Source organism: Octopus sinensis, linkage group LG4, assembly GCF_006345805.1.
Source record: "Octopus sinensis linkage group LG4, ASM634580v1, whole genome shotgun sequence".
Classification (NCBI taxonomy): domain Eukaryota; kingdom Metazoa; phylum Mollusca; class Cephalopoda; order Octopoda; family Octopodidae; genus Octopus; species Octopus sinensis.
The window spans coordinates 110057665-110183553 of NC_043000.1; the positions used below are offsets into that span (position 1 = coordinate 110057665).

A 125889-nucleotide genomic window follows, 5' to 3' on the forward strand; every position below is an offset into this window, starting at 1 on the left:
AACTCAAAGTTTTGATTTCTAAGAGGTGTAAAAAAAACATTCAGTTTAAAATGCTACTGAAGGAAGCATGTTGTAAGAGGTAACTAAGAGAGTTAGTGACAGGAAAAGTATCTTGCAGCAAAAGGACTGAGAGCCTTGCTTAAGAAATCAATGTTCATCATCTGATTTTACATATTCTCTGCAGTTCCTTATCCAAGGGTTCCATACACTTGATTACTTACCTAAACTTCTGTATCTGAACAGAAAAGAGGTTATCAACAGGATCGTTTTTATGTTTACACGGTCTTTTGTGTTTTTCCATGCTGGCATGGGTTGGACGAGTCATCAGTGCAAATTTTCCATCGAATCTCTTTCTACTGCCAGTCCTTTCTTGTTTTCCTGTAAATTATCTTTTATTTTACTGGTCCTTAAAGTACATTTGTTTTACAGGGGAATGCAACAGCATCATCATCTTTGTGTAAATGATATTAATAAGGGCATCCAGAAGCCACAATCACACATGTCCACACAACATAATAGGTGCAGATGTGGCTGTGAGGTGAAGAAGTTTGCTTCACAACATGCTTTGGTTGAAGCAGAACATAAATGAAGAATGAGGACATATTACTTTGCCTTGTCCCGTTCCATCTGTAGAAGGTAAATTAAAATGTACGAGAGAATTTCTGACGTCACCTAGGTTTACTTCTTGTGTAAAAGCAGGTCATGTACGTGTGGTGTGACTTAATAACTATAAGGTACCTGATTGCTTCTCTAAGGCATTTGGTACCTTGGGCCAGGTGTAGCAAACTCTATGTGCACTCAACACACAGATGTGTCTAGCACTAAGTCTGGTGATCAAAGAGAAGTCAAGGTTCTGTGGCTATTCAATATACAGTCCAGAGATTGTTGGCTCCCCCTGGAGTCTTGAATTCAGTCTCACTGCATTGGCACCTTGGGCGAGTGTGAACTACAGCTGTCAGGCTAGATTTGGTGGACCGCGTGTGTGTGTGTTTGTGTATTTAGGTCTCTTTGCCTTCACATCTTGTAACTGTTATAAATGAATGCTATTCATTTCCAATATTCTGCAAAAACATGTCTGGTCGCAGGGAAATATCCCGTTGCTTGGAAACGGGTGAGAGTCAGTGGCAGGAAAGACATCCAGTTGTAGAAAATGTGTCTTAACAAATTTCCTTCAACTTATGCAAGCATAGAAAAATGACATAACAACAAAGATGACGTGTGAATGATTCAAATATTACAAAGCCATTAGCAAGGATTCAGCTTACGGCATTAGTAGAGAACATCTTATTTCTTTACTACCCACAAGGGGCTAAACATAGAGGGGACAAACAAGGACAAAGTGATTAAGTCGATTATATCGACCCCAGTGCATAACTGGTACTTAATTTATTGACCCCGAAAGGATGACGGGCAAAGTCAACCTCGGTGGAATTTGAACTCAGAATGTACAGACAGACGAAATACCACTTAGCATTTCACCCGGCGTGCTAATGTTTCTGCCAGATCGCCGCCTTTGTATATAACATCTGGATAGAGTTTATTGAAGCAGATTTTCTACAGCTGGATGCCCTTCCTGTCACCAACAATTGCCGGTTTCCAATCACGGTATTATTTCTCCATGGCCAGACATGTTTTTTGCAGAATAATGGAAATGGATGACATTCATTTACAACATTCATGCAACGTCAAGACAAGGAGACACAAGCACACACATGCGATGGGCTTCTTTCAAATTCTGTTTACCACACAAACAATGCCACAAATCTTACCCAGGATATTAACTGTCTGGAAGCTGTTCAGCGACGTGCAACCAAGAGAATACCCTCCATCAGGCATTTGCCATATTCTGAACGCCTTACTTCCCTGGGCATGGATACATTGAAACTGATGTCTGGCAGCTGACTTGGCAGACACCCATAAAATTATTAACAATCTTACAAACAATAACTCTGAGTACCTTTTCAAACTCCACCTGTCTAACACCCGTGGACATGTTTACAAAGTCAGAAATCAGCACAGCTCCCATGACTTTAAGAAACATTTTTTCACGCCAAGAGTTGCTGGAGCATGTAACAATCTGCGGGCATCAGTTGTTAGTTGTCGGAGCACTGCATCCTTCAAAACCTCCATGCTTCCTGAGATTTGTCAACACTACACCTGATTTTCTCCCCTTCACACACACAAGCAAGCATGTATCTGACTCATACACTGTTCACTTCCCAGGCATTTGTATATTACTGCATATGCTTTATACACACTTTTGACAAGTTGTGGGGCACCTGAGCACTGTATATAATAATTTCATTATTATTACAGGAGCAGGGCTGACCAGCAAGTTACACAAAAGTAACAGTGCTCTCTATTGATCTGGCCCCCACCCTCAATATTGCCTTGAAGTGGAAGAAGGGTCTGTGTCAGATGAAGGGGAAAACTGGAACAGCATTAAAGAAAAAAAAAAACAAGAATAGAAAAAGTAGAAAAAGGAAAATGAATCAAGAATTTACAGAGGGTTGATGAAAGAATATTTATAAAAGTAAAACTTAATTTTCACAATGTTATTTAAAAGACTTCCAGTCAAACATAACAAGAAAATTTTGTGTGTTTGTGTGTGGGGGGAGGGGTAGGAGGAGAGAATGGTGTTGGGTTGGATTTGTCACTTTTTTTTAAAAACAAAAATAAATTCTCAGAATAAAACAGAATTCTTGGGGAGAAAACAAGTGTTTTTACCAATATTTTTTGTGATAATATTGTTTATATAAATTTTATATATATGCATACATAAATATGAATTAGTGTATAACCAATAAACGTTTATAAATAATTTTAGACTGAGAAAGAACAATAAAGTCATCAAGCCATCTTGTGTGGGGCAAATATGGTATCATTAAATCCCCACTGACTTGGCACTGTTTTCTTGTGCAAATTAAGTATAGCAAGCAAAAGTTGCTCATCTCACCAGTAATCAAGAGGTAAATGGTTCTTTGTTCTTTTTCAACCTCAAATTAGCATTTACAAGTGTTTAGTGTTTAATATTAAAATCTTATGTTCATTTATTACATATATATATATATACATACACATACATATATATAAATATACACACATGCATATATATATATACATTCATATATACACATACACACACACACATATATATATATATACATACATATATACACATACACATATATATATACATACATATATACACATAGATATATATATGTTTGGCAATGCAAACAAAAAAAGGTAGAACTGAATGGATGAGTATATACTTTTTATCAATATCTAGCGTAAATAACAGAGTGACTCAGAGTTTTGTGTTAGCCCTTATCAAACTAGTTACTACTCAAGGGGTTACAAAATTTATATACCAGTGACAATGGTATTTCCCTGGATAGTTCTGGAATAAATTATAAAAACATATCAAACGGCAACACAGGAAAATTATGAATTATCCACATGGCATTCCAGAACTATCCAGGGGGAAAACCATTATTACCGGTACATAAATTTATAGCTTCTCCATTTGTGACTAGTTTGACAAGTGTCAATGCATGAAATAGATCTGGAGTCACTCTGTTGCTTCTGCTAAATGTGAATATATATAAAAACAATTTCAGCGTGGAAGGTGTTTATAAGCCATTTAAAAACACAAAATCCGTTAGATTCAGTTCAACATTTAAATTTAATTTGCCAAAACTTTTGTCACTTTGAGACCACTACCGGTTCACTGACAAAATTCTGTGCTGCATCTCAATTTTGTCACTGAACAGGTCACGGTCTCAAAGCGATGAAAATATTTTGGCAAATTGAATTTAAATGTTGAAGTGAATCTAACGGATTTTATGTTTTAAATGGGTTATAAACACCTTTCATGCTGCAATTGTTTTCATTGCAGCACACGATCTCAGATCAGGTCATTTACTATGCAAGTACATCCCTGTAATTCTGAATATATATATATATATATGTATATACATGTGTACTATGTATTATATTTGTTTGGTTGTGATTAAATGACTGTGAAGTTTTATTATGTAATATGAATATATCAATGTCTGTATACATTATGTTTAATTTGTCACACAAATCATGGAATGCGTATAAATGAAACAGCAGCTACTCCATTCCTTCCTTATATATTTGATGGTATGTAAACAGAAAAATGCTCATTGCAGCATCATGTTAGAAATGTGTCAGTCTTGTCTGATGCAAATAGGTTTATTGTTTTGGTAAGCCAGACAGGATTACACATCCCAGACCTAAAGAATTTGCAGACTCAACATTATTATGGCCAACAGTCGTCTCAATCTTGTACTCACCTGTTAATGACAACAGTCAACCATACAGGTGATTGCAGAAAATCCTTTTGAATTCCATTAACATGTAATCCTGTCAAACATATTTGAGATATATATGACCAGCCATTGAGTTACTTTGTAACACAATGGCTGAGAGTTGCGTGCACTGGCATTTAAATCCAGTTTCTCAGTTCAGTTTTCCTGCTTACCAAACATACTTTCTATATCACCTTTCTATAAAGTGATTCAAACTGGTAGTATATCTTGAAAAAAAACACAAATTCTTTCTTTTATCCATGATAAAAAAATTCCAAAGCATTACTAAGTCCACTCTGCTGAGTGGTTGGTGTTAGGAAGGGCATCCAACTGTAAAAATCCTGCCAAAACAGACACAGAAGCATGGTGCAGTCTTCTGCCAGGCCAGATTCTGTCAAGCTGTCCCACCCATGCCAGCTTGGAAGGCAGACGTTAAACAATGATGGTAATGATCTATATACATACCTATATGCCCTTCATTAATAATATATCACCTTTATTTCTATAGTACTGATTGTATCACTATAAGTCCTTTGTACTATTTTACTTGCTATCCCCTTCATTATAGACCTTTGTATCATTATTATACAATAACTCATAATAATTATTTCAGATTCTGATATATATATATATAGACATATATATATATATAAAATATAAATTAGAGATAAAACCACTATTATGCAACTCATACCAAATTGAATTTTTCCCTGTAAGTTTGGAGTTCTACTCCCTAATATATATATATTACAACCTGGCTTCCGCTATTTTATTGTATAACCTCTTGTATGGTACCAGTGCCTCTGTTAATTATCATCCTCATATTAAACGTTTGTGTGGAATATTTCTGGATTTAAGTGACTGTTCGATTGTTAGCAAGTGCTTTTCTGTCAACTGGAGTGAGATTATTTTTGAAGGTGTAGTTTCTAACTTTGAATAAGTCTGTATGCTGTTTCAGATTGACACTTCTTGGGAGAGAGGAAGGAGAGAGAGAGAGAACATTCATTTCTTTCTTATCAACATCAAAATAAATATCAAATAGAAATTGTAGTTGTGATCCCTGTGCCGGTGGCACGTAAAAAGCACCATCCGAACGTGGCCGATGACAGCGCCGCCTTGACTGGCTTCCGTGCCAGTGGCACGTAAAAAGCACCAACTGATCGTGGCCACTGCCAGCCTCCCCTGGCACCTGTGCTGGTGGCACGTAAAAGCACCCACTACACTCACGGAGTGGTTGGCGTTAGGAAGGGCATCAAGCTGTAGAAACACTGCCAGATCAGACGGGAGCCTGGTGCAGCCTCCTGGTTTCCCAGACCCCGGTCAAACCGTCCAACCCATGCTAGCATGGAAAGCTGATGTTAAACGATGATGATGATGAGGAGGTTCAAGGTAGTGATGATTAATCTAACTGAAAAATGCTATGGTTTCTTTCTTTCAGGCAAAGAATGATGGTGTTGTTACACTCACAATTGCAAGAATGTGGTTTCAATTCCTGGACTGGGTGGTTTGTCGTGTTCTTGAGCAAATAATTACATTTCATGCTGTTCCACTCCATTCAGCTGTAAATACATTGAAATGGTATCTTATTCCAAGGGAATGATGTGAATTCAGACACTTATATGCCATGGAAATCGAGTAACCAGCCCCGAATTCTAGGACTCATGACATTAATATCCAAGGCTTCATGACAACAAAAGAATAAATTCCAAAAAGTCTGTTCTCTACTTTCCAAAGCATGAGTTTTTCCAAACTCACCAAATTCACAATATAATGTTTGCTGAGACAAACATCATCAGTTTCCTTAAACTCTGCTTATTATTATTATTATTATTATTTAAATGTAATAAACAATCGCAATATATATATATCATCATTTTAATGTCTAATTTTCCATGATTCAAATGGGACAGATTTTCTATCACCATCCAAAACCTGTTTGCAAGCAAAATTATTTTTTTCTCTAATTTGGAGTTTTTCATGGAAGATTGCAAAGAAATGACATCATTTGCATAATGGTGACGTTTGTTGACAAGTAGCATGTAATATCAAGTTAAGGAGACACATGCACACAACAGCACATGTATACCCTGCAGAAGATAATATGTGAAAATGTCACTAAATGTCACAGAACCCAAAACCATGTGCTTGTAAAGCAAACTTCTTAACTACACAGCCGTTGCCACAGCAGTAACTCGAGGGCCTAGAATTTCATACCCAAGTCACTTGAGTTTAACAAATGCCTTCGCACAAAACTCTAAGCTCTCAAGTCACTCTTGTAACAATGGCAGCCAGTGAATGATTTGATTTACTTTATGTGTTGAGCTCTCTCTTTCTTTTTCTGCCATTTGTAAGACTAAACGTATTTGTGTACGTGCACGCAGGCAGTTACGCATGTGTATACACACACACGTCTCTTATATAAAAAGATAACCATCCTGGGCCGGCGTTGCGTATCTTCTATTGTAGCCTTGGGTTGAGCAAGATCTTGTGAATAAAATTTGGTTGAAGGAAGCTGCGTAGAAGCTCATCAGAGGGGCTGAACCACCTCTTGGATGGAAGAATTGTTGCCAAATTTAGCATCATGACATTGGTTCCTTTATCAGAGTCCATTCTTTTGCAATCATTGGGATCAGGTCACCTGCGACCAGCTTCGAAGTATTGTATTGGGTTCTTTGATAAATTAACTTATTTTCCCTTCCATTTAATTTAATCCTTTCCAATATTATTTGAATCAAGACAAAACATATTTTTATTATAGTGTTTTATGGAGGCTTTTTTTTTAAAACTCTATTCTTCCTCTCAAACTTTTGTTCATCAATTTTTGAAATTTGAATAAACTTTAGTTTTTTCAGAGTGCCATATAGAAATAGAAAAAAAAAACCATATGACTTTATGTGACAGCCCAATAAATTTTAAGCAAAAAACTGAAATATTTGTTTCATAAATAAATTGAAAATTTCTTCTGCTGTGTTCACTTGTCCAAGCAAAACAAACAAACTGGTAGCAAAAAGCCTACACCTATTTCTTTACTACCCACAAGGGGCTACTGTTGTACATTAATTAATTAATAGAAACTTTTGTCTATTTCTCCTTCAACATATCTTTTACTCATTTCAGTCACTGGATGTCTATGGCCATGCTGGAGCACTGCCATGAAGGATTCTTCATCATCATCTTTTAATGTCCGCTTTCCATGCTGGCATGGGTCGGACGGTTTGACTGAGGGCCGGCGAGCCAGAAGGCTGCACCAGTCTCCAATCTGATCTGGCAAAGTTTCTACAGCTGGATGCCCTTTGAGTTGAACAAATTGTCTCTGCTACTTTTTTTCTTCTTTAAAGCCTGGTATTTATTCTACTGGACTCTACTGCCGAACTGCTAAGTCACAGGGATGTAAACAAACTAACACTAGCTGTCAAGTGGTGGAGGGGCAAACATACACAAAAGAGACTTCAACAGAATTTCTGACCATTGCATTGGTCAGCCCAGGGTTAAAGCTGACACCTGCTTAAGATGTGGGACTGACCCTGAAACCATGTGGCTGCAAAGCGAGCTTGATGACCACCCGACCCTGTCTGCACTGACCTCGTATATTTTAACGAGATTGTTAAAACAATTTAAACAGCCTTCATTGATTATGGGACTTAATTCTATCAGCTTGATCTTTGCTGGAGAGTTGCTTTGCTTTTATCGAAGCAAAAAAGGCGCCAGGAAAGGTTTTGGTTAAACGGAATTCAGGTCTTTCTGGATGTTGTCCAGCCAGAGTCTCTTGCTGGTGGTGTTGCTGTTGTTGAGCATGGAGCACAGTAAGGGGGAGGGGTGAAGAGAGATGGAGAAAAAAAAAGATGTGAAGCAGGGAAAGAGAGCAGAGGAGGAGAGAGAAAATAAGGAAATGGTAGACAACAATGAGAAAGAAGAATAAAAGAAATGAAAGGAGGGAGGAAATAAGGAAGACATGACAGCAAAGACATTTGATGAAAGTTAATAAAAAAGAAAAAGTCACATGAAAATTACAAAACATAAAATCTTATTTGACATTCTTTGGCAACGTTTGCCAGGGCTTTGCTGGGGCAATGCCCCCGTATGATGACTAAGTGTAAAAAACCAAAAACAAAATAAAAAAAAACAAATAATAATAATTGTTTCAAATTTTGGCACTAGGCCAGCAAATTTAGGGGTGGCTAAGTCGATTGTATCGACCCCAGTCTTCAACTGGTGCTTATTTTATCAATCAAGAACGGTAAAGTGAACCTTGGTAGAATTTGAACCCAGAATTGTAAAGGCAGACAAAATGCTTCCCAAACATTTTGCCCAGCATTGCTAATAATTCTGACAGCTCACTGCCTTCAATAATAATAATAATAATAATAAAGTTTCTTTAGCCAAATGAAAATTCTTCCCGGGTTGTTGTCCTTTATTCATTTTGTGATGTTTCAAACCTTCGTGGGGGTGAAACGCAGGAGTCAGAGTTTTTGCGGCGGTTGTGTTTTTCGTTTGCTTTGTTTTGTTTGTTCGCTATTTTCAGTTTTCTTACTTCTTTTCAATTTCCACATGAAATTCAGTTCAAAGAAAGAAACAAATTTGTTAAAATTCTAAAAGTTGATGCTTGTTTTATGAAAACAAAAGCGGGATCTTTTCTATTTTGAGGCCAGTTTTTTCAAATTTTTCCTACTGAACCAAACAATTTGAAACTTCGTATACTGGTAACGTTGTTTAATAATTAGAATTTTAACCAATGATATTCCGTCATTCGGCTTTATTTTATTTACTCCGTCTCGACCACCAATTTCGTGACGTATTTAACATCTTAAATGTAAACAAGCTATAGTCAGCCACCTTCTAATAACAAAAGTTTGTCTTTGAAGTTACCGTCTAGGGGAAGCATTGATGTACATGTGTGTGTGTGTGTGTGTTTGATGGGGTGTGGGAGACAGTATGTTGTGTAAGTGAAGTGCTTCTGTTAGTGTGTGTGAAGAGACAGAGAGAGTAATGTGTGAAAGAGAGAGATAACTGAAATTTTTTACTCGGTGTATGTGTATATGTATGTCTGCATGTATGTGTGTGTGTATGTATGTGTAAGTATGTGTGTGTATGTATGTGTGTGTGTGTATGTATGTATGGCCGATTCATCGTAATTACGATGAATCGGCCATACATACATAGATACATACACACACACACATACACTCATTCATACATACACCGAGTAAAAAATTTCAGTTATCTCTCTCTTTCACACATTACTCTCTCTGTCTCTTCACACACACTAACAGAAGCACTTCACTTACACAACATACTGTCTCCCACACCCCATCAAACACACACACACACACACACATGTACATCAATGCTTCCCCTAGACGGTAACTTCAAAGACAAACTTCCCTCGTCATAAAATCGCTTCCTCTTGGTCTCTTTCGCTCTCATTACTTATGTAAAAAAATAAAAGTTTTTTACGGAAATTGACGGAAAACTTGTGCTACGACAAGCGAAACTTCGCCGAAATTTAATATTAAAAAAGCAAAGAGCTGGCAGAAACGTTAGCACGCCGGGCGAAATGCGTAGCCGTATTTCGTCTGCCGTGTTTGTTTACAGTTTTCCGAACGTTAGTACGTCACAAAAGCGCTTTCTACGTCACACTAATAGAATGCAGTCAAGTTTTACACATGAAAACAAACAATCTGATTGGTTAAAATTCGCAGTTTTAATCTACGATTAAAGTCATAAAATAGATTTTTCTCAAATAAACTAGTTCCAACCTGTGTCTTGTTTTGCTAGACTCTATCAGCATACGAAGTTTCAGATTATTTAGTTAAGTAGAAAGATCTGTGGTCCTGGCTTCAGAATAGAAAAGATCCCAAAAGAGAAAAAAAAAAAAAAATCAACATAGGAAAAAAAAAAAATCAACAAACACAGGAAGAAAAAAGGAAAACAGTAATTTCTTCAGAAAAATTTTATGTATATATATATATACCCATACACACGTCAGTAGGCATATATGTGTGTGTGTATATGTATATAATCAGTGTATTTTAACTATTTCTGCAATCTTACCATTGCGGATGTATTAATGTTTTCTTATGAAAACAGGTTTTTGTGAAGATATAAAAAAAAAAAGAAAAATAAATAAACAAATCATACAAATTCACAAAAAAAAATGCCAGATCAGTTTCATTAAAATAAAATTTTGTTAAAAACTGGATGGGTGGGGGATTAAAGAAGTTTTTTAAAAAACTCATTCATTCAAAAATTAAAGATAAATCTCTCATCCCATCTCATTAACATTTTAAAATAAACTTTGAAAAGGAAACAATTTTTATCCTGGACAAGTCATCTGTTAATTGAAATTGGTAGCTATTTGTTGGTGGAAGCAGTCAATAGCTTTTGTTTGCTGTTTCAGAAGAGAAATCTTTATTTTGGCTACAAAGCTTAGCTGTAGATAAAGAAAGGCAAGTTTGGAGGAATTCAAAGGCATTATTTCAGGCTCAAACAGGTGCAAAGATGTGGTCTTTGGTGACAACATTTCTAACCAGATTCTCTCACACTGCCATACATTTGTAAGGGCGAAATGTATTTAATTGGATGTGACCCCTAAGTGACATACTGACCCTGTAAGAGTTAAAGGTAGACGTTGAGCCTGACATAATTATAAGTGGAATGTACAGGGACAAAACTCAGGGCCTCTGAAGTGGGGGATTCAGCCAGCACATTGGTCTGGGGCCCAAGACTATCTTCTGAGAGCCTCCCTAAAATAAACAAATGTCAATCACCAGCATCATTTACTGTCCCCTTTCCATGCTGACATGGCTTAGAGGCCATTTGATGAGGCAGTTTCTCTACCGCCGGGTACCTTTCCTGTTGCCAACGTTGACCTCTTTCCAAGCAAAGTAATTGTCAGACATTTATTCAAAGACTGGAAATGAGCAACTTCACTTGAATGATGATGATGATCAGTTACGAACATCACATGATGTCTAAACAAGACTACAAATACACAATGGGCTTCTTTCAGTTTCTGCCAACCAAATCCACTCACAAGGCTTTGATTGGCAAGAGGCTTTATTAGACGACACCAGCCCAAGGTGCCACACAGTGAGACTGAACCCAAAACCAATGTGGTCGGGAAGCGAGTTCCTTCACCACACAGCCACGCCTGCTCTCATCCCATGATCCAAAACTAGTTTGGCTCCACCTTGCCAAATGGAGGCCCTGGTCACACTAAAAACTGCTGCCACAACTAGTATGGTGCTTTATCAGTCCTGCCATTTCTCTGCAGAACAGAGCAAGCAATAACCATAACAACTATTGTTAATATAGGTACAAGCCCCAAGATTGGAGAGGTGGGGGAAGGGTTTGGATGACTGAATCAACCCCAGTAATTGACTGTTATTTTTATATCATTGACCCTAGGTGGGATGAAAGGCAAAGTTGATCTTGGCTGGATTTGAACTCACAACGTAAAGAACTGAAAGAAATCGTACAAAGTATTTGGTTCAACTCTAAACATTCTGCCTACAGACACATGAGTGCAGTTTTGTGGGGAGGGGCCAGTCAGTTACATTGGCCCCTAGAATTGACTAATGATTTATTTCTTCATTGCCCCAGTACTTGATCGGTAACTTATTTCATTGACCCAGAACAATGAAAGGCAAAGTTGATTGCAGTGGGGTTTGAACTGAGAATGTGAAGGGCCGTAGCTAAACACCACAAGGTATTTTATCCAACATTCTAACATTTCTGCCAATCCACCACACTAATAATAATAATGATAATTAATAATAGTAATAAAAATAATAATAATAATAATAATTAATAATAACAATAATGACTAAGTGTTGTTACATCTGTTTTGTCGCGTTCAGCTGAAGATGACCCTGAGAAGCTTTTGTGAGTATAAATGGTCCTGAAGGAATTATGATATTGTTGGAGGTGTTCACTTTGAGGTTTTTGGTGCCGCTAGGTGCAACTGTTGGTGCCGATATTGTGTTTATCTTTGTGGTTGGTGAGCTGACTGACTGAGACGTTGCCATGATGCTGGGAAATGTCTGTGACTGAAGTGTTGAAGGAATGGCCGTGCTCTGAAGTTGGACTGCTTGCATTCTTACCTGAAATATAAAGGAGAAAAAAATGTGTGTGCGTGTATACATATATATATTTCATGGCCATTGCTGCATTTTTAATAATAAAGTTTTAATCATATGTTAGATGTAATAATAAACCTGCAAAAAGTTATTTGGAGATAATTGTGTCTAAACACCTGGATACTTCTGTGAAACTCTGGTACAAAAATAACTACAGGTACTACACAAATATATACACACACACACACATATATAAAATGCTATACAACACAATTTAACAAGTTCATAATGAGTATTTTGGTGTTTTACAAGAAACATTTAACCAGGCTCCCTGCAGCTTACTCACATACACACACACACACACACAAAGTGCATTTAGTAACTGTTGTTATATCCATACAATAGTTTCATGCTTCTGTCTATGAATCTGAACACTGTGATCTTTAGTGGTCTTCTGCAGTAGATGAGCAAGGTGTGTGTGTGTGTGTGTGAGTGTCACAAACATAAGCATACATACATGTTAATTAGTAAACATTTGTAAATGACTTAGAAGTGAAAAAATACAGAACTAGTGACAGAAATCAAATCATCTGTTGTTTATCTACCAGGTAAATGTGAAGTTGTGGAGGTGCAATGGCCCAGTGGTTAGGGCAGCAGACTCATGGTCATAGGATCATGGTTTCGATTCCCAGACCGGGCGTTGTGAGTGTTTATTGAGTGGAAACGCCTAAAGCTCCATGAGGCTCCAGCAGGAGGGAGTAGCGAACCCTGCTGTACTCTTTCACCACAGCATTCACTCACTCTTTTTTTACTGTTTCTGTTGTACCTGTATTTCGAAGGGGCCAGCCTTGTCACACTCTGTGTCATGCTGAATCTCCCCGCTGAGAACTACGTTAAGGGTACACGTGTCTGTGGATTACTCAGCCACTCGCACGCTAATTTCACGAGCAGGCTGTTCCGTTGATTGGATCAGCTGGGACCCTCGTCGTTGTAACCAATGGAGCGTCACAAAATGTGAAGTTGTTAGCAAGTTGGGCTGATAATAGTAAAGTACAATTTACGTCTTATTTACTTGGTTTTTATCTGATCAACAAATTTTGTTAGTAAGGGATAATGCAAAGCATATCGATGGAATTCATTGTTATTTTACACTGTGAAATTCTTGTCTACAAATATTTACTGCTAACTATATATACCATTATCTTATACACACATAGACAAAGAGAGAGAGAGAGAGAGACAAAGCATTGAGAGAAAATGGTGCTAGACAAAGCATTGACAATACGGCTATGATGACGACGAAAATGATGACAATGACGATGAAAATGATGACAATGGTAATGTTACTGACTGGTGCTTGTCCGGAAGTGGCAGCGTAAGTTTGAATTTGTTGTGGTGATTGCATATATTGAAGCTGTAGCTGGTGGCTGGGTGATAAGATGGGATTTCTGGTGAGTAACTGAAAGTAGAATGGCAAGGATCAGCATTATAGATATTCAGACACAAATCAAAAGCAATTACAGCAACACTGGTATGCTTGTTTCTTTCTATGTGAAGGCTTGGTTGTCTCTAAGACCATTTTCATTTCAAATTGTCTCTATTTACATTTACTTTACCCTATCTGGTGGCAGGTGGGTTTTTTATTTACCTCTAAGAATGTCACAAAAATTGCCTCAGATCCTGTTCACCAAGTTGTCTCTGTTTTACATGCTTTAATACACTAAAAACATTTTTTTTTTCCTGAATATATGATGCTGAAATTGGTGACGCATCACATAAGGTATGTTTTGGTCAGAGATCAAACTGATTGTAAAGTTAGTCTAGGTGTAAACATTAAAAGCATTTATCTGTGCAAAATGAGGTCAAAAGTCTGAGAAATTAGAATCTTTCACTTGTTATAAATTTTGAGTCTTGTATGAGAACTTTCGTATATAACTACATAGACTTTGTCACGATATTTATTTTAATGGTATATATACTGATAAAAGATCAAAGACGTTCCAGCAATGACCATCTTGACTTTTTCAGGCATACATCATTCAATATGTCCTTTCTTTTGTAAGGCTATCAAAAGGGGTGGGGTTCGACTGCTATTTCAGCAGGAGGCCCTGACTCAGTGCGTGTATCAATACTGTGTTGTATTAGAGAGCAAAAGGTCAAGGGAGATCACTGTGATTGTTCTTCAGACCCAGATCAGTCCTGACCGAGCAGATCCAGGATCCAAAAGTACTCCAACCTTTTTCCAGGCATAGTGTATCTAGGATGACATTACCCTACGTGTCCTTCTTCCTTTTATAAGACAAAGAGTTTATAATTGGAATCTGTATTGAATAAATCCTTATTAAATGCTAAAGTGTGCTTGAAGAATGCTCATAACAAGATGTCATGGTTATGGAATGGGTCAATGTATAATAACAGGTTGCATTGTGTTCAATAAACTAGTGCCGCTTGTTCCAAGTATTCACGGATCAGTGTTATAGGGTTCAGTGGTGTACTACAAGAGGTTACTATAAGTGTTGATGATATACTATGCAGTACGTCACTCATACAATATTTATGTTTGCTTAACGTAGCTCATACTTCACACTTTGTCTTTGTCACGCTCAGGCTGAAAGAAAACTTGGATTATAACCAACAGATGAAATTGGGGGGGGGGGGGGCGAAGGGGGAGATTTAGCGAGATTTATTCATTAAAAAAAAAAGAAAAAAATTACAGAAATGGAGACAGTATCAGAAGGCATCAAGAGGAATATAAAGGTAATTGTAATAGGGTACCAAGAAGAACTGTTGTAAAAGGTTTGCCTCTTTGGCACAGCCAGAATAATCAGGAAAGTATTAAGATAATAGAAAAGAACAGATAGCATGGTATTGCAGGTAGTAAGCCTACTACATATGCAAGCCTCCAGCAGTTCCAACAAAACTTGAGTTATAATAAAGATGGTGGTGGTGGTGGTGGTTTCTGATATAGGTGCAAGGCTACAATTTAATTGATTTCTTTTGGTGGAACCATTGCTTCAGTTCCATCAACTCCTCCACCTAACTGGTCCTTTTAAGTATTTGGGTTGATTCAATGAACGAAAACTTTCCCCACCCAAATTTTCACCTTGCACCTTATGTTAGTAGTAGCAGTGGTAGTAGCAGCGGCAGCAGTAATACCAATAATAATCAGAGCATTTAGAAAGAAAATCAAAGACAACAAAGAAGCTTCTACAAGGTTTGCTCAACTGGATATCAGGCTGAAATTCCTGAAATTATATTCTTCTGTATTAGAAAATAAAGATAACGAAGATAACATGAGACAATGTATCAGATCATGATGAAGAAAAAAGACAAAAGAAAGCAACATGGTCTCAGAACACCCTTGAATCATAAGCTTAAGTAAATCAGGGTTAGCCTAGGATTAAAAATCAACTCCAAGAAAACCTTTCAATTCCACTGTTTACAATAGTAAGCCATTGTATTTTTTTAGCATAGTTTTGTCTGCTTTTTCCATGCTAGCAAGGGTTGGACAAGTCTTTCTTCACTCAGATGACTTTTTTCATACCAAACCTCACTTGTGTTTTTATTTCCAAGTAAGATACGTTATTCTTTGTACGTTGAGTTACTGAGCTGTGAGGCTTGTTGCTAATGGGAGACAAGAACAGATGTCACCATTGCATAAACAGTATTAATGTGAAGACTTGTGATCACACACATAAATGCCCTGTAATTATGTGAATTCCCAAAACTAATTAGACATATTTTGATACTTTACATTTAAAATAATTAGAAAAAAACCAAGCTGCTTTTCGTTTGTATATCCAAACATCTTCCACAGCATCAAGTCCAAAATATTGTAAAATGCCAGTGCTGCTGGACTGGCTCCTGTGCAGGTGGCACATAAAAAGCACCATTTGAGTGTGGCCGTTGCCAGTACCACCAAACTGGCCCTCGTGCTGGTGGCATGTAAAAGCACCCACTACACTCTCAGAGTGGTTGACGTTAGGAAGGGTATCCAGCTGTAGAAACTCTGCCAGATCACATTGGAGTCTGGTTCGCCAGACCTCAGTCAAATCGTTCAACCCATGCTAGCATGGAAAGCAAACGTTAAATGGTGATGATGATGATGATGATTATCAAGGGCCAGCCACTGACACAAACAAAACTGTTGGATATCAAATTTCTATATGGGATGTTAATACTATTCAACAACAGCTTAAGGCTGATGGCCAGAAACAGGTGACGTAGTTCCATATGCATACAACAACGACCAGAAACAGATGGTAAGACTATAATGCACAAATAAATGTACAAAGCCCATTATTTATGTCTTTGCTTGTGTGTGTGTGTGTGTGTGTGTGAGAGAGACAGAGCAAGCATGGGTGTGTGGTTAAGAAGTTCACTTTGGAAACACACGCTCTGGAGGTTTGACCCCACATCATAGCTAAAGTTGGCTGGCAGCTTCTACTACAGTAAGAGGCTGACCAATACCTTGTGAATGAAACTTGGCAAGTGGAAATGGCAAAAAATGACCACACACACACACACACAGAAATTGTGTGTGTATGTGCAGAAGTGTAACTTTGAATTCCCTTGTCTTGACATTTATGCAGTAATTGGAAGCGAAGATTCACCATTCATATCAACCATGTCATTTTGTTTCGAGTCCTCCAAGAAAGCATCTCCAAGCTGATTGCTGTTTAATAGACCAAGAGAAATATTAACCCGCTTACAAACAGGTGAGGGTTGGCATCAACAAATGTATTTGGCTGTGGAAATTCTGCTTCAATGAAAACCTGCCAGACGAACCAAGCCTGCAAAAGTGGACATTATGATGATGATGATGAACATACAACAGGCTTCTGTACAGTTTTCAAACTACCAAGTTACCCTCATAAGGTATTAATCACCCCAGCACTATAGCAGAAGACATCTGCTCAAGCTTGGAGGCAGTAACAGGTAACCAAAACCCTTGGCGATATACTGTACTTGTGTAGACCTGTGAGACTAGTTGTGGCCGATGCTGGTGTCAGGTCAGAGGCACATAAAAAGTACGCACTTCACTTGCAGAGTTGTTGGTGTTAGGAAGGGAATCAAGCCACAGAAACCTTGCCAAATCAGATTGGAACCTGGTGCAGCTCCGTGGCTTACAAGTTTTCAATCAAACCATCCAACCCATGCCAGACTGGAAAGTGGATGTTAAACAACGAACGAACCATGCAGTGGAATTGAGCCAAAAATAATGTAACCATGAACCAAAGTTCTAATCCACACATCTATGCCTCACCTATCATCATGCTTGTATCTTGTTTAGCTCCAGTGGGATAAGAGCCATTAGATAGAGTCTTAGAGCTAAGGAGGAGCTAATGGAATTTGAACTGCAAATGTCTTAAATCAGTACCTGAGGGCTTACTGATTCTGCCACACAGCTTTCACAATAAAGAAGAACTTAGCATTTTTACCTGTGTTGAAGGTGCCGGTAACACTTGTATAGAACCTGTAACTGGTTGTGGCAGAGATGTTGGAAGGAACTGTATCTGTGTGGTGCCTGGCACCGGATTGGAAGCAGGCTGTAAGTTGATCATTTTAGAGCGATTATCTTCTTTTTTAATGATTTGCTGCAACATACCAGACACTCTTCCAGTTGGTTTGCCCGACACTGTTGTCTACAAGATAACAAAACAAATAATTAGATAATTAATGAAGAAGTTTAATTATCCTTTTATATGTGTTTAGGTAAAGATTTCCACAAAACTTATATGCTTGTTAATAAAGAGATTGACCATGTTTTACAAAGGCCTTAATCATTCATGCACACGCGCACACCGCGACCGCCACCATCTGCTTTCCAAGCCAGCATGGTCACTGAAGTCTCCTGCATTCAGCTCCGGTCAAACCATCCAACCCATGCCAGCATAGAAAGTGGACATTAAATATGATGATGAGAATGATAAAGATAATAATTGATATATATATATATATATATATATATATATATATATATATATATTGTTTTATTTATATTTCCTGAGCGCCATACTAATACAATTGTTTGTTTGTTTCCCACCTGCCTTCGTCTTTTGTCTATTTTCATAAAGCTTCCCGTTATATATATATATATATATATATATATATATATATATATGGTGACATAAAAAGCACCCAGTACACTCTTCTAAGTGGTTGGCATTAGAAAAAGGATCCAGCTGTAGATATTTCTCTGGAGTTGTTCTTCCATGGTTTCACAAGGCCCATGGAAGGATTTAAACATAGCAGGGTTCCTCTTTGTTGCAAGAATTCAGACCAGGTCTTGTGTCCAACAATAACTCCCTCCCTTGTATCCACCAGTCTTGGAGGAAGTCCTGATAACATTACAAAAACTACATTCCATTCTTGATATTTAAAAAAATTAAAAATCCTCATTTAACCCTAATTCTCTCATCATGATTCTATCAAGCCTATTGATTATTGTAGAGGTGTACTTGCACAGCAAGTGTCCTGATCTGAGATCAAATGAGGAAAGTCAAGTGATTTGCAGAGTGGAAGACATAAGTAAACTGTTCAGAAACATACAAAAACTGATAACTTTTGATAGTCCTTGAGTGTTTCTAAATGGTTAGCTTATGTCTTTTAAGACACTGCAATTGTTAGAGATTATTTTTGCTAACAAAGAATTAGACAAGTGTTTACTCACATTCAGCGTCTCAACAGATCGAATCTCTGGCAGTTGTTGCGCTGCAGCTGTTACAGGTTGTTGTCGCATGGTGGAGATGACAATCGGCGCAGTTGTGCTCGTCGTGTTGGGTAAGGCATCATTGAGGACAATCATATTCTGTGGGTTTCCCGTCATCAATGTACCAGAAAGCGTGGTTGTTGGTGTTGTTGTTGTCGATAACGCTGCTGCTGCTGCCGATACTGTGGCCGTTGTGGCCGATGCAGATGGAGTGGAAGGCAATGTATGGGTCGCTGTGGGCTGCACCGTTGAACTGGTTGTCTGAGACAGTTGTTGCGTACAGCTGTTCATGTGCTGAGGCCAGTGGTTGGCCTGGCATTGGTAATCACAGTAACTGGTGTTCCAGCAGCAATACAGCAGGGCTTCTTTACTGCAGTTGGCACACTAAACACAAAGAACAAAGAACACTATAAATAATAATAATAATAATAATAATAATAATAATAAAAAATGCCTGATGCAGTACCAGGCAGTGGCTCTCATGGCTTCTGATCTTAACTGATTGGAAGTGTTATCATGTACATTGTTTTGTCTTGGTATAAAAAATGGGCTACAGCAAATATTCTGCTCAATACCACAGATTTGCTTGTCAGTTGTTTGACCATAACCAGTTCAGCATGTCCCTTAGCGGCTGATGATATGTGCATCTCTGATCACGAGCAGAAGTAGTGGGGGAGCATCATAGCTGTGTGTTGAGAGGGATTCTTTGGGGTTTGAATAATTCACCTCTGGAAACATGGGTGTTTCGTTCAACATCCTTAAACAACCCTTATTCAGGGACCTTTCGAGTGGGATGGGTTACTCGACCTGAAGAAAATTCTAATTGGGCCCCACCTGCAAGATCATGTGCTGTTTATCTTGATATGAGATCACCATGTTGTGCACATATGGTTGTGATGCATGTGCCTAGTGTACCCTTATCAGACGGGTAGTCATGATGGGTATATTGGGCTTCGTATATTTTACCCCAGTGTCACTTTGATGGCATGCACTGCTCTCTCACTCAATAATAATAATAATAATAATAATCCTTTCTACAACAGGTACAAGACTTGAAATTTGGTTAGGAGGAGGACAGACGATTACATCAACTGTAGTACTCAACTGGTGCTTATTTCATCGACCCCGAAAGGATGAAAAGCAAAGTCGGCCTCAGCTGAATTTGAACTCAGAATGCGAAGACAGATGAAATACCGCTAAGCTTTTTGCCCAGTACGCTAACAATTCTGTTAGCTCACCTTAATAATAATAGCAACAACAACAATATTGATGATGATCATCATCATTTCCACTAAAGGCACAAGGCTTGAAATTTGTGGGGAGGAGAGTAGTCGATTACATTGGCCCCAGTGTTTCACTGGTACTTATTTTATCAACCCCGAAAGGTTGAAAGGCAAAAGCTGACCTCAGCAGAATTAGAACTCAGAATTCTTTTTTCTGGTTCTTTGCATTCAATGCATTTTGTCCAATGTGCTAATGATTCTGCCAGCGCAGTCTTAATAATAATAATAATGATGATAAGGAGGAGGAGGAGGGTGCAGGCATGTGTTTGCATTTAAAAGAGTGCATTGGGATGTTAGCTGGGGATGCATTCAAAGAAACTCAAGCCTTTTTGAGCCTTTTCCATGATGTACTTGCAGCCAGCTTCATGCCTGAATGACTTCATTGTCTGTTGATACAAGAAACAGTTTTGTCCTGGCGTGTGACTGGCTGTGAGTACACATCAATGAAATTGCCCTAAAAGGACCGAAAGGCTCTGTCATTCTTACTGGCTGCTGCTGCTGGGCCAGTTTTTTGTATCTCTCCAATATTTATTGCTTTTAATGCAGCAAATCCATAAACGATGTTATCTCAGGACAAATAACACAGTAATTGGCCTATCAATGGTGTATACACGTCAAGAATGATACACAGACGGCTATTTTAATTAATGTTTTACTTGCCTAGATTAATCAGGATGCTGAGAATTAAATGTTATGACAGATACAGCACAATAACACCAATGACAGGAGGTAATTTAGCAATTCTTTGACTGGTTGTCTAGCACCATATGGACTCGACCATCTGTTGCTTTCATGCAGTGAAAACGTATAAAAGAAGTGAATGGGACAAAAGCAAGGCTAAGCATACCCATTGTTTCTTCTTTGTTTCCTCAATGGATTTCATCTTTTCAATATCACATTGTTCTCTGATCGAGGAAGCAAAACGTTCTTTCTCATTTTCCCAACTTGCTCGTATCTCTGCCACAGTCAGATCTGAGGAAACAAAAACAGATTCACTCAACAATTACATTTAGAAAACACACACACATAATAATAATAATAATAATAATAGTAATGATTTCTCATATACATAAATACATAATATCCATCTATCTATATATATATATGCACAATTAGTACATGGAATTAATGCTAGACATTAAAACTGGAATAAATTAATTTCTACTTACTTAGGTTATGTTTAATTTCTGCAATTTCCTGTTCATGGATCCATCGAAGTTTCTCAAGCTCCTGATGGTAGTGTTTCATAATGATCTAAAGAAATAAGAAGAATTAAATAACAAGGAATCTTTACTTCATGACAAGGTGTATGAAGGATGAAAAAAGGATTTTGTCAAAATGCTGGTAATGGTAATGGAGTAAAAAATACCTGTCAAACTAGGTAGCTGTGTTAATCTGAGCAGTGGTTGGATCGTTGTTGCCATCATTATTCTTTAATGTCCATTTTCCATACTGGCATCTGTTGGATGGTTTGACCAGAGTTGAGAAGATCAGGAGCTTTACCAGGTTCCATTGTCTGTTTTAGCATGGTTTCTACAGCTGGATGCCAACCACTTTACAGAAGGTACTAAGGGGTTTTTTATGTGGCACCATCACCAGTGCTTTTTACATGAATTAAATTTTTAATCATCTCAGGTTGAGATAAAATTTCGTTTTTGTATTTGCAAGGTTTTTGATGTGAACAGGATTCATTGCAACAGATTTTGCTGATTGTTAGGAGGGTCATTATGCTAACTAAAAGTGGGCATGTCATTGATGAGGTCACAAAAGGTGGTAAAAGGGCTTTGACAAACCTGATTCAGTGATTAATAGAACAATTAATAAAAGAATCAGTTAATTAGTTATTTGGTAAAAATTATTAACCAATTGACTAACAATAATAAAAGTGAAACAGAATCAGTGTGTGTGTGTGTGTGTGTTTATTATAGGCAAAATGACCCTCCCAAGATACAAGGAAATACAGATACAATGTACTTCCAAGTGAAGATAAATAGAAGAGCCCAACTTTAAAATGAGAATATCTGTTTTTGGACACAGCATGCTATGGGAAAGTCCATTTGAATGGTTTTCCTATTGCCTTCTTTAGTTAGACCAGAATCTCAGGACTAATGACACAAGTGAAAGGAATAACTAGATACAGGAACTGAAAGCAACTTGGAGACTTGTAAAACGTATCTTTTGTTTTATGGGACAAACTACATCAGCAGAATAAAACTGAAATATCAATTACAGCATGGGAGATACATATTCACGATTTAAACACACAAAGACTATTAAGTTCACTTACACATTTATTATTTGTTGTCCAAATTTCCATTGCATCAGCTGCAACCTGGTTACTGATGTGGTTTCACTACAACACTGTGACCAGGCCACAGAAAGAGTGACAAGAATTCTGACATCAAATGATGAGTGTCTGAATAAAGTTAACAGTCTTTGTGTTTTTTTGAATGGCTGATCTGTGCCTGCCAATGTTGTGATTGTTTTAGTTTGAACATGAGAGTCTCAAGATCAAATTCCTTACCAGGCTCCAAACTTAAGAGGAAACTAAGATTCAGGAAACAAGAATTAAATTATAGTAAGGAAAAAAAAAATGTCAGCCAAGCAACATTCACCACACAGGGCAAAGAAAGACAAACTGTCTGAGTTCAGTTTCTTTTTATTTACTCTATTTGATAGAATATAAAACACTTTTTTCCCCACAAAAAATGTCTTTGTCCTAATTGTAAATTTTGACCAATATTACTTTAATACAGTAAGAAACCTTTTTTTCTCTGGAATATGTGCTGCTGGAATTGGGGTGGATTTAATATGTCCAGGCATCAAACTAGGTAACTGATAAATGAAAGCAGATTTCCTTAGAGTGTGAAATAGGAACAATTTAGAGAGATTAACATTTAGCTTAAATTCTTGAAAATGAATGATTCACAGAACTGACCAATCAAATGTTTATTGAACTGTATTAAGACAATATTCAGATTTGATATGTATGAAATTGGAGCAAAATACTGTGAAAGTAAAAATATCTGTTAATGTGTTTGGTTTTTATTTTGTTTAGGTTAAAGTGCAATAATTAGCTCCATAAAACAAGTTATCCCACCTTAGTCAACAAATTCTCAAAATTGTTTTATTTAAATATCATCAAATACAAGTTCACAAAAATTATTGATTCCTTTTAACAAGATATAAAGTAAATTTTTACAGATAAGTGGATATGGTTAATTGAACTGTTGTCAATAGATTACCAGTATTTATCTTATTGGTCCTGGGGATTTCTATCCACAATGCAGAGGAATTCAACTAAATATTGTAAAGTATTTATTTAGTCAGGCAATCTTCTGCCTCTTCCAACCCACAGCCTACCACCTTTATTGAATGCATGATTCACGTAAATAAATGTTCAATGCAGCTGAACAATCTTACCTGATGACTATGTTTAGTCAACATGTCAGCATACATTTCTTCAAATGATTCTCGAATGCTCTTTGATAGCTAAAGGAATTAGAGAGAAACAAAATATTGAAAATTTCAGAGAAAAAAATGAATAAGTTTTAAAGAACTTTACAAACATTAATTTTATACAAGAATAATTTTTAAACATAAATAGTGGTTTTGTCTCTAATAATATTTTATATATATATATATATATATATATATATATATATATATATATATATATGTGCATATGTGGGCACAGGATGTCATGAAACAGGTGCAACAAAAAAAATACAAAGTACGAGTGCACAGAATATGAACTATTTTTTCGAACAATGAAAGACACAAATGGAAAACAAGACAAACAACATAAAGAACGACCGTTATCAGTTGTTGGCTGTTTTTCTACTCTTGTATTTCGAGCATTTAACAATATTCATATTTTTTATTGTACATGTTTCATGACGTCCTGTGCCCAAATATGCATATATATATATATATATATTATATATATATATATATATATATATATATATATATTATTATATGACTGAACACCATGCAACCTCTTCCAAGTAAGTTTTATATATATATATACATACAGAGAGAGAGGGAGAGAGAATTTTTGTAACCCATTTGTTGATAAATGAAATTCCCAACCTTAAAACCTTCTGGAAAAAAGATGCTGAAAATTAGATTCGTCCCTGTTTATATTTTCGCTCAAGATTGTGAGGACAAAATACAAACTATATACAACATTAGTCGCTTATGTTGAATATTGATGAAACCTCCATACTAAGAAGGTTTCTTATTCCAAAATTCCCAAAGTTATAACATTTAATACTATACATGACATATATATTGAGTAAAACTTGTGAAACTGTCTCATATACAGACTGATACATTTGATAAGTTATTTTTCCAACAGAATAACCTCAAACATCTCTGATCATTCTGTTTGTTTTCAATTATTGTGCAAGCTGGCACAAACGTTAGCACGCCGGGCGAAATGCTTAGCCGTATTTCGTCTGTCTTTACGTTTTGAGTTCAAATTCCACCAAGGTTGACTTTGCCTTTCATCCTTTCAGGGTCGATAAATTAAGTACCAGTTACGCACTGGGGTTGATCTAATCGACTGGCCCCCTCCCTCTTGTGCCTAGAGTAGAAAAGAATTATTGTGCATAATACTTTGGTCTTGCTACTCTACAGAATCCTTCCCCAAACAACACGTGAAATACATTTCATAAACCAAAAAGGTAGGGCAACCTTCTGCAATTCTCTTGAGTGCAATGGCCCCAATTTATTTAGTTGAGCAATCAGTACGTCTGGGGTTTGTTGCAAATCAAGAAATTCATGTTTTAACAGTCAACTGAAAAAGCTTAACCCTTTTAACACGAAATCACTTGTGATCCCCCCAGGGTCTGTGGTATGAAACTTCTTATTTTCCAAGGGGGTGTAGTTCACCAGAAATGAATTAAATACATACAAGAAAAAATAAATTCTCTCAAAAAACCTCACCTGTTTTGTGTATTTCTCAACCATTTGGTTGATTTCGATTGGTCGGCTAGCATCACTCCTCATGGCAGCTGAGTTTTCTCCAGGTTTATTCTTTAAGAGTCCAAGAAGAAGAGTTGCATCCGTCACAATGGAAGGAAGAGCCAGATTCGAACTTTCACTAGAAAAAAGAAAAAACAACAACAAAAGGAATAAAATAACAGATTTAAATATTTAAATGCAGAATTGCAAAATAAAATGGTTGGTACTGATTTGGCTTCAAGAGAAACTCAATCCTTTCATGAAGTCCAAAGCTTCCAAAAGGCAACGTAAAACCATTCTACCCTTTACTGTGGGGTGTCTGTTGTTCCAGTTATTGGACCCTGCTCATGATGGGGGACCAGCTTGAAGAGTTTTGGCAAAGAAATCAGCTCCAGAACTTATTTCTTAAGATTGCCACTTATGCAATCAGTGTCTTGTCCAATTGAACACTAAATTACAGGGATATAAATAGACCAACACTGGTTCTCAAGAGTAAAGAAGCCATGAATTTGTAGTGAGGAAATAAAAAGACCGTCATACCACTGGTATTTTATAAATTACTCAGGTATCAATAATAGTAGACTAGCATCTCCCAGTACGGGTATGTCAGTTGTGTAATACAGGTACACAAGCCTTTACAGGTGTATAATACAGCTTATCAACCATAACAAATACCAGTGATTTCAAATTTTGGCACAAGGCTTGCAATTTCGGGGGAGTTGGGTAAGTCAATTACATCAACCCCAGTGCTCAACAGGCCCTTATTTTATCGACCCCTGAAAGCATAAAAAGCAATGTCAACCTCAGTTGAGTTTGAACTCAGAATGTAAAGTGTTGGATGAAATGTCACTTAGCATTCTGTCTGACATACTAACAATGCTGCCTCACAGTACAGTATAATAATGAGTCCCAGACAGTTCAATACACAGGTCATAACAATTGGAGAGTAAAGTTCACTGGTTACAACAAGACTTCATTTCAATACACTGACCATAACAAGTATACAGGACAGTGCATCAATTAGGACAAGCGGATGGTTGAATATGGGGGCAGTAACAAGCATACAGTACAATGCACCAATCATATAATAAAGTGAAAGAGCACAACAGGGTTAAGGGAACACAAAACAACATACTCTGTGGTAGATTTGCTGTCACCGTTCTTATTTCCTGCAGAAGTCGATGTATTTGTCTTGGCAGCGGTTTTCCTGCCAGTGTTGCGTACACTGCTGCCTGCGTTAGAATTCAATCCAGGATCAGAGACCTGTAGGTCAACAGAACCCTTATCTGTTGTCTGTTGATTCATCGTTGGTACAGAAACCTGTTTCTGCATTTTGGCAAGGGGTCGGAATGCCGACATCTGAGAATCACTAAGGTTTCGGAGGCTGGTATTTTTCTTTGGTGGTGAAGACAATATTAACGATAATTGATTGTTTCCTGTCACCGATAAGGTGTTGTTAGGTGTGGAGCCTGGCTTATCTGAAACAAAGTTAGGGTTTATATAGAAATAGATTTAACGAATTTATATAACATGATCAGGTTACACAATTTATGAAAGCTTTTGCATAATGACATAATAGCTGATTAATTAGGGGCAACAGATAATTGAATGTTTAACTGTTCATATCCTGTCCAACCTCTCTATTGTTTTATGTATATGACCAAGAGACTTAACACTCAAACAGTCCAGTCCACTTAGCTCACGGGGGGAGTACAGCATGCCAGAGCAATACATCAACATAATCAATAACAACACTATAAAACTGATCAATACTGCCAAGTCACCAATCAAAATTTGCAACAGTTTATTACTAGTACTTATGAGACTGTCACCTTAAGAACAAGAGAAATGGGAAATGTGATGTGGCTATGGACATTTCGTAGGTTAGACAGTGACATAGCGAGAGAGAAAGAGAGAGACAGTGTGTGTGCTGTCTGGGGTAGCCCTAGAGCTCTCCCAACTTTGGGTCCCAAAGCCTGTACAGGCTTATACAGCAGACTCAAATTAGCAGTTTCACACACCATTATCTTCAGTTTATGGCGTTAATGTTTACAGACTTAAAATTTGACCTACCTTTCCTTTGGTTGCTCGAATTTTCATTGTTTTTCATCAAGATACTGTCAAACCCAGCATTGGGTTTCAAAATTCTTCCAGCTTTTAGGTAACCGTGATTGACATTTGTGGTGTCTTGGATAGGTTTTGGTGCCAAATTCACATAAGATTTCATGTGTGATATCAAATTCTTATCAATTGGTGATTCTACTTCTTGTTTTATTTGGTGTAGTTGAACCATTTTTCTTTTTGGCATTAAAGGCATATGAGAAGGTGCACGAGATTCAGAACTTTCTAATTCAAGACCAGGTTCCGTTTTGATATTCTTTAACCGGTTATCGATTCCATTTGCAAACACTTTGTCCTCAATTTCTCCAACACTTTCCATACACACTTTCACAGGACTCTTGTCAGAAGACAAGTCAGAATCGCTGCTGGGAAAGAAAACACCTGGACACGCCCGCTTTTTAGGTAATATTGATGAACTGTATGATCTTTTAAATGGTTTTGTTGGGGCTTTATTAGGGATCGGTTTTGTTGTGAGTGCTGTGGTTGTTTTTGTTGTTGTGATGCTGGCAGTTGGTGTGGCATTAAATGGACATGATGTTGTGATTGTGGTGGTGGTTCCAACGGCAGCAGAGATTGCTGCCGTCGTGGATGATGGGTGAGACGAGATTGATGTAAATGATTGGGAGGTGGAAAATGCTGATGATGATGATGAAGAAGAAGAAGAAGAAGGCATGGAAGATGACAATGAACTACTGACTGTCGTAGACTGCAAAGTTTGAGTGGGTTGGGTGGAAGCTGCGGTGGAGGTCAGCTGTAACATTTTCATCATTGCACCACGACGTGTTGTGATGATGCTGCTGTATTTGTTTTTCACAGCAGAAGCAGTCTTTGTAATCACAGATACCTTTTCAGACATCTTGCTATCTGAAGATGTGCTTTTACTACTACTACTACTACTTGAAGATTTACTTGAACTTAGTGAACTGTTGTTCTTTTTAGAATTTGCTTCGGAACTTTCCGGACTTTTAGTTCTTTTTGGAGAAGGATGCAGCTTTAAAGATTTAAGTTTTGAAGATTTCCCATTTTTGATATATGGACTGTTGCTGTCGTAGAGTGAACGGAATGGATAAAACTCAAAAGTTCCAAACTTTTGCCTAAAATAAACAAAAAGAATATAATTAAGTAAAATAATGAAATTTTTGTCAAATGTGGACAGTTTTTCGTTTTATAATTTAATTTTCATTCAATTTTCTTTGCATAAATCTATCAATACTTAATCCTTTTGAAAAGGCTAATTCTCAAAGACCCACCAGACTCTGACAGCTTTAACACACCCACAATACGGCATGAAATTGGAGGAAATCTCTTCATATTCTCGGCCAACATATATTCCTGTTATCTTTCTCCACTAATTATTATTCTGATAATTATTCCAATAATCACTCCAATATTCACATAATTACTTCAACAGTATCAAACACAGAATTATTTCGTTAATTTCCTTATCAGATCTCACACACTACACACACACACACACACACATTCTTTTCTTCTTTTACTTGTTTCGGTCATTTTGACTGCGGCCATGCTGGAGCACTGCCTTTTAGTTGAAGAAATCGACTCCTGAACTTATTCTATTGGTCTCTTTTGCCAAACTGCTAAGTTACAAGAACATAAACACACCAACATCAGTTGTCAAGTGATGGTGGCAGGGACAAAAAAACATAAATACTTACACACACGTGTGTGTGTGTGTATGTATAAGATGGGCTTCTTTCAGTTTCCATCTACCAAATCCTCTCACAAGGCCTTGGTCGGCCTGAGGCTATAGTAAAAGACACTTGCCCTTGGTGCCACGCAGTGGGACTGAACCTGGAACCATGTGGTTGGAAAGCAAGCTTCTTACCACACAGCCACACCTGCACGTATATGTATATATTCCATACAATTAAGCACATGTTTATCTAAATGCTTAAGTTTCACAAGCTTTATATTTTCAATGCTTGACTCCAACAAAAAACAAAATAGCAAAAGGCTTTAAAAGTAAAATTATCAAAACAAAAACAAGAATAAACAAAAAAAAAAGCAAAAACAATCACAAGAGTGGCAAGTGTCTTCTATTATAGCCCTGGGCCGATCCAAGCCTCGTGAGAGGATTTGATAGACAGAAACCGAAAGAAGTTTGTCATATAAATGTGTGTATGTTTTTGTGTGTCTGCGTTTGTTACCCCATCATCGCTTGACGACTGATGTTGGTGTGGTTATGTCCCTGTAACTTAGTGCTTCAGCAAAAGTGACCGATAGAATAAGTACTAGGCTGACAAAGAATAAGTCCTGGGGTCGATTTGTTTGACTTAAAGGCGGTGCTCCAGCATGGCCGCAGTCAAATGACTGAAACAAGTAAAAGAACAAAAGAATAAACCCATACCTGTATTTTTCAATGTATGTCTTCAGTTCAGTCATAGAATGGTCAAAACCACTTCTTTTGGACTTCATCACTGTTGGGCACTCTTTGGAATACAAATACACTTGAGAGACAGGAACCCAAGATCTAAAAGAACAAGAGAACAAGAGAATTTATAAAGAATGGCAGAAACTAAAGACTGAAGGACCAATAAGGTGAAACTGTAGCTTAAAACCCATTAAGTCCCAGAGTTCTCAAATTTCTGAATATTACTTTTAAATTTGTACAGATGATTGAGAATAGGTTAAAATGAAAAAAAAATAACTATTAAAACTCCTTTACTTCAAGTAGAAATGGAAATACTCGGTGTCCTATAAATAGGACACTGAGACAATGTGATTATAGCTTATTTAATGTTCTCATTTAGGGTCCTATTTATAGGACAGTGGGACTTAACGGGTTAAGCAATATTGTTAAGTACATCAGCTGCTTCTAAAGAGGGACCCAGTTCCATAGACAAGGGCAAGATATGCTACAGATTATCTGAGACTTCATGACCTCAAATGATTGAGTTCGTTATATGGAATGCTTGTAACAAGCTTCACAACATCTGGCAATCAGGTATGTCAAAGACCTTCAGGGTATGTGTAGAAGGGTAACAGATGTTTTGGGACCATTTACTTGGCATTGCTGAGTTGGTGCTGACTTATTGATGTCAAATTTTTAAGTCTATGAGTCCCAAGAAGAGTTTGAAGGACTTTAAAATGACCCTGAAAGCAAGAATTGTTTATTGGTTCTCTTGAAATATAGTTATGTCTTCTATGAAACATAGGAACTAAGAGACGGCCCTCTAACCCATCCAGGAAGGCAGTAATTAACAATGTTAAATGACTTGGATTGTGATGACTTGTCCAACTCATATCAGCTTGGAAAGTAGATGTAAAATAATAACGAGGAGGAGGAGACATATTTACATAACAGAGGTGCATGACCGAGTATTTAGGGGGTTGGACTTGTGATTGAAAGATTGTGGTTTCAATTCCTGAACCAGGCGATGTATTTTTTTTTTTGAGCAAAACACTTCATTTAATGTTGCTCCATTCTACTCAGTCAAAATGAGTCATCCTGCAAGAGACCAGCATCCCATCAAGGGAGGAACATAAACACCAGAGAAACTGAGAAATCACCCTATGCTCTTTACAGAGTAAAGTGGACAAACCCTATTTACATAATTTGTATATAATATTTTCTGACATAGTAATAACAAATTTGCCCTCAGAGGGAACAAAAAACACTGCGAAACAAACGAAATCTTATTAAAATTAAGTGAAATGAAATATAGCCTTACCGATCATGGGCACCAAAAAACCGTACATCCACCATGCCATTTTTTTCCCGCAATGCCTGTTTGGGAAAAAAAAAGGGGATCAAATACTGTAGAATATATGTACATTGTGACAAGCATGATCATAGATTATATATATATAAATATGTATATGTATATATATATATATATATATATATATCATGCTAGCATGGAAGGCGGACGTTAAATGATGATGATATATATATATAAGCACTATGATAATTCTGGCAGTGTGTGTGTGTGTATCAAGATAGGAAAGTTTCAAAAAGAACTGAATATATAGTCTGAGATGTTTGATTGATAGAAATGATCAGAAACTAGAAGTAGTTGATAGTTTCCGCTACCTGGGTGACCAAGTTAGTAGTGGAGGTGGATGCTCAGAGAGTGTCACCACTAGAATACGAATAGCCTGGGCAAAGTTTAGAAAGCTCCTACCCCTACTGGCGACAAAGGGTCTCTCACTCAGAGTGAAAGGTAGATTGTATGATGCATGTGTGCGAACTGCCATGCTTCACGGTAGTGAAACATGGGCCGTGACTGCAGAGGACATGCGTAGACTTGAAAGAAATGAAGCTAGCATGATCCGCTGGATGTATAATGTCAGTGTGCATGCACGACAGAGTGTAAGCACCCTGAGAGAAATGCTGGACATAAGAAGCATCAGATGTGGTGTGCAAGAGCGACGCTTGCGATGGTATGGTCATGTACTGCGGATGGATGAGGAGAGATGTGTGAAGAAGTGCCGCTCCCAAACAGTTGAAGGAATCAGGGGGAGAGGTAGACCCAGGAAGACATGGGATGAGGTAGTCAAGCATGACCTCAGAGCGTTGGGCCTCACTGAGGCAATGGCGAAGGACCGAGATCTCTGGAGATGTGCTGTGACTGCAAAGACCTGGGCTGCTTCCGGCACCAGTTCTGCATAGCTCCTGCCCATTCAAAGTACCTTGGATCCCAGAACATCTCGCTGTGCTTGAGGAGACCTGTTAAGTCAAGTGCATGTGCATGTACATGAACATCAAAACAAATATCAATGGAAATAGTAGTTGTGATACCTGTGCTGGTGGCACATAAAAAGCACCATCCGAACGTGGCCGTTGCCAGCGCGGCCTCGACTGGCTTCTGTGCCGATGGCACATAAAAAGCACCGTTCGAACGTGGCCGTTGCCAGCGCCGCTTCGACTGGCTTCTGTGCCGGTGGCACATAAAAAGCATCATCCGAATGTGGCCGATGCTAGCGCCGCCTTGGCTGACTTCCGTACTGGTGGCACGTTAAAAGCACCAACCGATCGTGGCCGATGCCAGACTCCCCTGGCACGTAAAAAGCACCCACTACACTCGCGGAGTGGTTGGCATTAGGAAGGGCATCCAGCTGTAGAAACACTGCCAGATCAGACTGGAGCCTGGTGCAGTCCCTGGCTTCCCAGACCCTGGTCGAACCGTCCAACCCATGCTAGCGTGGAAAACAGACGTTAAACGATGATGATGATGATAAAGTGTTATGGATACAATCTATCTGTGGGGACACATACATACACAAGTACACACAAACACATATATATATGAGAGGGAGCTTATTGTTAAGTGTGTCAATGCTATCATACCATATTCCCATAAAGGTTTGTAAACAGAAACAAGAAGAAATGAGGTTTAAAATACTCACCTTTGCAGGCCAAAATGGATACCCTTTTAACTTTGCCCAAACAATCTGGTGTGGATGGCTCTAATTAAAAGAGGAAACAAAAAACAGATACAATTAGAATGGAAAATTGTATAGAATTTGCCCCCTACCCCACTCCACATTCCTATTTCTCGCCCCCTTTCACTTCTACTCATCTCACACTTGAGGGAACACCTGGGCGCCTTGTTACCACTATCTCTTTGCAGCTCCAACTGAACTTGTTTGGTCTTCCCTCTTCTCCCATACCTTAATCCCTCATCTCCTAGCATAAAGCACGACCCCACCCACACACACACCCAGCTGGGCGTTTGTAGTCTTGTGAGCTGCATGGTAACTTCAACAGCATTGGTAGCATGGAAAAACCAGCACTTAGGGTACATTCTGTAAAATGGTTGGCATTAGGAAAGGCACTAAACTGTAGAAAGTGTGCCAAAGCTTACATTGGAGCTCAATGCAGCCTTATGACTCACTGGATCATGTCAAAAACCATCCAACCCATGTAACCATGGAAAACAGATGTCAAATGGTGATGGTGTGATAATGATGTTATCTTCTGGAGACCTACTTTACAACTCACTACCCACCCACATGAGGGAGATCATCTCAGAGATTTCTCAGAAATCAACAAAGCTTTTCACTGTGTCTGACATGAAAATCTCAATTAAATATCTTTTCCTCTATGAGCTCCATTCGTGTCTCGACTCTTGAATCACTGAGTCCATGTAGGATCACATAACTGCAACATGTAGTGAGAGGGGTCTCTATGACTCGCATTCCATTTGCTCTGCTGTGCATCCAAGCATCATCTACAGGTAAAGTGGACTCCTAACACCAAATTTACACCCCTCCACTCCACTCTAATACTGCTTACTGGATCCAGAACTGCATGACCTGATGTGCCCTTCGTTCATCAAAGTTGTAGGGTGTGGTGTGAAGAAGATTTGGTTCCTACAAAGCTACACAAAAGACTCTCTCTCAGAAGAAATGAATTACTTACACAGGGTTCACAAAACCATTCATCATTTGATTGTTCACAGGATCGAGCATAGCAGTCAGGGCAGATTTCAATCTCTGCCACCTGCAACAAAAGACAGGGAATAGAATTTAACACAGACAACGGAACTGTTCATGTCGTAGCAGCAACAACAGCAGGGTTTCTTCTGTAGGCTTCAGATCATTAAAACAGAGGGAAACAGGGTTGGAGTAAAGATTGTTTGCCAACATAACATGGTAGTCCTGGTTTAGGACGAATGTTGCTGTAATTTAGCCCCAGCAGACATCGTCTCCATCTGGCAATAAGACACGATCTGTGACCTTATATTTTCGAACAAGGGAACATAGCACCCCCACTCAGCTCAAAACAAAATATAAAGACACAGATCATGTCGTATAGGCAGCTGGAGACGATGTCTGCTGAGGCTAAATTACAGCAACATTCGTCCTAAACTAGGACTGGCATGTAATGTTGGCAAACAATCTTTACTCCAAAGTACTGTTGCTGAATATCTCTCATTGTGGGATTTATAAATAGTAATTTTCTAAGGAAACAGAGTTTTTGTGAAGTCTATATCTTACTCAATAAAAGACATAAAGGCAATGAAATGGATTGAGTGGAAATTGGAAGAAGGTTGTGGATATGCTTTATTAAAAGTGAATAATAATAATAATAATAATAATAATAATCCTTTCTACTATAAGCACAAGGCCAGAAATTTCGGGGAGGGGATAGCTGATTATATAGGCCTCGGTGTGTAACTGGTACTTAATTTATTGACCCTGAAATGACGAGCGGCAAACTTGACCTTGGTGGAATTTGAACTCAGACCGTCAAGGCAGACAAAATGCCATTAAGCATTTCACCCAGCATGCTAACGATTCTGCCAGCTTACCATCTTAATAATGATAATAATAATGATTTCAAATTTTGCCAGAAGGGCAGCAGTTTTGGGGGAGGGGATGAGTTTACATCAACCCCAGTGTTCAACAGGTCCTTATTTATTGACCCCAAAAGGATGAAAGGCAGAGTCAACCTCGGCAGAATTTGAACTCAGAACGTAGCAACGGGTGAAATAGTGCTAAGCATTTTGTCTAGCACACTAACGATTTTGCCCATTCGCTGCTTTAATAATAATAATAATAATAATACTTTCTGACACAAAACCAGCAATTTTAGGAGGATGGGCAAGTTGATGACATCAACCCCAGAACGTGACAGGTATTTATTTTATTGACCCTGAAAGGATGGAAGGCAAAGTTGACTTCAGCAAGATTTGAACTCAGAACATAAAAGAGCTGGAAAAACTGCTGCTGGATATTTTGTCGGATGCAGTAATTTCTATTTTGCACAAAATAACAGCATTTGAGCAAATGCATTTGATTAAATTGACTCGAGTATCTAACTCCAAGGTATGTATACCCAGCAAAAGAAAAATCCCAAACAAAGAAAATGAATGATTCCCTTTTTCTTTCTGACAACATTGCTCTTAAGTGAATGATGCAAAATTGAGAGCAGAACTCATTAAAAACTAAATTAAGAGAAAAGTGTAAAACAAACTAACAAAGAACCACAGGACTTACCTCATGTTTGCAAATCTTTATGATCATCTTAGCACTTGCAGTTAGTTTATGGTGAGCTGTTGACAGACAAATTACACAATAAAAATCATTTTCTCATTGATGTTCAAGGTTAACAGACACACACACACACCATCATTTTAACATCCACTTTTCCCTGCTGGCATGTGTCGGAAGGAATTTTGTTGAAGTGGATTTTCTGTAACCAAATGCCCTTTCTGTTGCCAATATGCATGTGTGTACATGCACACACACACACAATGAGCTTCTTTCAGTTTCCACCTATCAAATCCACTCACAAGGTTTCGGTTGGCCCAAGACTACACCAGAAGACACTTTCCCAAGGTGGCATGCAGTAGGATTGATCCTGAGACCAAATGGTTGGGAAGCAAGCTTTTTAGCGCACAGCCATGCTTGGTTTCAAAGGCATAGGCATGGCTGGGTGGACACGGAGTTAGATTTGCTATCACACAATCTTGAATTCTATCTCATTGCATGACACCTTAGACACAAATGTCATCTACTGCAGTTTCAGTCCAACCAATGTCTGGCGAGTGGAAACTGTATGGAATCTTGCTATTTTTATGTGTGCCTTACATTCTGCACTTTGCACGGAAAAAACATTCAGCTACAAATGGTGGTATTTTTGACATTTTCTCTCAACAAATCATCCACTGGTTCTCCACTTTCAAAGTCCAATGGAATAAAAAACTTCTGACTTGAGAAATAGTTAAGGGTTAGCTACTGGAAGGGCATCAAACAAAAACAATACCACAATTGTAGGAATTGAATCTGTGCCTTGGCCATTTAAGATATAAGCACAATTATAGGAAAAGCGTCAAAATACAAGAGAATACATTACATTTCAATAGAAGCTAGCTTGTTCTGCTGCTAATGTCTAAGTTTCATATCAACCAAGACACCAATTGAAGACAATTTTAAAGGATGTTGTTTCAAAGACTGATTCATGAAGATGTCTGTATTGAGATACACAAAAAAATTTTAACAGCCATCTGTGTATCTGGCATAATGTATACACACCATCAATAAGCCAGTTGCTGTTGTTTTATTAAATTAAAATAACCTCAATTGCATATACTGCAGCAAAAAAAAAAAAAAAAAGAAAAGTTTGTAACATTGTTACAGTGCAGCACTAAATTGTGACATTAATACCAGCAGCTTATACTATTACCCAAAAAAGAATCGGTCTACTTACTTCCATTGAATATGATACAGTTATGTAAGATCCACTTGACATCAGCTAAAAAAGCTTCAGTGGAGCCATATTTGTTATTTTTGATATTCTAGAAGAATTAAAGAAGAAAAAGAGAAATAAAATTGGAATTAGCATGGTTTTTTTTTTGGAGAATAATGATCCCTTCTAAATTTTAAACATCATGTAATTTATTTTAAAATTCTAAATTTATTTTAATTTATGAAAAGAGAATAATAAATATTAACAGAACTGAAGAGAATAGATGCTCTTGCTGCTGGCGTTTACCGTCAGGTGCCTTCCCTAATCAAAGGTATACCAGACACTATCCTTAATCAAAGGTATTATCAGCTGGTCAAAGAAAGATATCCCAAATGCCATGTGTAGTCAAAGCATTCCCGCTGATGAAAGATTCTGCAAGTGCCATTTCTAATCAAAGATATTCCAGCTGTAACCATTTCGGTTTACTTTCTCAAAAACAGGTAAGTTTTATTTTTTCATCGTTCAGTCAGCAGGAGCCATGGCTCTTTTCAGGGCCTTCAAGACCAATCTTATTTTCAAGTCTGATACTTATTCCATTGGTCATCATCATCATCATCATCATCATTTAGCGTCTGCTTTCCATGCTAGCATGGGTTGGACAGTTCAACTGGGGTCTGGCACTGTTTCTACGGCTGGATACCCTTCCTAATGCCAACCACTCCGTGAGTGTAGTGGGTGCTTTTTACGTGCCACCGGCACAGCTGCCGGACGGGGCTGGCAAACGGCCACGGTCGGATGGTGCTTTTTACGTGCCACCAGATCGGGGGCCAGGCGAGGCTGGCAACGGCCACGATCGGATGGTGCTTTATACGTGCCATCGATTTTTGCCAAACCACTAAGTGACAGGGAAGTAAACAAAAGACATACACACACACGTATATATAGGCACAAGATGGGTTTCCATACAGTTTCCGTCTACCAAATTCATTCACAAGTCACTGGTTGGTTTCAGCTAAAAAAAAAGGACACTTGAACAATGTAACATGCAGTGGGATTGAAACAGAAACCACTTGGTTGCAAAGTGGGTTTCTGAACCACACAACCATCCCTGTGCCTATACACACACACGCACATATATATATGTATATATTCTTTGCTTCAGTTATTTGACTGCAACCATGCTGGAGCACTGCATTTAGTGGAACAAGTTGACTCCAGGACTTATTCTCTGTAAGCCTAGTACTTATCCTATCAGTCTCTTTTGCCGAACCGCTAAGTTACGAGGAAGTAAACACACCAACATCGGTTGTCAAGCGATGGTGGGAGGACAAACACAGACATACAAACATATTCAACGAGCTTCTTTCAGTTTCCATCTACCAAATCCACTCACAAGGCTTTGGTTGGCCCAAGACTATAGTGGAAGACACTTGCCTAAAGTGCTACACAGTGGGCTGAGAAGCAAGCTTTTTACCACGCAGACACACACACACACACACACATATACATACAGGGATGGTAAATGATGATGATAATCATCATCACACACACATCTAATTACAGATTTTTCTGAAATGCTGTTCCCCAAAGAAGAAAAATGGCCTTGAGAGCTATGGTGTGGGTGGAGGTGGGGAACTCCTAATGGGTCACTCATCCTACTAAAAATAATACCTAAATTTCCCTCAAAGCATCCCCTGCAGAGTTAAAAAAACCCCAGATATGATGGTCATGGCTGGAACATTTTTGATTACTGGCTAAGTGAGAGGGAGCTGATCTGGGCCTAAACAACAACCACCAAAAATATCAATTCTTTAGCAGCAAAAAAGATGTCCCTAAAATATTAACTGAATGATTAACAAAACAAAAAAAAAAAAACCCCAAAAAACCCCAAAAAAACTTTTGCCATAAACCTGAAAGAAGAACCATGAAACTAACCTTTTCAACTGTGTTCAGATCCATTGGATGGTAAATAAAATCATGGTAATTGGGTACCGCACATAAATCTACTGGTTGACGGAATGGAGAACTCTGGAAAATGGAACAGAAAAAAGAAACAACATCAATAATAATAATAATTACTACGAAAGGCCTGAAACTTGGGAGAAGGAGGCCTAGTCAATTAGGTCAACCCCAGGGTTTCACTGGTATTAATTTATCAACTCTGAAAGGACGAAAGGCAAAGAGGACCTTGTCGGGATTTGAATTCAAAACGAAAGGATGGATGAAAGGTCACAAAGCATTTTCCCTGGCGTGCTAACAATTCTGTCAGCTCTCCACATTAATAAACAACAATAATAATAACAATAATAATAATAATAATAATAATAATGATGATGACGATAATAATAATAATAATAATAATAACGATGATAATAATAATAATAATAATAATAATAATAATAATAATAATCCTTTGTACTAAAGGCACAAGGCCTAAAGTGTTGAGGAAGGGAGCTAGTCGGTCACATCAACTCCAATTCTTCATTGGTACTTATTTCATTGACCTCAGTGGAATTTGAACTCAGAACATAAAACCAGATGAAATGCCAAGAAGCATTTTGTCTGGCAGGCTAACAATTCAGCCAGCTCTAATAATGATAATAATAATAATAATAATAATGAGGATGTCAAAGAAGAAAATAGCAATAATTCTTCTGTGATGAAAATCATGATTTTTAATATTCTTACATGGTCAAATATTTTTAGGAGGATGTCTAAACTCGACTCCAGCATTTAACCGGTATTGCTATTTATTTTATTAACTCTGGAAGAGTTAATGAATTAACAATTAAACTCATTAAAATTCGGATACACAAGAAAGTAATATAAACAAAAATGGTAAAACATTTTATCCAGAGCTCTACTTGAACTCCAAACTGGCACAATGCTACAGTCTGAGCAGGTGGGGAAATGGACCCCAGCACATGACTGGTACTTACCCAATTGATCCTCGAATAATTCTCTCTCAGACCAAATCTAAGAGAGAGATTGGTGCAGTAAAGTGAGACTATATGGTAGTTCCTTGATAGATGTATCTGCTGCGAGGACAACCATGTTATATCACACAGTCAGGAGTATTTATCAATGGTTTGTAATAGTCATGGGGTCTAAATCCACCCCTGGTTACAACTGACCAATTTTAATTAAGGAAACGTTTATTAATTAGGTGGTACCACTACTGATAGCAGCAGCAGAGAGTGGGAGGGAGAGAGAAAAGCAGAAACTCACTGATTGGTGTTTCATTCTGTTCAGAGCATACTTCAGAAGAACACAAAACTGTTCATGAGATATCATAGACATTGCCTTGGATCTTGTGTTAATGCATTCAGCTCTCATAATTTTCTGTAAAGAAGAGATATGGGAAAGTTTGGACATAAATTAGATAAAAATGCTGAGAGAGAGAGAGAGAGAGAGAGAGAGAGAGAGAGAGAGAGAGAGAGAGAGAGAGAGAGAGAGAGAGAGAGAGACATACACACACAACAGAGGGAAAATTAAGTTGGCCATAACACACTTTAATGCACCAACTGTGTAGTTCTTTGGCATATTTTTAGGCATCATCATTTTTACATCTGCTTTTCCTTGCTTGCATGAGTCTGGGGATTCCTTCTTTTCAAATCAGCATTTCACTATTTGCTGTGTTCCTTTACCATCTCCTTCATGAAGTTCCCCCTCCTGAGATCAGTTTCCTCCCACTTGTCCCTTTTGTCTTCTTCAGACTTTTCTCTTTCACCGTTTCATTCAACATGGAACTCTTGACATTTCTTTACCCAAGTACATTACAAGTCCATACCATCTTTTTCACATTCTACACCTAATTCCTCTTATAAACCCAGTTCTTCTCTTATCTCATCTGTGCCATGTCATTCATCCACATTAATATTTACACAATCAGACGAGCACGCACGTTTCGCATCATTCCAATCTTCACACATTCGCTGCATTCAGAGCTGCTATTATCATGCATCACTGCACTTCATATACAAGCATTGTACAATCTCCTTGTTGTCAGCTGAGGTAATAGCTCCCTAAACTTGATCCACCCTATTCTTGCCTATTATGCTTTCAGAACCCCTTTCTCTAATACAGACCACTCTGTCCACACATAAACATATATTTCTCATATAAGATAATGTACGTATTTATATACAAAAGAGGTGATCTTTAACAGGACACCTTACATGCTGCAAAGGGCAATTAAAGCACAAACCACAAATAAGAGTAATTTCAAAGGGAAATATTTTTATAGTTACCCTTAGACCCTTTTTAGAGAAAAACCACTATTATGCAATTCAAACAATGATAGACATAAACCAAATCATAAAGAAAAAAATAAAATATATTATAAAACATTTGCTTTATATCTATCATTGTTTGAATTGCATAATAGTGGTTTTTCTCTAATTTATATATATTTATATTGTGAAATTTGATTTAATACTAAATCGAATTTTTCCCTGTAAGTTTGGAGTTATACTCCCTAATATTACTTATTATATATATTGGTGTTAGGAAGGATATCCATCCATAGAAACTATGCCAAAACAGACAGCTGGAGTCTGGACAGCTCTCTGTCAAACCATCCAACCCATGCCAGCATGGAAAGTGGACCTTAAACGATAATGATGAAGATGATATACATTTACATCTTCAAGAAAAATTGTGTAACCAACAATGACCATTTGAGCTAATTAACCCTATGTCAGAAACATGTTGGCAGAACGACTGAAAGGTTGTTTCAAGTGGACGCTAAAACAATGACGACGACTCAGGGTTTTATTCAAAGCAATCAGCAGACAATGCTGAAGTGACTCACTGGGAGGTAGCCAGACACATTAAGTTTCAAGTAGATACAGACTGAATCACTGGCTTTATACAAACACTATATATTTATATATATATATATATATATCTGTAAATGTAATATGTGACAATTATTCGGTTATTACATTTACAGATAAATTCCTCTATTTACATAATATCGAGGTCTCTTTCATTCTTTTGTTGTCTTACCATATATATCAATATATATATATACATATATATCACCGTGACTGACCAGGCTATCAGATGTTGCTAACATTGCTGGTCACAATGCGCTTCGCATTGTTTTAGCCTTCAAATGACGTTACCCTGGTGGCTAAGCGAGCAGGCCAACAGAAGAAAGAGTGAGAAGAAAGTTGTGGCGAAAGAGTACAGCAGGGATCGCCACCCGCCGCTGCTGGAACTTCGTGGAGCTTTAGGAGTTTTTGCTCAATAAACACTTCCAATGCCCGGTCTGGGAATCGAAACCGTGATCCTATGACCGCGAGTCCGCTGCCCTAACCATATATATATATATATATATATATAGAGAGAGAGAGAGAGGTATGTGTCAAATATTTCCATTTACCTCACATTCAGGACAGACCCAGACTTCAGGGAATGGCTCATCAAGTCCAAGACATTTGATATGGTATACTCGAGGACATAATTCACAACAAACAACTTCCCCATCTCGATGACACAGCCAGCAAAAATAATCATTCTTGTTATTCTGCAAAAAAACAAAACAAAAAACAAATACATATCAATAAAAAATGTGCAAATAATAACAAAAATGAAATGAAGAAAAACAGCAGAGAACAAAAATGACTAAGGCATGCTTTTAGCATTTATTCACAAGTTTTTCTATGTTCTTTAGATTTCCAGGAATATAATGTCACATCACTCATGTTAATGAAGCTATCTTCATCAAATATCACTCGGTGCTGTCCAAATTCTGTAATATGCAAGACAAAAAATTTCTTCTGGGATTGCCAGTCTGCCATATTCACAATCACAATGATTTTATTCTTGTACTGATGCGTGGCACGACGAATCAACATTCTTCAATGTATTGATATTGTTCCACCATTGAAGGCAGTAAAAAGGAATAAACAGCAGACGACTGGATTAACTTAATACAATGGCTGTGTGCTAAGAAGCTTGCTTTCCAACCACAGGGTTTTGGTTTCAGTTTTCTAGAATAGATCCAGGCTGATCAAATCCTTGTGACTGGATTTGGTACACAGACACTGTGAAAGACCCCTTTCGGTCATGAATGAACCCTCCCAGGCACAAGTCAGGGCAAGGTTGTTTTATGGAAGGTCAGCAGTCGCTCATGTATACCAGCCTCCCCTCTCTATGCCACCAATGTTATCCAAGGGAAAGGCTAAGGGGCCGATACAGTTTGGCACCAGTGATTTGCAACTCATTTCTACAGCTGAGTGAACAGGAACAATGTGAAAAATAAAGTGTTTGCTCAAGAACACAACACAGCCTGGAATCGAACTTACAACCTCACGATTGTAAAACCATTGAGCTATGTGTGTGCCTGTGTGAGTAAACATGTGAGTGTATGTTTGTGTCTCCTTGTCATGACATCATGTGATAGTTGCAAACAAGTGCTATTGTCACACAACCCATGTCATTAATTTCCAATCTTCTGTGAAAACATGTCTGGTCATAGGGGGGAATATTACTTAACTTGGAAACAGCTGAAGTTTGGCAACAGGAAGGGTATCAAGCCATAGAAAATTTGTAGCAACAAATTCTGTCTGGCCCATGCAAGCATGGAAAACCAAGATACGCTTTCCATGCTGGGATGGGTTAGGGTTTGACAGGACCTGGCTGGGTAGAAGACTGCGGATGTTAAACCAAAAATAATAATTCAGAGTTCAAATTCAATTATTTTCTATTGTCCTGTTAAGAGCAGCTCTGTCACGTAGCCTCTGGTAAGCAAGTATTTCAAAGTCAATAAAGATGGCCTTCTTCAGGGTGCGTGTAGAAAGCATTCTTCTCCATGAATCACAAATCTGGACTATGAAGAAGAAGCTGTAAGGTCACTCTGATGGTGAGTGCCTCAGGCTTCTCACAAGGGCTCAAAATATCTCATAGTGTGAGCAGAAGACTGAAGAAAAGATTTATGGACATATCCCACCCATCATCAGCATCATCATTTAACGTCCGTTTTCCATGCTGGCATGGGTTGGATGGTTTGACTGAGGTCTGGAGAGCCAGCGGCTGCACCAGGCTCCAATCTGATCAGGCAATGTTTCTACAACTGGGATGCCATTCCGAACACCAACCACTCTGAGAATGTAGTGGGTGCTTATTACGTGCCACAGGCACAGGAGCCAGTCAGGTGGGCCTGACATCGATCACATTTGGATAGTGCTTTTTACGTGCCACCAGAACAGGAGCCAGTCAGGTGGTCCTGGCATCAGCCACGTTCGGATGGTGCTTTTTATGTGCCACCGGCATGGGGGCCAGTTAGGCGGTCCTGGTGTCAATCACGTTGCAGGGTAAGGACTTTGCTGGCCACTACTATCGTGCTGAACACCAGGAATTATATTTTAGAGAGTTCCACACCCTATTAAAGGATGAACACCACTACATAGTGTTGATTTTATTGGCAGAGACATACAACATAAAACGGAGGAGCTTGCAAAGTTAACTGCAGACAGTTGAAAAAGTAGGGCAGGAATTAATAAATCAAGTATTAATTATATATAGGGATTGAATGGAATGGTTAATGAGTGTGTCCTTGTGTGTCAATCCTCATCCTCTTCCTCAAAGGTTGGATGGGTTTCTACAGCCGGATGCCCTTCCTGATGCCAATCCCTTTACAGAGTGTACTGTGTGCCTTTTTTGTAGGGCATCAGCACTAGTGGGATCACAAGGTAAAAGAAAACAAAAATATTTGAACATTTAGAGGAATTATTGAATTTAATGAAAATGTTTTGCAACATTTATTAGGTTGTTGGAGGCATTACCAAAGACTTAGTCTTTACGTGGAATCATGAAGACCGAATGATTTAACATGCACACAACAAAGACAGAATATTCACAGCTCGAAGCACAGATCAAATTCTTCGATTCATCTGCCGAGATGGACAAGGCTACCACAACAACAACAACAACAACAAGGATAGCAGCAGCAACAAAATTTAACAGACATTTACCAATCCAGTTCCATCGTTTCTACCAATTTTCTGTTTCTTTGGTGGCACTTGTACAATATAGAGATCATCAATCTTGTGCCGAGTTCTTTTAAAAGACTGTGGAGTTCCTGGAAAAATATAATTGAGAGATTCATTTTAAAGGGAACCATTTCTTTACTGAGAAATGGGTTAACAGTCCAGTTAGTAGTTGGCCAAAAGGATTATTAATCTAAAAGATTACATCTGATGGCATAAAACATATTTGAGCTTGTTAGATACTCTCCAATTTCAGTAGCACATATTCAGGGAAAACAGTGTGAGGGAGAAAATTAGCTTATGGGAGGCTCAACTTCACATATAGGACCTGGAGTGATTTTTTAAAACAATTTTTTGAAAGGAAAAAAATGGGTTTTATATGTCATCAAATACATGTTTTACCGACTGATGTTGTCTTTGTGTAGCAAGAGACATTAAACGATAAGTTGGAAAAGTTTGTTTACACACACACACACACCTTTAATTGATAAATTACAAGGTAAAAAAAAACAAAAAACCCTGCCCTGCTCTGCCACAACATCTGAGACTACACAAACATCCCTCACTACTTCCTCAATTACTTTTTCACCAGAACTGCTTGCAACACCCTGGAATTTCCAAAATTTTAAATTCAGCATTAACTTAATAAAGTTTATGTAGCCATTACATCAATCAATCTACCAGTCTATCTCTCTCACCACACACACACAATATATATAACTGCCAGATTGAATGGTACTGTCGAAACCATAATGATATCCATTAGGCAGCTGATGATGGATATATATGGTTGATGTACTTGTTAACTGTGAATCTTCCTCATGGTTCTAAGTTGTTCTTCATTGAAATTCTAGTTCTCATAGAGTTGAACTTATTAAATGGTTCTTCACTTATGGTTGTTCTGTTGTATATATTATACCATACACTGATATTGTGATTGTTCTTCAAAGGGATTCTAATTCTGGTAAAGGTAATATTTGTTTAAGGGCTTCTAGTTTATGGAGCTTTTATTACATATTCTTTTATATGTTTCAGCCTTGAGGCTGTGGCCATGCTGGGGCAGTGAAGTCGAAATCAAACTCGGTGACTGGCATCCATTGCTAGTGGAGCGTTAAGAGTACCATACAAGTGAGATTGTTGCCAGAGCAACAAGCTAGCCTTCGTGCCGATGGCACGTTAAACACACCATTCGAGTGTGATCGTTACCGCGTCGCCTTACTAGCATTTGTGCTGGTGGCATGTGAAACATTCGAGCGAGGTTGTTGCCAGTGCCGCTGGACTGGCTCCTGTGCAGGTGGCACATAAAAAGCACCATTTGGGCTTGGTCGTTGCCAGGACCACCAAACTAACCCTCGTGCCGGTGGCACATAAAAGCACTCATTACAGTCTCAGAGTGGTTGGCATTATGAAGGGCATCCAGCTGTAGAAATTCACCCAGATCAAGATTGGAGTCTGATTCGCCAGACCTCAGTCAAATCGTCCAACCCATGCTCGCATGGAAAGCGGATGTTAAATGATGATGATATAACTTTATTTGCAGGTTAACTAAGCTACAAATGGTTCGCCTGAAACAATTGGTAGACTTCTTAAACCACAAATAAGGAATATTTATTCACCAATGAGGTGTTGCACAATCATTCTCACTGTTCAATATTACTGTGCATATATAACACACACACACTATCACCCTTTTATATTCTTTGTGCTTGTTTCCCTCCAATGCATTTTGTACATTAAAGAGAGTTCAAATGGCTGTTACTAATCCATTATTTCTTTGTATCTCTCTCTCACTCTATATATATCTTTATATCTCTTCCTAGCCAGCAACCCTACTTCTACCAGTCTCTATTTCCTAATACGACTCTGCCTTTTTATGGCTCCTCCTATCTCTCTATTGTCCTCTCTTTCATTATACTTCTCTATCTAACCTTCTGCCATGTTTGCTTTTGTATCTCTTTCTAGCTAGCAACCTCTACTTCCTGTAGGTACCTGTTACCGTCTATTTTTCTTAGCCTTTAATTGTCTGTCTGTCTGTCTCTATTTCCAACACAACCTTCCCTTCTGGTCAACCACCTTCAAAAAATTTATGCCACTTAACAAACAATACATGCATCCCACCACACACACACAGTGAAAGGGACACAGAGATAAGGGGAGATAAACACAAAGAAAGGGCTACACTTCTTAGAATAAGATGAAAGTTTGTAAGGAAACGAAATATAGAGAAAGGAAAAAAGCAGAAGGATAAAGAGACAGACACAAAGTCAGAGAAGCTAGTGACATTATATATCTGTAATGAAATGTGGCTGAACACACACATGGGAAAATAACAGGAGAAAAGAATAGAAATGAAGCTAAACTGAAAGAAGGATAAAAAACACAGACACACACACAAACATTGATATGCATATGCAAACACGGAGATCGATATGCATATGCAAATACACACACACACATACTAACTAGCATGCAGAAACATAGAGAGAGGGAGGGAAGGGGAGAGAGTCAAGATAAACAGAGAAACAAAAGACTGTTGTTTCTTTGATGTTGAACAACTTTTTGTTGTTGTTGTTAAGCGTAATGTCAAATCTGTGCAAATGGAGAGCTTTGATCTGATATACTTGACCTGCTAGAAATTGCAGTGGAATCTCCTTCAATCCACTGTATGTATGTATATATATATATATGGTGCAGGTGGTATGTTGTGAGTTAAGAAGATTACTTCCCAACCAAGTGGTCTCAAGTTCAGTCCCACTATGAGGCACCTTAGGCAAGTGTCTTCTGAAAGCTTTGTGAGTGGATTTGGTAAATGGAAACTAGAAAAAACATATATGTATGTATGTATGCATATATATATATATAAATATATATATTATATATAAATGCTATTTTCATGTAAGTTTAAAGCTCATGGCAATCACCATGCAATGACTAAGGAAAATAGTCTAATAAAGGGGCATATAAGCCCTTGACAGAGAAAAGAAGGTTGCCTTCTAATGGTCTAATAAAGGGGTATATATGCCTCTTTATTAGACTATTTTCCTTAGTCATTGCATGGTGAACACCATAAGCTTTAAGCTTACATAAAAATACCATTATCATTATTTACAGAATTGTAAAGCAAGGCACTGTAATAACAAACGATTCGCACTGAAAAAAAAAAATATATATATATATATATATACATACATTAAAGTATTAATTTGAAAGAGATAAGTTCCAAGGTCAGTAATAGTCCTTATCAAAGCCGACACATATCCAGCCATTATAAGCATGCAAACATATAACATATATATACATATAATAGCATAATTCCGTGCCCAAATCAGAGTTGGATAAGTAATTGCAATTACTTATCCGATTTGGATTTGGGTACAAAATTACACTATTATATGTATATATATGTTTTTGTATGTTGTGTGTTTGCACGCTTATAAAGTGTTTAGATATGTGTCGGTTTTGATGAGGAGTATCATTGACCTTGGGACTTGTCTCTTTCAAATTAATACTTTAATCTAATCGCTCAATGAATTGAGCATCTGCTGTTGTTTCTTGAAAAGAGTTCACCTCTATAAATTTTCATTACCTATATATATAGTTGAAATTTACAGAAAAAACAAAAGACAAAGACAAGTGTATAAACAACAAGCAGGTGTATTAGATGCTCTCCCTCTCTCTAACTCTACATATTTATTTTTATATATATATATATGCATACATGTGTGTGTGTGTGGTACTCTTGTCCAGACATAACATGACGTTGTAAATGAGCATCACTGTCACACAAGCAGTGTTGTTCGTTTGTAATCTTCCACAGAAAAAGATGTCTGATGATGGGGAAATATTACCTTGCATAGAAACAAGTGAGGGTCAGTGACAGGAAGGGTACCCAGGCATCAAAAATCCACCTCAACAAATTCCCTCTATAGAAGGATGGAAAAGTAGGTGTCAAATGATTCATCATTTAATGCCTGTTTTCCAAGCTGGCCAGGCTGGAGAGCCACACCAGGTTCCAGTCGTGGGTTTTGGCATGGTTGCTACAGCTGGATGCCCTTCCTAATGTCAACCACTTTACAGAATGTACTAGGTGCTTGATGATGATGATGATGATCTGGATGGGTGCTTTTTGCATGCCACCAGCATCTGCACTTATACACACATTATATATTAGAAGTGGCCAAACTGTCAAACAAAAAGAACCACATGTATCTTATTTCCAACATTCAAGAGCCCCAAAATATATTTTTCAAATTATATTCATAAATGGTAAGATATACAGCTGCATAATTTAACACACTAAAGTACATTGGTGATTCATCTCTGCTCTTTAAACACTTTATCTGATCCTTCATTTCCACAATTAACATTTTAAAACCCAGCTGCCAGGATGTTCAAGCAGATATGTACAATTATACTTAACCAATATTTGGCATCCCCTGCAGCTCTATGGATGTTGTGAACCTATTGACTTATTTTTCCTTTGTGGTGTATCCATGAGCGGAGACATGGTAAGTGTATTTGGGGGTAAGGAACTTGCTTCTAGAAGCAGCCTATCACAGCAGAAATGGTTGAGTAACTGTCTTTGCAATACTATCAACCTATGACAATAGATGTCAATGAAAAGGAACATAAACCAAGCAACACCGTCCACCCACCCCCATGCATGTAAATGACCTCCTACACTTATCACATGAACCCATATGTGTCAACATACAAAATTTCCCCCTGCCCCCTGCAAACACTTACCAGATCTGGAAGAGCAAGTGTCACTGGAAGGACTTGAACATCTTTCTGATTTGATTTCCGTCTTACCAAATGGCAATCCTGATATGCTGCCGGTTGAGGCCCGAGTACGGATGGTACTTGCACCAGTTGTGACTGGTGTCGTAGCCGTACTGCCAGACATCTTGGCACTGGTATCACTTCCTGAATCTGTAGCAAAGAAATAATGAATAAAGAAATTAAAATTATACAACGAGTGTGTGTGTGTGTGTGTGTATAGTATTAACAAAATATAGAAAAAAACATATATGGTGTTTTATGTACGTTAACCTGTCCCATACACTGATGTCCCATGCCCTACTCCACTGGATTTAGGAGTGGAGTGTATGACCTACTACTGAGCCCAAACTTTGGTCACATGTTGAGCTTCGCAACACATGCATTACTGTGTGTGTGTGTGTGTGTGTGTGTGTGTGTGTGTGTGTGCGCGCGCGCATTCATATAAGTGAGGCAATTATTTTTGTATGGTCATAGAAGTAAAGAATGAAGAATGGGTTACAATGGAAGTTTATTGCAATTGGATCAAGATGAATGGAAGGAAACTTTGTAACCCTTTAATGTCAAATTTCTAAGTAAATTACAAATGAGGGTTAGCAGCAGGAAAAACACCCTGCCGTGCAAAAATGATTTAATAATGTATTTGTCTAATCCATGCCAGCATGGAAAAATGGATGTAAAAACAAACGAACAAATTATTTTTGTCCATCATCTGCAATCACTCTACTGACCATATTGTCCTGAACATCATCATCATCATTTAACATCCATTTTCCGTGCTAGCACGGGTTGGACAGTTCGACCGGGGTCTGGTAAGCCATGGAGGCTGCACCAGGCTCCAGTCTGGTTTGGCAGTGTTTCTACAGCTGGATGCCCTTCATAACGTCAATCGCTCCGTGAGTGTAGTGGGTGTTACTACAAAAAGAGAAAATTGAGGAAAAGCACTCCTTAGTCCGACTGGGTAGAAAACAATTTGACCAGCATTGGTGCTGCAATAAAATGCATCCATTACCCTCTGTGAAGTGGCCTATGACAGGAAAGGATCATAAGTGTAGAAAATGACACTAAAAGTATGATGTACAAGTGACACAGAGTCCTGCAGCACAACAAGGAGGGCAAAAACTCTGATTAAGGACTGACCCAAACTCTGGTAACCTGTTCATTCCATACCATATGGAAGGCAGATGTAAAATGGTAAGATGACAATGATGAAGTTATCAGGGTAAGTTGAAAGATAAGGTTAGTTATTTCAAAATGCTTCTTTTTAATGGAAAAGCTCATTGCATGTCAAACTCGGACATCATGTGACATGGTACGTGAGAGGGGAAGGAAAAAAAAAATAGAAGGAAAAAGGAAACTATAGAAGTGAATGAGTGACGTCTACACACACACACACACATGAAATTCAGCCAATGACTTTGTTTTACAAACCTCATAAACAAAGAAATAACTAAATGACTAAGTACACACACATACACACAAAGAAAATTAAAGAGGCAGAGAGAGACACACACACACACACACACATAGAGTTAAAGAAATGATGTTAACCTCTGTTGACAATTCCCTATCAGGTGAGGGTTATTTTATAGCAAAGGTATTCCTGAGGAACCCCGTGTCCACAATGAACTGTTTAATAGACAATAATTAATCAATGAAGCAAAGAGCTTGGATAAAGAATCAAATCAGTCAATATTTACTTAATCAGGAGTAAATATTGGTTGTGGATTAGCAGAATGGTTAGAGAATGCAGGAATAAAACACTTTTCTCTATTTACAACAAATCTTATTGTTCCGAGTTCAAATTCTGTCTTCTACTACTATAGCCCTGGTCTGATCAATGCCTTTGGAGTGTATTTGGTAGATAGAAACTGTGTGGAAGCCTGCCATGCATGCGTGTATCCATCCCAACTACCACTGCTTAACAACCAGTGTTTGTTTCTTCACGTCCTCATGACTTAGTGGTTCGGCGAAAGGGGCTAACATAATAAGTATCAGGCTATAAAATAAAACAAGTACTGGGGTTGATTTTCTTGTTAAACCCTTCAAGGAAGTGCCCCAGCATGGTCGCAGCCAAGTGACTGAAGCAAGTAAAGAACATATCTAATTTCCCTGCACTCGCAGCTCTTGACATGTTTGAGAAAGGTATCATCACGGTGACGTCATCTCATTCTTCGCTTTTATAGGTTTGCGGCCTTGAATCACAATTTAAGCGAATGGCATTTGAGGTGAACAAAGCTGGTCTTTTTAAATAAATATTGACAGGAGTTGATGATGACAAACAATATGGCCGAGGAAGACATATTTCTGAGACTTCATACAGCTGACAAAAGAGTCAAGGCCCTGTTGACAGGGTTGACAGACTTAACCTGCCCAAGACCACCTTGGGTTCTATGATACAAACGTCTGGTTTTAAGGTGGTCTAAATTAAAACCTGACATCACCTCAATTTATGTTCAATCCTTTCTAATCTATGCACAAGGCCTGAAATGTTGTGAGATGGCATTCGTTGATTACATCAAACCTAGTATTCAACTGGTATTTATTTTATCGACCCTCAAAAGGATGAAAGACAAAGCCGACCTCAACAGAATTTGAACTCAGAATATAAAGTTGGTGGAAATGCTGCTAAGCATTTTGCCAGGTGTGCTAACGATTTTGCTAGCTTGCCACCTGGAACACCAGTTTACATCATTTTATGAAATTCTTTATTATTTTAAAATTCAATAGAAACAAAGTCAGTGTATTTTGACCGAAATATGGTAAGAGAAGGTTTAACCCTTTCATTACCAACCCGACTCTGGCTCTGAGTACAAATGTTTTGTTTTCATAAGTTCTGAATTAAAATCTTCCACCAAACCTTAGTCACAATTTATGTTGCTAACACTAGCTGAATTATAACTAAGTTATTTTACTAAATTCTTTGTTATAGTTAAAGTAATTGAAAGAAACACAGAACATCTCAAAATAAATACAGTAACGAAAGGTTTAAAGAATCACTACTTGATGTCTTTTCACCAGAGCTATATGACTCTCTTTACTCTTTTACTTGTTTCAGTCATTTGACTGCGGCCATGCTGGAGCACCACCTTTAATTGAGCAACTCGACCCCGGGACTTATTCTTTGTAAGCCCAGTACTTATTCTATCGGTCTCATTTTGCCGAACCGCTAAGTGACGGGGACATAAACACACCAGCATCGGTTGTCAAGCAATGCTAGGGGGACAAACACAAACACATACATATATATATATACATATATACGATGGACTTCTTTCAGTTTCTGTCTACCAAATCCATTCACAAGGCTTTGGTCGGCCCGAGGATATAGTAGAAGACACTTGCCCAAGGTGCCACGCAGTGGGACTGAACTCGGAACCATGTGGTTGGTAAACAAGCTACTTACCACACAGCCACTCCTGACTGTATGCAACAAATGTATCTGAAGAGATGTGATGTGAGGTAACTGCATAACAGAGAAATGTTTTGTCTGTCTGCATGCTGGGTTTAGATTCAGTGAGAGAGAACTGGTCTCTTATTCATACTTTGAGATATCTGTGTCTCTCTCTTTCTCTCTCTCTCCGTACACCATGACACTTGCTTACAACAATGCTTAAACAGAAAAACAAATGATGAGCCAGTGAACTTTTAAGTTAAACAACCAGCTTTGGGTCAACGAAGCCAGGTTTATTAAAACTTTCAAAGTTATTTAGGTCAGTTGTGTTAACAGATTCAGCTTCAATTAGAATGAACAAATGGAACAAAAATCAACTTTTCAAGGGTGTTGCCATGGGTTAGAATGATCAAAAGAGTTGCTTTCTGCCTGTGTAGAAATTGGGTTACTACTGCCATACATCGAAATAGAATGAGTTTCCAAATGAACCATTTTACAAATTAATCTCTCACACGATGACGATTCAGATAGAATCGGGTACTTGAATAGATATGCACCAGGTAGGATTGGATAAACCTGTGGTCACCACCTATGGTCAATAAATATCAAATAGGATACTCCAGTTGTGTACACAGAGAAAACCAACCCTATGAGTATTAAGCGCCTAGGGGCTGAGCCAAAGCACACATTACGTTGATTGCATGCTGATGGTATACTCCAGTGTGCCCAACATGTTGGAAATCCTCATGGTGTATTATAATCAATTCGATTATTATCGTTATATATATATATATATGTATGTGTGTGTGTATATATATATATATATATATATCCATAGATGCATATCTATGTCTACTTGGGGAAAAGAAATTACTGAGTTGAGGCCTAGGACTCATAGGAGCCATTAGTCAGTTTCCATGACATATAAGGGACCGAGATGACAATATTTGCCCAGAACAGGGTGCCAGTCCATTGCAGGTTGGCTCGTTTATGGCTGAGTAGACTGAAGCAATGTGATATGAAGTGTTTTGCTTGAGAACACAATGCTCCACTTGGCCTGGGAATTGAAAGCACGATCTCATGATTGTGAGAAGAACACTGTAACCACCAGGCCACGTGACTTCAGCTTGGAAGAAAATGAATGTAAAAATGACAATGACAACGGTGCTAGATTATTAGAGTCTGCAAGACTGGTGGAAAATCTCAAAATTATCCCCAGACCAGTGACTTTGCCCAAATGATTGAGGTAGAGCGCCAGGAAAACATAAGATGAGTTGGTGAAGAACAACCTTCAGATTTTGGTCTTCACAGAGGCAATGACAAGTGACTAAAACCTTTGGAGATAACGAAAGTGAGATCATAGCCATGGCTGATGTCAGTGTCGCATAACTCGCCCATTTAAAAGCACCCTTCAATTGTCGGGCAATATGTTGTGCTTGAGAAGACCTGTTGAGTCAAGAGAAATCGTAGTCGTGGCCAATGCCCCTGCCGGTGGCACATAAGAAGCAGCCACTACACTATCAGAGTGGTTGGTGTTAGGAAGGGCATCCAGCAGTAGAAACCATGCCAGATCAGACTGGAGCCTGATGCAGCCTCCTGGCTTGTCAGTCTTCAGTCAAACCATCCAACCCATGACAGCATAGAAAGCGGACATTAAACGATGATGATGATGATGACAAATCTTCACCATAATGAGAAAGGATTTTAGTTTGTTTTTTCCTTCCATTTTTTCCATTTCATTTCATCACCTGTTTTATATATGAAACTACAATCCATTTTGTAACCATGTAATTCTGGGCTCAGTCCCACTATGTGGGACCTTGAGCAAGTGTTTTCAGCTTCAGACCCAGATCAACCATTACCTTGTCAGTGGATTCGGTAGACAGAAACTATGAGCAACCACATGATGTGTGCATGTGTGTGTGTACCAAGCTGAAACATGTACCAAAACAAGAGAAAAAAAATTAAAAACAGCTTAAGGGTCAAAACAATACAGAAAATATGATAGTCACACTGGAACAGATTTTATCGAATTTAGAATGGTACACTTATCGTCAGGAATAGTATCCTACTGCTTTGCACTATCGGACATCCCCCGATTGCCCCACTCATTCCTACCCTGACACCTCACCACTCCAATTATTATCATCACTTTCTAACCTTAATGAATCACTCCTATCCTCTCTTCTAAAATTTGAGCAGCCTTGTTGCTCCTCTACAGCAAGAAACCTATTCTGCTCTGACCCTTTTCTCTCACTTAACCCCTCTCTACTCCTCATCTCCCAGCATAAAAGATTTCCCCCATTCAGGTTCATAGTCTATCAAGCTGCAGAAGGCATGTGACTAAGTGGTTAGGATATTCAGCTCGAGATTGTAAGATCAGGAGTTCAATACCTGGCAGTGTATGGTGTGTCCTTGGGCAAGACACTTTATTTCATGTTGCTCCAGTCCACTCAGCTGGCAAAAATAGTTGTACCTGTATTTCAAAGGGCCAGCTTTTCCACATTTGGTGTCACAGTGAGTATCGCTGACAACTACATTAAGGGCATGCATATCTGTGGTGTACTCAGCCACTTACATGTTAATTTCACAAGCAGGTTGTTCCGTTGATCGGATCAACTGGAAATCTTGTAATCGCAACCAACGGAGTTCCAGTTTTTCTAGCAACTGCATGGTGGCCTCACTAGTGTTGATGGCATGGTAAAAGCCCCCAGTACACCACTGTGAAGTGGCTGACATTAGGATTAGCTGTCACTTCTCACTTGCAAACCATTTCATATATTGGCAGAGTAAAAGAGGAGTTATATATTTTTGTTATGGAATTGCTAGCAATGTGTCTCAAGCAGATCCAAAGATGTGGTTTCCAGAGTAATATGGCAGCACCAATAACAACAACAACAATAATTCTTACTACTATAGGCAAAAGGCATGAAATTTAGTGGAGGGGGTCTAGTTGATTACATCAAACCCAGTGCGTAACTGGTACTTCATTTTATGGACTCCGAAAGGGTGAAAGATAAAATAGGTCTTGGTGGAATCTGAACTTAGAATACCTATTTCTTTACTACCCACAAGGAGCTAAACACAGAGAGGACAAACAAATTGATTAAGTCGATTATACTGACCCCAGTGAGTAACTGGTACTTATTTAATCAACTCCGAAAGGATGAAAGACAAAGCCGACCTCGGCGGAATTTGAACTCAGAACGTAACAACAGACGAAATACGGCTATGCATTTCACCCAGCGTGCTAACATTTCTGCCAGCTTGCTGCCTTTAAAACACCCCAACCACTGTACAGGCGCAGGCGTGGGTGTGTGGTAAAAAGCTTGCTTCTCAACCACATGGTGTGGAGAAAGCTTTTGACAGGGTCCCCTGCTCCCTTATCTGATGGTCAATGCAGAAGCTAGGAATAGACAAGTGGTTCGTGAGAGCTGTACAAACTATGTACAGTGATGCTGTTAGTAAGGTGAAAGTTGGCAACGACTATAGCAAGGAATTAAGTGTACAGGCAGGAGTTCACCAAGGATTGATCCTCAGACCCCTTTTGTTCATCATAGTCCTCCAAGGCTATAACAGAGGAATTTAAGACAGGCTGCCCTTGGGAGCTCCTTCATACTGATGACCTTGTTCTTTTAAGTGAATCACTACTGGAACTAGAGAAGAAATCTCAGGTGTGGAAGCAAGGTCTGGAATCAAAGGGCCTTAGAGTTAATCTACCTAAGACGAAAGTCTTAGTAAGTAGGAACACAGACAAATCACAAATCCTTTCAGAGAAATGATCCTGTTCGATATATAGGAAATGTGTAGGTAGAAACTCCATAAGGTGTACCCAGTGCAAGCTATGGATACATAAGAGGTGCAGTAATATCAGAGGAAAGTTAACAGAGAAAGTAGTAGCCATTGTGTGTGGCAGGTGTGTAGGAACAACAAACACTGGGAATGTATGGGAAACAGACTTCATCAAATGTCCAGCAGAGAGCTTCTGTTACCTAGGTGACCAAATCAGCAATGGAGGTGGATGCTCTGAGAGCATAGCTGCTAGAAGAAGTTGGGCAAAGTTTAGAGAACTACCTTTGTTGGTAATAAAGGGCCCTCTCTCTTAGAGTGAAATGCAGATTGTATGATGCCTGTGTATGAACAGCCATGCTATATGGCAGTGAAACATGGGCTGTGAGAGAAGAGGACATGCAAAGGTTTGAAAGAAATGAAGCCGGCATGCTCTGCTGGATGTGCAATGTGAGTGTGCATACAGAGTGTAAGCATCTTGTACAGTACATCCATCTGTAAGCAAGGCAGTGAGCTGGCAGAAACGTTAGCACGCAGGGCGAAATGCTTAGCAGTATTTCGTCTGCTGTTACGTTCTGAGTTCAAATTCCGCTGAGGTCGACTTTGCCTTTCATCCTTTCAAGGTCGATAAATTAAGTACCAGTTACATATTGGGGTTGATGTAATCAACTTAATCCCTTTGTTTGTCTTTGTTTGTCCCCTCTATGTTTAGCCCCCTGTGGGCAATAAAGAAATAAGAGTATAAGCATCTTGAGAGAAAAGATGGGCAAAAGAAGCATCAGATATGGCATGCAAGAGAGAAAGCTGCACTGGTATATGTGATGCATATGAACGAGGACAGCGGCGTAAAGAATTCCTGATCTTTGTGGAGGGAACCTGCAGAAGAGGTAGACCCAAGAAGACATGGGACAAGGTGGTGAAATATGATTTTCAGATGTTGAGTCTCATGAAGGAGATGACAAGCAAACAAGACTTCTGGTGATTTGCTGAGCTTGAGAAGACACATCAAACCATGTTAAGTCATGGTTGCGGCCAATGCCAGTGAATGTAAAAGGCATCCATGGCTGTGACACGTAAAAGGCACCTACTACACTCTATGGAGTGGTTGGCATAAGGAAGTGCATCCATCTGTAGAAACCAACCCCAAACCAACTGGAGCTTGGTGCAGCTCTCCAGCTTACCACTTCCAGTCAAACTGTTTTCCATGCCAGCATGGAAAATGGATGCTAAATGATGATGATGATGAACAATCTTTTCTACTATAGGCACAAGGCCCGAAATTTGTGGGGGAGGGCAATTGTTGATGACACTGATCCTAATGCTCAACTGGTTTTTATTTTACTGACCCCAAAAAGATGAAAGGTAAAGTTGACCTTGGCAGAATTTGAACTTAGACTGTAAAGATGGACAGAATCTGAGCAGCATTTTGTTCAGCTTGCTTATAATAATAATAAATGCCTTGATGCAGTACCAGGCAGTGGCTCTCGTGGCTTCTGATCTAAACTGATTAGAAGTATTATCTGTCTTGGTACAAAAGATGGGTTACAGCAAATATTCTGCTCAATACCACAGATTTGCTTGTCAGTTGTTTGACCTTAACCAGTTCATTATGTCCCTTAGTGGCTGATGATATGTGCATCTCTGATCATGAGCAGAAGTAGTGGGGTAGCATCATAGCCATGTGTTGAGAGGGATTCTTTGGGGTTTGGATAATTCACCTCTGGAAACATGAGTGTTTTGTTCAACATCCTTAAACAACCCTTATTCAGGGACCTTTTGAGTGGGATGGGTTACTCGACCAGAATAAAATTCTAACTGGGCCCCACCTGCAAGGTCTTGCGCTGTTTATCTTGATATGAGATCACCATGTTGTGCACATATGGTTGTGATGCATGTGCCTGGTGTACCCTTATCAGACGGGTAGTCATGATGGGTATACTGGGCTTCGTATATTTTACCCTGGTGTCACTTTGATGGCATGCACTACTCTCTCACTCAATAATAATAATAATCTTTTCTAATTGGGCACAGGGTGTGAAACTGGGATAGGAAAGGGGCAGAGATCATTACATCAATCTTAATACTCAGCTGGTATTTATTTTATCGATCTCCAAAAGATGAAAGGCAAAGTCAACCTTGGCAGAATTTGAATTCAGAAAGTAAAAAGCTGCAAGCAATGCCACTAAGCATTTTGTCCAACATGCTAATGAGTCTGCCAGCTCACTGCTTTTAATAATGATAATAATGATGATAATAATAATAATAATAATAATAATAAATAGTATTCTAAGATGTATGACTAGTTTCCTGAGTAAAGTAATTAACATTACGACATAATTAATGACAAGGCTTTAAACATATGATGAGTTGATGAATAATGGCTATTAATCATGTTTTTAGTAAGTGAGGCGGCAAGCTGAGACTCATGCAAGGGATTTTGCTTTGAAACTTTGAATTACATTTAGGCAAAAAAACAAGAAAACAAAAAAAGAGGAAGGAAAACCAACCAAATAAAATATAACAATACCAAGCAATGTCAAGAGTTAAGTATACAATGTTATAACGTGAGTGGGGGGGGGAGGAAGAGGAAACTAATCAATGGTAGTAGCAGCGTGATGAGTGCTGCCATGCTTTTGCGTGGAATTGCAACATAGTCAAGCAGTAATCTACGTACCTTTTGACCGAGTGATCATGGTACTGTTTCTGTGACCAGAAGCATTCAGCCTACAAAGCAGAACAGATTGTGGTTTGAGTAAAAGAGTTGCAGGAAGATTAATCAGAACTTTCTTTCAAAAAGGGACACACACACACACGCACACAATCAACAAAATAGCCTTTAAAATAACAACAATCACAATCATAATAATTAATTCTCGTTTATTGGCCACAAGGGCTAACAAAAATCAGATAAAACATGTAGGGACAAAATACAGGACGAAAGTTACAAAAAGGGTTTTGTCCATTTGAAAAGTCCATGTACAAATGCAAGATAACAACGAAAATATGACAAGTAAAAACTCCCAATAGGGGGGAGGCACTTCGAAAGGTTACTCGTGGAAAAACCCATAAAAGCCACGGGAGCCTGGAATAATAATAATCCTCAACAGTACAAGATGAGTTTTAAAATTTATATATATTCCTTGTTAATTGACCCTTATAAAAAAAAAATCCAATGAAAATTGAAGTGCTGACTGATATAAGTGTAACGATCAATTAAGCACATTATGAATTTAATAAAAACACACAGGTATTTGGTAAACCAAAGAGAAGATCCATAATTTTCTATTTCAAAGTTGAGGGATTGTTATCAAAAGGGGAATCCATATGGAAAATTTTTTAAATCTAACAATATTTTTTCATTTATAAATAATTGAATGGAGAGAACCATTCCATGCTGATAAAGAATTTTTTAATAACAGGTTGAAGTGCTTCAAAAAATTCCTTTTGGAACTTAAGTAGATGCACGATAATAATTTATATTTATGTGTAAAGGGCATGAGATGTTTTGGCAAAGGCATTTTGGTCTTGCATCACTAAATCTTATTTGACATCAGACACTTTGACCCCTGGGATATTTTGGCACTGTACAAGTTTTGTTTTTATTTGAACTGACAACTGACTCATAATTCCAACCACAAAACTACTTCCACTGCTAAACTTCATTCATCTTTCTGCTTCATTTTATGTGTATGAGGGTTGGTGGAATATTGATGAAATGTGGGAAGGAGAAGATTCTCTCACAAACGCGGATTCCTCTACATTTCTGACAAAATAGAACAGGAAATCAAAATTTTGGTGCAGCGAGCAGAAAAACGAGAGAGAGCATTAAGAAGTGTGTGCATGCATGTATGTGTACTCGCCAACAAGTATTGTCACCAAAACAGGTTCAATGTCCAGTCAGCCGTGGCAAATTGCCAGCATCCAAACGGCCATACCCAACCATCTTATTCCAAACTGATGATAATAGCTTACTCTGATGTTTTCCCCACTAAAGTTAAAAAGAGAGAAAAAAAAACAAAACAAAACAAAACAAGAAAAAAAATCATTATTCTTATTCAGTTTACAAATGTTCAAATTCTACAGTATCTAATGTGGCCGTGACAGCAATGGTTACTGAAATATCTAGCAACCTTAATAACTCACATTATGGGGCAAGTGTGTGTACTGCAAGGGTGGAAGGGGATTCTGTGTGCTGCACATGTGAGAAGAGATATGGTTTATGGAATATGGTAGAGCAGCAGGGAATAATGGAAAGAATGGCAACGAGAATGGTCTGGTGGAATGAGTGAGCATTGCCGAGAGAAGTACAAACAATGAATTTCAGAGAATGATGGGAATTGTGCCAGAGATGGATGCTGTGAAGAGAAATGGGATGAGATGGCTGAGTCATGTGCTGAGGGTGATGGAAATGAATGTGGAAGGATGTAGAAGAAACTGAAGGAGACCTGGTTAAAGAAGGTAGAGGAAGCAAGGAAGGCAGGAAAATTGGTGAAGAATATCACAGGAGCCACAAAGTTAGCACCTTGTCTAGCAGAGATAAATGAGCTTAAAATATCTGTTGGTGTTATTACTCTTTTCTCTTTTACTTGTTTCAGTCATTTGACTGTGGCCATGCTGGAGCACCACCTTTAGTCGAGCAAATCGATGCTGTGATCTTTTCTTTTAACTAAACATAAAAGTGTGAAAAGAAACAGAATTCTGACAACCGAGAGAACTGTAGAGTGAGCTGTGAAGAGGTTTGTTTCTTAATCATCACTAGCATTTACTGGAAAACATTTGAAAAGCAGAGGCACCTTCCAGCATGAGATTTTTCAAAACCATGCATCTGGCCTGCTAGAAAGTTATTCATGTATAAGGCAGTTACCATTCTCACTCTCCAGAATGAAGTAAGTCGACCATTGACATGTGAGCCAGCTGGATCAACTCCCACCAGCAATGCCTTCTTCGTAGCATCCTCAATATCACAGGAGAAGACTACAGAAACAACATTGCAATCCTCAAAGAGACAAAAACCATCATCATCCAAAGCAACCAACACCAAGAACCATGTTTGGGGAACGGGGCATGTGCTTTGAGATGGGCATTGTATAGATATGTGTGTGTGTTTTTGTCCCCTCACCATTGCTGGTGTGTTTACGTCCCCATCACTTAGTGGTTCGGCAAAAAGAGACCGATAAAATGAGTGCTAGGCTTACAAAGAATAAGTCCTGGGGTCGATTTGCTCGAGTAAAGGCGATGGTCCAGCATGGTAGCAGTCAAATGACTGAAATAAGTAAAAGAATATACAGAGAGAGGGGGGGTGGAGGTGGTGGTGGTGGTGGTGGGGGGGAGACAATGAACCCAACTGTCAAAATCAAACCTAACTGAAATCGAAATCAAACTCGGTGACTGGCATCCATTGCTAGTGGAGCGTTAAGAGTACCATACGAACGAGATCGTTTCCAGAGCAACAAGCTGGCCTTCATGCCGATGGCACGTTAAGCACACCATTCGAACATGATCGTTACCACGTTGCCTTACTAGCACTTGTGCTGGTGGCATGTGAAACATTTGAGTGAGGGCGTTGCCAGTCCGCTGGACTGGCTCCTGTGCAGGTGGCACATAAAAAGCACCATTTGGGCATGGCCGTTGCCAGTACCACCAAACTGGCCCTCGCGCCGGTGGCACGTAAAAGCACCCACTACACCCTCGGAGTGGTTGGCGTTAGGAAGGGCATCCAGCTGTAGAAACTCTGCCAAATCAGATTGGAATCTGGTTCACCAGACCTCAGTCAAATTGTCCAACCCATGCTAGCATGGAAAGCAGACATTAAATGATGATGATGATGATGATGACTGTTACAAGATTTGTATTGCATGGACCAGATTTATTAGTCGCCTGTACAGATATGCTAGTAACTCCCGATCCGGAAGATCCTGATACTCAATTCTGAGGGATTGCCAGATATATCTCTCATCTCTGACAATGTGAAAAAAAACGACCCCACAAGATCTCATTTATATCATTTTGGAAGAGTCTTTTGCACTTACTAAGGAGCCTCTCTTACCAGGTCTCCCTGGATCAGAAGAGAAGCAAAGCCAGGGCCTTTGAGGTGAGCTGTACCAACAGAGTCAACATTGCAAAACTGGAAAGTGGTAACGAGGGTTGGGCCTACTTCATCTGCAGGTTTGATAGCTGTGGTTGACTCATAGACTTCACCTAACCCTGAAGAGACTGGCTATTGTCTATTGTGTAATGTCCTGCACCTTCCACACATAAGATATATATATATATACATACATATACATACATACATATATATACACACACGCACATATACATATATATGCATAACATATATATACATATATACATTATATATATATATATATATATATTATATATATATATATATATGGAGAGAGAGAGAGAGAGAGAGAGAGAGTGGTGTGGTCAGTTTTGTCACCAGTAACCGACCCCTCCCATGAAACAGGTAGTACTGGTTTGTATGATTACCAGTGGAAGATCATCTCTGATGTAATTTGACAAATACACAACATAAGCACAATGTGTGTTTGTGTGTGTGTGTGTATGTGTACAAGTACATTTGTCGTTTCTTAATTGTCTTTTGTTTGTGCAAAAGCCTGGAGTAAAAGCATTTTAATAATAATAATAATAATAATTATTATTATTATAATTATCATTATTACCTGTCTTCTATAAGTATATACATACACATACACTTGAAAGAGACAGTGTGTGTGTATGTGAGAGAGAGAGAGAGAGAGAGAGAGAAAGGAAGTGAGAAAAATTCTCTGCTACTAGACAATGTGAAAATCAATATGCCAGAAATTTAGGGTAACCACCAACCAATAACATGCAGTAATAGCAAATATTGGAGCAGCCAACCAAGTTCTCTGCTGCGTCTTCTTCTCTCATCTCTATCTGTCCATCCGTTCTCTCTCCTTGATGTGTTCCAAACTCAAAGACTCAGCTGCTCTAAACTCAAACGGACAGTATATGATTTCTTTGGGGGAATGGTTGTTGTTTTTTTTTTTTTTGTTTTTTGCAGGAAAAATACTGACTCAGGATCAAAACAGATTTAATAAAAATAGTTACATAAAAACCAACAAGTAAACATAGCAATAAAGGAATGAACTGACGATGATGATGATGGGGGTGATGATGATGATGGTTGTAACAACAGTGTTAGTTGATAGGAATCCATTTTTAAAGTGAAAAATAGTTTGAAACTCAAAGCAACTGTGACACTAAAATGGAAACACTTGATCTACGATGTATCAACCTTGCCTCTGCCTTTGCAAAGGCGGAGGTATTGTTTTCAGTCGTGTTTGTTTGTTTGCTCACAGTTCTTTATTTTATAGTAATGTGTCAGTTCCCTTTTAGTTACTTGCTGGGTGATTGGAATCCTTCCACAACAAAGTATAATAGGAACAAGAGCACCCAGAGAGTGTAAACCTCCGCCAAGGCAACACCAACAGCCTCTCAATGATTAGCCGGTGATGATTTTTAAAATTAGAATATCTGAAATAAACTCAAGAACTGCTGGATGGATTCGGATGAAACTTTCAAGGATGTGACTGGCACGAACTCATTAAATTTTGGGATCGATCCGGTATCGGACAAGGATTCTGGATTATTTTTCCTGTTTTTTTTTTTTTACTTAATTTTTAAGAGTGATTGGGTTCGTTTTTAGTATTCTTGTTTGTGAGAGCAATCAAGTTTATTTCAGATATTCTAATTTTAAAAATCATCACCGGCTAATCATTGAGAGGATGTTGGTGTTGCCTTGGCGGAGGTTTACACTCTCTGGGTGCTCTTGTTCCTATTATACTTTGTTGTGGAAGGATTCCAATCACCCAGCAAGTAACTAAAAGGGAACCGACACATTACTATAAAATAAAGAACTGTAAGCAATTGAGGGCAAGCAGTTCAGTGTGAGCCGTAGGCAGAGAGTGGTTAACCCTGTGTAACAGTAATAGTAGTGTGCATTGTGTGAATACTTCTTTTGCTCTGCTTCATTAGATTATCTATCCAACACCAGGATATATTTTCTACTTCCCATCATCATCGTCATCATTGTTTAACATCTGTTTTCCATACGGACAGGAATTGGATGTTTCAACAGAAGCCAATGACCCAGAGAACTGTGTGCCAAGTTCCAATGTCTGGGTTCTATGGTTGAATACCTTCCCTAACACCAACCACTTTACAGAGTGGACCAGATGCTTTTCTACTTGGCACCAGCACCAGTGAGGTTGCCAAGTAACTTTCAAGACACGAACTCCCTTAACTGATTTGGGATGTAGTACTGAAGGGAAGTGGCGTTACGTCAGGTGACGAGAGGACAGAGAATGATACAGGGACAGGAACAGTTGTCTTGGAGAATGATTTGAGTTTTGTAAAGATTTAGCAACTGATCAGCAAAGTTGAAGAATTTAGTGGTTATGAAAAACACCTTAACTAAACGGATGAAGTTTTGGCAATTTATTTCTGATATTATCGCCCAAAGTTGGGAGATCTAGCAGTTATTTGTAACAACTTTTAGCTTTATGTCCTTTTTATCTCCTTTTTCACTTTCTCAAAGACTTCTGGGTAATCTTTGGTTTTAGGTACATGTACCCGTGGAACTAATAATGAAACGAAACAATCCAGAAAAAAAATGGAAAAACAGCCTTGGGTACCCTGAATAAGTGGAACAAATACGTAAATGCTTGCAAGTGAATTTTTAACATTTTAATAGCAACACTTTTGTTTTAAGTTTAATGACTTGGAAAAGCCTACAAATAAAATGATAACTATACTGGCGCACTTCTATGAAGGATTACCAGAAAAATAAACCAATCCCTAAAGAATACTACTACTAATAATAATAAAAATGGAAACATTCCTAAAAAATTAGAAAAGATTTAAAGAGAATATGAAATTAATACATTTCTCAATTTGTGTTGTAAGATACCTGATGTTGTGCGTTGAAACAGATATTGTTGAATTTCGGGATGGTCATACTTCTTTTTCTTTTTTGCCAAATAAACACACACACTATATATTCATTCTTTTCTTGTTTATTACGGTTCTTATTCTAATTCATGTCTATTGTCTGGAAATCTTTCATTACACATCTGTGACCTCTTCAGCAACACTGTCTTCGTGTGTGCTCTTGCACACATTCTGTTCTTCTATGTGTATCCTTATATGCACATGTGTTTGCATCTGTGTGTGTGTATGTGTCATTGTTCTTAGTAGCACCATGACCCTCCCCTCAGTCCTGTCCCCCCTCCCATTGCTACCGCTTTCCATTTAATGAGGTTAAATAAATGACTTTTAAATATCTACATATTTGTTCTGCTTACTTGGAACACCCAAGTCTATTTTTGCATTTTCTCAGATTGTTTTATTCCATTATCACTCCTGCAGGCACATGTACTTAGAACCAAAGATTACTAATTCCTGTTCTTGTAAACCAGTAACATGTTTTCTGTTGCCATCACATTTTATCTACTAGATCCATTTTCAGATTCTGCAGGAGACATTCTATCCATTCCTTCTTCAGGGCAATATTTATCTGCCCAAATTCCTTCACTCACTCAGTCATTAATCTCTTAATCTCTTGAAGCCGTTGACCTGAAGATTAGCAATGTTGAACTTTCCCCAGTTACCCTTTTGCTCAAGTGTGGGATAATGCAAATAGGTTGTTATGGACAGACACAGCTCACCCTCCAGGACCAAGTCATAAAACACACCACCTGTGTACATATGAAGTCACACCTGCGCTTTATATATAGGGTGTTGCTCTCGCAATTCTAAGATCATGGTTTCAATTCCAAGACCAGGTGGTGTATTTTGTTTGTAAAACACTTCATTTGGTGCCACTTAAGTCCAGCCAGTTATAAATGAGTAACCCTGCAATGGGCTGATGTCACTTCGTCCAGGGGGAATGTTGTGATCTTGGTCAGTTGTACGTCATGGAAACCAGGAAATTGATCCTATAAGTCCACGGACTCAAGACACTCATATCCAGGGGTTGATGACGAGATAATGATATGTGCATTTACATTACATATTTGTGAACATGTCATTAACAAGATGCCATAAATATGAATTATAAACAAGATTCCACAAAACAATGAAAGATAATGCTGACACTGATGATGATGATGATGCTGAAGTCACTCCTCCAGCCATAAACCAATTATTACCTGTGCAGTGGAAGGAGTGCTCAATTTATTCTTATTAACAAAGGCCTATGCAAATGGCATTTATTATTCCCTTCCACACTTTCCATTTGGACAAGTCTGTTTTACTTTCAAACCCACACAAATGTACTCACTAACACTGGAAGCTATATTACACTGCCTTGTGTATAGAATCTGTCTCCAATGTTTATTGTTTTGTTATTAAACAAAAATAGCCGCGACAAATTTGGGTGTCATTTACTGTTTGCTCTGCCCATACATCTAAGATGATACTTGCACACAAACACCCACACAAACACATGTACAAATTTACATAAGCACATATATACACACAGATACACAAACACGCATGCACATACAAACACACATTATTCAGACTTCAATCAAGAAAAAAGCCTTCCGTTCTCAACCAAGCCTAGACTTGCCCCACCCCTCAAACACCATCCCACTACAACAGAATGTACTCTGTCACAGTCATTCTACAGGATTTCTCATCCAACACACCTTAACGAAGGACTCCAGTGGAAGTAACCTCATTGGGCTTTTGGTTGTAACTACAAAGGCTCTTTGCAAACTTTATGTCAAGCGTACATTATCTAAGCCCTTGTATTCTGTAGTTATTTCCATAAAAATTTAATGAGTGGAGCGGGGAGGGGGGAACATTAGTCCAAACCTATCTGAAAGGTTGCACAAGCCAGATGGAGTTTGTGTAAGAACATACAGGTAATATAACATGGTGCAAAAATAACTTGTTGATTAAAAAATATATACCCTTTCTACTGGAAGCACAAGACCTCAATTTTGGGGGGAGGGATTAAGTCGATTACACCAACCCCAGTGTGTAACTGGTACTTATTAATCAACCCTGAAAGGATGAAAGGCAAAGTCGACCTTGGCGGAATATATATATATATATTTACACATACACACATACATGTGTGTGTGTGTATGTGCATGTGTATTAACCCTTTTGTTACTGTATTTCTGTGTTTCGTTCAATTACTTTAAATAAAACAAAGAATTTAGTAAAATAACTTAGGTTTCAGCCAGGTTGGTAACGAAAGGGTTAACCAAGCCTCCAAAAATTCACTACATACTTACAAACATGCATGCATATACACACATAGATGACATAAGAACATTCTCTTCCCCATTCAACTCCAGATTTTTTCCATCTAACATATATACATGTATATAAAAAGGCGTAAATTTCCTGTAAAATCAATTCTGATGATTCTCCAAAACGAGACGAAAGACTAAATAAATAATTCTCACTACTTCCTATTTCTTAATATATAAAATCTGTACACCACTTCAAACAATCTACACACACATACACTTAATTTGCAAAACACTTTCCAGAGAAACAAGTGAGGAAGGGGCCTGAGTTACAAAAGAACGAGAATTACTTTTGCTTTAATTACCCTTTCGCCTAAATATTTGCTTTCATGAGCAACAGGCTTGCAACTAATTCTTAGCTCTGATCCCAAATCTTAAGTGGATTTGAAACAAGATCTTTTGTTATGGTATTGGGCTTGCAAGATTCTTAATGTGAACTCGTGTGTTGGAACAGATTTTGTTGTCTCTTGGGAGGGTCATTATGCCAACAATAAACCCAAGCACTGGTTAGGTTTCACTATTATTATTATTAGTCAGTTCGTTAGCATTTAATCAAATAACTGACTGTTTGATTAGTCATCACTCAATCAGCAAGGTTTGCTTGAAGCAGACACGGAATACAGAGGGAATACCACTGATGTGATCCTAAATGGTGACAAAAGGACTTTCAAACCTGATTGACATAATGACCCTTCCAAAACAAACAAAATCCCTATTCAAGAAGAAACTTGTCTAACACACAAAAATCCATTTCCTTACGTTCCCAGAAAAACATGGCTGCTTCTCACCACTTCAACCATTTTGACTCCAATCTACCCATGAACGCCCCTGGTACAATGATACAAACTTCTTATTTTAAAGTGATTTAAATAAATGCTTCTATCGAAATTTCATTTTCTGTTCAAAACACCAGGAAAACACCCTAATAATCTTTTCTACTCTAGGCACAAGGCCTGAAATTTTGGGGGAGGGTTCAGTCGATTAGATTGACTCCAGTACGCAACTGGTACTTAATTTATCGCCCCCGAAAGGATGAAAGGCAAAGTTGACCTTGGTTGAATTTGAACTCAGAACATAAAGACAGATGAACACCAGCTTAACAATGAAGAAGTCATATTACCAGATTCTTCATTACCAAAATTAATTGAAACAAAGGCAGAGCATTTCAACAGACAAATGGTAACAAAAGGATGAAGATAAATCGTAGAATTTGTCGAACCCTATTCCTACAGTCAAAGATATTCCAACCATGACCCTCTTGTTTATTTTTTTTGTTAGGAGTGTCAAAGTTCCCATTATTTAATTTGTCCTTTCAGTTGCAAGACAAAGTTGGCGGCGGTGGCAGGGGGTGGGCGGGTGAGTGTATTTGGTTGCTATTTCTGGCAAGCCAAGCAACTACACACACACACATGGCTGCTCCTGCATTGCTTTTGGAGTATTTGGCAGAATGGAATGCCAAAAGTGAGATTCACACAAAACATCCAAGAGATTTTTAAATACCTTATCCATCCAATTCATCTCCAGCACCACAGAAAACAAAATGTCAGCAACAACAACAACAACAGCAGCAGCCGCCATAAAGCCAAGATGCTTTGACATGCTTTCACATTCTCTCACACATTTTAGATATCAACAAAGCCTACTTTCCTCTCTCTCTCCCTCCCTCTTTCCCCCTCTCTCACTAGTTCTTTCTCTCTGTCTCTACTTCATTCTCTTCTTCTCTCCTTTCTTCTTTCTCTCATGGCAGAGAACATAAAATATCTGTTTAATCAATCTTACATATCTTTTATCTGTTTCAGTCATTAGACTGTGGCCATGCTGGTGCACCGCCTTGAATATTTTGTCAAATGAATTGACCCCAGTCCTTTTTTTTAAAGCCCGATACTAATTCTATCGGTCTTTTTTGCCAAACTGCTAAGTTATTAGTTGTCAAGCGGTGGCAGTGGGAAAAACAGACACAAAGACACAGATATTCACATGTGTGTGTGTGTGTTGCGGGCTTCTTTCAGTTTCTGTCTACCAAATCCACTCACAAGGCTTTGGTTGGTCCAAGGTTATAGTAGAAGATACTTGCCCAAAGTGTCATGCAGTGGTACAGACCCCAGAACCATGTAGTTGGGAAGCAAACTACATACCACGCAGTCACACCTGCGCTTTATATATATATATATATATAAAATGGAAAAAACCCACAGATTAACCAACACATCGACTGGACCACATTTATAGCTTATTTTTTTAATACAAAGCATGACATAACAAAATAGGTGACGTAACCTATCTTATGACCATTTCCAATCAGTTGTCAAAATGCTGTCTGTAAATAAATGCAAGAACAAAGTTCTTCATCTTCATAGGGCATTCAAATTAAAACAACAGAGCTTCATCGGAGTAAGAAACAAGAGCATACAGTATAAACGAAAGGCCCCTTGATGGTAAATCATTTGCTCTTAACATATTCTAGACTATTTGTCTAAGCCATGTTTTCTTTCCTTTTCTTTCCTCCCTTCGTTTATATTGTATGCTCTTGTTTTTTACTCTGATGAAGATCCGTTGCCTTAATTCGAATGCCCTATGAAGAGGGAGAACTTTATTCTCGCATTTATTTATAGACAGCATTTTGGCAACTGATCGGAAATGGTCGTAAGATATATTATGGCACCTATTTTGTTATGCCATGCTTTGTATTAAAAAATAAGCTGGAAATGTGGTCCAGTTGATGTGTTTATTAATCTGAGGTTTTCTCCATTTTCTAATTATTTGCGTTGGTTCCTGATAAACTCTTGTTTATCGTGTTGTTAACTGTACTCCACATGCATAGTGTGCCTGCACATCAATGCCTGGTGATAATGAAGGTTACTGATACCAATAGTATATATCGATATTTTATCCCTTCGTTATTATAACTGTTAACTCTGTTTGCACTATATATATATATATATATATATATACATACACACACACACAAAAGGAAATAATTAAAATTTTTATCAACCCCAACAAAGGAGGTGAAACATAGTTGACCGCAGAAGAATTTGAACTCAGAATAGAGTGAATAGGAAGAAATACTGCAAAGCATTTTTCGACACTGCTCTAATAATTGTGCCAGCACACTGTCTTTGGTTTCAAATTTTGGCAGAAGGCAAGAAATAGAAGGGGTTTGGTCAATTACATCAACCCCCAGGGTTTAATAAGTGTTTATTCTATTGACTGACTGTGAAAGACCATAAAGAGCCGGAAGAAAAGCCACTAAACATTTTGTCCAGCATGCTAAGGGATTCAGCCAGCTGACTGCTTTAGGAAATAACCATAGCAGATGAATAGAAAGAATCTAATAAAGAGAGGAGTGGTCACAAGTTATTGTGGGTTAACAAAACAGAACAGCAGGAATGGTTTGCAGATTGGATGGAGTGGTTGCCATTGTTTGTCTTTTATTGCAGTCAGTTTCTACATGACAGCATTCCGCTGAAGCTGACATCTGTTTGGCGTTACCATAATGCCTGACAAGCTTGTCCTTACCTACCAGTTCCCAGCCATGTGCCAATGTCAGAAATCAATATTTACATAATAAGAATAATGTAGCATTGGCAGGCGCTGGAGAGCAGCATGTGCTACATGTTGCATAGGCAATGTTGTTGTTGTTGTTGCTGATGGCCACATGTATTCAAAGGGATTCCAGTTGCAACCAACATGTCTTTATTCTTTTCTCTCAACCACATTTAATGTGGCTTCTCACTTTCTTTTTAAGTCAAGTGTGTGCGAGTGCATGTGTGTGTGTGTGTGTGTGTAGTGGAAGCAAGAGGAGAATTGAAGGTGATTTGACTGCTTTTTCTAGCAGGTTGAATGATTTATTCATTTTATGTCTGTTTCTCCCTGCTAGCATGTATCAGATGAATACATACATGTTGAGGCACTGTTTTGCCCTTCCCTGCCACTGACCCTTAACTGTTCAAGTAAGTCAGGGGTGGTGATGGGGGTGTCATTCTACTCGTCTTTAAAAGCACAAAATTATTAGATAATTGGCTGGCTGGGTTAATTACAGGACAATATTATCAATGACTCAGCAATTTTTTGTGTAATCACAGAATGTAAACATATACAGACATGCACAACACACACACATGGGTGCAGGTGTGGCTGTGTGGTTAAGAAGCTTACTTCCTAACCATATGGTTCTGAGTTCAGTCCCACCGCATGACACCTCTACTATAGCCACACCCTAACATCATCTTGTGAGTGGAATTGGGGGATGAAAACTGGAAGAAATATGTTGTGTGTGCACACATCCTTATCTAGACATCTAGAGATGGCTGTAAACGAGGATCCCACCGGACAAGTAATATTGTTCATTGCCAATCTTCTGAGGAAGGGGGGGGGGGTTATTACTTTACTCAGAAACCATTGAGTGCTGGTAACAAGAAGGGCAAGGGAAAATCTGCCCCAACAAATTCCATCTAACCCATGCAGACATGAAAAAGTAGATGTAAAATGATGGACAAACACACACACACAGAGTCTGGCCTTTATGCAGTTTCAGTTGACCAAATTCAATCACAAGATTTTGATCAGCCGAGGACAATAGAACACACATCACATTTTCCCAAGGAGCTGTGCACTGGGATTGAAACCAAAACCATTTGGCTGTGAAATAATTTCTTAAATACACAGTATTGCCACTACCCCAACTGCATTGTGATTTTGCGTCCTGATAGAGGATGCAACGTAATTCTACTTATCATTTTCCACAGGGCCTTATGTCTAATCCAAGTAAATCAAAATAAGTATGAGAAGTGGTCAAACAACAGTGGCCGCATAGTTAGACTGACCAATGTAACATCATGTCTATGTTGAATTTAACTCTATTCATCAGTTATAGTCCACTTTCTCAGGTGAGTTAGGTGTGGTGCTAGTAATCTGTGCCATAATCTACAAAGCTCTTCCTTTAACAGTATCCACACCACTGAGTCGTATAAGCATCCCTTACCTATAGCTATGAAGTCCCAGTGGCCCTTGAATGCTTCTATGCATCTTTAAACCGTCCTCCATGAGAATTCATGGCTATAAATAATAACAGATGCCTCAATGCGTCTGGGGCATGAATAACGTTAATCACAAATGTGAGCTTCAATGAGTTTTGTGAATGAATGGATGAGGGAGATGATGATGACGACGATGTGGATTGAGATGATATGTAGGAATAATATAGGAGATTCGAGGCCAGGAGGTCAAATGTTGGCATGGCACTCATTCATTTGTATTTGGACATTCTTACACAAGAACTGGGTGATGAAAATATATTTAAAACTAAACAAAATTTACTCCAGCAAGTAAGCGGACAGTTAAAGGATGATGATGATGATGATGATATATATATATATATATATATACACACTGTGCTTGAGGAGACCTATTGAATCAAGTACATCAACATCAAAAATCAAATGGAAATTGTAGTTGTGATCCCTGTGCTAGTGGCAAGTAAAAAGCACCATCCGAACGTGGCCGTTACCAGCGCCACCTTGACTGGCTTCTGTGCTGGTGGCACGTAAAAAGCATCAACCGATTCTGGCCACTGCCAGTGGCACATAAAAAGCACCCACTACACTTACGGAGTGGTTGGCGTTAGGAAGGGCATCCAGCTGTAGAAACACTGCCATATCAGACTAGAGCCTGGTGCAGCCTCCTGGCTTCCCAGATCCCGGTCAAACCGTCCAACCCATGCTAGCATGGAAGGTGGACGTTAAACAATGATGATGATGAATATAGGAGATTCGAGGCCAGGAAGTCAAATGTTGGCATGCCACTCATTCATTTGTATTTGGACAGTCTTACACAAGAACCTGGTGATGAAAATATAAATATTTAAAACTAAACAAAATTTACTCCAGCAGTTCATGTAAATAACCAAATATGAAGACAAGCTGTAACAAGATGCATCTACCCTGCCTCCCCGATATCTATCCACATATATATAATGTACATATGGACACACAAACATAAAAATCCAGTGCAGGCAACTGAAAGAGCATATAATTACACTTGCCATTTGTGTAGACACACTGACACATTGCTGTGGAATTGTCTGAGATAAAATCTCTTCTTCATAGAAATTTTGTGTCAAAAACAAAATATAAATCAGAATGAGACAAACATAGTCTCACTGCAGGAACACACGAAAATGCCACATGTGGTTGAAGTAAAAGAAATAGCAGTTGAGTTCTGGCATCAAATATCATTTCAGGCTTTGTAGAAAGAGTAGGAGTAGAACAATTATTTATTATTATTATTATTTCTAATTTGGGTAGAAGACCAGTAATTCTGAGGAGCAGGGAAAGTCGATTATATCAACCCCAGTAACTGACTGGTAATTTATGTTATTGGCCCTGGAGAGATGAAAGGCAAAGCTAATCTCAGCAATATCTGAACTCAGAACATGCCACTAAGCCTGTTTGCTGCCATCATCATCATCATCATTATTATTATTATCATTATTATTAAGGCAGTGAGCAGGCAGAACAAAATGCTGGACAAAATGCTTAGTGGCATTTTGTCTGTTTTTACATTCTGAGTTCAAATTCTACCGAGGTCGATTTTGCTTTTCATCCTTTCGGGATCAATTAAATAAGTACCAGTGAAACACTGGGGTCTATCTAATCGATTTACCCCCTCCCAACAAATTTCAGGCCTTGTGCCTATAGTAGACAGGATCATCATCATCACCATTATTATTATTACTATTAAGGTGGTAAGCTGGCAGAATTGTGAGCATGCCAAGCAAAATGCTTAGTGGTATTTTGTCTGCTGCTACGTTCCGAGTTCAAATTGCCTTTCATCCTTTCAGGGGTGATAAATTAAGTACCAGTTATGCACTGGGGTCGATGTAATCAACTAGTCCCCTCCCCCCAAATTTCAGGCTTTGTGCTTTTAGTAGAAAGGATTATCATCATCATTACTACTACTACTACTACTACTACTACTCAAACAGGCAGAATTGTATGCACATCAGACAAAATGTTTTGCAACATTTTGTCTGTCTTTATGTCCAGGACTCAAATTCTACTGTGGTTGACTTAGCCTTTCATCTGGTCAAAATTGATAAAATAAGTCCCAGTTGAACACTGGGGGGGGGGGTATAATCAATTAGCCCCCTTCTCCCAACATTTCAAGTCCTGAACCTTCAGTAGGAAGAATCATTATTATTATTATTATTATTATCATTATTATTGTTGTTGTACATTATTATTAATGTAATTAATAAGTACATTTCGGTTAATATTTAATGTTTTATTTTTTATTTTTTGAAGACTGTCAAACAATGTTGTGGTTGTTGCTAATCAGTTCTGGTGTTGTTGAGGTTTTCCTTTCGTCCATCTGAAGATTAATGGGACGAAGACCAACTTAACAGTTGCAGCATCTCACTCCGTTGACAAGAACCTAAACCGAATTTATCGGAATACCCTTGTCACCACCTGGGTGCGGATTAAATAGGCTGGTGAGAGAATGGTGAAGAACAGGAGTGAAAGACAAAATGGCACGTTTGACTGATGAAAAACTAGTACTGACTTCTGGTGGTGAATTGATGCAGATAGTAGTGATACTGGAGAACTACTGCCAGCTGTGGTGGTGGTGGAATAGTGAAGAATGGTGCAGTCTGTGGTGGTGGCGGAGATTTACTGCAAATTGTTGTGATGATGATAGAAAAAGATCTGTGAAGATGGTGGCGGGGATGGTGGAGGCAGGGTTGGAATGGTGAAGAATTTGTGTGAACTGTAGTGGTGGTGGTGGTGGAGATTTAATGAAAATGGTGGTGAAGAATTACTGCATGCTGTGGTGGTGGTGGTGAGAAAGTAGTGCAGGCAGTAGTTATGGTGGTGGTGGTGGTGCTGCTGATGAAGAACTAGTGCAGCTGTGATGGCATTGATGCTGAAGAACTGATGCAGGCTGTGATGTTGGCGTTTGTGAAGAATTAGTGCAGCCGTGGTGATTTGTGTTGAAAACCTGATGATGATGATAATGATGATGGTGGTGGTGGTGGTAAAGAATTTGTGCAGGCTGTAGTTGTAGTGGTGGTGGTGGGGAGCAATTAATAGAAACAATGAGGTTGGCAGGAGTGGTGTGAGGTTAAAGAATTAGTGCAGACTGAAATAATGGCTGTGAGGAGAGAGAGGGGGAGAGAAAGAGAAAGAGAGAGAGAGAGCCTAGGCTAGGATAGGATGATAAGTGAGTGCAGTGAGGGAGTTTTAGCTGTGCTTAAGCTCACCTTTACATGCTTGCACTCATCATTGCAGTGTGTCAGTAAACGTTACAGGTCATGAATCATTCATCTTTCAAAGCAGAAACACACACACACGGCCTTACCACAGAAGGGAAGACCAACTTTAGACACGACGTTTCTCAAATGCCAAAACCTTCAAATAAAAGTTAAAAACTCAGGCTGACGATGGCATAATTATATCTTACTAGAGGTGAAATGACTGAGTAAATAAAATATTCAACTGCCAACTTATAGATCAAGAGTTCAAATCTGTTGCTGGCTTGCTGTCATTACATTGAGTTTTATGGCTGAATATTTTATTTCATTATAGCAAAGACCTGGATGTGTGTTAACAAGTTTACTTCCTGACCACATGATGCCCTTAACGATGCTCGGCTTATTTTATATGGGAATCAGACACACTGAATAGAGCCCAGTGGAGAAGCTCATTCTATAAAACCATCCCTGACTTTGAGGCAGACAGGATCACCCTCTGATCCCGCACAGAGCCAAGTTCACCACCCAACAACTCCCACTCCACCCCATGAAGGAGCCCACTATTGCAGTGTCTGTAACCAGATCTGCAAATCGTAGATAGGCCTAAATTCCTGCATAAGGTGACATGACAAAACATCAAAATAAGAAAACCGTGCAGTTATGTCTGGCTGAAGCTTCATTCATTCAAGTGATAAGAGAACCCCTCTCTCTCCTTAAATAGCAGGGCTTTATGTAGTCATAGCTGACCATGGATTGCTGCACCTGGTTAAGTTCCTCTCTGAGCCACAGGCCTTGGAAAGCTGGAAGATCAGTAGCTGCTGATACATGCAACCCTTTTCTCTGTACGCTACTGGTCATGTCCAAAGGAACAGCATGGCTAACACAGCAGCAGGGTCACTGCAGCTATTTATATCCAAATGCAAAGAGCTGCAACAGGAACCCTAAGGTTTCTGATCTGATTCCTTAACAGTTACAACTGCCTTTGATCAGCATTTTTCATCGACCCTGAAATGGTAAAATGCCAAGATGACCTCGGTGACATCTGAACATAGAACTGGAGAGAGAAAAAAACCCAAAAAAACTGCAAGGTATTCTGTCTCACCTTAATGACTCTGCTACCTCACCTAGATTTTCAGTGAATGCATGAAAACATATCTAGACAGACACACCTCTTTCTCTCTCTCTTTACATACACATACATATATTTCAGAGTTGTACTTGTCAGGCAGGTAAGTTACTGTGAGGCTGTATATTGAAATGGAAACAACTTCATTGCGAAAGAGTCATTTATTAGTACACAAAGCAGTTAAATTCATTAGAAACTTAAATTTATTTCATGAAGCATCAAAATTTTTGTCATTTAACAAAAGTTTTGTGTTATTAAATGGCTCTTCTACAAGATAGTAGCTATATATCATCATACACATGAGTCTAGGACATTCCCCAACCCGCCCATAGACAATAATATCCCCAAGGACAATTAGCCTTCAGAACAACAGATGATGATTTAAAACCTCTTAATATATTGGAGATGGGGGTAATTAACCAAGGGGGGGGGGGGTAATTGTTCTGATACGATATATATATATCTGGTTCGCCAGTCCTCAGTCAAATTGTCCAACCCATGTTAGCATGGAAAGGAGACGTTAAATGATGATGATGATGATATTGATAGAAATGGTAAGACAACAAAAGAATGAAAGAGACTTTGATATTATGTAAATTGAGGAATTTATCTGTAAATATAATATGTGATAATTATTCGGTAGCCATGATACAACTCCAAGTTTTGGATGTCGAGGTGGAAACCCACACCACCATCTCTTCAGTTATTGGGCCATAAAAAAAATGCATTTTTTTGATGGACCGATAACTGAAGAGATGCTGGCGTGGGTTTCCACCCCGACATCCGAAACTTGGAGTTGTATCATGGCTACCGAATAATTGTCACATATTATATGTATACATACATACATACATAAATATATATATATATATATATATATATATATATATATATATATATATATATATAAAGAGAGAGGGAGAGAGAGAAATAGATAAGATCTCCCTTTCAACATCACACCCCATAAGTAAAGTCTATCATTTCCCAGTCGTAATTTGTCCCAAGACGCACCACACCTACAGGTGAAGCTCAAAACAAGAAGAGAATCAGCCAAAACAAAACATTATTAATCTCTATTATGGCATTGAGTACTCTTTCTTCCAACACTAAGAGTGCGCATGTGTGCGTGTATGCATGCATGCATATGTGTGTGTGTGTGCATGGCTTTGTGGGTATTTGCTTGATTCCCAGAGGTGCATTGTATCCTTGAGCAAGGTACTTTTTATTCCAGTCCACTCAGATGGTAAAAATGAGTCGTACCTGTAATACAAATGAGCCAGCCTTGTCACAGTCTGTGTCACTGAATGTCTCGCTAAGGGTACATATGTCTGTGGAGTACTCAGCCATCTGCATGTTAATTTCATGAGCAGGCTGTTCTGCTGATTAGATCAACTGGAACACTCATCATTATAACCAATAAAGAGCCAGGCCATATAAGTTATATATATATATATATATATATATATATATATATATATATATATATAAAGCTGAAGTTGTCTGTGTATGGCAGGTTTGGTAGCCTTCAACTAACACTATTTCCTCCGAGACCCTGCGGCATAAGTTGACCAAAATTGAGAGTATGATAGAAGAAGGCTTGCTCTTCCTTCCGTAGAAGATAAAATTCAAATCGGACCATGTTAACACCAAAATTTATTTACATCAAAAAGGTGCTTTTTTCTATGAAAATCCCTATTTTTTACAATTTTTTCACTGCTGTGTCGCCATTTTTCTGTGTATTTCAAACAGAAAAATGTTCACTTAAAGAGAATAACAAGCTACATAATGCAAAATTTTTACTTTTCAAAAATTCAAATTCTAAAGGGTCAAAACAAACCCGAGCAACACCGGGTGATACTGCTAGTATATATATATATATATATATATATATATATAATAATAATAATAAAAACATTGTGTACAGTGCTCAGGTGCACTACAACTCATCTAAAGTGTATGTATATATATATATATACACACACACACACATTCCCTCAAATGTAAGTGCTCTGCACAAAACTCTTGACCCATGAATCACTGTTGTAACTTTTCAGTCAACAGTCAATCAAACATGTGCATGTGTGAGTATGGATAGAGAAGCAGAGAGCACTCACTAAAAATAATTGTTTGATAGCCACATCAAATTGAAAACTAAATAAATCAAATCTGACCCAGATGTGAAAATTTGTTGTTTTTTATCTTCTACATCCCACTGCAAGATTTCGATAACCAGCTTGCCCTGCCAACTGGAATTATCGAGATAACAACTATTTGTCTATATAAAACAGCAGCGATTCCATACCAGGGTTGAAGGATTGTGATCACCAACCAATGCATGAGAGGGCTTCCACTTGGTGAATAGATTTTTCTAGAAATGATAGCCAGAACTTCTTCAAATCACAGCCGTCAAATTCTCTTGTCATAAATAAAGGAAGACACCTAAGATGATGCAGTCTTATGGAAACATGACAAAACATAATATGGACGCAATGGTTGGATTGGCTTTGCTTAGAGATTTGCTTGAATCAAGACTGACCTTGGGCTACACAACACCACCATTACCACCATCATGTGGTTAACACTTTCAATAATGACAGATTGCTTATACTAAAGCATATATCATCATCATCATCATTGTTGTTTAACGTCCATTTTCCATGCTGGTATGGGTTGGATGGTTTGACTGAAGTTTGGAGGGCCAGTGGGCTGCATCAGGCTCCAGTCTGATCTGGCAGTGTTTCTACAACTGGATGCCCTTCCTAATGCCAACCACTCCGAGAGTGGGTACTTTTTATGTGCCACCAGCACAGGAGCCAGACAGGGTGAGGGGGCTGGCATTGACCACGTTCGGATGGGGCTTTTTACGTGCCACCAGTACAAGAACCAGTCAGGGGATACTGGCATCAACCATGGATGGTGCTGTTTATGTGCCACCGGCATGGGATATATATATAGTTGAAATTTACAGAAAGACAAAGACAGGCGTATAGACAAGAAGCAGATGTATTAGTCTAATGCTCAGGAAGGTGAGAAAGTCTTTTACATTTCGAGCTTACGCTCTTCAACTGAAAGGAACACGAGGAAATAAACAGAGAGAGAATAAAAATCTTGTGGAGTTAGAGGTCAATTACATATATATATATATATATGTATATATATCTGTTTACTACCCACAAGGGGCTAAATACAGAGGGGACAAACAAAGGGATTAGGCCGATTAAATCGATCCCAATGCGTAACTGGTACTTAATTTATCGACCCCGAAAGGATGAAAGGCAAAGTCGACCTCGGCAGAATTTGAACTCGGAACATATTTGCCCGGCGTGCTAACGTTTCTGCCAGCTCGCCGCCTTTACATATATATATATGTATATCATCATCATCATCATCGTTTAACATCTGTTTTCCATGCTGGCATAGGTTGGATGGTTCGACTGGGGTCTGGAAAGCTGGGAGGCTGCACCAGTCTGATCTGGCAATGTTTCTACACTCCGAGAGTGTCGTGGGTGCTTTTTACGTGCCACCGGCACAGGGACCACTACTACAATTTCCATTTGATTGTGAGATATATATTATATATATGTTGCGACAGAGACTATATAAACACAAGATTAACTTCAATGCATTGCAGTTCAACAATGGCTAAACTGGCTGAAACTTCGAAGTCACTGGCAATAATATTCTTGCTTCAGAATACTAAATTTGTACTCTACAAAAGTATAGAGCAACCCATCAGATTAATGTGAAACTGTTTTCTTTATTACAACTGAACATAAAAACAAACATCAACAATATGTATGTGTGTGTGCATGTGTATACTTTTGTCTACAGATCATATGATGGTTGTAAATGAACATCCTTGTCATACAAGTGAGGTTGTTCATTTCCAGTCTTCCTTGAAAAACATGTGTAGCTATGGGAAAATATTACCTTGCTTGGCAACAAGGGTTGGTGACAGGAAGAGCATCCAGCTGTAGAAAATCTGCTTCAACAGATTCTGTGACTCATGCAAACTTAGAAGAGAGGATGTTAAATGATAATGAATGTGTGTGTGTAAAGTGAGAGAGAAAAAGAGAGAGGGGGGTATAAAGGTGTTGCTCTACTTTATGTAGCACATGTTGTGGGGAAGTAGACAAACAGACAGAGAAACAGACATCAAAGAAGACAAAAGGACAGAGATAACAGAGAGAGGGTGTGTATTGTTGTTGGCCAGTGTGATGTGTACAGCAAACAGAGTGGAAGAGGTGATTGTGGGAGGCTTCCCCCAGTGGCATTTATCCACTTTCCCTGCTGCCAAGGGCAAGCAGCTGTGGAGGAGAAGCAGCAGTAACATCTCTAGGAAGGGACCCTCTTGAAGACTTCCTTTTGTCAACAATGACAAAAATTATAATGGCCTTCACAGTAGTAATTAGAAATTCCACTCTCCCTCTCTCTCCACACACACAGACAAGTGTGTATATATATATATATATATATATATATATATATACCAACAAGTATATATACCAAATATATAGGTTTTTATTATTATTTTGCAATTTACTTAATCATTGGTATATTATTGTTGTTTTAATTTTAATATTTCTATTATATGTAATTTTCTAGATGGTGTAATTTAACTGTTCATTTTGAATTGATAAAAGGTGATTTTTTCTAATTTATATATATATATAATATATATATATATATTATATATATATATATATATATATAATATTATATTTTGTGAAATTTGATTTAGTATTTCTAAATTGAATTTTTCCCTGTAAGTTAGGAATAATATTCCGTCAAATAATTATTATATATATATATATATATATATATATATAACAATGATAAATCTCAGAGCGAGTTATAAACAGTAGCGGCAACACATTGTGACGTATCTTTGCCATTTGAATATGGCTAACCCCTAAGGGTGGATGCTACTGTAGTTTGTAGCCCCAGGAAGACACCTTCTCCAGCTGGCTATAGACACACTTTCTGTGCCCTATCAGTATTTGTGAAGGGAAGACGGGAAGATGGGGAAGGATGATTTCCCTTCACAAATACTGATAGGGCACAGAAAGTGTGTCTATAGCCAGCTGGAGGAGGTGTCTTCCTGGGGCTACAAACTACAATAGCATCCACCCTTAGGGGTTAGCCATATTCAAATGGCAAATATAGGTCACGATATATATATATACATATGGGTGTATCTGCATTTCTCTGTCTAGCATTTGACTACTTGCATGGTTGTGTGGTAAGAAGCTTGCTACATAGGTCTGGGTTCAGTCCCACTGCGTGGAACCTTGGGCAAGTGTCTTCTACTCTAGCCTCAGGCCAATCAAAGCCTTGTGAATGGATTTGGTAGATGGAAACTGAAAGAAGCCTGTTGCATATATACATATATGTGTATATGTTTGTGTTTGTTCCCCCACCATCGCCTGACAACTGATGTTGGTGTGTTTATGTCCCCGTAACTTAGCAGTTTGACAAAAGAGACCGATAGGATAAGTGCTAGGTTTACAAAGAATAAGTTCTGGGGTCGATTAGTTTGACTAAAAAGCAGTGCTCCAACATGGCCACAATCATATGACTAAAACGAGTAAAAGAATGAAAGAATATATATCTTTTACTTGTTTCAGTCATTTGACCATGGCCAGGGTGGAGCACTGTCTTGAAAGGTTTTAGCTGAATAAATCAGCGGCAGGACTTATTTTTTAAAAGTCTGATACTTTATCAGTCTATCTTGCCAAACCACTAAGTTACATGGACATAAGCACACCAACATCGTTTGTCAAAATGTGGTGGGGAGACAAACACAGACACAAATACACACACACACATACATATCATCATCATCATCGTTTAGCGTCCGCTTTCCATGCTAGCATGGGTTGGACAGTTCAACTGGGGTCTGGGAAGCCAGAAGGCTGCACCAGGCCCAGTTTGATCTGGCAATGCTTCTACAGCTGGATGCCCTTCCTAACGCCAACCACTCCATGAGTGTAGTGGGTGCTTTTTACGTGCCAGACAAGTCTGGCAAATGGCCATGATCGGATGGATTTTTTTATGTGCCACCGGCACGGGGGCCAGGCGAGGCTGGCAACGGCCACGAACGGATGGTGCTTTTTACATGCCACCGGCACGGGGGCCAGGCGAGGCTGGCAACGGCCACGAACAGATGGTGCTTTTTACGTGCCACCAGCACGAGGCTAGTCGGGGCGGCGCTGGCAACGGCCACGTTCGGATGGTTCTCTTACGTGCCACCGGCACTGGTAACTCAGCTGCAATTTCCATTGATCGATATATATGCATATATACAACGGGCATCTTTCAGTTTCTGTCTACCAAATCCACTCACAAAGATCTGGTCATCTCAGGGCTATAGTAAAAAACACTTGCCCAAGGTACCATACAGTGAGACTCAATGTGGAAGAAGGTGGTTGGGAGGCCATGCCTATGTACATATCCAAAGAAAGGCTTTAACCCATCTGAACTGATCAGTAAGAACTGTTTCTGTACCAACTCTGTTTTCAATGCCAGTTTATAGAAAAGATCCAAGGTGTGCTCTTAAGACTGTGCCTCTGCCAGGCTTTTTGCTTTATATCAGAAGGAAACAAACAGTAAATGGAAAAGTAAAGAGACAGTGAGGTGGTGGACAAGGAAAGTAAAGTCTTAATTCCAAAGTAGATAAAAATATGGTTAGGGCATAAGATATATATATATATATATATATATATATATCATCTTCATCATCGTTTAACGTCCACCTTCCATGCTGGCATGGGTGGGATGGTTTCACAAGAGCTGGCCAGGCTGAAGCCTGCACCAGAATTCTGTGACTGTTTTGACAGGATCTTTGCAGCTGGATGTCCTTCCTAACACCAACCACTCAGCAGAGTGGACTTGGTGCTTTTTAAGTGGTACAAGTTTTGGCAAGGTTTTTTTCAGCTGGATGTCCTTCCTAACACCAATCACTTTACAGTGTGGACTGGTTGCTTTTTAAGTGGAACCTGCACTGACAGGGTCACCAAGTATCTTGCAAAACAATACAATAAAATTTTAAAATGCATATATATAGACACACACACTCAAAGGTTTTTAGTAGATTGTACCCAAATGATTATGTATTTATAATTAGCTTGAGTTTAATAAAGAAATAATAATAATAACAGCAGCGCTTTTTACTAAAGGCACAAGGCCTGAAATTAGGGGAGAAGGGTTAAGTCGATTACATCGACCCCAGTGCTCAACTGGTTCTTATTTCATTGACCCTGAAAGGATGACAAGGCAAGGTGGACCTCGGCAGAATTTGAACTACTAAGGTCAACTTTGCCTTTCATCCATAATAATAAATAGTAGTAGTAGTAGTGGTAGTATTATGGGCCCAACAGGAAAAGCACTTGTCGTCAGTCCTCACAATTCCAAGTCACTGTTTTTGTGTTTAGTAATGTACCCAGTGAGAACCCTTGTGGCAATTAAAGAAATCATCATCATCATCAGTAGCAGCAAATGTTGTCAAAACGACATTATTTTAGCTGTCAAGGATTAAGCATATGACACACACACACACACACAAACGTGTCAGCGAAGGGGGAGGGGAAGATGAGTGTGTGTGTGTGTGTGTGTGTGTGTGTGTACATAAATGTGTTCATACAAATATACACGCATCTGTCTCTCACGCTTTGTATGTATGCGTGTCTCTCTATATATACACACACATACATAAATACATACATAAGCACTCATGTCAATGGATGAGCAATGCAGACATCTACGTTTCTCCTTGTATACAACAGTCACGTCTATATACTTACATATTTACATGCATTTTATGAGTGTGTTTGTGTGTATATATATATATATATACATATATATATAAAGAGAGGGGGGGCAACGGAGATGGATGTATGCAGACCTATTCACAAGGATGAATGTTTGCAAAAAATGTGTTTAGGATATTTTGCTGGTGTGTTTATGACAACACACGCATTATATATCTATGTGTCTGAGCAGTCATACACATACAGTGTTTGCGTGTACACACACACACACACACTCTCGAATAACCACATATACACACATACAGATACACACACACACTCGAATAACCACATATACACACACACACACACACTCGAACAACCACATATACACACATACAGATACATACACACACACTCGAATAACCACATATACACACATACAGATACATACATATATATATATATATATATATATATATATATATATATATATATATATATATACATACACACATACAGGTACACACACACACAGACTGTAGTTAGTAAAGAGACAAGAGAAGGTGGAGGAATTTCAATGATGGTGAGGTTAGCTGGAGTCAGTGTTACATTGTTACCTTCTCTGTCTGTCTGTCTGTCTGTTTAGTAGCTTGGCTTTCATTTATACAAGAGAATGTGTATTTGGTAGGGGAGGAGGGCAGGCGGGATGGCAAGGTGCGAGAGAGAGAGAGAGAGAAAGAGAGAGAAGAAAAGGAAATAAAGAAATGAGGATGTAACGGTGAGGAGAGAGACTGCTAACTAAAAGTAGTCAACAGTTTTAGTTTGTATTGACAGAAAATAGTAGGTACAAGCAACTGTATACATGTGCCGCCAATGTCACTAACACATCAAACGGGGTTTGTTTGTTTGTTTTTTTATCAACGGTGATAACACATTCTGGCACAACTGTAACAAGAGATGTTTGTGTTCACAGCATTATTATTATTACTATTTTTTTTATTGCACGATAATTAGTCTTTGTGAGTGTGTTTAGTAAAATGCAGGTGTATGCATATGCATGCTGTAACAAGAGATGTTTGTGTTCACAGCATTATTATTATTACTATTTTTTTTATTGCACGATAATTAGTCTTTGTGAGTGTGTTTAGTAAAATGCAGGTGTATGCATATGCATGCTGTAACAAGAGATGTTTGTGTTCACAGCATTATTATTATTACTATTTTTTTTATTGCACGATAATTAGTCTTTGTGAGGGTGTTTAGTAAAATGCAGGTGTATGTATATGCATGGACTGTATTTCTCTGTGTGTTTATGTGAGCGTTTGAGTGTGTGTGGTTCTGTGGAAAATGTTTCGATATTTTCAAGTTTGCGCAGAATGTTTGTGTTATGCAGATGTCTAAACACTTGGTGTGACAGCATTTATGTGAGAATATACATATTCCTATATATGTAATATCTGGAGGGTACTAATTGAGAACAGTGTGCGCACTCGCGTACTCGCACATCCGTGCTAGCTAGTCATGACTAGTCGATCCTTACTTTGTTTTTGTGTGTTATTTACTTTGTTTAAAAAATTATTTACTTTGTGTGTTTGTGTTTTATTTACTTCGTGTAACAAAAATTATTTACTTTGTGTAAAGAAATTATTTATTTTGTGTTTTATTTACTTTGCTAGGTAGTCGTTGTAGGATCGACTAGTCACGACTAGCTAGCGCGGATGCGCGAGTGCGCGCAGCGGGACCATTGTTCTCAAGTAGTACCTATTTGTAGATGTAATGACAAATTGTAACAGATATATAAAAATGAGAGTGGAAGAGAGAGAGCGGATAAGTATGTATGAGAGAGAGAGTCTTAGCCAGTCCCACATTTTAAGTACCATAGCGTTAAAGGGCTATGTTAATGAACCTTCTTTCTCTGCCCTTTATCCCCTGTCAAGCTAAATATCCCGAGGATTAGAACAGTGAACAACAACAGTTCCCCATCTCTACAAAACCCTTATTTCCTTCAGATTTCTGCACAAAGCCAGCAATTTTAGGAGTAGGGTGGGCGGGTGTCCGGTACTGTATTGTATTGACCTTAAAAAGCTGAAAAGCAAAGTTTGCACCTGAGCACTGTATACAATAATTTCATTTCATTATTAACTGCTGCTGAGCAATCTTTCTCAGGTGCTAACGATCCTGCTCGCTCTCCCACCTTCACCTCTACAAAAATAGTAAATAATTAAAACTGGAAAATTTCTTGAACCAAGATTTGATTGCAGTATTAATTAGTTAACTAAAACTCGGAGTCTACTTTGGCAATTTTTTTTTTAAATCCTTGTTTAATCAGCTCTGATTGAGTGGATGCATCAGAATCAGACATCCCAAAGATGTTGGAGTAGATTTTTAATTATCTTTGAAATTAATTAAAATAAAGGCAGTGAATTTCAAAAGAAATATGGAAAGAGGAAGGTTAACTTCTGGAAATAGATAAAACAAGAGCACTCAGAGAGTCTGTTGTCCATGCTGGCATGGGTTGGACAGTTTGACCAGGGCTGGTAAGCTGGAAGGCTGCACCAGGCTCCAGTCTAATTTGGTATGGTCTTTTATGGCTGGATGCCCTTTCTAATGCCATCCACTCCAAGAGTGTAATGGGTGCTTTTACACACCACTGGCACAGGTGCCATTTGTGTGACACCATTATCTGCCCATGACTGTGAGTTTGCTTGGCTTGAAGGGTCTTCTTCTCAAGTACGATGTAATACCAAAGGTCTTGGTTGTTGCCTCTGCGAGGCCCAATGCTCCAAAGGAACTCGGACCACTTTGCCTAGAATTGAATAATCCCTTCCTTGTGAATTTGTGCAGGATTTAAAAATAAACGTCATGATTATGTGTCTGTAGATTGGGGAATGACAGCTGGGTAGTGGCTTGTGGCCCTGTGGGTCAGGGTAATCCTGGATCTGTGGTGCTCCCTCCTCTATCAAGAGAACTGCGTCATGTGTCTACGTATTCTGTACACTGTATATGCTTTTATCTTGTTTCCTTCTCTTCTCACCACTTCATCTTTTATGTAAACCGTCCTTGTAATATTTCTTTCATCCAATGCCCCTGTGACAAATAAAAGTGACCATTATCATCATCATCATCATTAACCCTTTTGATACCAAACTGGCCGAGACCACCCTTGGCTCTGCAACAGACTTCCTAATTCAAAGTGATCTAAGTTAAAGTTTCACGTTAATGTATTTCAAATATCAGCTCAATAATGACAAACCTATTTATTATATTCTTCATCATTTTTGAAACTGAAAGGAAAACAGTGTATTTCGGCCGAAAAATGGTAAGAAAAAGGTTAAGAGTGATGGACTGGAGCAGCATCAGAGAACTTGATAAAATGCGTTGTAGTGTTTGTTCTGGCTCTTAAAACAATCTGAGTTCAATTCCAGCCAAGGTCGTCATTCCAGAGTCAATAAAAGACCAATCAATAACGAAGGTCAATATAATTGACTGTCCTCACCAGCACCACACAGAAAGAAAATATCGAGGCCATGGTGTCAATGATAAAAACCATTATTTATAATTATTAGTGTGTAGTAAAATGGGAATGGAAACAGTTTGATGTTATTCTTCATTATACACATCATCCTTCTAATGTCCACTTTTCTAGGCCTGGATGCTCTTCCTGTTGCCAACACTTATGTGTTTCAAAGTAAGCTGGCAGAATTGTTAGTATGGCAGGCGAAATGCTTAGCAGTTATTTCATCTGTCTTTACATTCTGAGTTCAAATTCCACCAAGGTCGACTTTGTCTTTCATCCTTTCGGGGTTGATTAAATAAGTACCAGTTACACACTGGGGTCGATGTAATCGACTTAATCCCTATGTCTGTCCTTGTTCGTCCCCTCTATGTTTAGCCCCCTCTGGATAATAAAGAAAGAAATATTTCCCTTTGGCCAGACATGTTTTTGCAGAATAGTGGAAATGAGTGCCATTCATGTCAACAATCACACATTGTCATGACGAGATATAAAACATACACATGCACATACAAATACAAACACACACACATACACATATAACACTGACCAGACTATCAGATGTTGTTATACATCACTGGTCACAATACACTTTGCATCGCTTCAACTTCCAAATGAATCCACCCCAACTGGCCAAGGTTCCTGCTGGTCAGAAGGATAGCCCATTGCAAGGTTACCTATTCAAAGCTGAGTGGACTGGAGCAAAATGTTGTGAATTGAAGTGTTTTGCTCAAGAACACAATGCAAGGCCGAGTCTAAGAATCAAAACCAGGATCGTGAGAACAACACCTCCCACCATTAGCTAATCTCATATCCTGTGTCTCATTAAATACTGAGAGAGAGAGAGAGAGAGAGAGAGAGAGAGAGGCAGAGGCCAGACAGAGAAAAGTGGTTCAGGAAAGTTATTTGATACTTCTTTCTCTGTTGACTGGTTTTACAATGTAAAATATAGAGAAGAGCCACATTTGATATTACTGTAAACACCAAGTCACAGAACAAACAATTGCTCTTCCACTACAAACAACAACAAAAAAAAGGTATCCAGTAAATAAATGTTGATACTTATTTTTTTTTAAATAATCCAAATATGTATTGTTTCTAGAAAATAAATACAATATATTCACATTCAATATAAATGTGATAAATTAATTATATATATATATATATAATATATGTAGGTCCCGGGTTGATTCGGGGTTAACCACAGTAAATAAGGTACTCAATACATAATAGAGTAAAATTAATTATTATATAGAAGGAGCTTCTACAGGACTAGAACTGTTTCATTCAAGAGAAATCTTCAGCTCCTGAAGATTTCTCTTGAATGAAACAGTTCTAGTCCTGTAGAAGCTCCTTCTATATAATAAATTATATATAATATATATATATATATGGCAAGACAAAAGTCTGTGAGTTGAGAGAAAGAGTGGAACCAAGGGAAATGGCTGTGAGCGCAGAGAGAGAGGTTAGACTATAAAAGAGGAACAGTGCCACCTGACTGGCACCTCTGCCAGTGGCACATAAAAAGCACCATCTGAACATGGCTAATGCCAGTGCCGTCTGACAGGCTCCCGTGCCAGTGGCATGTAAAAAGTACCCACTACACTCTCGGTGTGGTTGGCATTAGGAAAGGCATCCAGCTGTAGAAACCTTGCCAGTCAGATTGGAGCATGGTGCAGCCTCCCGTCTTACCAGTGTGCCCCTGTCAAACTGTCCAACCTTTGCCAGTATGGAAAACAGACGTCAAACAATGATGATGATGAAATATATATATGTATGTGTGTGTGTGTCTATGTGTAAAGGAGCATCAACATCATCACAAGCAGCATTGTTTGTTTCTGATCCAGCCATGGGGAAACACCACCTTGCTTGGAAAGAGAGGAGAGTTGGCAACAAACAGGAAGAGCATCCAGCCCTGGAAAATCTACCATAATAAATTCCACCTGACTCATGTAAGCATGGCCAAGAGGATTATAAAACAATATAACAATAATGATGAATCTAAACAATAAACTTTTGTTTATAATTATTGCTTTTCCTGTCAGCATCGCATTCCACAACTAGCTGCATTGGTGTCTGTCCACCAGAAATAATGTCAACAGTATGGTTTAAGAATTCTCAGAAAGAGCATCTAGCTGCAGGAATCAGGCCAAAATTGAAACAAATAAGCAAGACGTAGCTTTCAGACCCATCAAAGAGGGCAGTTACTGTGAGTAAACACCACATGGGACAGTAATGATTCATCCACTGCCAGCCAGGATGGAAAACAAACGTTAAATGGGGAAGTCACAGATGGAATGCCTTTAACCATAGTTCTGCTCAATCAGGGTTGCCTTCATCAGGTGTCTTGGGGAAATTTTGAACCTGGGTTCTCATTCCAAAGGTATTTTTTGATATTATTATTATTATTATTCAGGTCACTGCCTGGAATCAAACTTGGAATCTTGAGGTTAGTAGCTCGCGCTCTTAACCACTACGCCATATGCACGTAGTAGTTAAGAGTGCAGGCTACTAACCCCAAGAGAGAACCCAGGTTCGAAATTTCCCCAAGACACCTGATGAAGGCTGGAGGGTATATCAGCTGAAACGTTGTGTTAACAACAAACAAGATGAGGACAAATATCCGTCAAATGTAAATAATGTAAATAATTCCTCATCTCTTAAATATAGAACTAACAATAATAATAGTCCTTTCTACTATAAGCATAAGGCCTGGATTTTGTGGAGAGGGGTACAGTCAAGCACATCAACCCCAGTAATCCACTGGTATTTAATTTATCAACTCTGAAAGGATGAAAGAGAAAGTCGACCTCAGAACATTGTGGCAGACGAAATATGGTATTTCACCCGGTGTGCTAATGATTCTGCCAGCTCACCACCTTAACAAATAATAACAAGGGTCTCAAATTTTGTCACAAGGGCAGCAGTTTTGGGAGAGGAGATGAGTCGAATACACTGACGCCAGTATTTCACTGGTACTTATTTTATAGAGCCCGAAAAGATGAAAGGTAAAGTTGACCTTTGTGGAATTTGAACTCAGAACAATGATAATAATAAATGACACAAACAATTATTATTTTCAAACAAAGGCTGAGTATTCCAACAGAAATATGATAACAAAAAGTTAAAATTATGGGGTTGTAATTTGTGCAAGATTTGGCTATTATTTCTAGCAGGCTGAGCAGCCACATAGAGGTAGTATTGAATTACAATCAAGAAAAAACAAAATTACAGATTTAGCTGTTTTCCTTGCAATATGATTACTTTACTCTAGACCAATAAACTTTGGGAGAAGGGAACACTCAGTTATTCTAACCCCACTGGACAGATGAGAAACAAAGTTCGACTTAGCAAGATTTGAACTCCTAACGCTAGATATGTAACTAAGCACTGCAAAATATGTTTGTTTAGTTTCTTTTTGTTTTGACTGTAGATTGAAGAATGTCACTTTTGATATAAGGCCCCCCCCCACACACACACACGTGTTTGATGTATCTGAGAGATCAGGATTCATCACTCAATGGCTTCACAACATCAAACAGAAACTATCACCACTTCCATAATGCACCACATCTCAGGTTTACAGGAAAAACCCGTCTGTTGTTGTTAATGTTTAGTTGAAGGTCAGCTCTGCTCAAGCAGACCCTGCTACTTTCTCCCTTTTTAGCCCCTTCTCATACTACCTTGGCTGAGATCATCCCCCAGTTCTAGGATACAAGCTTATTATTTTAAAGTGATTTAAGCTTAAAATTTCCATTAAAATTTCATGTTAATTTCAGTTCAAAACACCAGAAGAATAAGATACGCTTACTCTACTAAATTATTATTTTCAAACAAAGGCTGAGTATTCCAACAGAAATATGATAACAAAAAGTTAAAATTGTGGGGTTGTAATTTGTGCAAGATTTGGCTACTATTTCTAGCAGGCTGAGCAGCCACATAGAGGTAGTATTGAATTACAATCAAGAAAAAATAAAATTACAGATTTAGCTGTTTTCCTTGCAATATGATTTCTTTACTCTAGAATATTATTAATTACCATTTACTTATGCAGGAGTCTCTTTTACTTATAATCCTAGATTAACCAATGCAATGGGAATGGTAGGCGGAAGATGGAAATTTCTAATGGAGACTCTTCTTTAGTTCGTTGAGGCTGGTTTTAAATGTTTAAGATGCATTTGACTTTGCACAACATAAAAAAAGTGACTGATAAAGCTGACAATGTTGATACAGAGGTTGCTACGGATTGTTGTGAGCAGCTAAAGAAAATGATTCCTGATGGGGTGGGGGTAAGGGCCACACACCAGACCAAGAATGCAAATGTTTACGAAACTGCACTTTTCTGGAAACTAATGCCTCTTGGATATTTTATTTCAGGAAGAAAAAACAAGATCAAGATTTAAAGATTCCAAAAATTGTCTGACACTTCATATAGAATAGAAAATGTCACAGATTATACAAAAATTAAAGCCCCTATTCATGTTTTACTCTGAAAATCCAAGGACTTTCAAGAGCTGCTCAAACTCTGAGTTTAATTTACCTTTGATTTAGTCTTCAAGGAAGAAAGCACGGATGACTAAGAACTTTTACAAAGAGTGGTTTCCAAGTAGTTTTTGTTCTGCTGTAGAAAGAGGTACAGTGCCAAACATAATATTTCCCACAAAACATCACTCTTTGTTGGCTCCTTGGAGAAAATAGCAAGCCAAGCCATCCAATGGACTTAAATAAATTTTCTGATAATGCGAGAAAAGAATACAACAACTTCATTGCTCTCCAGTCAATGGATCAAAGTGTGATGGCTAAGATCAAGGCATCAGCAGAGGATTTTCAAACAACTCATTAAAGCAAATGACAGAAAGGCTAGATCTACAGCTGGAGACTTCTGAAAGTAATTCAACATAATGGATGCTGTGGATAATCTAGAGGAATCATGAGATGAAACCAAACCTTCAGCTCTTGAATGGCGCTTGGCAAAAAAAACACATGGCCAGACTGTACGTGTAACTTTGCAAGTTTTGCACAAACCAGAATGTCTATGAAATTGAGGGAGATATTGTGACCCTTGCAAATGATGTAGGTTTTGAAGGAGTCATAGAGGATGATATGGTTGAGTTGCTAGGGTCCCATAGGGAAAGTTTTATCTAAAGAACTTTGAGCCTAAACAAGATGAGAATACAGATAAAAATATGGAAATTCCATCAACTCCACTAAAATACAAAGAATATTGCAATAGGAATGGTATTTAGAAGAGAGGAAGATCTGCAAGTTTCTGCTAATGGCAATCCTAATTGTGGACATAGAATAATTCCAAGAAGAATTTACAATAAGCTCAGTTCCTACACTGAGCTGTTCAAAGAAGTGATGCACCAGAAACATCATAGAATTTTGGATAAGTTCTTCCCTCCTCGATATTGGTAATGATGAAATTATAAAATACAAGATGGTGTTCTTCATCCTCCACTACCACCCCTCACTCCATAGTCAACATCCTTTATGTTAAGAACGTACCCCATTCTGCTATTAGGATTCTTATTTATTCCCTAACGTGTTTCTCTTCAACATTTTCCTGCATACAAGACGGCAAGCTGGCAGAATCGTTAGCACGCAGGGTGAGATGCTTAGCGGTATTTCATGTCTTTATGATCTAAGTTCCGCCAAGGTTAACTTTGCCCTTCATCCTTCTAGGATTGATAAATTAAGTACCAGTTGCTTACTGGGGTCAACCTAATCACCTGGCCTCCTCCCCCAAAATTCCAGGCCTCATACCTAGAGCGGAAAAGAATATTTTTATGGATGCATCTTTTAGTGTGTATCTTTAGAGATTGTTATTTTCATACATGAAAGTTGCCTAATGGTTACAGTGTTGCACTCACAACCATAAGACCATGGTTTCAATTCCTGGACCATGTGGTGCCTTGTGTTCTTGAATAAAACACTTCATTTCACCTGGCCTCAGTCCACTCATCTGCAAAACAATTTCTGCAGCAGCTTGGAAGTTCATCCTGTAACAGACCAGCATCCCATTTAAGGGGAAGTATTGTAATCTTAGACACTTTACACACCATGGAAACCAAGTTAATTTCTGGTCTCATGAGTCTTGGGATTCCTGACAGACTTAAGAAGACTCTTTTATGAAGCATTTCAAGTGCTTCCCAAGCCTCATGAGATAGTGTTTGTATCAACAATGCCGTATAATAGATGCCTTGTATGAAATTCTAGATCACACTCGCCTAAAATTCTTCTGCAGTGTTGTTCCTTTTCCATTTTTAATTGTAAAATTTTAGTCAATGCTAGCATCATCAGAAAGTAAGCTTTCTTGACTAATTGAATCCATCTGCATCAGCAGTTACATTATTTGGAAGACAACCAAATCTAAAGAGGTACTTGGGTATTTTGAAGACTTATTAAACTAAATTACTACAAAGCCTCTACTAAAATAGATTAATGCTTATTAACTACAAACTCATGGTTGGAAAAGAAAGAGAAATATTTCTGTTATGTTTTTAACTGACCTTACAGCTTCGGGTTTTGTAAAGTGCAGAGATAAGTGTTCCAAAGGTCATGTGATATAATTGCTTCTTGCTAGATTCACCTTCAAATATTCTGGAAAATTATTTAGCCTACATTGGTGCAGGTTTCTGGGTGTGTCTGTGCATGTATGTCTCTCCCCACCCTGTATTTCTAACAATTTCAGGTCAGTCCGACTGAGTGGCATCTTGAATCAGTGTCATTTACCATAGCCCCCAACTAACCAAAGTCTTTTGATTACATTTGGTAGACAGAAGCTGAAAGCCCACAGTGTGTGTATGTGTGTGTATAGACATGAATATATGTGCATGTGTGAGTATGTATATGTATATGCTACTTTGTCTTGATATTGTGTGAAAACATGTCTGGCCAAGAAGATATGTTACCTTGTTTGAAAACAGGTGATGATTGGTAACAGAAAGTGCATCTACTGTTGCTGTTGAGCACAGCGGTCTTTGTCCAGTGGGAGAAGTCCGAAACGTGGTCCTTTGCTATTCGTAAGCAGGTCAACCCCCGACACCGAGAGCATCGACGGATGGATGAATGCACATCCAGGCTCAGTGGTTGCGTAGGAAGTCAGGGACAAGAAACAGGAAGAAAGAGTGAGAGAAAGTTGGGGGCGAAAGAGTACAACAGGGGTCACCACCACCCCCTGCCAAGCCCCGTGGAGCTTTAGGTGTTTTCGCTCAATAAACACACACAACGCCCGGTCTGGGAATCGAAACCGTGATCCTCCTACCACGAGTCTGCTGCCCTAACCACTGGGCCATTGCACCTCCACTGCATCTGCTGTAGAAAAGCTGCCTCAATAACTTCTGTTTGACTCATACACACATGGAGATATGAATGTTAAAACGATGATGATGATGATGATAACAGGCATCTTTTGAGGATTAATTACCAGAACACATCTACATCAATGCTTTGATGTTATGAAGAAGACAACACACTTTCTTGCTGAAGTGCTCATAGTTTTGATCCAAAGCTGTGGTCATTGGTTCTTCAAATCGTCTTTGACTTGATGGAGGAGGATTTGTCAGAAAACAATAGGAAATCCATCCTAAATTTTGAACACACAAAGAGTCTTCTGAATGACAAAGGAACATTTATAATGATGGATGGATGGATATTTGTAGTCTTCAGTTTCCTTTCTGGTTCCACTAAACTATCCTTTTCTCCAAGAAACATTTTTTTGTTCTCCTCATGAGACTTGAGGTGCAGGCTTAGCTCTGAGTTTAAGAAGATCACATTGTAATCATGTGGTTTCAGGTTCAGTCCCACTGTGCAACACTTTGGACAAGTGTTTTCCACTATGGTCCCAGGTGACCAATGCCTTGTGAGTGAATTTAATACACTGAAACTGTAAAAGGTGTGTGTGTATATATATAACCATTAGCCTAGTACTTATTGTATCGGTCTCTTTTGCTGAACTGCTAAGTTACAAAAAGTACCACATTTATAATAAGTACTAGGGTAATGGACTAAATTCTTTAAGGTGTAATGGCCACAGACCAATGCCTGAAGATAATTTGGAAAAAAACGTAAACTCATGTCACTTATGCACACACACACACACACTGTGCCCAGTTCCTATTAAGAAGCAGTTTGGTTAGTGGTGCCATTATTTCAATCAAACCAATCCTTGTTTGTATATTCTACCAACCCCAAAATATTCTTTGCAGTTTCAGCAATAATGCTTTTCAACTGGTTCCGTTTTACAATATCATTGCCGTCAAGGAATGGAGAATTTCTTCTGTATATCAAGATCTTTGTCCATAAAAACAGTCCTTGTTTTGGGTTGGATACAATTTACTGAGACAGATTTTCTACAGCCGGATGCCCTTCCTGTTGCCAAGTGAAGTAATACTTTCCTCATGGTCAGACACATTCTCACAGAATATTGAAATTGAATGACCCTGCCTGTAGGACAGTGACACTCATTTACAGCGATTGTACAACTGCAACACACAGAGATACACGCAAACACACACACGCACACAATTAGACCCTTCACTATTCTGTTTCCGTTCTCAGCTGGAACCATTTCATTTTATATTAGATCAACAGCAACATCAAAATCAAATCAAATGGAAATTGTAGTTGTGAGCCCCATGCCAGTAGCATGTAAAAAGCACCATCCGATCGTGGACGATGTGCCAGTGCTGCTTTGTCTGGCTTCTATGCCAGTGGAACATAAAAAGCACCATCCGATCGTGGATGATGCCAGCTCCTCTGGCCCCTGTGCTGGTGGCACGTAAAAGGCACCCACTACACTCTCGGAGTGGTTGGCGTTAGGAAGGGCATCTAGCTGTAGAAACACTGCTAGATCAGATTGGGGCCTGGTGCGGCCTCCTGGCTTTCCAGACCCCAGTCGAACTGTCCAACCCATGCCAGCATGGAAAACAGACATTAAACAATGATGATGTTTAACACTGTTGAAAATATGGAAGAGCCACCAATATCTTTTCTTCCTTTAAAAGATATATATTTACAATTACCATCATCAACTGTATCGTTATATTTTAACATGTTTCTCTTGTCCGTCAAAATCCTCGTTAGTGACAAAGATCTTTAATTTTGCTAGTTAGTCCTGGCAATTCTCAGCGATGCTTAGAGAAATAATGTTGTATGTCAAAATAAGAAAAAAACATCATTGCAACAAACTTGTGATTCCTTGTGGCATTTGATATCTTTCGTTGCAAGCTTTGATGTTTCTTGGCCTGACTTCTGTTAGAAAGTTTATTACATATCACTGTTTCAACCTCTAATGCAGCCACATAGTTTTCTGGTGTAAACCTGATAATATATGAAGTGGTGCTCATCTCAGAGCAAATAAACTAAGCAAAGCCAAGCAGATATAATTGCTTTGACTGCTAGTGTCATTCCAAAGCAGACATTGGAATTTGGTGCAACCCTCTGGCCTGCCAGTTCCTGTCAAACCATCCAACCCATGATGACATTGAAAAAAAGAATGTTAAATGATGATGATGATGATCCTTAGATATTTAGCAATAGAAGAAATGGGAAATCTTGATGCTTACACCAATTCCAAAAACAATTACAACAAAAAATAAATGACAAGTGTTCACGAAAATTAAAGTTGTACTAAAAGAATATTTTAAAAAACCAGATTGCCATAAAAAAGAAAAAAAAACATTTATCCAAGATGAAGATAAGAATACATAAAACTATTAACGAAACAAAGTGTCGGAATTATGTAATTATTGATACGATGTGCAATAAAGGATCAATAGAGATCAATGTTTATGAGAGGATAACACCAGGGCAACCTTTCTGTAGCCACAGAGCTGCAGGTCATTTTGCACCATGGTTATTACTCTTACTCCAAAATACAATTATTCCAGAGTGCAAACCCTTCATGTCAATGTATAAAACCATAATAATGACACAAATTATGACCAACAACTTACATCAGGCAATTTTAATTTGTAAAACCCTTCTTGTTAATATTTCCCATTTTCATATTTATGTAGCAGCAGGCAACACAACTGTGTTGGAGCAACTATCATATATATATATATATATATATATATATATATATATATAGTTGGAATTTACAAAAAAACAAAACAAAAGATGAAGACAGGTGTGTAAACAACAAACAGATATATTAGTTTAACACTCAGGAAGTGACAAAGTCTTTAACGTTTTGAGCCTACGCTCTTCTACAGAAAGGGACACAGAAATAAACAGGGGGAGAAAATAGAAAAAAGGTTTAGTGGCTAGCGATCTATCATGGCTACTATCATATATATATATTTCTTTACTACCCACAAGAGGCTAAACGCAGAGAGGACAAACAAACAGATTAAGTCGATTACATCGACCCCTGTGCGTAACTAGTACTTATTTAATCGACCTCGAAAGGATGAATGGCAAAGCCAACCTCGGCGGAATTTGAACTCAGAACGTAGTGGCAGATGAAATACCGCTAAGCATTTCACCTGGCGTGCTAACGTTTCTGCCAGCTCACCGCCCTATATATATATATGATAGTAGCTAAGCTATATGTGTGTGTGTGTGTGTATATGTATATATATATATATATATATATATATATATATATATATTAGAAGAAATGAGGTAATCAGAAGATCGGATGGTTTATATTTACAGATATTTCTTTATATATTACATTTTTTATATATATATCATATCACTTAGATCATTAGCGCTTTCTCCCATTCTAGTGGGGTTTTCAAATCAAAATATGTTCCTTTGTGGGGAATTTTAATAATTTTATATATATATATATATGTGTGTGAGTGTGTGTATATATATATATATATATATGTGTGTGTGTGTGTGTAATATGTTTGTATATATGTGTTCAACTGTCCTATGCCAGCATAGTAAAGGGACATCAAATGATGACTTTTTATATATATATATATATATATATAATATATATATATATATATATACAAACACACACACACATACACAAAACTATTGTAAAGCCTTCTTGCTAGTATGTTAAATCCAAACCTGGGCACTGTTAATTAATGAAGTTAACATTTTCGTTAAAGATTTAACTTTCAAGTTAACTTTGGAAATCATTATCGGACTAATTAACTTCCACTAACTTCAATTCAATTAAATTAACGGATTTTATAGTTTTGACACTTTTTAAAGGTGTTTTTAGAGCAAAAACTGATTTTTCGTTTTTTGCTATAATAGAAATTAATGTTAACATCTCATCAATAACTTCAGTTACATTTTTAATGAATTAACTGATTAATGGTTAACAAAGTTAACTTTTTGATTAATGGTTAAATCTTCTCTCTCTAAACTCTACAACCGTTGAATTACTGTGAACAACATTGTATTCTACTGAATACAATACTAAATGTAAGAAAATTTTTGTAAAGTGTAAACCCTGCTTGCCAAAATGTTAACTTCTTTGAGTCGGCAGCTGATAGTAGCAGAGTTTCATAACAACTGTTTAATGTAACAGTTCTAACGAAGATTTTGGTTCCATATTGGTTAACGCATGTAAGGGTACAGTTGTTGAAGACACAATATGATAGAGGGTCTACAGAAATGCTTTAGGTATTATGGTACCATATAGCCTGGAGTGAGGAGGTTTAACTTTCACAATCCACAAATAATGGAAAGATATGAATGGAATCGGTAGGTTAGTGGTTTATAAAGAGCTCACCAAACCAATTATATTAACGTGTTTTAGGTAGAACCACTGTGATGTTATTCACACACATAGCATCTATCTATCGATACATATATAAATCTATGTACGTATGTATCTATATATACCTGCACACACATACATACACACAAGCATTCATATATATATATATATACATACAAACACATACATTCATAGATTTATATATATATAAATAAAAATAAACACACATACATACATGCCTACCTACATGCATATATATACATACATAACCTAAAGGCAGAAATATCAGTCGTAAAATTGCGAATTACCCATGTGTATGTATATATATATAATACACAGACATACATACATTCAAATATATTCATTTATATATATATATAGGAATATATATATATATATATATATATATATATATATATATATATATATATATATATATATATATATATATATTATATATATATATATATATATATGTGCAACCCATGCTAGCATGGAAAGCGGACGCTAAATGATGATATATATATATATATATATACACACATACACATATATATATATATATTTATATACACACATATATACACACACATGCCTATGAAAGAGAGAGGGAAATCAGAGGTTCTCTCTAGGTATTTTTGTTCAAAATGAAATTGTAGGCAATCTGTTGTAAGCTGCTTTGAACTTAAAAGAATGTTAAAGACAAAATGTGTACACACACACATACCCACATACTGAACACCATATCTGGATGGAAATGATCCTATAGATGTGACTGTGTGTTATGAAAGCAAAGAGATATGATCAAATGATGATGATGATGAAATAAACTATAGGAAGGGGAGAAAAAAATTTACATTTGCTCCCATCAAGTAAAATATTCAGTGGAATTTTTCTTTTGAAAATGGAATGAAATTAAAGCACAAAGTAAAATTTTCCTTTAATACATTCTCAGCATGTTATGGCACAAAGTTTTTTTGTTTTTTTTTGTTTTCCTTTGCTCCAGTCTGTCCACCATGAAGAGAACGCCAAACAGAAGTCATTGCAGCGGTGGTAACTAGAACAACAATTATTTCTTCAGCACAAAAAACAAAATTTGTAAAGGTAACACACACACATACTTGTATGTCTATATACATATGTGTATATATATATATATATATATATATATATATATATATATATATATATTATATGCATCCAGCTGTGGAAACTCTGCCAGATCAGATTAGAGCCTGGTGCAGCCTCCCGGCCTGCCAGTACTCAGTCATACCGTCCAACCCATGCCAGCATGGAAAGCGGACGTTAAACGATGATGATGATATATATGTGTGTGTGTATATATATTTACATATGCATGTATAGATATATGTGTATATGTACATATATATATATATATATATATGTCTATATGTGTATATATGTGTGTGTATACACATATAGACATGTATGCATATATAGCTATATATGTCTATATGTACATATATATTATGTGTGTGTATATTTACATGCATGTATAGATATGTCTATATGTACATATATATATATATGTCTATATATATGTATGCATGTATATATATATATTTATAAATGCATGTATAGATATGTATGTCTATATGTACATATATGTATGTGTGTGTGTGTGTGTATGTGTGTGTATAAATATATATATACATATATAAAGCAACTGAAACAGTTGGTCCCAGGGTATTGTTGATACATATTTTTCAACTCGTGATGAGAAGAAAATGTGAAGTTGATCACAGCTGGCTTTATGCTTAAAATCATGCTTAACTTGACGATGATCCGAATGGCAAGAGAAAGTCTTGGGAAAAGACAAGATCTGATCTGCTACTCAATGCACAAATATGATAATGAGACATTGCTATAGTTAACAACAACAACAACACCACCACCAACAGCAGCAGCAGCAGCCATAGTTTATACTTGGCTATTATACAAGTCAGCAATATTGCAGCCTACAGCTCACTCCAACACGCATTTCCCACTTGATAAAAAGCAAGTATTTATAGTGTTTAGGGTTTAGAAACTTTTAATTTAAGGGGGGAAAGTATCATAGAGAGAAGAGACAGGATGGGGATGGGTTTTTCTGTATAAGATCTTAACACGTGTTAAGATTATGTGTAAATTTGGACATATTTACATAAATACATACTCACACACACATGTTCACATTCTTCCAGTTGTTTTTAAAAGGTACTTAGATATGTAAATATTAAAATGTGTGTGTGAATACTACGTACGGGTGCACATACCTCCTCATTGCATGTGTTTGTTAGACAATGAAGTACAGCTTAGAGTCGATCCATTACAGATGATAAACTGTTAGAATGGATAACATCCACATGAACAGATGAACAGGAGGGATGGCCACAAATGTAGAAAATATAATTTAGACATGAAAGTTTTAAAAAATACATAGAAATACCCTTCTGCAGTGCCAAACCCTTTCTTCATGCCATCAGGTATCATTTCAGAGTCTGACATTTGTTCTAACAATAAACTTGTGATGCAGCTAAAGCCAGCTCAGCTGTAGCACGGTCGAAGTACTGTTGCATAACCTTACCTTTATGACAAAACACACATTCATGTAAACAGGAAAATATTTCAGCATAAATCAATGTTGAGACTGATTAAAATATATTTGTATGTTTATGTTTTTTGTTTAGTAACTAATTAGCTAAATCCTCATTATGTTTATCATGTTGTTGTTGTTGTTACTACCATATCATTATTATTGGTTTGAAAAATTTAAGCCTGTATTGAACAAATATAAAGACAGATTTTTATAAACTTCTGACAGATGCATGAAGAGTAAAATTTGATGAAAAATCAGATGACACGAGTCATATTTTAACAACTGAATATTAAAAAAAACACTCACGCACACACAACAGACAGGCAGACAGATGGCTGGCTGAATATATTTTTAGGGAATAAGATCACTTCACTTTCTATAAATAGTCTGTTTTCTACAATGAATTAATTATATTTATCTACACTTATAATGGAATGGAAAAATTCTAAAATTTCTTCTATCATGTAACTGCCTTTTTTTTTTATCTTATATTTATTCAGGTTTTGTTTTTCCATTTCCAAAATAGAAAACTGACCTTTGCTCTTCTCTCTAAATAGAAAGGATCAGCAACAGACTCTTGAAAAAGAGTTAAAATAACTTAACAATATCCAGAAGCTATCACAAAGAATATTTTTATGTGAATATCTTCAATTGTGAATATCTTCAATTGACACAGAAGATTCTAAAAGGTTTGAAGCTTCTTCTGGACATGACTTTCCATGGAACTTTTCAAGCAAATTTTGTCTCAAATAAGAAAGTAATAAGATATATTTCTAAAAACAAAAAAAAAAAAAAAAAAAAAAAAGAGAAAACTTGCAGAAGATTCAGAAAAAAATCTTTCTGGCTGAACTTTTTTAAATAAATTTCTTTCTGTTCTCATGAATGAAATTGTTGCTGAGACAAAGGACTGCTAATGAGTCCCAAGTGCAGATTAAAGAATTGAATAAAGCTTGAGCTATTATCCCAACTCAGTAGGACATCCCCACAGATTCTAAACTACCAAACAATAGTCAGTTACTGTGAATTTGCAGCTGTCCACTGGTATTGAACTTGTTTTCTCTTCTGTGGCAACTAGACTGCAATGAACAAGATATTGAATAAGAGCAACTAGTGAGAAACCCAGCCTGGCTAAAATATAAAAGCAATCCCTTAAAAAGGAAACAAAAAACAATTTTTTTGTCAATGCATTTACATGAAAAATTTCAAAATGCAATTTCTTCTGTAAAAAGAAAATTAATTGAAAAGTAGATGACAAAAAATTTGGTGGGTTTGACAGAAATTTTTTTTTTTCTTCTTAAATTAGATATTTGAGAAATCCCTTACAAACTATTTTGATTAAAGGTCAGAAGAATAAATAAACTGCATGATAATCTCAGGTGATTCTAAAGATTAAAACTTTAATATAATAATTCTACTACTTATTTGGTTTTTACCTATTTTTAAGTAAGAACCACTTGATTTGTTTAACTTGGAAAATTCCAGTGAAGAAGCTTATCATAAATTATGGATTAGTAAGATAACTTTGAAATTAGGAAAGATGCTTAAAACAATAACTATCATAAAAGTAAAATTAATTCCTCTCATGCAGCTGGTGATATTGAGATGATGTTCCTACTGCATGTGTATTTCACATTATCATTATTACTATTGTTTATTATTATTATTATTACTATTATTATTATTACTACTACTACTATCACTGAAAGGTGGAATGTGTTTATGATGAGCTACAAAAATTGTGTAGAAAACATCATTTTTGTTTGTGTTTAAAATTAAATGCAAACCCTTTAGAATGGTCGTTTTCAGCAGGACAAAATGCATGCGACAGAAAACATAAAAGTATATTTTTTCATACAACCTTAAATAGCTGTAAGTGTTGGTCTTTCCTGCTACTACCTACTCAAAGATTCAACATGGCAGAACATTAGCTAGTTCTCACAGGGAATGACCTACAAGAAAGGAGTTCAGCAGGCAGGTACGTAGTCATTGGTTGATGCAAACCTAGTTAACCAATCAGAACTAAGCTCACTAAAGCCAACTGCTCTATTGTGCTGCTATTTATTTTATTTATTTTTTGTAAATGTGTATGTGTGTGCAAGTGTGTGTGTGTGTTGGTATCTGTTAAGATAGCATCATATAACTTATTCAAGTTCTTGAGAAATTAAATACATCAAAAATAATGGAATACTAAAATATAATGTTTTTTAGTGTTAGTCAAATAATTTCATTTGGCTGACTACAATTCCATTACAACAAAACAAATCTTTATTAAACAATAAACTCAATGTTAAAATGTTGGAGGAAAAACATGTATCAGAAATGGCGAGGCTAAACAAAAGTTAAACATCTGGAATTTAATTTTTTTCTTTTATATATACTAATACTACTAACTTTAACTATTGCTGTGAAATATTTTCTGTTCACTAAATAAGTTCAAATACATTCATGAACCTCAGAAATTTAAAAATAAAAAACTAGCTAACATTACTATGCCAAGTAAAGAATTAATAACATTAGAAAAAGGAAAGGAATCCTTTCCTTAGGTTTTATAATATATTTTAAATGTTTCCAGCATATCAAAGTGGGAAAAATCTGTTTCAACAAAACAGCAGACATTTTAGCCCGTTTACAGTGTTATGTTGACATCTATCCTACAATGTACGCTTGTTATGAGCATACAATTACTCTTTCACATCCATAACCAGTCTCTCTCTCTCTCTCTCGTGCTTTTTCTTATTTTTGTAATTTTAAGGACACCTCACACCGACAGGATGGCAGGAGACTAATTTGTTTGTCTATATCTACCTGATAGATAGCTTCAAACTCGACATTCTACTCACCCTTCATAGGAAGAAATAAAAAATACAGAAACAAGTCACATTTCTAGTCTCAACATCAATTCAACATTAACCACAATGGCTTCAAGTTCTATTTCACATCAGAGAATATTCAAACTTCTCTATTAAACCTTTATTTTTGCTTAACCCTTTCGTTACTGTATTTATTTTGAGAAGCTCTGTGTTTCTTTCAATTACTTTAAATAGAACAAAGAATTTAGTAAACTAACTTATGTTATCATTCAGCTAGTGTTAGGAACATAAATTGTGACTAAGGTTTGGTGGAAGATTTTAATTCAAAACTTATGAAAACAAGACATTTGTACAACAGAGCCAGAGCCGGTTTCAGCTGGGTTGCTAACGAAAGGGTTAAACAGCTTGGATCAAAATATTTCTATTTTACATGAAAAGCACAAATAACCAATCAATGATGAGAGGGGAACTGAGAGCTCCACAGACAGGCGACTCATCCTTCTTATATAATTCTCACCCAAAATTAAATGAATTTAAAACAGAGAGAGAGAGAGACTACATGGTCCTTCCTAACTTGCTTTACTTCACCTCACACTCTTTCATCTTGCAGGATATAATCATCATTATCATAATGATATCAGATAATAATATCATTAATAAAAGAAATGGAGAAACTATTGAAATATCAAAGATGTAGGAACAGAAATAACCTGAATGAAGAACCTGAAGACAGAAACAAGCCCTATAATAATAACAACAGGGGCTTTAGGTGTGGTCTGAAAACACACAGAAAAATGCATAATCAAAACCCCATGATTTATGAATATAACAGAGAAATTTGCTGAGTACTTTCAATACTGTAAACATAATAAAATAACCAAAACAAGCCACAGCACATGGCCTAGGCACACAAAGTCACACTTGTAGTGCAGTCAAAGAATGTAATAAATACAAGGCTATTGAATGATAATAATAATAATGATGATGATGATGAAACTTGACAGGAAAACTAGAAAGCTGTTGACAAAGTGTGAAGGCCACCACCAGAAAGCTGATATCAACCGGCTGTACATGGAGAGAGACCAGGGTAGAAGAGGTTTAATTGCTGTGGAAGAGTGTGTATGAATGGAAAAAAGAAAAAAACCTACAAGAATATTTACAGAACAGAGAGAGAGAGAGACTACTAAAGACGGTGAATAAGGAACAAGCAATCAAGTGTGGAATAGGAGACAAAAACAAGAATGAAATTCACAGAGAGCATTTTAGAGGATGCATGTGGAGCAAAATTCTGGGCTTAGTTAAAAAAAAACGAAGCAGGAAGCCTAATTGTAGTAGCCCAGAATCAAGTGATAAAAACAAACAAGTTGTAAAAAATATATATAGAGAGAAAGTGTCAGAAAAATGTAGAATCTGTGAAACTTGGAATGAGACAGTGGCACACATTGTTGCAGAATGTCCCCAGCTGGCACGGGAAGAATATAAGGAATGGAGACATGACCAAGTTGTTTTACACTGGAAGCTTTACCAGAAATAGGGGTTTGAAGCTGGAGACACACAGTATGAACATTGGGTCAAAAGAATGCTGGAGTCGGAGAATTGTAGGATTCAGTGAGACTTTCCTATTCAAACAGACAAAAATCTGGAAAATAATAGACAAGGAAATGCGAAGTTCCTTACTAATTGATCCATCATGTCTGTTTGATTCCAGAATTGTTAAGAAAGAGGATGTAAAACAAACAAAAAAAATTTTTTAAATACAATTTCTTAAAACGTAAAATTGCAAGAATTTTAAGTTTGAAAAGTGTAAAGTTGTGCTTATAATAATTGGTGCATTGGGAACTGTAAGCAAAGCTATAGAGAAATAGTTGAAGGAGATTGGAATAGAATGTCTTGTAGAGATTCTACAGAAAATTTGTTTCTGAGGAACAGGAAAGATTATCAGAAGGATTTTAAGCACTTGAAAGACTATTGAAAGCTTGTGGATACCTGAGGTTACCCAGGTAGTAACCCGCTACCCACATATATTCTGCCAGGAATAAGACAGAACCTGAGTCAAGTCAATAGCAACAATGGTTTCAAACTTTGGCAAAATGCAGTTGAGCGATTACACTGACCCCAGTACATGACTGGTACTTTATTTTAACCTCAAAAGGATGAAAGGCAAAGTTGTTCTTGGCTGAATTTGAACTCAGAAATGCAAAAGGGGCAAAGGAAATGTTACGAAGAATTCTGTTGGCTGCAGTGACATTTCTGTCAGCTCACTACAACAACAACAATAAAAACTGACCATACTATTGAGGCAGGAAGACCAGATATGACCACAGAGGACAAAATAAACAGAAGGTGTAAGATTTTACAATTCCCTATGACAGCAGAGTCGATACCAAAGAAATTGAAGAGAATTGAGAAATACCAGGATCATATCAGCGAGCTGTAGTAATTGGTGCACTTGGTACCACATAAAAAATGCTGCCTAAAAGACTGAGAGCGACTGGAACTGAGACTCACAGTCTGCAGGAAAGTACCATTCTATATTCTGCAAGAAAGATTCTTCAAATTTGAGGGGACTTGTTGTCGCCAAGTATCAAGATAAAATACTTGCTAACAAAATTTGCATGCTCTAGCATAATAATAATAATAATAATAATAATAATAGAATAGGAAGCCGGACATAGTCTTAATTGAGAAAGAAAACTATGCTGGATCATAGACATAGCATGACCAGCTGACAAGGTATGTGATAAGGAGGAAAGAAAAGTCGATAGATATGACAGGTTAGCTTGAGAAGTTAAGCAGTTGTGGTCGATGAAAAAGGTAGCAGTAGTACCAATAATTGTCGGAGCCCTGGGAACAGTGAGCAAAAACTTCAAGAAGTATGTGGAATAAATAGAGGCTGCAACAAGGGTGGAGCACTTGCAGAAAACAGCACTGCTTGGAACTGCTCAAATACTCCAGAAGGTGCTCAAAAAATAAGAGGTGTTATCTTAGTTCACTGGTAGTGAACAGCTGACACCGTAATACATCTCCAGCGTTAGAAGCTGTGCAAAGGCAATAATAATAATAAGTGGGTTTCTTTGCCCTATGTATCAGGAAAAAACTCAGCAAGAAATGAAGACATAATAATCAAGGATTAGAGAAAAAAATGCCTGCTTACTGATAGATATTGCAGTGCTTTCAGACCAAAATATTGTTCAGAAAGAAATGGAGAAATTTTCAAAGTAAAAGACCTCGAAATTGAAGTATTTATGACGTGGGGCATGAAGGTGAAAACAATACTGGTAATAAATGGAGCATTGGGCAAGATAAATAACATATAAACAAAAAGGTAGAAGCTATACCTGGATCCTCAACATAGCACACTATCCAAAAAATAGCCCTGCTAGGGACAGCCCACATCCTACACAATACACTATTAATTCAATAATACAACCTAAACAAAACAATCCACAAACACAAGACACACTCTATACAGCAAATATCCAATGAAATAAACTACCACCAGCAAGCCAATTACTCAATGCATTACAACACACAACACAAACACTAATACAATAAAAGGATGAAAGACAAAGTCAACCTCAGTGGAATTGGAACTCAGAACATAAGGACAGACAAAATGCTGCGATGCATTTTGTCCAGCATGCTAACGATTCTGCCACCTTGCCATCTTAATAATAATAAAAATTTTAAAATAACAATAATAATAAAGGCTTCAAATTTTGGCACAAGGCCAGCAATTTTGAGAGATGGAGTAAGTCAAATACATTGACCTTGGTCATCATTTTATCAACCTCAAAAGAATGAAAGGCATAAGTTGGCCTCAGAATGTATCAAATCAGAAGAAATGCTGGTAAGCATTTGGTTCAATGCAATGACAATGCTGCCAGCTTGCTGCCTTAATAATAATAATAGTAATAATAATGGTTTCAAATTTTTCCACAAGGGCAGCAATTTAGGGGGAGGGGATGAGTCGATTATATCGACCCCAGTGTTCAACTGGTCCTTATTTTATCGATTTTGAAAAGATGAAAGGCAAAGTTGACCTTGGAATTTGAACTTAGAATGTAAAGATAGATGAATAATAATAATAACTCTATATTTATGTTAATAGTGAGTATTTTAGCAAAAATATTACATTTTCTAGCGGGACCTGTGAATATTTCACAGAATGGTAAACCTATCGGGTTATTTCTGAAAACTTTATCCCAAAAACCTGAAAGCGTAACCTGTGTTGTGTCTGTATCAAAAAATGGTCACTCATCTGCTAAGCATTGAAAAGCGAATGGAATTGGAATATGATGCTTACTTAATGCACTTTATATATATCTACACTTTATGCACAATTTTCTACACTTAACACACAACACTCTCCCTCTTCGCCTTACCTTCCTTTTCTCTCTCCCTTTTCTTTCACATTTTGCCTTTCCCTTCAACTAACCATGTGAAAGCGTTACAGATGGGCTAAGTAACAGAGTGACAAGCAGAATTATTATTAGATTAACCAGTTTGAAAAATGAAAAAAAAAAATGAAATTTTCAAATAGGAAAAAGAAAATCTTTGAAAATTACGTATTCCATAATGGAAATCCACCTCAACAGGTTTTGGTGCCTGAGAAAATATTCTCAAGAAATATTACATCATAGAAGCCTGCATGAAAAAGGCCAAAAAATGAAAATTCTAACAAGACTGGAGGGGGTGGGGTGGCAAAATACCATTTTTTTTAAAACATCTAAGCAAATTGAAGTAGACTAAATGATGGTGCAGCATCTCTTAAATGCTGTTACTAGGTATTTTTTTTTTGGAAGGATGAGAGCAAGTAAGTATTATAGAATGTGTGAAAAATGGTTAAGAAATGAAAATTCTAACAGGATCCCAAAGAAGGACTTGTAGAAAGAACAAAGAAATTAACAATTATACTGTCTCAGAATGTGATGCAGGTGTGGCTGTGTGGTTAACATGCTTGCTTTGCAACCATGTGATTTCAGGTTCAATCCTGCCGTGGAGTATCTTGGGCAGATGCCTTTTACTATAGCCTTGGGCCAATTATTGCTTTATGAGTGAACTTAATAGATGGAAACTGAGAGAAACCTGTGGCATATATATGTATTTGTGTTTCTCCCCCACCCTGCACCGCTTGACAACTGGTTTGTTCATGACGTTTTAACTTATCAGTTCAGCAAAAGAGAATGATAGAATAAGAGCCAGATTTAAAAAATAATAAGTCATGGGGTCAATTTGTTCAACTGGATCCTTGAAGGCAGTGCCCCAGCATGGCCACAGTCCAGTGACTGAAACAAGTACAAAGATAAAAGAAAGTCTGGAACTGGTGAACACCATTTACATCAACAAATGAAACAAAACAGCAACATACCTGTACTAGAAAAAATACAGGTGTTACAAGGTGAAGTCAACTGGAAAATCGAATGACCATGAAATGAAGCACTTCACTGACAATAACAATGTCCCCTACTGCGGGGATAGGTCCATCCATCGTAATAGAGAGGTAAATCAACAAGCCTGATATTGTCATCAAAGGCAGGAAGGTAAGAGGTACGCACTTACCGACAAAGCAATACTGTCAAGAAAGAAAGGACAGTCGTGAAAGTCACAGAACTGCTGAGCAAGTAGAAAGATCCTGGATGTGAGGGATGAAAACAGAAATAATACCAGGGATTATCAAAGCTCTAGGATTTATGAAGATGGGAATAATGGGAAAAAAATTCACCGATTGTGTCCTTAGCAACACTGGCATCTTACAGAGTCTTGAAGCTCACTCTATTGGAAACAGTCCACATCTTTAGAGAAAAACATATGTAAAAGAAAACTGGTGTTGTTGCCCTGTAATGGCATTGAAAGAATATCGGACTGGCACAATATTGTGGGAAGTTTCTTCTCCTAGTCAGTTTGCAAGAAACTTGAATACAAAGTAACTGGGTTTAACTGGTTTGAGCATGTTTCACACAGAAGCATTAGTGACACAATCAAATAAATAACATCCTGGTTAGCTGACCTGGTGTAATGATTAATATATGAAAAGGTGAAAATCTACTTCAATTATTGATGTCAAGAGAAACTTGTAATAAAAATTCTGATGAGTTAGCGATTAAGATCGGATACAAAAGGCCTCAGTAATCACTGAAATTCAACAGATACCTCAAACAACTTCCAAGCCATCCATATGCCAAACAGTTGCAGAATATGTTCTTGGAAAACTGTTGGCATTTGAGAGAATTCTCTTGTAAACAAAAACTCAAGTTTCTGTTGAGACAAAGTTAAATACAATGAAATGGAAACAATAATGTCTTTCCTTTCAGATTAACACAAGAACACAGATTTATAAGGCAAAGGTTGTAGTCAGCTAAATCAACACATATTATATTATTGGTACTTCATAAAGGATTGTAAATACCACAAAGTATTTATCGTTGTCCACACAGATGCACAGATAGCATCCGAAAATAGCAGCATCACAGCAGACTGAAGTTCAATGTATCTCATTGTCTCTGGATATACAACTGTTCTACATTAGCCAGAAGATTGTATATCCTTTTTATGGTGAGAAACTTCCATGTTTCCAGTAAATGGTGTTACCCTATGTTGGCTGTTTGGGAATCTCTGGCTTACACAACCAATCTACATATAAGATTGTATGACCCATTTGTGTGTTGAGAAACTTCCTTGCTTTTTATCAGACTTCTTTGATTCCCTGCATTTTCCGGTCAATGATACCAAAATTGTAAATAATTACTGTTACTATGAAATAACTGATCATGATTATTTTACTTTGGTAGATTAACGTGGATTAAAGAACTACCTATAAGCACTGGTAGCATTCTACTAAAGTGATCTTAGTCTGTTGGATGCAACCACTTTTGATAATCCTTGCCATGTCATCCTTCCCAGTTTGTCGTTTGTGCATCACTTATATCCTTATATCCCCTACCTATACTCACCTGTCCCACCCCACCTCACATTCAACCTCTTGTATGTTGAGGGTATGTCCTGGTACCTCATCACCACTATAGTCTTCTCTCCTTTTCTACCTGGCATAGTCATGCATTTCCTCAACTGCAAAACACCTGTTCCTACCCGTCTATCATATTCTTGCCCTTCAACACCTGACATAAAGCCACCTCCCTCGATACTACCCAATCAAGGGGTTTCATCTTGCAAGCTACTTGGCAACTTCACTGCTGCTGGTGACATGAAAAATGCACTCCAGTACACAATGTATAATGGTTGGCATGAGGAAGGGCATCCAGCTGTAGAAACCATGTCAAAACAGACATCAGAGCCTGACATAGGCCTCTGACCTGTTGGATCCTGTCAAAACATCCAACCCATACCAGCATGGAAAACAGATCTTGAATGATGAGGATAATGATCAAGGTTTGTTAATCAGTGTCCACAACTCTTTTGTGTTAACCCAAGCAGAACGTTAGACCTATCATTCCTTTCTATTGTGGGTTCTACAAGTTTATACAAGTATCTGTGTTATTACCCATACCAAACCTTAATTTTCAAAACAAAAACCACGCAATGGCTACTGAAATACATTGTATGGCCATAATATAGAAGAGTGTGTGTGTGTAGGACTGTTACAAAAATATCAATAAACTAAATGTGTACTGTGCATATGTTGCTATATGCTTTTATGTGCCACCAGTATCTGCCACGACTGCGATTTTGCTCAGCTTGACGGGTCTTCTTCTCAAGCACAGCATAATGCCAAAGGTCTTGGTCAGTGCCTCTGTGAGGCCCAACACTCGAAAGGAACTTGGCCACTTTGCCTCCAATATATATATATATATATATATATATATACATACACACACACACGATGGGCTTCTTCCAGTTTCCATCTACCAAATCCACTCACTATACTTTGGTTGGCCTGACGCTTGCTCAAGGTGCCACGCAGTGGGACTGAATCTGGAACCATGTTGTTGGGAAGCAAGCTTCTTACCACACAGCCATGCCTGCAGCCCACTAAGGATTTTAACATAACTCATACAAAAAATACTAAACCAAAATAGGAACAAACCAAACACTATACGTATGCCATGTTTTTTGTCAGTTTTCATCTATGAAAGTCACTCAGAAGGTTTTCATTGATCCAGGGCTGAAGTAGAAGACACCAGCTCAAATGCCATCATCATTTAAGAACCACTTTTCCATTCTTGCAAGGGTTAGATGGAGTTTAATGAGGTAGATTTTCTACAGTTGGATGTCCCTCCATTGCCAACCTTTGCCTATTTCCCAGTAAGGTAATTCTTACCAATATCTTTTCATGGAAACAACATCGCTTGTCTGATGGAACTGTTCATTTACAAGTATCATGTAATGTCAAAACACATAACAGGCTTCTTTCAGTTTCCATTTACCAAATCCACTCACAAGGCCTTAGTTGGCCCAGGGCTATAAACGACACTTGTCCAATGCACTGTGATGTAAGTCTGAACCTGAAACCATGTGGTCACAGAAACAAGCATTTTAACCACACAGCCACGATTACAATTGAATTAAACATGTTAAATAAAGATATTTTCTATGACTGATGTTCATTTACAACCAGTTGCTGACATCAGGACAAATTACACAGAAACATATATGTACACATACGCGAGAGGCTTCTTTCAGTTTCCCTCAACCAAATCTGATCACAAGGCTTTGGTTGGCCTGGGGCTGTATTAGAAGACACTTGCCTGAGGTACCATACCGTGGGACTGAACCCAAGACCACATGGTTGGGAAACAAGTTTCTCAACTGCACAACCACACCTGCACTGATGATATTAATATTAAACGAGTAACGAAAGAACAAATACCTTGAAGGTAGGTTAGTTGTTAGTAGATGTATATAGTATATATAGTACATATTACATACTGTATGTATTATGCCAGTAGTTCCCAACCCTTTTATTTGAATGAGTTTGCCCACTGGCCTCTTTTAATATGCTTATACTTATGTCATTATCATCGTTTAACATCCATTTTCCATGCTAGCATGAGTTGGACGGTTCAACCGGGGTCTGGTAAACCAGTAGGCTGCACCAGGCTCCAATCTTGATCTGGCAGATTTTCTACAGCTGGATGCCCTTCCTAATGCCAACCACTCTGAGTGTAGTGGTTGATTTTCACGTACCTCTGGCACGGGAGCCAGTCAGGTGGCACTGGTATCGACTATGCTTGAATGGTACTTTTTATGTGCCACCGGCACGGGAGACAGTCGGTGGGGCAACTGGCTTTGACCTCGCTTGAATGGTGCTTTTTATGTGCCATTAGCACAGGAGCCAGTTGGTGGGGGGACTGGCATCAACCACACTCGAATGGTGCCTTTTATGTGCCACCTGTACAGGAGCCAGTTGATGAGGGGACTGGCATTGTACTCGCTTGAATGGTGCCTTTTATGTGCCACCGGCACAGGAGCCAGTCAGTGGTGGGGACTGGCATCGACCACGCTTGAATGTTGGCTTTTGAATTTAGTTCACAGATCCCCACCAGGGGTCTGAAGGAGGTCGGGAACCACTGTACTATATAATGTATGTCTTAGCTTACTCTCTAACACACTCTTCTTTCCCGGTATCCACAGCAAGACACCTATCTCAGTCTCCGTATTTTAATCTCTCAGCTGGCACATGACCATCCCCACTCAATACTCCTCCCCCTCCCAGTTGATCGGAGGGTTTTGCCCTTTTTAGTTTTGCAAGACACTTGGTGACCTTGTCAGTGATGGAGCCATATAAAGAACACCAGAGCTGGTTCCATGTAAAAAGCACTGATGGTGGCACCACAATAAAACCACCCAGTACACTGTACGAGTCTAGGGCATTTACCCCACCAAGGACAATTAGCCCTGAGGACAACAGATGATGATTTAAAACTTCTTAATATATTGGAGGTGGAGGCACATGGCCTAGTGGTTAGAGTAGCAGACTCGCAATCAAGGGATCACGGGTTCGAATCCCTGATCGGGCGATGTGTGTGTTTATGAGTGAAACACCTAAGCTCCACACGGCTCCGGCAGAAAGTAATGGTGAACTTCTGCTGACTCTTTCGCCACAACTTTCTCTCACTCTTTCCTCCTGCATCTTGCAGCTCACCTGCGATGGACCGGCGTCCCGTCCATGTGGGGAACCTATACACCAAGGAAACCGGCCCTTATGAGCCAGGTGTGGCTCGAGAAGGAACAAAAAACAAATATATATATATATTGGAGAGGGAGTAATTGTTATCAGGGGAGGGGGGAATTGTTCTGATATGTTCTGTAAAGTGGTCAATGTTAGAAAAGGTATCCAACTGTAGAAATCAAGCCAAAGCAGACACCAAAACCTGGTGCAGCTCTCCAGTTTGACAGCCCTGTCAAACTGTCCAACCCATGCCAGCAAGGAAAGCAGACACTTACTGATGATGATGATGATCCCATATAACGTATGTACTAAAATGTGGGCACTATACAATGTACTCTATGATGTATATAGAAGAATGTCGGTGCTATAATGAGATCAAAGAAAATGGTGTTGAGACAAAACACAGAACATTGATATTCCAGTAATTCTTCCCCAAACACACCTGACTGTGATTATTTACTATTTTGAAATGTTTGTGTTTACCTTTCAAATATTCGTTTGAAACTTACCTTCTGATGAAACTTGATCCTTTATAGAATGTAACAACTGCGTGGAACTGAAAATGAGAAATCAAGAAGAGAGATTGGTTTGTGAGTTAATATTACTAAAGACATGGACACTCAAAAATAAATGCCAATGGATACTGGACAGAAAACCAAGACTGATCTCCATTCCTTGTGAGCATGCCCTGCCACTTTCACCACCGTCTCTCTCCTGAACTCCCCCTCTTTCCTTCTCTTGCTCTCTCCCTATTGCCCTATTTTTGTACTACCCACAAGGGGCTAAACAGAGAGGACTAACAAGGACAGACAAAGGGATTAAGTTGATTATATCGACCCCAGTGCGTAACTGGTGCTTATTTAATCGACCCCGAAAGGATGAAAGGCAAAGTCGACCTCAGCGGAATTTGATCTCAGAACGTAACGGCAGACGAAATACGGCTACACATTTTGCCCAGCGTGCTAATGTTTCTGCCAGCTCTCCCTCTTGCCCTATCCCTTGGACTGGTTAACCCCGTGCCTCCTCTATAGCAATACACCCATTACTGGCCTCAAGCTTGATCACTCCTTCTCTCTCTCTTTCTCTGACTGGGTAACCATGTACCTCCTCCACAACAAGACACCTATTTCTGTCTCTCTGATACACGCTAACCTTTCATAATCTGACACAAGATCACCTCTAACCCTAACCACATCCTCTCTCAAAGATTCTTTGTCTTGAAAGTTACTTGGTAACCCTACCAGTGCTGGTGCTACATAAAAAGCATCCAGTCCACAATGTAAAGTGGTTGGCATTTAGAAGGTCATCCAACAGTAAAAAAAAACATGCCAAAACTGGCCTCGTCTATGCCGGTGCCACATAAGAACCACTGAGTCCACTCTGCTGAGTGGTTGGTTTTAGGAAGGGCATCCAGTTGTAAAAATCCTGCCAAAACAGTCACAGAAGTCTGGTGCAGCTCCTGTCAAAATGTCCAGTCCATGCCAGCATGGAAGGCGGATGTCAAATGATGATGTATATTATATGGTATTTGATATACCCGTATTTGTCAGTGTTGTTTAAATACTACTGGCCACCCTGGGTTGCTTCTCTTAGCTTGTATTTGTTTAAATTATGCAAAAACTGAACCCACGTCCTAAACATTCAACCTTTTTCATTTTCAGGCTAAACAACATGTAGCAATTGTAGTAGTAGTAGTACAACATGTAGCAGCAGTAGTAGTAGTAATAGTAGTAGTAGAAGATGCTGACAATGACAGTGCTGAAGACAACAGTGATGATTCCCAGCATCAACATAGATTTGGTCTGAGTACATGTTTGACCTGCTGTAAGTTTATGTTTAATCACACACGCACAAAGGATCTTGACACAAATGACAAATGACAGATTCATAAACAAATCCCCAAATTTCTTCACCCCTCCCCCACACTCACCCCTACTTTGGGCAAACACCACGTGTGTGTGTTGCAAGATGCTAAGTAAACAAACAATTTCTTTATTTCTTTAAATAAAGCAAAAGACAAGAGGAAGCCATTGAGAGACGTAACAACAATAAATGATGACTAATTAGAAAGTCGTATTAATGACCTAATTAGTGGTGGGGGTAGAAGCATCAACAAAAAGCCAGTGTTTAGGGTATGAAGTGGGTAGTGTAGAAAAAAATAGAGGTCTGCTGTCTTTGCTAAAAAGACAGACATTTTTTACTGAATCCCAAATGGAGGCTTTCAGATGTATGTTTTGATGTGTGATGGTGTCTGGAATTGAAACCTGGGTAGTAGTGAAGGTGAAAACACTTTAAATGAATGTAGGGGCCCAATTCTATGTATGTTGTGGTTTGCTGTCCATAAATAAATACTACAGGACCCAGTGCTCTGATTTGTCCAGGGCCCTATAATGCAGTTGAGACAGACCTGTATGTAATGTAAACAGCACTTGAAACACATTTAAGGGGGGAAAAGTGTGAATAAGACAGACAGATAATGCATGCAGCATGGAGTAAAAGCAGTGAGCTGGGGGTAGAAGTGAGGTTGGGGTAACCCTGTATGGTTTAGTAAATATTAATTACTTGTGAGGGACGTTTTGTTTTAAAGACATCCCTCACAATTAAGATGAATTTAATAGGAGATATTTTGTGCTTGAATAATAAAATAAATATTAGACTACCGATGGTTATAGATAATGTTTGCTCCTTAAGTCTCTGAAAATGACCAAATAAGCAGCTTTAATCTGTGGTTGTCCCTCAGGGGGAATAAAATCCAGTTATAGTGGGGACACAATAACAGAATCAGAACACGGGGAAACTTTTATATATGTCTGTATATATATAGTTCAAGAGAAGGACAGTGCCCATGACCTTTGCAGATAAATCCTCTCAGGTAAATGATATTGAGACAACTAATGTTCATCAGCATGTGTGTGTGTGTGTGTATATATATATATATATGCAAACACCAGAGGTCCTCAGCCTTTGAGACTTTGTATCACACACTGGACATCATGTACAAAACTAGTGGCACACTTTACATGGAAACATTGTTTTTAAAACAAAAAAAAAAACCTGTTTTAAGTTTAAAATATAATAAAAGTTATGGAAAAACTATTGCTTACCTTATTATTTATTGTGTAAAGCAAAATTATGAATTAAACATGTGTTTCAAGATACTCAACCATTATTAAGCATGAGTCTTCTGAGGTTTTAAATTATATTTTTAAAAAATGAGTCTTCTGAGGTTTTAAATTATATTTTAAAAAATCTATGGCACATCAAATGAGAACCACAGATATGTAGATTTTACATACAGCTATATATGTGTGTGTGTGTACACAAAAATTTGAAGTAAAAGGTTTATGTCAACTTAAATGAGACCATGGGCTAAAAACACATGCACCCATGTTGCATGCCAACCTTGGTTCTGTTTGAAATTGGGAATAATAACTAAGATTGCTGACATTGCAAGAGAAGGTTCTAGACGTGTTTACCAAAAGAAAAGAAAAAAAAAAGAAAATCAGTTTTTGTTTAAAGAAGAGGAAAAAATTCCAAAATTTAAAACAACTGAAATGGATATGGAAAATTTTAAATGCTGAGTTTGATGACAGGAAATAAACAAGTATTGATTGCAAGGGAATAAATATGGTTAGCAGGAATAATTGGAATTGCAGAATATTTTGTTTTTGTCATTTTAAAAAATAATTTCAATATTGTTTATTTCAATGTAATTTAGAAATAAGACATAAAGAAATGTGTAAAGATGGTTTTAGAACAAGCAGCTCTTCAACTTGTAGGATAAGTTTGGTGAAACTAGAAATATTAAAACATTTTTAAATGGAAAATTCAAGAAATATCAGTGCAATAAAGTTAAACAGAAGGACATAAATAAAAATTGGGTTAATGAGAGAAAGCAGTGAGCGAGAGTTTATTTAGCTGGACTTTTTAATGGGTTGAGAGTCCGAGAGAGAAATTAGTTTCATTTGAGGCTACACAATTATACAAAATAAATAACTTTATATAACTCTTATATAAATAATCCACGGTTTACAGGAAAACCAAGAAATATCCATTATTTTTTTTCTCTTAAAAGAAGAAAAACTAAAACAATTTATTTGAACTTCTAAAGTAAGAAAAATTTAGCGATGGAGATGTTTTTTTTTCTTAGGGGGAGGGGGGTGTTTGTTTTCTTCTTTCCATCTCTATTAAAATAACATACCTCGAAGAAAACTCATCCTCGTAATAAGAGAATTTAATTGTGTGACATTAAGGGTGGCAGCTAGGAGCCAAATTTATACTTTATACTCTACCTGGTAGTTAAAACTGGAGGGACAGTTTTAGCTTGAACTTCCGACATGGAGTCTGTAAAGCAGCTCTAGCACTAATTGTGAATGTCAGGCAGAGCAGAGAGAGAGAGATATAGAGACTGTGGTGCGAGAAGAAATGAGTTCTCTCTTTTTTCCTCCATTCACATGGTTTTTAAAGCCAAGGCTAGTATCAGGCAGACACACAGCAAAACTATTACTCACACACAACAGTAGTAGTGGGTGGGCGGAGCTTCACTGCTGACCTGTCAATCAGTACTGCAAGTTGCTATGGCAGTTGGTTGGCCATTGGCTGAGATGACATATCTCATAGTAATGGGAGTGGAAGTAGGAGGGGGGTAGGGAGCTTTATAAACGTGAATTCATCAGAAGAGATAGAAAGATAGAAGGGGGGGGGTGGAGAACAGAAAAGAAAAGATAAAATTGTGAATGGGAGTGAAGTGGGGTTTTATATATTATTTTTAAGTGTGTGTGTGTATATATATATATAAATATATATATATATGTACACACACACACACATATATATATATATATATATACACACACACACACCTATATATAAATACACATGTGTAGACAAAATAACAGTTTTAACATGTAAATTATATTGCATAAGGTTATATAGACAGAAAGATAACAACCAAAATATGCCAGTCCTACCAATAAACATAACAATATGCATTTTTCTGTAATATTAGTCAATAACAGAAGTAGATTGTAATGGGATGAAAGAGCTGGTATCATCTATACAAAGAAACAAATACCCAAGCAGACATACACACACAGAGGAACAGACACAGACATATATTCATACATGAACAGATACAAACACACATTCACACACACAAACACATGAATAGTTTAGAGATACCCACATGTGCACACTCACAAAACAACAGTATTTGTTATCCACCAGAGAGCCATCCCTGTTCACTTATAGACACTGGGCTGTTTACTATGAAAGATTGGTTAAGAGGTGGGTTAGAGTCAGACAGAGAATTCTTCTGGAAAGATCAAATCAAATGTAGAAGAGGACGATGGAGTGAAAGGGTTGAATGTGTAGAGTTTAGGATCCTCGAAGACCATAATGTTCTGATCAATGGTTTGGTCTCTTGGTGTGTGTGTGTGTAATGTTTTTCTCTCAGAACCTTCTAGAAGGTTGAGGTCAGTGCAGAGAAGAGGAGAGCTGGACAAGAAGTTTCACAGGCAATATTTCTACCATTTAATAATTTGTATTATTTGACTAAATCAGAGCAGATAGAACAAAAAATGAAAGGTTCAGTGACCTCTGTGTGTGTGTGTGTGTGTGTGTGTGTGTGTGTGTGTGTGTGTGTGTGTGTGTGTGTGTGTGTGTGTGTGTGTGTGTGTGATATAAAAATGATAATAGTAGAACAATGCTTTTAGAGGTCAGTCAAAATATTATAGACTAAATTAGAGATAGAATTGAGTACAGAAATGGATTTTAACATCTCTATTATGCAATTAAATTAGGGTGGGCAGTTGGTACCAAGCTAAATAAATATCTTAGTGATGCGGGACTAAATCAGAGAGGATTGATAGAGTACAGTGATGGATTTTACAGCTATAATACATACATACATACATACATACATACATACATACATACATATACATACACACACAGACACACACACACACACATGAGTGGCTGTGTGGTAAGTAGCTTGTTTACCAACCACATGGTTCCGGGTTCAGTCCCACTGCGTGGCACCTTGGGCAAGTGTCTTCTACTATAGCCTTGGGCTGACCAAAGCCTTGTGAGTGGATTTGGTAGATGGAAACTGAAAGAAGCCTGTCGTATATATGTATATATATATATGTATATGTGTGTGTGCATCTATGTTTGTGTTTGTCCCCCTAGCATTGCTTGACAACCGATGCTGGTGTGTTTATGTCTCTGTCACTTAGCGGTTCGGCAAAAGAGACCAAAGAATAAGTACTGGGCTTACAAAGAATAAGTCCCGGGGTCGAGTTGCTCGATTAAAGGCGGTGCTCCAGCATGGCTGCAGTCAAATGACTGAAACAAGTAAAAGAATAAAAGAGTAAGAGTATATATATATGCAGGCGTGGCTGTGTGGTAAGTAGCTTGCTTACCAATTACATGGTTCCGGGTTCAGTCCCACTGCGTGGCATCTTGGGCAAATGTCTTCTACTATAGCCTCAGGCCGATCAAAGCCTTGTGAGTGGATTTGGTAGATGGAAACTGAAAGAAGCCTGTCGTATATATGTATGTATATAAGTGTGTGTATGTGTGTGTGTTTGTCTACCCCAACATCACTTGACAACCGATGCTGGTGTGTTTACGTACCCATAAGTTAGCGGTTCGGCAAAGAGACCGATAGAATAAGTACTAGGCTTACAAAGAATAAGTCCTGGGGTTGATTTACCTGACTAAAGGCGATGCTCCAGCATGGCCACAGTCAAATGACTGAAACAAGTAAAAGAATACACACATACACACATGCAGATAGAACAAGTAGATGTAGATATTTATATATTTTATATATTTATATATGATGATGATGAGGTAGTAATGCATCTCCTCTAATAACAAGACACCTGTGTCTGTTCCTTTATCATACTTTAACTCCTCATTACCTGGCAATACAACTTATCCCCGACTCAAATGCGGGGTCTTGTCTTATGACTTACTTGGTGATCTTGCTGGTGCCAGATAAAAACTACCAAATGCACTCTGAGAAGTGGTTGGCATCAGAAAAGGCAGCCTACTGTGAAAACCATGCCAAAGTAGACATTGAAGCCTGGCACACTGGCTTTGGTACACTGGCTTCTACCAAAACCATCCAACCTGTGCTGGCATGGAAAACAGACGTTAATGGTGATGATAATGATGATGATTTCACAACTAAATTAAGGCATCAGATGGGCAGCAATCTAAAAAAAAATGTATTACAATATTAATTAGAGAACTGGTAATAAAAGTACAATGGTATTGAACTAAATTAAAGAGGACATTGATAGAGTACGGTGACAGATTGAATGTCTGTATGACTGGAGACTAAATTAGAAAGGTGGGTTATCAAGAAACATTATGGCCCCGAACTAAATAAAGGCCTTGGAGGATAAATTAGAGAAAATATAACAGCGATGTTTTAGAGGTCATTCTCATCATCATCATCATCATCATCAGCTAACGGCCACTTCTTGCAATCTTCTTAATTACATGGCCATGCTTATGCCTTTCGGTTTTCCACTCTCTCAGCTGCCACAATAGAAAAATAAGTACCATATTCCTCGTTTGTATAGTGAACAATAATCACCTTTATTACACAGGTGATGGGATTGGGTTTTTCTTTTTCCTTTAGCCAGGATAAAAGGGATTGTCCATGACCTCCCTCAGGGCCCCCAATACTGGTGGTAAGGAAATGAAGAAAGGTCCTCACATCAAATACCTGGTCTGAAAGCTTGCAACAAAGTGGAATCTGATGAAGAAACCCAAGGTACTAGGTGGTGAAGATTTGCTGGGATTATGTTAATCACCAAATCAGGTCTTGGCAGGATTTGAACTCAGAACACAAAGAGCAGTAGAGGAAATGCCACAAAAGCATGCAGTCTGTTGTTCTAATAGTTCTACCAGTCCAGCACTTTGGTTTGATCCTTCTTTTCATTGACCTCAAAAGAATAAAAAGAAAAGCTGATTACTGTAGGATTTGAACTCAGGGTACAGAACACTCAAACAAATTCCACGAAGGGCTATATTCAATGCTCTAACAACTCTACCAATACATCAACATCATCATCATCATCACCATCATCCTCATCATCATCATTTAACCTCTGTCTTTCATACTAGCATGGGTTGGATAGTTTGACAGGAGTTGTCCAGGTAGGAAGCCAGTCAGGTGGCACTGGCAACAACCACACTCGAATGAGGCTTTTTATGTGCCACTGGTATGGGACCAGTCAGGCAGCATCGGCAACAACCACATTTGAATGGTGCTTTTTACATTCCACCAACATGGGAGCCAGTCAGGTGGCACTGGCAACAACCACACACAAATGGTGCTTTTTATGTGCCACCCGCATGGTTGCCAATCAGGTTGTACTGTCATCAGCCAAAACAACAACTTCACTTGTCTCAACAGGTCTTTGCAAGCGCAGTTTATTGTCCAATGATTGAAGGGTACTCTTAAATGGGCCAGTTATGCTGCACTGGCATAGACCATAGTTACAGTTTCACTTGGCTTGCTGGGTCTTTTCAAGCACAGCATATCTCCAAAGGTCCTGGTCACTTGTCATCACCTTGGTAAGCCCAATGTTCGAAGGTCGTGCTTCACCACCTCATCCCAGGTCTTCTTGAGTCTACCTCTTTCACAGGTTCCCTCTACTGCTACTTTGTGTTTTCCTGTTTGGATTAACTATATATATATATATATATTATATATATATATATATATATATATATATATGTGTATGTATATGTATATATATATTTACTAGTTTCTGCTTGAGAGTTGCGGTCATGCTGGGGCAAATGTATATGTATATTTACATATGTGTGCGCATGCAAGTGAGTGTACGTGTGTGTTGTGTGATTGAGTTCATATTTCTCCTCATCTTCATGTGTGTTTGCTGACTGTAAACAAAAGCTTCACTGCTCATACACGTGGTGTTGTTTGCTTCATTCCACTGAAAGCAAAAGCTTGTCCATTCTTCTTGACATATCAGTCAATCTCTGCAAAACAAATGGCACATTCAAATGGTGTTGCTTCTATCCATTTTTCTGTGCAACTATGACACAATGGGTGATGTGTTGAAAATCACAGAAGTGACATCAGGTAGTCAGAAGGGGCAAGGTCAGGAGAATATGGTGGGTGTACCATAATCTCCCAGCCTGCCTCCTTCAGTTTCTCAGGCGTCTTCTTTGCACAATGTGCTGGCGCGTTGTCTTGGTGGTAAATTATTTTCTTCAAATTTGGGCATTTTTTGGCCAGCACGATATTTAGATGGTCGATTTGTTTGCGGTAGACATCCTTGTCAACAGTGATTTTGTGTGGGAGAAGATTCAACATGATCACACTATGGCAATCCAACCAAACTGAGATCATAACCTTCTTTTGCATAAGCGGTCCTTTTGGCGAAGGTTTTGGCTGTTGACCTTTGCTACACCAGGATCGTCTGCACCTCACATTGAAGTACAGAACCTACTTTTCATCCATAGTGATTACTGACTCCAACCAATCGAATCTTCAGCTTTGCCAGAGCAGACAATGACACGTGCTTGTTTGTTCACATCAGTCAATTCATTGATGATTGTGACATGGGAGGCATCAAACTGTGCCACAAGTTGATGTACAGTTTGCATTGGATCGGCTTCAATGTCTTGCAACAATGACTTGTTCAAGAACTTTCTTACCAATGTAATATATATATATATATATATATATATATATATATGTGTATGTATATGTATATATATATTTACTAGTTTCTGCTTGAGAGTTGCGGTCATGCTGGGGCAAATGTATATGTATATTTACATATGTGTGCGCATGCAAGTGAGTGTACGTGTGTGTTGTGTGATTGAGTTCATATTTCTCCTCATCTTCATGTGTGTTTGCTGACTGTAAACAAAAGCTTCACTGCTCATACACGTGGTGTTGTTTGCTTTCATTCCACTGAAAGCAAAAGCTTGTCCATTCTTCTTGACATATCAGTCAATCTCTGCAAAACAAATGGCACATTCAAATGGTGTTGCTTCTATCCATTTTTCTGTGCAACTA

General features: G+C 38.0%; 1 protein-coding gene across 7 annotated transcripts; it reads right to left on the minus strand.

The window, feature by feature from the left end:
• Positions 1 to 8595: 8595 nt before the first annotated feature.
• LOC115210291 (protein kinase C-binding protein 1) lies at positions 8596 to 120312 on the minus strand. Of its 7 annotated transcripts, XM_029778801.2 has the most exons (25): positions 120107 to 120310; positions 116324 to 116370; positions 59296 to 59345; positions 49406 to 49591; positions 44639 to 44751; positions 42052 to 42195; positions 39891 to 40004; positions 38598 to 38690; positions 36684 to 36771; positions 35471 to 35526; positions 33891 to 33971; positions 32876 to 32935; positions 31198 to 31253; positions 29874 to 29996; positions 27458 to 28599; positions 26520 to 26862; positions 25367 to 25523; positions 23837 to 23905; positions 21583 to 21667; positions 21261 to 21385; positions 19092 to 19514; positions 17860 to 18063; positions 13770 to 13877; positions 12180 to 12442; positions 8599 to 8873 (listed from the first exon to the last, which is right to left on the minus strand). In XM_029778801.2, exons 3-25 carry the CDS (start codon positions 59312 to 59314, stop codon positions 8801 to 8803), a joined length of 4125 nt encoding a protein of 1374 aa, XP_029634661.1. In that variant the 5' UTR covers positions 59315 to 59345; positions 116324 to 116370; positions 120107 to 120310; the 3' UTR covers positions 8599 to 8800. The 7 variants fall into 7 exon arrangements, with proteins under 7 accessions (XP_036358215.1, XP_029634658.1, XP_029634659.1 ...); XM_029778798.2 differs by lacking the exon at positions 59296 to 59345 and having other exon boundaries at positions 8598 to 8873; positions 120107 to 120311; XM_029778799.2 differs by lacking the exon at positions 59296 to 59345 and having other exon boundaries at positions 8598 to 8873; positions 44645 to 44751.
• Between the last annotated feature and the right edge of the window lie 5577 nt (positions 120313 to 125889).

Excerpts from the sequence above, each read along its gene's own strand:
- LOC115210291 (XM_029778798.2), bottom strand. The coding sequence starts at position 120,153 with ATGTCGGAAGTTCAAGCTAAAACTGTCCCTCCAGTTTTAACTACCAG. Across the intron at positions 32,936-33,890 it reads AATGGTTTTGTGAACCCTGT|AGCCATCCACACCAGATTGT; the intron begins GTAAGTAATTCA and ends TCTTTTAATTAG. Across the intron at positions 13,878-17,859 it reads TACCGGCACCTTCAACACAG|TTACTCACCAGAAATCCCAT; the intron begins GTAAAAATGCTA and ends TTCTACTTTCAG.